A 107591-nucleotide genomic window follows, 5' to 3' on the forward strand; every position below is an offset into this window, starting at 1 on the left:
CTTACTTAATTTCCATATGTTTGAAATAACTTGAAAAATATTTATGCAAAAACTTTGCAAATAGCAACATAAGTAATTTTTACTTATTGTTTTTTAGTGTAGCAAGTCATCTAGGTATCCTCTGATATATTGTTAGTAGGCTATTCAAAACAAACAGCCATGCTTTCTATGCTTAGTCCAATATCACAGAGGACTTTGTCTCCATTCAGTGGAGGGTTATGGTATCGCATATTGTGCCTTGGCATGTTGCAAACAACTGATGCCATTTGTTAGGCTAATTTTAGATAATTATTTTGATCTTAATCTGTGTTTAATATGTTAATGTTTCAGTTGACATAGTTTGTATATTAAGGACTACTATAACTCTTCCATACACAGACAATTCAATCTCCCAATTGAAAGGTAAATTATGATGCAGTATTTTACAGCCTGCTCACATTTCAGTCACAATAGTATTTTCAGAGCATATCTTCATTATATAATATATTATATATGCATTCCAGTGGATTTGGCATTAAATATAAGTCTAAATCAATCAATCAATCAATCTATATATTGTTTAGATTTACCACGCTTCTCTATACAAAAACATTAGCTCGTATCTCGACTCTACATGCCGTTCCCCGATTGAAAAAGCGATCATTGTGTTCCTTAAAAAAGCATATTGTCATGTAAACTTAATGATTTACAAACAAATGTCTAATTTTAATATTTTAAATGAGTCTTAAATATTACCATGTACATTTATTTTATAATTCCACCGACGTCGCGTTTCAGGCACGCAAAGGACAGCTAAACCTCGCCGCCGTATATTGTGGGGTCCTTAAGCGTCAGACTGCTGCTTTCTCTGGACAGCATCTTCGGCAATGGCGGATTACGATAACTACGATGACCGGGATCGGGCTTACGGGAGCTTCGGCGGAGGAAGAGGGTAAGAAACCGTCTCTCCGACCAGCGGTGGAATGCACATCCGACTATATATGAGAGTGGCCATGAGGTCGGTGTGTGCGCGTGCCCTGATTTGCGGGATATCGAGCGAGTGTAGGCCGCGCAGCAGCGGCGCGCTCTCCCGCAATGATGAATGGAAGACCGGCCACGAAACTTAACCCACATGGGCTGCACGTTTGACGCTCGAGTCAGTGATTTACTGCCTGCTGACCTTGTGTAACGCACATCACTGCTCGTTTGTAGTATATGTGATTATTAATATCACGGCTGTGTTTTATTAGTGTGTTTCGTTACTGGCAGGTTTAAGAAACATCTGCAGGCGATGCATTGGGCCTTGAACTTTGCTTTGACCTGTTCTGTGTTACTGATGGTGTTACGTGTTCTCATCTGGTTTTGGACCAGGTCTTCAGTCTTGACTCACTTCAAAGGTCAATTACTGTATTTAAATGGACCTGATGGCTTGCACTTGTGGCCTAAATGCACCCCCACCCCAAATTTTATGGCATTGTGTGCATAAGTACCTCTAATTTGTGCAATTATAACGTTATAGCGTAAAAACAGAAAGTAAACCTGTCAAAATGAATTCTTGAAACTTATGTTTTAGCTGTACATGCTGCATAATTTTTCTTTTTGCTTACAAAAGTAACTTAACGTGAAACTATTTATTATATGCTTGTGCTTTTAATATTAGGCAGTTTTATCAAATGTACAGTGTGTGTATATAGAGAGAGCAGATGGGTTGCATGATGGATATCATGTTTATATATAAATTACAATTGAATGACAGCAATAAAAAAGAAAGGGGATACTTGTGTCTTAACTCAGAGATGATCCCAAATCTAACATGCATATGTACCCATAATACAAGTACATTCGATTTTATTTTCTGTACTGTATTAGATCGGATATTAATTTTCAACTTAATATAATGTGAAGGCCTGTTACAGTGTTGTTGCTATGCTCGTAGTCCCCTGTATCATAAATAAGATCAAAATTATAATATAATTGCTTTAAGTTATGTATTCATATTAAATATTTTTACTTTTTTGGCAGTATTTCTTTTAGGTGGACTGCTAAATGCCAAATGAGACCTACATTATTTGAAATAAATAAAATATTGACAAGCAATGTCAAAATAGATTAAAAGAATTCAAATTAATTTTAATTAAAAGATTAAAATGGTGATACAATTTTGCAAAAACATCTAAATATTTAACTTCAAATTCATCCTACTTTTTCTCAGACAATGACCATGTTTACATGCACCCTCATAATGTGATTGTAATGGTATTTTGGCAATATTGTGATTATACTTCATGTAAACACAATACTTCGATAAAAATAATGTGTGTGTGAATAATAAGCCCAATCATTAACAAATAACCAGAAAATAAAAACTTCATGTAAGCAGGAGTGATGGGGTTAACGGCTCCAGTCATGTAAACATCTAACTGCCATTAACGGCGCATTCACACGGGGCGTCAGCGTTAACGCTTCCCATTCACTTTTAATGGTTGACGTCACGGGTTGCCAAACTGAATTGTGGATCCGTCGGCACTGCATCAGTGCCGTTGCTCGCGGCAGAAGTTGAACATTTCTCAACTTTTCAAGCGGCAACGCGTGCGTCAGCCAATCAGATCACCTTATGCAAATAACCTAGACAGAGCCAGCCAATTACGGTTATGGAAGAACGGACCATGTGTAGCGGCCACTGTGATTGGCTGTTGGGCGTTTTTCATGCCCCGTGTGAATGCGCCGTAAGCCCTTACTCTGATCGTTGGAAATAATCACATCATTGGTGTACATGTAAACGTAGTCAATGCTTACTTAAATTGACAAGAAAAACCTATCAGAGCTCTTGAGTAGCCAGCAACTTATCATTCAGCGTAAACAAGTCTGAAGATATGCATGGGTAAGGTGGTATAAAGATGTCACGCTAGACGCTAAGCTAAGGCCTCAGTGAGGGTCTACAGACGGTTTGATTTATAATCATTTTGCTTATGTGTGGTTGGTCAAACTTGCTCTGCTTTTGGGAAAACATCGAGCAGTGAAATAACTTCATTAAGCGGTATTGTGAAATTGCCGCGTCAGTGACGAGGAACGACTTCTGCATTCCGTTTGTGGTGTATGTTGTTCCATTTGGATCAATCTTGAACTGCCTTGTTGGGCCGTACATTTCATTACTTGTTGTGTTTTTCGTTGGGACCCAGAGGCGTTTGCTCATAAATGGCGTTTTTAACGGCGGTCATTTTCTTGCTGATCGCGGTGGACCATACATGGTACGGAAAGACACCAGTGCCTCATTCTCAAAAGGTATGGACAGATTTTAACATCCCAACTGGTGGAACATCCGCTGACATTGGTTCTACTGTGGAATTGTACCATCTTTTCTTAGTTACTGGAATGAGAACTAACACTGTTCACTTGGATTACAAGGATTGTTTTATTGTTTTAAATCATATTTTTGTTACAAAAGGCTATAGTGGCTCTCATTTTATGCCTCGAAAAAGGCAGTGCCTTGTTTTTATTTTATTATTGATTTCTGGTAATGTACACCCCAATCCTGGTCCAAATATTAATATTCTTAGTACTCCTGAAGATTTTAAATCCAGGACAGGTTTAGGTTTTATTCATCTAAATGTTTGTAGTTTGTTGCCAAAAATAGATCTGGTCAGGATATGGGCTATTCAAACAAATGCAGATGTATTAGTAATCTCAGAAACCTGGCTGAAAAATTCGATTTTAGATAAGGATATTGGAATTAATGGCTATAGAGTTTTTTGTTGTGATCGGTTAAAGAAAGGGGGTGGTGTTGCAATTTATGTTAAGACTAAATTTATTACCAGAGTTTTATTTACTCAATCTATTGTTAAACAATTTGAGATCTTAGCTTTGAATCTTGAATTAGCAAAAGGTCAGTATATTACTGTTATTGGCTGTTACAGACCCCCTTCTGCAGTTGCTGATGCTTTACCAAAATTAATAGACCTTTTAAATGAATTTGAACACAGTGACACTGTTTTAGTAGGAGATTTAAATTGGGATTGGTTATCCTCTGTGTCTGATGATTTTAAAAGTCAATGTAATGGCTTAAATCTTACGCAGTTAATAAATAGTCCCACCAGACCAAATAATAGAGATTTGAACAAATCTACTCTAATTGACTTGTTTTTAACAAATACACCACATAAATACTCAGATGTAGGAGTGTTTGCTAATGATGTGAGTAATCATTGTGTTATTTCTGCAGTAAGAAAAATAAAACATCCTAGGATTAAACCAACAATAATTTTTAAAAGGAACATTAGGCACTTTTGTGAGCAAGCATTTTTAAATGACTTTTCTTATTATGATTGGGACAGAATTGCCCTTATTGATAATGTGGAGCTAGCTTGGAAATATTTTTATGATGGTTTTATTAATATTGTGGACAAGCATGCTCCTTTTCAGAGGCTAAGAGTAAATGGACGTTTTAATGCGTGGTTTACCCCAGAGCTGGCTAATCTTCTTCGGCAGAGAAACCAGGCCTGGGCCAAAGCCAGGCAATCTGGGACTGATTTAGACTGGCTCAGCTTTAGACAGCTGCGTAATCGTTGTACATTTTTTATTAAAAAGGCAAAATCCGATTTTTATTTAGCAGCTACAACAGAAAACCTAAATAATCCTCGAAAATTCTGGAAAGCCCTGAAATCAGTTGGTACCTCAAATTGTCAGAATGATTTACCCACACGTATTATTAAGGACAAAGAGGTTATATCAGAAAAATCTGAAATTTTAGATTGCTTTAATAAGCACTTTGTGGAAGTGGGTTCCTTGTTTGAGCGTCAGTTCTATGCAAGCAACTCATCTATAACAAATTGTTCCATTACTTCAGTTCTACACCCAAAATCAGTGGCGAGTAAAGACGCCTTTTGTTTAATGCCTTTTTCTGTTGTGGATGTGCAAACAGCTCTTAGGAGTTTGGACCCCAAAAAATCGCCTGGCCCTGATTCTTTAGAGCCATATTTTTTGCGAATAGCTGCTGATTTTATTGCTAAACCAATTACTACTGTTTTTAATCAAACCTTGGTTAGCAATGAGATACCAATAATATGGAAATCGGCGTATGTACTACCTCTTTTAAAGGGAGGAGATCCCACGTGTATGGATAATTATAGACCAATTTCCAAATTATCAGCTTTGGCTAAGGTTTTAGAAAAATTGGTTAGTGAACAGTTGAAGGACTATCTAGTTTCCAATCATATTTTGTCTGATGTGCAGTCTGGGTTTCGAAGACAGCATAGTACTACTACTGCTGCAATGAAGGTCATTAATGACATTATTGAGGCAATGGACTGTAAAAACTCTTGTGTAGCCCTTTTTATAGACTTGGCCAAGGCATTTGATACAGTAGACCATTGCATTTTATTGGCCAAGTTACGTAATATTGGTTTTACTGACCATGCTGTTGATTGGTTTGCCAATTATTTGGCAGAAAGAACTCAGTGTGTTTATTTTGATAATTGCAAATCAGCAACTTTGAATGTATCTTGAGGTGTACCACAAGTTTCAGTATTTTTTCCAATTATATTTTCTATTTATATTAATAATGTGGCTGATGGCATCTCCAAGGCAAATTTCCATTTTTATGCGGATGATACCATTATTTACTGTAAGGCTGCGACTTTACATCAAGCTTTCTCGCATCTGCAATCTGCTTTTAACCTTGTTCAGATACAACTGTATCAGCTAAAGTTAGTGTTGAATGTTGATAAAACTAAGACTATGCTTTTTTCAAAATCTAAAAAATCCTTGGATAATCTACCAAGTATTATTACCATTCATGGTGAGCCAATCGAACAAGTTAAATTGTATAAATATCTGGGTATATTAATTGACGATCAGCTCTCTTTTAAGACGCACATTGATAGACTGGTACGAAAGCTCAAGTTAAAAATAGGTTTTTATTTCAGAAATAAAGCCTGTTTCTCTTGGAAAACCAGGAGGAGATTGATTGCAGCTACCTTTCTCACTGCACTTGATTATGGTGATTTGTTATACAGAATGGCGTCTGATCGTTGTCCTTGTTGGATACTGTTTACCATAGTGCCTTGAGATTTGTGACAGGATGTAAGGCAATAACACATCATTGTACTTTGTACAAATTGACAAACTGGCCTGCATTGTCAGTGAGGAGGCATATACATTGGCTTATTTTTATTTATAAGTCTTTGTTGAATATGCTACCGTCGTATCTTTGTTCTTATATGACATGTAATATCAGCTCTTATAATTTACGCTCCAGTAATTTGTATTTATTATCTGTTCCAATGGTCCGTACAGAGCTGGGAAAAAAGGCTTTTAGTTACGCAGCCCCTGCCACTTGGAATATATTACAGTCTGATTTGCAATTACAAACATTGATTTCTCTTGATGATTTTAAACGACATTTGCAAGTTTTTGAAAATGATGCCATAAACAGTTGTCAGTGTTTTTAAATTAATTTGTTGTTTAAACGTATTGTACAATTAACTTGTATTTTTTAAGTAGTCCAATGTTAACTGTTTATATATTTATGAGGATTTTGGCTAGTATTTGCTGTGTGCGTATTTTGTTTTGTATGTGTATTGTTGTAACTTTGTTCTGTAATTATGCTGCCATTTTGGCCAGGTCTCTCTTGAAAAAGAGGTTTTACATCTCAACGAGATTCATCTGGTAAAATAAAGGTTAAATAAAAAAAAAAAAAAAAAAAAAAAATAAAATAATCGTCTCATCGCAATTGTTTGACCTAATCGCGATGATTTCAGATCACCGCAATGATTGCACATCTCTCTAAAAATCACAAGGGGGAGCTGCAGCGTCTGTATAAATGAGACAGTATCAGATATCTTTTAAATATGTGTTATGTGTATTAATATTTACTGCCAGGTAAACCTTGTAAAAGATTTAATTTAAATAATCACAGCAATGTGTGAATTATTTCATAAACAATCAAAAAAAAGTATGAGAATTAAATGTCAAAGCAATAAATCAGTCAATTAATTGTCATTATCGACAAAGCCCTAAAACAGGCAAATAATAGTCAAAATTTAGTTGACAATTAACCGTCAAATTTCATAATCGTGACATCCCTAGTGATTGTTCTGGGGGAGGAGCTTGCCAACCTGCGCTCATGCAGAGTAGCTGAAACGACCTGAAAACCGTTATGGTACAGTTGATGACAGGTTTAATTGTTGTCAGAAATATGTTGTTTAATTGTGACTAGCACACAATTTTAGCTATATCTGTCCTTCCCCTTTCAAGTAGATAGGACTTTAGTCTTGCATGACTTGGGCTGCGTCTAAATACACACACTTGCGGACTTTGCACTTGACTACTTACATGACGTATTTCCTATATTTGGCCCAAGTGATCTAGTGGGCATGAAGATCCCAAGCGTGCAAGTAGAGTTAAGGGCTCATTTTAGTTGTGCATAGGTCCACCGGCGTAGCCTCGGCACTGTAAGCTACGCGTTAGGGCTGGGCGATTAATCGAAAAATAACCGAAACCGAAATTCAGAACCTCTAACCGACATTATTTTATCATGTCGGTTATTTCGGTTTTTAATCCTGTTAATACTTTCCCTTTAAAAACAAACTGCTGCGTGTGATGTTGCGTAACTCCGCCCCGTCCTGTCAGTGGCACAGCGAAACATGGAGGAGAACTCAAACACTGTTTAACTGAGCAGCAGGATCATCTAGTGCCCAAAAGAAGCACAGTACTTTTTTTAAGAAGTACTCGCGAATGTGCAGGCACCTGTGACAAAAATACGGAATGCGCGATCGGGTTTTTACCGCACACGCACTCAGTTTAATCTACCGATGGGTCTCTAAGCAGCCCGGGTAATGTCATCACATCTCACTCACTCAAAACCGCGAAAAGACGCGCCCGCGTGAGTTTAATTAGACACTTCAGAGATGACGGAGAGAGAGAACGGGAGAACTTCTAGTCTACTTTAACACCAAAAGCATTACAGATGAGAATAAATGTCTTAGACATCAGTGCCCAGTTAAGAAAAAATGGATTGAATACAAGAAACGTGTAAAGGATACAGTCCAAGTATGTATTTTGCCCTACTCATCTCATTACAATATGCTATCTGGATACAACTTATTATGTATGTGTCTTATGTCTATAATTAGTCATGGGGGTTGTATGATTCTTTGGTTCATAACTTCCCATTCTGAAAGTTTCATCAATTGTACATAATGACATGCAACATCTGCATAGAGTTAAGTCTATTTAATATTTTTCAGTAATGCAGTTATTTTGGGAAAAATGTGAATAATTGCATTGCAGGCTGATTTAAGGTGTGCCCTAAACTTTCCAACCTTGTCAGTGAACTATGAGGCAAAAAATAATAGTTTATTAATCGTAACCGATGTCAAATGTTAGATTAACCGAGGTTTTGATTTTAGGTCAAATCGCCCAGCCCTACTACGCGTCGGTTTTCATATACTTCTGCATTCCTGTCTGCTTCAACGTGCAATTACACACGCCAAAGAAGAAGCAGCTGGACCAGTAAACCCACAAACGAAGTAGAGAAAACTTGCTTGTGTGTATGATTTGAGAAGACCAGCAATGAAGACCACTTTTGTTGTAGTCTTGAGTTAAAGTTTTTCTGCGTGGATCGGCAATACTATTGGTCCTCCTAGTTGTCAATCAGGAGTGTTGCGCAATTGCATTTTTTTTTAAAAGTGGAGAAGGCGGTTCTTTTCTAAAATTCGAGAAAATTCTCCGCTCCACCTTTAAATCACTCTTCAACTTGGCACATCTTTGTTCTTATTGTCGCAAGTGGAAATGGCTATGAAGAAATGCAATAGATTTTTTTTCTTCTAGTGGACCAATCACAGTGCTTGCGTGTTGTTGCGATAAAATACAAACATCAAAAAAATGAATTGTATTACACCGTTATATTACCAATGAGAACAACATTCTGGAAAGATATGGCAAAATTATAAACTACTACTTCATATAATGATCATGGTTGTTATCCAATTGCAGGTCTTGAAATGGCAAGATCAGATAATTGATCAGCAAGTAAAAAATATTTTTATATTGTACTGTTTTTTATATATGTGAATAACCTTTCAGCTTGTGTTTATTTTTTGATACTGCAGACCCAGAGGAGGAGGTGGTGGTTCAGGCGGACCCCGAAAGCAAAAGGATCTCCCCACAGAGCCCCCTTACACAGCGTACGTCGGCAACCTGCCCTTCAACACAGTGCAAGGAGACATAGATGCCATTTTTAAAGACCTCAGTGTCAGGAGCGTTCGACTAGTCAGAGACAAAGAGACCGACAAGTTTAAAGGTAACCTGCCATTTGCAATAGTAGGCATGTTAAATGAGGAACATTGTATTTAACTAACTTTATTTTTGCTTCTTTTCTCACTCCAGGTTTCTGTTATGTAGAGTTTGACGACCTGGAATCTCTAAAAGAGGCTTTGACGTATGACGGTGCTGTAAGTTCCTTATATTACAGTTTTATTACTCAAAAATGGCATCTGAAACTCTTGTTGTTCTCACCAAAAAGGGTTTTTTAGTTTGTGTCTGTGTACATCAAATGTGAGTAGGCAGTCCTTTGCTGTTGTCTGGCAAGCATCTTGACTTACTAGCATTTATTGCTGCAAGTCTTGTGATTAGTGTTGTAGTGAAATTATCACAGGAGTTTTGGCCACAGATCAAAGCTGTATTTAGAATTGCTCGATCGATGTTTTACCAGATGTAATTGGGGTTAATTATGTTTATTCCCACAGCTACTAGGAGATCGATCTTTGAGGGTGGACATTGCAGAAGGCCGAAGGCAAGAACGTGGCGCCGGAGGCTTTGGCTTCCGAAAAGACGACAGAGGTACTGAATTTAATGGTATATGTGGTCAATTCATTTTTGCATGTTTTTATTATATTTCCAGATTTTTTTGTGTTATGTTTTATTGCATTGATTCGTATGGAAGCCCATTTCCGCCACATAAGAAAAAAAATGTTCTGGTAAATTATAATTATGAGAGAAAAAGTCAAAATTATGACTTGAAAAATAACTCCCCACCAGCCTTTTTTTTTTACAGTTGCCAGCCACCAACAGCATTTTTTATGATTTTCACAAAAGTTAAATGCCTTTCGGAATTTAAAAAAAAAAAATATATAAACATACAATATAGCAAATAAAAGAATAGACTCTCTGCTTTTAAACAAAAAAGTTTCCTCCAATCTTCATTTGTTCTCTCTTATCACCTCTCAAATATGGGTAGGTTTCTTCAAAAAGAGCATAATTAAATTATGCATAAGGAGTTTTGTTAGAGATCAGATTTAGAATGAAAGAAAATGTTTTACTGTTTAAGTCAGTGAATGCTTCAGTGTTTTATAAGTTATGTAAGAGCGCCACCTAGTGGATAATAGTGGAAATATGGATAGCTGTAAAAACTTGTCATTGGCAGGGAAGTGTTTTCTCTTAATTGATGGGGAGGTAATTCTTTAATGGTGGGAAAAGCGTTTTAGTTTGCTTTTTAAGTTGATCTATTATCTCATAATTGTGCTTTTTATCTCATAACTGTGACTTTTAAAGTCAATAATTTTAATATTATTTATGATTTACCAGAGCGTGATTTTTTTTCTTATGTGGCGGAAATGGGCTTCCATAGATTTGTTTTGTTGTATTAACTTAATTTATCTCACAACTCATCAATAAATAAGATCTTTAAAAGCCTTTTAGTTGTTTTAGCCTTTTAGTGATATATTTTTATGCAATCTTAAAGTGGTAGGCGGTATGACAAATGGGGCTTGGCGGTATCGGCCTAAATTCATATTGGGGTAATTTTAGGATGAATGACGATGTATTGTACTAAAACTTGATATACTGCCCAGCCTTAATATCAAAGAATTTATACTAATTTTTAACTTTAGAAATTATATTATTTATACTTCATTGGTTGTCTACATATCATTGCATTACTTGGATAAACAACAAAGAAACTAAAAAACAACAAAACATAAATGTGACAATTTATTATTACCTTTTATTGCATTTATAAAATGTATAGCAAAAGTCATGCCGCTAATCACAAAATAATGCTTACTTCAGTTCTTTGTGAACTTTGTGTCTTTCTTATTCTGAATCATTCTCCTCATGAATATGATATACATAGCTGTAGAGATTACAAAACATTTACAAAACTTATCACGCCTCAATCATTTTTCATGTGCACATCTTTCATCTTTTTTTATTTCTTCTATGGAAAAAGAAATTTCTAGCTCTCTTTCATTACTCTTTAACAAATGCGGTGCTTTAGGATAAACTTCCCTTTCCTGCTGGTTTCGTCCTCTTAGAATTGTTCTCATTGGTTATCAGGGTGGCTCTCTCCTTCACCCTGCTCTCAGGTTTCAATTGCCACCCAAATTAAACAGAGCCCCCCTGTCCGTTTCAGGCCGCGGTGGCTCACGCGGGGCCAGAGGAGGGGGACGTGACCCCAGAGACGACTACGACCATTCTGGAGGAGGTGCGCCGTCTGATTTGGGCAAGAACACAAACCCTTGGGGGTTGTTGAAAATCTACTTAAAACTTCAGGATGTATTCAAGTGTACATACATGCAAATGTGGGATTCTGTTAATTGCCACAAAACATTATGTTTCTCAGTTTCTAAAAACAAACAGGTTTACATTTTACTAGAGATATTTTAAGAAATCCTATAAGACAGGTTTTTAAAATGCATCCATCACGGCAAGTGTAGATATTTTGGTAGATCTCCGTATTCATATATGATTGAATAAAAACAGGTGACCATTTAAGTCATCCCTCAAGGGTCATTATATAATGTTACGCTTCAACTAAAATGTCCACTTCGAGTCTACTTGAAAGGGTTGTGAGTACTTAAAGTAATAGTTAACAGAATAAGAGAATTCCCTCATAATTTAGTCTTATATTGGGGGCATCATGGAGAAGTTCTTAGTTTTCTTTTTACAAACTGAGAGGCAAAAATGTCACTGGTGATAGACAGCTTGTCGTATATACAGTCTAAATTTTCTTTAAAAATATCCAGTGAATTGAATCACAGGAGTCAGTGATCAACAAAGTACAATTAATTTTTTTCTGTATTTTCAGAATTTTAAGTTAATCCTTTGACGCATTTATGATCTTTCAAGGACTCCATCTCATTTTCATCATTCACGTTATCAACTGTTTTCCAACTGGCCTGCTCCCAAATTCAAGTTGTCTTGAAATACTGGTCTGGGATCAGTCTTACTTTCTTGCAGGCTATAAACCCTATGAAATATAACACAGTGCTTATCCTGGATCAGTGTTTAGGTACAACTTTACCGCGGGGAGAGTTATGAACCTGTTGTTCACACTATTTTCTCTTCACAGGATTTAGAGATGACGATTTCATGGGTGGGAGGAGTCGAGGAGGTGGTCGCCCTGGAGACAGAAGGGGTGGTGCCGGTGGTGGAGGCGGAGGCATGGGACGCTTCAGAGATGGACCTCCTCCTCGTGGAGGCCAGACAGACTTCAGAGAACCCTCTGACGGTCTCAAAGATTTATTCTTTTAGAAAAAACTATAACTTCATTATTAGTCAACATGAAATTTACATTTTAAAATGAAACCCTAATAGACACACTAGCTGCGTTTACAATTGTAATCAGTTTAAATGTTCAATCCGAATAAATAGAGCACTATGTAAATCACCTCAAATCTAATACCTTTTAGAGGGGTGGTTTATACCTTTTGTTATCCACCAATAGCCAAATGGCTCTCAAACCATTGCTGGTGTAGATAATACTGCCTTTCTGAAACTTCATGTATTTAGTGTAATAATTAGATGTCATGTTAAAGCTGTGATCTGTAACTTTTTTTTTTGTTAAAAATAAACAATAATTCATTAAGCGAGTACATTAAATACCTTGATTTGCAGTGGTAAGCTTATAATATTGTTTTTTAAGTACGATTTTATGGGTAATGTTAGTTGGTTTTCGACAAACGCAAAGTACGTAAAGTAACCTTCAATTTTATGCACCAACCAGATATGGCGATATAGAGACAAATGTTATGGGAGGCAGCTTTAATGTAGTAAATTAAAAAGTTAAGTTTCCCAGAAATATAAAGGCAAATAAATGCAACCTGTGGCCTGTTGCACAAAACAAGTTAAACAATAGTTGACACCGAGTTGCATAGTTGAAATAACCCGGGTTCGATTAGTCAAGGTAATCTGTCTCATGACGCTAGCTCAGGATTTAAACCCTGAGTTTATGATTATATAAAACATGACAGGCTGACGTTTCCAGTGAACAGACAATAGCATTCAACACAAAATATGTGTGCGTATTTCTCCATTAAAGAAAAAAATTAATTAATATAAGGAGTTTATTAAGCATATGCACACTGCATTTCATGTAATTAATATCAAACGTGCAATTTAAATAAAAATACAGGATAATACAGTACAGGAATAACGACAAAGATAGTCAAATATAAAATTAAAAATGATTACAATTAAAAAAGCCTTCATAGGACTTTATTTTATAAATGTATAGTATGCAACCCAGTTAAAATCATTAAAATGAAATGCATTAATTTTTTAAACATAATTTAAAATGTTGAGTAATAGCAATGTTGTCTTTATTTACGTCACTATGCTCGTAACTGATTGGTCCGTTCTGGTTTTGCGATCTTTTATCCAGAATAAAACCTGCTCCAGAGCAGGTTATCCGTGTAGTGCAAGTTAACATGCCGGTGAACACCACCACTTTCGTAAGCCTGAAAAACAAGAGTTTCATTAAGCTAAACCCAAACTTACCGGTGTAACCACTAAACCAGCTTTGTGCAACTAGCCACAGATTTCTTAATTTTTCCCTTTTATTATTATTATTTTTTTTAAGTAAATTGGGTTGCGAATGACTTCATGTTGGCTGTAGTTTACTTTTAAATATTGTGGTACACTGTAATGAAAACCTACTCTTTAATAATCCTTTTTTTCTATTGCAGAGGAAAGAGCACAAAGACCAAGGCTACAGCTGAAGCCCCGTACGGTGGCGGGTCCCCTCAACCAAGTGGCCAACCCCAACTCGGCCATTTTTGGGGGTGCCAAACCCAGGGAGGAGGTAATTCCTAAAGACAAACACTAAGAGACTGCAGTTTCCCTCTGCGCTTCCGAAAGGAAGGGTGGGAGAGAGGAAGAGGGGGTGGGATCCGGGGGAGGGTTGAGAATCTGGGATGACAAATGATTAAAAAGCGTATCATGCCAATGGGAATGCGATAAGGCCTCTGTCATCATTCCCACCTGATAAAGATGAACGGAGTCCCTACGTCCAAATTCAGATTACGCGAGTGTTTATTTATTCAACGAAGAAGCAAAGACCACCCCATCGATCGTCATGACACCTGCACATACCAACGAGCAGCTCGTGAATGCATGGCAAACTGTTTACTAACGGTTTTATGTCCACCTTTGCTTCCCTGTAATTGTAGTTTTTTAACATCTTTTGGGAGATTTGAAAGGTTTTTGTTTGAGCTGCTCTCTTAAATGGAAAGACGGCTGATTTTAAAAGATTTTTGGCTTTGTTTTTAAATGTAGACTAAACGACACAGTTCGAGCACGTTTGTTGGCGACAAATTTGGACACAAGGCAGCTAGCAATGTTTCCACAGCTGATGTTTCGAATTTATAACAGTTACTAAAGCAGTGTTAGAGGTTTATTTGGGTTAACTAACACCACCAATTTTGTTCTCTTCTTTGGATTTTTTTTTGTGATTTTCAACACCGTTTCAAGACAAACCTTCGACTACACACTGAATTCACGTTTATCTTTACCTTAAATCCTTATGGTGTCTCTAAATCAGTGTGCTTAAGCACGTAGTAGTACAGTCAGTGTTGGATTTTGAGCTGTGCAGAAGTAAATTACGATGCTAAATTCGATTTTAATATTGCTTGGTGAAATGTTAATATTTGCACATTTTAACAATGTCCTGGATTGGACCCTGTGTAACCATTTGTTCTTGTTTTTTGTTTCCGTTCTCTTAAAGAGTTAATGTGTCAGTGTGGCTGCATTATTCAGGAAGGCTATACTGGACCGGCTTTGATCACCAAAAATCTTTCAAAGACTTCTCCCAGTGAAACGCAGGCAGGGGCACGAGGTGCTGGTCTCCTCTTGAATCCTAAACGAGCCCTCATCCGATTGGCTTAAAAGCACAGAGGTAGGGCCTCTAGAAAAAGGGGGTGGAGCGTAGTCCAACTCGGCCCCTGTCTGCTGTCCCAAACTCCGCCCTCGCACCTCAAAGAACCAAAACTTGGAGGACAACATCTCCAGGTCGATTGCATTCTGTTTAAGGACTTCACGATCTCTCCCTTTCTAAAGTATCTTTGTGTTAAAGCCAGACATTTCGAATTTGTAGACGCGCAGGAGTAAAACCTGCGATGTCGTTTTATATTTTTCTCTTTAAATTTCTTTACTGTGTTTGAAAATTAAAACTTTTGAGCTTGTCTTAATTAAACGATTTCAAAGCGAATTTGTTTTAATTCTTGCAGTATCTTTAGGAAAGATTTTGGACTTCATCTGGCTTATCCAGAGCTTTCAGGAACAATATGCCACATATTTCATTCATTTAAAAGAGCAACATGTATGCATGATAGATTTGGTCGGTGACACATGGGTCTCCACAGCTTACCGGCGATGTATTTCAAGACGGTTGTCTAAACAACGATCCATTTTTGAACACCAATTGTACTGCCTTTTCACATGAAGCTTATTGAACAAACGTTAACTGCTCTCACATTTTCAAGCAGGGTGACACTAGGCACAGTAGTTTTGTCTCCTAGTGGATTAAGTGTAGTTCCTCATGGAAAATCCATGTTGTGGCCCTTTTTTTGCTTTTTACTGGAAAAAAAATGAGGAATTGAAGCATTTTTTTTCTTACTGTACTATAGAGGTCGGCTGTTTTTATTGGTTTGTTTTATTTTTCATTTTCCTACACCGTTTATGGCAATAAATTGTATCATCTTACAGTGTTTGAAATGAATGTGTTGACAGGATAATGGAATTGGATTTATTCTGTGTCCTGTGAAGTTATGTGATGTTTGCCAGTCGTTTGAAGAAAAAAAAAAGTTATTTTACCAAAACTTACCCTTTGAATTCTGGTTGGTGGTTTATCCTAGGGCAGCTTCAAGTTTGTTACATTTCAGAATTTGTTGTAAGCTTCTCAAATGAGGTAATCAAACTTGTCAGTGTTATATTCAAAGTCTTATCCTCTTTGGGCCAACTAACACACACACAGGAGGTTTTATCATCATCATTATCACGTGATGGGTGATTGTCCTGCAAATGTACAGAATAAAAAAATTAAAGAGGAGACACTGGGTTGGGGTGTCAAATGATCTAAATGCAAGGCAGTTGGGTTAATGTATTTTAGGTATGTATTTCATCAAGAAATTAAAACTGGGTTGGGTGGGAGTCATGTGGGAACATAAAGATGTGCTGCATGCATCATCCAAATTTTTGTTACTGTAATACACACTGCTACAAAATGACTTTCTTTTTTTAGTATTTTTGCCTTGTTTTCAGTACAAATATCTAAAAAAAATAAGTCAAGATGTGTTTTCTTGATCGGCAAAATCATTCAAGAAAATATTTTTAGACAAAAATTATAAAAATTTAAGTGTATTTGTGCTTAAAACAAGCAACAACAAAAAAACTGCCAATGGGGTAAGACATTTTTTCTTGAATTGTTTAAGAAAAAGTAAACTTATTTGAAGATTATTTTTTTAAAGACAAAAATATTAAGAAAGTCATTTTTTTGCAGTGTGGCCTTCATAAACTGAATGGATACCCAAACTGATGGCTAAATCTTAGCTGGGGCTACACTGCAAAAAAATGACTTTCTTAGTCTTGTTTTCAGTACAAATATCTAAAAACTCTTAAATCAAAATGCATTTTCTTGATAAAGAAAATAAATCTTATTTTTAATAGACAAAAAATATTTAAATGAATTTGTGCTTAAAACAAGCTAAAGATCTGCCAATCGGGGGAAAAAAATCTTGAAATAAATTTACTTTTTTCTTAAACACCAATTTTTTTTGCTTGTTTTAAGCACAAATTCACATATATATGATATTTTGTCTAAAAACTTGATTTTTTTCTTGGGCAATTTTGCTGGTCAAAAAAATGCATCTTGATTTTAGAATTTTTTTATATTTGTACTGAAAACAAGTAAAAACAATTTTTTTACTGTCATAAGTATTTATGATTAAGTAACTTGTCAGTATTGTTTAAATTACAGTCAGGATATTTTTTTATATGGGGAGAAAAGAGTTATCAAATTGTGAAAAGAGGTATCTGAATGTTTCTAATAAGCCACATTTTTTTAAAATCTAAAATGATTTGATTGTGAGATTCACACTTTGATATGTTTATGAAGGTTTGATGTTTCTAGTAGATAAACCTTGGCTAACACACCTGTAAGCAGTGTTTCTGGGTGTACACTTCTGGTTCAAACAATATTATGTTTAGGAAAATATTAGATCTTTAAAATTGTGGGATTAAAAAAAAAAAATATATATATATATAGCACTAATAATGGTTTCCCTATGATTATGAGCTTTAGGTGCTATTTAATTTTTTTGGAGTGTATATATGTACAGTATAAATATTACCTACACTGCAAAAAAATGATTTTCAATGGGGTAAGTAAAAAATCTAGAACAGTTTTTAAAACACTAAATTCAAGAAAAATTTTCTTACCCCATTGGCAGATTTTTTTTGCTTGTTTTATGCACAAAATCACTTAAATTTGATATTTTTGGTCTAAAAACTAGACGTATTTTATTGGGTCATTTTGCTCATCAAGAAAAAGCATCTTAATTTAAGAATTATTTGATATTTTTTACTGAAAACAAGACAAAAATACTAAGAAAATTTTTCTTGAAAATCATTTTTTGCAGTGTAGTACGTATACTAAGAATGAAACAATATTAATGAACTTGTTTAAATAAATTTTAATAAAATTTCCATCTAAGAAAAAAATAAGGTTTGTTTTCTATAAATGTCAGGTTTTGGGGAGGTCCCTAACAAATGATACGGTACATGCGATTATAGTTTAACAGATGGCGCTGTTGGCCCACATTGACGCCGTTAGTTCAATACTTCAGATTCAACATTGATTCATTCATTATATTTAGTACTTTGGTACAATGAAATAGAAATAAAGACTGTGTGTGTAGAAGGTATAAACTAGTCAATATTCAGCATGAATAAGAAGAACAGTACACAATAAAACAATAAATTGTCAGCGGTGGACAATAAGCATTAAGGACAATTTTTAAGTATATGTATCTTATTAAAGTGTGATTTAAAAAAACTTAAATTCTACTACATTTCATAAATACAAGTTGTTTTTTACATTTAATACTTAAATACAACAAAAATCTTGTACTTTCTTACTTTTACTCAAGTTTACTTCAGTTCAAGTGAGAAAGTATTAGATTTTTATGTATTAAATTCAACTTTAGGGTGTGATTTCCCGGATAGGGATTATTTTAAATCAGGACTAGGCCTTGGTTTAATTAGGAAATATAACTAGTTTTAAGAAACATGCCTTACTAAAAAACATTACTTGTGTGAATTTTAAGGCAAAACAAAGGACACTGATGTATTTTAAGATATGTCAGTGCAAGTTGTTTTAAATTTGGACAGCTATTACATTTATGTTACTCTAGGATTAGTCTAATCCCTGTCCGGGAAACTGCCCCTATGTGGTGCTTTTCCGGACAGGGTTTATACTAGTCCCAGACTATAATGCATGTTTGAGCAGCCTTATTTTATAAACATCTTGCACTGACATATCTTATGTATCAGTGTTTATTTTGTCTGAAATGAACACCAATATTGTTGTTTTGTAAAAACTACTTAAGTTTCCTAACAAATAAAATAAAATCTTGAATCTTTATTTTGTATTTTATAGCCAATGACTGATGGGCGACGTGCGCGTTCTCGGGTTGGAAAAGAGCCGACGTGCTCGAGCTCGACTCTACCCTACCTCACAAACCAGCGCGTCATTGAACTTCGTAAGTCATGGCACTGATGTGTTAAAGTTTGTCCGGGATCGGATATAAGATGAGAAACGGGTGGTTTGTTGAAAGTGTTTATGTTTGATAAAGTTTACCGGTAACCGCCAGAGTTTTGAACATCTGCGGCGGCTGTTTTACGCGCTTCTCGTCGTTTAAACTGAGTAAGTTTAATAACGTATTCTCGATCAATTGAAGAGTTATTTTAAGACTAAATCTAAGATATCTTATCTTTACTACAATGATTTATGTCTGCTGAAAGTTTCCATGTCTTTATTATGATATGTTTATTGCTTTTGATGTGTTGATTCATTGATTCACTTTAAACAGCGGGTAAAAGAAACGCAACGTACACCGTTGTTTAGTCACAATGTTGTTCAATCCTCAGGATTGAATGCGACGTGAACGTCGTGCACACAACACAGTTTGTGTTATTAAGGAAGTTTGAAAAATGAGGCACGGATGTTTGAGGTCGGGTTGAGGTTAATCTGTAGGCAGCTTTAAGTTTAGTTAACCACTTCTACCAAGTATCTTGGGAACTCTTTTCAACTTAAGGTGTTGGGCCCAGTTGTAACAAACCCACTCACGTTAACAGTAAATGCTACTCATAAACGTCTTACTACGGTCTTTGTATCTTTATAGATGTCAATGGCTTGAATTTTATGTCCCTGAACCTCACAGTTTACAAGTTACTCAATTTCAAGGTAAGAATGACTGTTAAACTTACAGTAACCCAGTTTACAGTTCTGATTGTGTGTGTTTTATAGTTTATTACAGTTGAGTCAATGGCTGTACCTTATTAATTGTAACCTTCTATTGATGTTTCTTTGCTTTTAGCTTAGCCTTGTTTAGATAGGCTAATGTTTTGCTATTTGTAAACGTTTTAGTAAAAGATTTGTCTACTTTCGACTTGAATTACTTGGCAGTGTTGATCATGTCTTGTTGTTTACATACTTCATGATGTCAAAATGGCCTGCCTGCCTGCTGGTCAGCTGGGTTCTCCACTTTGCTTCCTATTCCTCTTTTTATGAATTATTTGAACATTTGAATTTAATTTAAAAGGGAATATACAATACCCTGTTCCCTTTGATGGCTTTACAGTCCAGTGAAAGGTACGAGGGTACAACAGTTAAACCAAAATTCAGCTTTTTCTTAGCAAATCACATGTCAATCTTATCAAGCAGAAGTAACCAGTTCTAATCAAACATTTGAAAATGTTGCAATACTGAGAGTTTTAAACAAACTTGAACACGTGTTTGTCCATGTTCAACATGTCACCAGTGTCTTAAGGCAATACTTCTGTTGTTATTAGCCTTCTTTTAATGTACATGTATGTTATCTAGTCACAGTGCTGCTATTGTTGGCCTGTTACTAGGAAGTGTTTGGTTGTACTGGGACTGTGGGCTGTTGGGGGGATTTTATGACAGCCCCGTAATGACAATGTCGGTTGCAGAGAGAGTCCTGTGGCAGCATTTGTTATTTTGGACTTTGTACAGGCTGCCATGTTTGCTGACACCAAACAATGTGATTTCTGCCTGTGAAAAGTGTTTTTAGTAGTAATGTTTTGTTTTTAAATGTGAAAAAAACCATATGGTGTTTGTTTACCTTTTTTTTTTAGATAAAGTTCAGGGTTCCCACGGGTCCTTGAAATCCTTGAAAGTTTGTGAATCTGGATGAGGGGAATTCAAGGCCCTTTGAAGTTTTTGAAAATATACATACATAAATACAGGTCATTGAAAGTGCTTGAATCTATTTTATGCAAGAAAAAAATCCATATTATTCCCTGTGTAGTGTAGGATAATATCATAAAAATCACTTTAAATGCTTATATCTTCTGTATGTGAATGTTGATTCATACCAAAATGCTTTTTTGCATAGTTGTGTTTGACACATGAAAACGTCTCTGGTTACATATGTAACTGTTGTTCCCTGAGAAGGGAACGAGACGCTGTGTCTCCCTTGACATACTTCCTGCGTCCCTGTAACACAGGCAAATTTTTTCTTGGCAATATTTCAGATAGCGCTATACTTCCTGGCTCCCGCGTCACCCTGTCTTTGTCGTTAAGCCTCATCATTGGTTGAATTTGATATACACATTCAGACGCACTTACCCCTGGAGGCTTCCCCAAAATGTCATTGCAGTGACGCAGCACGAGTTCCCTCAAAAGGGAACTGTAACAATGTATCTTAAAAGGTAACATGATGTAACTTGCTCTCACTTGAAATGTGTCCCCACATTTAGTCCTTGAATTTGATGGTATTGTACCTGGAAAGTCCTTGAAAGGTCCTTGAATTTGAAGTTAACTAAGATGTGGAAACCCTGAAAGTTACACCACATTGTCAATGTTGTTTTTGTTATATTATGTGTTATTGGGTATATTATTGTTTTAATAGAATAAAATAAAACGTAAGCACAACAAATATTTATTCTACAAAGAGTAATGTAATATGACTTTAAAAATTCTGTATGAATTAAATATACACTCATTCTTATAAAGTACAGTTCTTCAGCAAGTACAAAGAGTGAGTTCATGTTTAATATTATTGATCAGTGTATTCGGTTAACTTTAAGATGTGAAAGAGATTTTGCTGTGTACTCTTGCTGAATGACAGGCTGTGTCTGGGTGCGCAGACAAGAGCAGCTGCAAAAAAGTTTGAACTTAAACGCATGTGAATAAAAATTTTTCGGCATAAAGAGATGCAATGTATGCCGTAAACACAGCTTGAACATTGGGGGGACCAAAACATTCAGGGCTATGTATTAATACATACCAGCTAGCAATAAACATACGTCCATCTTTAGCATATACCACAGCAAAAGCCCTGTCTCCGAGTGAAATCTCCTAAGAACTTCATCTTTTCACTCATGTATACATTTGCGCATGAGGTTTTTCTCAAACTCGAGCTGTATGAGCTGATGATGATGACAAACCGCTAAAATTAGTTTTTAAGTCTGCGCAAAAGCTATCACGATTTAACCTACAATACTGTATAACCATTTTATAAAATTTATTTTTACCATAACATACTGCAACCAATCTGCATATTCGAATTTTAATAAACATAACTACTTCTTAAACAAATTATAAAAATATTGAAGGGTGTGCACTTGATTAAAGTGTCTTTTATTCTATTTAATATATTTTTCTGATTTATTTTCTAAAGATGTTTTTTTTTTTGCTGTTGTAGAGAATAGTAGTACTTTTCCTGCAAGTTAAATATTGCTGAAGAGACTGAAATGCTTGTTTATAAGCAGATCATGTCTCATCCGTGCTGGCGCTTAACTAAAAATGATGATTGTTTAATGTTGTTTTTCTTTCGTGGAGAGTGGATTTTTGCTGGCATGTCCATTTTTTTGCACTCTAAACTGTCAATGCATCTCATTTTATAGTTGCCAAGTTGCCAACACAACCTATTATGTGATAGGCTTCTGTTGCATGCAGAAAGCACACATTAAAAGTTATATCATGCAAATATTAAAATCATAACATTTAAATTGCCATTGTTGGCAGTTGTGACCTTGGCAAAAATAACACTCACAAATTAATAAAACATCAAATGTTGGAGGGACATGTCTCCCTCAATGTCTATTGTGGTTACGGCCCATGCTATATACTAGGGCTGGGCGGTATGACGGTGTATTCCGTTACTGTGAAGTATGTCAGACGTAACACATTGTTCTATTCGTCTATACCGCGGAATGTAAATAAGTGGGCGTGGCTAACTCTGCACTCCTGGATGTTAGACTGAATGTGATGGAGAAACATGTAAAATAATCCACTCATAACAAATGAACAAGTTATTTGTGTAATTTCATAATAAGCGCTTGTGAATTGCTCTCTCTGTGCTCGTGCAGCAGCGGGTCTCACGCATGAAGTCTCTCGAGGCGCACATGGGGGCTGTGTCGCCAGATTAAGAAAGCACTTCCCTCACATAATGCTAATAGTTGTATTAGCAAAGTTTTCTGAACTTTAAGCAAGCTAAGACAAAACTTGCGTTCATATCAGTGACACATGCACTGCTGGAGTGATATTGTTTGAATAGTACAAGCAGCATCTTTGATCAATAGAAAGTAAAGGGCGTCAAGACCTTAAAACAATTTCCATGGTCATTGCCTCATAGCACCTGTCATATTTATAATATCCATATCTAGAGATCTGTTTCTTTTATACAGGCATTTATCCTGCCTGTAACTGCCCGACTCTATTTTCCAAAGTGTTTTTCAAAAATCATGCACCCCGACTTTAATAACTGATTTAAAACAAGATTCTGTTCAATTAATCTGTTATCTTCTTGCCATTTTCACTTTAACTTGCCCATATTTAAAAAAAATAAACTGGTGAGCATTTAGTAAAAAGCTATAGTAGGTGGCAAATATTTATATTCCTTTTTTTTTTTTTGCAAAACATACAACAGATAGTTAAGTAGTAAACAACAAAAACAAAACAGACAACAAAAACAACAATTGTGACAATGATGTGTTCTGCTCAATGATATAATAAATAAATGAATAATAAATTAAACTGAATAAGCAAAATAATAATAATAATAATAATAAGACAAAATAATAATAATAAATTAAACAGATAATAATACATATTTGGGTAGTAATAATTATAAGAGTAATAATAAATATTTATATTCCAAAAACAATATAAACTGAAAAACGATGGGGATGTGAAGGCATGTCATGCTACATGTTAGGACTGCATTTACACGGGTACTGTAGCATGATTTGATTTGAAAGACAAGGCAGAGAGAGAGAAATCCAACTTTGCAGGTCGCACATGAAAGACTAGTTGTAAAAATGCTAACACTGTTTAAAAATGGTGTCAAAATGCGCCCGTATTCAGGAGCCCTATCATGACACGAGTAAATAAAAAGATTGATTTGTGAGATCAGGTACCGATTTAATTTAATTTTAACTAAAAAAGGGATTCTCTGGCCTATATTGAAAGTTACTCCATGATTTACTCGACCACAAGCTATCTGAAATAAATATGACAGTCTTCTTTCAGACAAACACAATCGAAGTTATATTCAAAGAAAATTTTGTTGATCTTCCAGCCTTTATAACGGTAGTAAACCGGGATCAGGGAACAACTTCTGACTTTGAAGCCCAAAAAAGTGCATCCATACTTCACAAAGAAATCCACATGGCTCCAGTGGGTTGTACGAAGAAAAAATCATATTTAAAGGTATTGCTGGAGTAATGCTTTACTTCAAGTCTATCAAATTATACCAAGTGGTGTAACCAAACCTACAGGGAAAAAATAAGATGTAAAGTTGATCAAAATTTTATTTTGACCTTTCTTTTATGGGCATGGTTTTATCCAATTCCTTGACCTTTAAAGATGTTACATTTGTAAGATTGTAACCTGCAGAGATGTTTTAAAAAATACTAACAAGTAAATAATGGCAGCCAATGGCTGTTTACAGAGGCTGTTTACACTTGGTATTAAGATGTGTTTTCGTCGATCGGATCACAAGTGGACAAGAGAGACACATTACGTTTACACCTGGGGCCGGATTCACGAAAACATTAAGACAAAAAATAAGAAAGTTCCTAAGATAAATATAAGAAGTGCGTAAAAAATTCTCAAACATTTCTTAAGAAGTTCTCAATTTTTTTCTTAAGAATATCTTAAATTTGTGTCTTAAGAATAAAATGACAAGCTTTAAAATGAATTAAGATACCCAGCTAATGAGGTAACAATACACTTATCCATTAATCTTTTGACTACCATGCGATCATTAACGCGATACAAACGAGTGATGCATTAAGACTACTACAGGATGTTATTCGCTGTTGTAACAGAAGCCAGCTAGTATTAAGGCGGTGCGGTGCGTAAATATAATTCCATAATGTCCCAAACGGTCCGTCATGCGGGTCGAGCGCACTGGGTGTGCGTGCTTCACTCTCCGTGTCAATGGCTTCGTCTCCCACGCTCACGCGTCAAGAGACGGACGGGGTTTCGGAGCCCTCGACTCATATGACGGAGCGATTACCGGTTTGCCTCCCGCTTAGAGCGACTTTTAGCTGTTAAGTAATTTCACAATGAATGTAGGCTATTACGGAGGAAGTTAAATGTTTGCTAATATTATCACTAATACTTATTTGTGTTTCATGACATTACTGAGTAAGCCATTAAACTTCATTATATGAGTGTGGAATTCCTCTTTATACTAATCTATGTGAAGTAAACTGATTAAATTGCCATTTCAGACTACAAAATACAACATGATGTCACATTTAAAACAATCACATTAACTTATAAAACATCTTATATTTTGAGATGTAAGACTACTATAAGGTTATCCTAACTTTAAGATGATATTTAAGACAGTTTATTTTTCGAGAATTGGAATACCTATAAGAACATATAAGAACATACTTAAGGAAAAAAATAAGAACTTTCTTGAGAAGCTTTTTTGAGAATACAAAATATTCTTAACTTTTTTCTTAAGCTTTAATTTAAGATAAAAATGGCAGTTAAGAAGATTTTTCTTCCTAAGAATGTTTTGTGAATCCGGCCCCTGGTATTTAAATCGGTTTCTTTTGTCCACATTCGACCGCTTCTGTCCTGAATACTGTGAGGGGGTGGTCTGTCCAGACTGTGGGCGAGTCTTTTACTTAATTAATTATGAGTTTATATGGACGCAAACTAATATTATGTCGGAGTCCACTGCTTGTTTAGCAAGTAAACATGCTGCAATGTTTTGTTCATGTTTATATTAGAGCTTTCTCTGAATTTTCAGCGCAATTGAGGAAATAGAATCGCGCAACTTTCACATGCTTGCAAAATAAAACTACGGAGATTAGCCTCTTTAGTTTTATCAATGAAAGGATAAAAATAGCGATTTTCACCGTGTGTTCGCGCCAGAAGTCAGAAAAGACATAAAACCTTGTGTTCAGTATCTCAGATAAGATAAAGAAGGCGGTCGCGTGTGGCTGTTCGAACACATTCAACCACATGTGTGTTTACACTACAAAAGCAATCTGATCGAAAGAGGTTTCGACTACCTCTGAATGGGGTTGAATGTGTTTGAAAGTGGTCGAAAGTGGACGCGTTCAAAACGTTTTGAACACAGTTTACACCTGGCATTAATGTCGTCCACTTGTGATCCGATCGACGAAAACGCACGTTAATGCCAAGTGTAAACAGCCTAACAGTCATTAAAGATAAAGATCAGATCCAACCTTTCAAAGAATACAGAAGCCTGTTTAATTACAGATGTTAATCTGATACCGATGCATGACTGAGATAACACTGAGAAATGCCAACACATTACCAAAAAAACCGCAAGCCATAAATATCACAGTAAGCTGCATATTGCAAGAGATTTTCTATGTGTGTCTTGCATGTCTGGAAATGCTTTCATAAAGGTGTTAGCTTACTGCATTATAAAAATGCAACATTAGTTGTGCGTCACTAAAAACTGTACGCTGCATCTCGATGTTCCTTTACACCCTGTCATTGTCCTTACAATTAGGGGTGTGCATTTTTGTCAATCTTTCATTTTTAAGTACTCCATAGGTCTTAAAAAGGTCCCCATAGGTTAATGGCGATAATGAAAATATTTTTATATCCGCATTGCACATGGATTCATAAGTGATTTAACACGGCGTATGCAAGTGCTGTAATTCAAACGTGAAAGTAAAATGTGCACGGGTGCATGCATACCACAATTTAGGAGCTGCTACCGCAAAAGCATGATCCCCTTTTAGCTAGCTAACAGCAACAGAATGTTGCATATGTTTACGTTGCATTGATACACTGAATCTAAGTCATAGCCGTGTTGTTTTGTAAATGAAATTTTAAGTTATTATTAAAACTCTTCCTGGTCTAATTGTGCGTAAGTATTGACTTTTAATAACATTGTATGCCCCTATGATCACTTGACTATGTACTTTCGATGTACTTTTTGTGCTTGTGGTTGATGAGTCAAAGTGGTTAGGCCATAGCAACAAATACTTCACAGGTTAATTTCATCAAAAGGTCTTTGACAAATTGTAAGGGCTATTTCACAATAGCTGATCATGAGGTTGTAAAAGTGTATTATACTAATGTTACACTACACAGGCATGTAGAGGGAGTTACTCAAGGTGTTTCGACTGTGGTAACCATTTCTGAATTCTTTATCTTATCAGTTCACTCAACTTCATGCCCGAATGTCGAAAGGTGTAACCATGGTGGTGCTGCAGGATCAGGCAGGCTTTATTTGGCTGTGGGTTAGTAAGGGAGTGTGTGTGTGTGCTGTGGATACAGTGTCATCCTAGTAGGAGTATCACACAGCTCCTATAGTTTAGACGGCACACAGCCTTTAAATAAATGATGGAAGTTCTACTTCTTCAGCCAGGTGACTCCTGCAGAGGGCTCGTCATACCTCTAATTTAATTCCAGCTTATTGATGAGCGAAGATCCACATTTTAGTAAAGCATATCTTAGCTTCTAGGATTAAGGTGGTTTGGCTATTTTAAGACTTGGATAATTCAGTTTATGGTTTGATCGCTTGTAATAAACGTATCTCTTTCTCAAACACTTGCAGTAAGCGTGGAGCATGTGGGCCAGTTGCTGCGGCTGGCTCTGCCTGGACGATCCCACAGTGGAGGAAACCAGAAATAGCTCTCATCGCCAGGCCTTCACCAACTCGGGCTTCAGCAGTACCCCATCTCCCACCGCACCAGAACACGTGTGCAAGGCATGCGGAGGTCGATTTGACAGCCTTGCCAGGAAGGTAATTGACATTTGACATGGCTCGATAAAAATTAGTTGCGTGATGTTTAGCTTAAAAGCAATATCATGTTGTGATGTGAAACAGACAATAACTGCTCAAGCAGGCTTGTCGTTTAATACACATGGGAAGCATATTGTATGTTTATATACACATCATATCCAATATCAGGTTTTGCTTTGTGCCATCTGGAAAGCAATGGAATTATAATCAAATTACGAATATTTAATTATAAAGGCTTTTCACACTTGAAATAGTAAAGAACAACCCTGGTTTATTCTAAAATGGTTCTTCTGTTTCACATAATTTTGTGTATTTTGTGTAATGCAATGTGTTTGCATGATTCATGGTTCAAAAAACACATTTTCCACATACCGTAAATTACTGTTGCTCCTCCATGCCCCCCCGCCTTTCTAAAACGCGTTGATTTCTACAAAACTCATCGTTTTGAGAATGCGCGGTGTGCTCTGATTGGCCAGCTATCCAGTGCATTGTGATTCGCCATATACCTCAAGACAGCTGCGGAAATGTGACGCTCCTTACAATATTTGGAACATCAGCTTCCCAACAGGAAATAAAATCGTCTTTACTGCCTTATTAATACAAGCCTGAATCCGATCCAGAAAATGCAGATGACCAAACTAATTGATTAACTTTACCAGTGCGGCTTGAGCAGAACAAAACAGACTTGGTAGGTAAAGACAGGGTTCCCATAGATCCTTGAAATCCTTAAAAAGTTTGTGAATTTGGGGAAATTTTATTCATTTGCTTTAAATGCTTATATCTTCTGTATGTGAATGTATTTGATTCAAAACAAAATGCTTTTCTGCATAGTTGTGTTTGACACATAAAAACATCTCTGCGTACGTATGTAACTGTTGTTTCCTGAGAAGGGAACGAGACGCTGCGTCTCCCTTGCTATACTTCCTGCGTCCCTGTAATGCCGTCTTTGGCAGTATTTCAGATAGTGATATACTTTCTGGCTCCCGCGTCACCCTGTCTTTGTCATTAAGCCTCACCATTGGTTGAATTTGATATACACATTCAGACGCACTTGCGACCCCAAAGTGTCACCGCAGTGACGCAGCGCAAGTTCCCTCCAAAGGGAACTGTAACAATGTATCTTAAAAGGTAACACGATGTAACCTTGCTCTCACTAGAAATGTGTCCTCACATTTAGTCCTTGAATTTGAGGGTATTGGACCTGGAAAGTCCTTGAAAGGTCCTTGAATTTGAAGTTAACTAAGGTGTGGGAACCCTGTAAAGATTACTAAAACATAAAACCATGTCTGCATGTGTAGTCGTAGAAGGGAAGTAAATAAAGACAGGCGGTACTCTACACTGCTCAAAACTTGCATTTAAATCATGGTTTGAATAGTCAGTAGTCTATGTTTTCATATTTAAAGAATTTACTACTTACAGGTTGTGAGTCAGAAGCGGGAGGAATTATGATAATGACCGTTGTGTCCACATCAACATCCTGAGGAAGTAAACTGTTGCCTACAAACCATGAGATTATTGTAGCCCAAGAAAAGAGATTTCAATTGGAGATGATAAATCGCATCATCAGGGATTTGTGACTTTGCAAATTGTTAACATGTACTAACACACACTTACACACCAAAATAAATGGAAAGTCATGAAATGGAAATATGGAGTCTAACTCTTTTCCTGCCGGCTTTTTTTTAGTTGCCAGCCAGCACAATTTTTCACAAATGTTTAATGCCTTCCAGAAAAGGTTCTTCTTTAAATATATAAACATACAATATATCAAATGAAAGAACAAACCATCTGCTTTCAAACTGAATAAAATTCATCCACATCCCATATTTTTATCACCTATCAAATATGTGTAGGTTTCCCCAAAAAACAGCAAATTTTGAGCAAAAAAATGAGATAATTGCACTTTTGTGAAGGACTTTTGATAGAGATCGGATTCAGAGCGATGTGTGAGGAGGACAAGACGTTGTGTTTTTGTATTGATTTTACAAAGACAAAAGAGCAGACACAAATCTTTTTTGGCCTAATTATATATTTTTAACTTTAAGAAAGTGAAACAACCTCTTACTGAGTCAAGTAACTTATTTGTTAATATTAAATACTGTTTTGTCATTAATTATACATGTTATCTTAATCTATAAGCAGTAATTATTTAACCTCATAACAATTTTGACCTGAAGTTTTTTTTAATTAAAAGAATATTGCATAAATATGCAAAATCAATGTTTATTTAGTTTTAATAATTGTTTGTATGTTTCCCAGTTACTATAATGATATATTTTAAATATTGGCCTTATATTGGCCAATCGGCAACATTGTTCTTTTCATATCAGCATCGGTCATCAAGAAACCATATGGATCGTGGAGAAAGAGTTAATCAGGGGTTAAGAGATAACACTGGGTATTCATAATCTGAATTTTCATGCAGTACATTCATAAACCCAGGATTTACGATCTAATGTGCATACTTGCTGTATCAACTGTCATAATTGATTGGGCAAATAAAACTCTGTTAGACTGTTACACTTACATTTCAATTACAACAAAACATTATTTGTGTCAAAATTGTCCATTTTTTATGCCAAAATCATTAGCATGAAGTAAAGATCATGTTCCATTGAGATATTTTGTTAATGTCCTACCATAAATATATTAAACATTTTTTATCATAAGTCAAATTCACACTGGTCCAACAAACGACAACAAACTTGTATTTTGTAGTCTGTTGGGTCAGTGTGAAACACTTTTGGCAGTTGTTGGATCAAAGTAAATGAGACTTTAGAATATTGAAGTTTGGTTGTTGTTGGATCAGTGTGAATTGGCCCTAATATACTAAGGACTTCATCTGAAAAACCTTAAGCAATTTTCTCAATATTTAGATTTTTTTAAATACCAGATACCAGGTTTTCAAATAGTTGTGTCTCTGTCAAATATTGTCCTATCCTAACAAACCATACATCAATGGAATTTTTATTTAAATGTATTCAGCTTTCAGATGATGTTTATGATCTCTTTTATAAAAAAATTGACCTTTATGGTTTTGTGGTCCAGGGTCACATATGAGGTACGCACTCTTTTGTTTCTGATTGGCTGTCTGTTGCTAAGCATCAAGTCATTCAATTCTAACTAGGGTTGCAAAGGGGCAGAAAGCTTCCTTTAAATGTTATAGACGGTTTCAGCAGTAACAACATAAACAAGCAGCTTTCATGGTTAACATGTAACTTCCGGTAAACTCCGCTAAGAATAAATAACAACAAAGTACTTTAAACGTAGTTTATTTATAACAAGCAAATTAAACGACACATAGATTACCTAGGAAACCAAAACATTTGTTATTTTTGATGTGGCATTGTTCAAGAGTTCAGTTTAGCAACTAGTCAGACCATTAAAAAACACTTAACCAGAAGTAAAGTACGGACCAGACGTGTATCGCGTCACCGCATGTGTGTCCGATGAATCCGTCTATTGGCAACTCAGCATTTTTTTTTTTTTTAATTCCCATATATTCTCATTAATTCCAATTGAAAGTTTCCAGCCTTTAAAATTCCTGGAATATTACAACCCTAATTCTAACCCTGCTTCATTTTACACTGCATGTGTTTGGCATTGCAATGCGCAAAAGCCTTGCATTAATTTCAGGGATCAGAACAAAGATAAACTGTTATATTTCTGTATTCGCTAGCTGTTTTATAGATTGCAAATTGTTGTTGTAAACTATGTCGTTGTCTCTAAAATCAGTTTTATAACTGAGTCAAAATGAGCGAGTTACTATATACAGTATCATTTATACCTCATCTTAACTTTGTTGAGTGCATGCCAGGAGTCATAAACTCTTTTCTCTATAATAGTTAGGAATGCAATACACAAAGCACATATAGCCATCATAAAAGTAACTTGAGCATCTTCATATCATTATCTTCTGAAGCCAAACAAAAGGTATAAAAATATTTTAAATGTATTGCAAAATATGGCAGCAAATTCGAAATCTTATTGGTTCTTGTGTGTGTTAGGTAAGTAAAAATCATGTGACAGTTAATCAAGAAACCAGCAAGATCTGAAACCATCAACATCTCCCACACTAGAACAGAATAAAGGACCAGTTGAACAAGAAGGTTGGAAGATCACAGAAATAAGAGGAGGTTCAGTCCCCCCCAAGTGATAAAAGTGAAGCACATGCATTAAGGATGCGTTTAGTGACTCAACTTTGACCCATTTCACAACCTTTTAATCTCTTAATTTGCCTTTCTATGTATGCACCTTTATTCAATGGCCATGTTTGTGTTTGGATTCAAAGTTTACATCTAGATAATTTTCTAACTTTTGACCATATCAGCCTGTCCTGTGATTTTAAACGCACCTTAAGGAACTTTACTGTCCAGATTAGACTTTGTGTTCCAGTCTTAACATGACTTTAATCTCTCCCATCATGCATTGCAGCACATGTGCATGGACTGCAAGAAAAATTACTGCAGCCGGTGCTCCGCTCAGCAAGAACTCCAGCCATGGCTTTGCCACACCTGCCAGCGGTTCCACGGCATCCTGTTTGAGCGAGCGGCGCTGATGAAGTTCAAGGTAAAAGACCTGAGAGACTACCTCCACCTGCACGGGGTGCCTACGCAGATGTGCCGGGAGAAAGAGGAGCTGGTCGAGCTGGTTCTTGGCCAGCATACGCCCACGTCCGAGATACACATTCCTCCCCCTACGAGTATACACTTAGATCAACAGGAGACCCCTGATATTCCAGTCATAACAGAGAGCCCAACAGTGAACAATGGTACAACAGAATTAGGACCCCAGGATCAAGTGACAGAAGATGAACGGGTATGAATAAAAGTTTGTTTGCATGCTTTTTCTGAATCTCTACAACAGAGTGTGGACACACGTATGCTCATAAATGCAAAGTATGTCATTTCAGCAATGCTTATGGCACTGAATGGAAATGTGGGATTTTTAAAATGCTTTAACTGTCTTCAGTTATACAGATGTTATCCTGCCAGTGGGTGATTCTCACGAAAACTTGGTTTTAAAAATGTCAAGCATGAAAATGTAAAAATTGCTTAAATTTACTTTTTTCCCACCAGACATTGAAAAACAAAGTCTGGAGTAAATGGGAACATTAATTTAAAAACGTTTACTTATCATTTAACACTTTTTGCAACATAATTTAAACAATTAGTCCTAAAAAATCTCATTACCGCAACAGTCAGAAAACATCAACACTGACATATTTTCAAAATGACATGACAAACCTGAAAGAACATCATTTGGAGATTCTGCACATGCATGTAAAATCAAAGTATTATGCTTCTATTAATTAAATTAACATTTAATAAGCATCTGTTGCGGTAATGATAATCAAAATGTCGTGTAAGCATTCTGACAAGACAATATTTCAAATTAACTGTAAAAAAATGATCTTACCTGGTAGCCATCTTGAAGTAACTGGTCCATGTGCTTGGTCACTCAAAATCAAACTTTATTAAAATTCTGTATGTGTGCTTAAACTGTTCTCAAAAAGTTTTGCGGAGGATGAGAACATCAGGCATGGACACATCATTTTCCTAATTTTTCTTCTTTATTATTATACATGAATATTCAGTAAATATTTTTTCTGTCATCTAAAGTAGTCTAGCAATCCATTTATTTTTTTCTTAATATTTTTGTGTTAATTTGATTAAATTACAACATAACGCATGTTCAAACACAGCCGGACACATTGCGGTAATGAGAATTTCAGCAGAAAATGAGATAAAATTTACAATTATAAATTCTTATGTTGAAATCACACATTGTGCAAGGTAGAACACAGTATTGTGTTAGTTCTGATGCTTTTTAATGTTACTATATTACACATTTTAAAGCTAAAATCATCAGTGCCGTGGTGTTTCAATGGTTTCGTGAGAATCACCCCAGTATTGCTGGCAGAGCACAAATTTTGGAAACATCACATTGTGTACTCACTCTGTTTAGGAGGTCAACCTATGAATGTCTTATCAACAGTTTTTTTTACTAGAGTGGGAGAAAATAATGTTTTTGCACATTCAAATTTTTATATAACAACTGCTTGGGGTGTGGATCAAGGCAAACCATACGTTTACTAAACAAATATTGTACTAAAACATGTTATCCTTTGTGTGCCAGGCCAGTAGTTGGCGATGTTTCTTTGTAAAGACACGCTACACGTCAGCACACTTAAGGGCTCATTGTACTTCTGCGTAGGGCCTGTGCCATAGCCTTGATGCCGCAGGCTATGGGTCGGTTTTCATTCATACTTCTGTGTTGTTTTTCGTGTCAACATGCAGACCACTAGTAGGCAGTATCTACGCTTGTAACAGCAGTGCAACAGCCAAAGAAGCAACTTGCCCAGTAAACCCACAAGATGAGAAGACCAGCGAAAATCTGTACGAGGAAATGCAAGGCAGATCTTTTTTCACCTGACACGAGGGGTTCTAGCAGCAGGGTTCCCAGGGGTCCTTGAAATCCTTGAAAGTTTGTGAATCTGGGGGATATAATTAAAGGCCCTGGGAAGTTTTTGAAAATATACATGCGTAGATAAAGGTCATTGAAAGTGCTTGAATCTATTTTATGCAAGAAGTTTTCTGGAAAAAAATCCATATTATTCCCTGTGTAGTGTAGGATAATATCATAAAAAATCTAGACGTTTTAAGCACAGATGCTAAACTGTTTGCTTTAAATGTTTATATCTTCTGTATGTGAATGTTGATTCATACCAAAATGCTTTTTGCATAGTTGTGTTTGACACATGAAAACGTTCATGTGACACATGAAAACGTTGTTTCCTGAGAAGGGAACTAGACGCTGCGTCTCCCTTGCCATACTTCCTGCGTCCCTGTAACGCCGTCTTTGGCAATATTTCAGATAGCGATATACTTCCTGGCCCCCGCGTCACCCTGTCTTTGTCGTTAAGCCTCACCATTGGTTGAATTTGATATAAACATTCAGACACACTTACTCCTTGAGGCGTCCCCAAAGTGTCACCGCAGTGACGCAGCGCGAGTTCCCTCGAAAGGGAATTTTAACAATGTATCTTTAAAGGTAACAAGATGTAACCTTGATCTCACTTGAAATGTGTCCCCACAATTAGTCCTTGAATTTGAGGGTATTGGACCTGGAATGTCCTTGAATGGTCCTTGAATTTGAAGTTAACTAAGGTGTGGTAACCCTGTAGCAGAACAATCACAATGCTAGCATTGATGCGCTGTTACATTTTGGGAGAGGTGCATGTCAGGCTACGCCATAGGCTACTGCGTAGGGTTCGCGTCTCTGCGTAGGCTACGGCATACAATTGACGCAGAAGTATTTAACCCGCTTTATGAATTTCTACAGAGCGATAAATCAAGACAGCAAAAGCATCAACCGATTTCAAAATTTTTTTTAAGACGAACAGCTAAAATGCACAAATAGTTAAAGTTTTTAGTTAAAAACAAAGTCGTGTAAATATGACAAGAATACCACTGTACCTCACTCTTAACATGGACTGCTTCTCAAGTGCACTTAGGAATGTGTGAGATTATAGATGTACCCTGAGGTAAATCAGATAGTGAACCCAGCTGGGTTAAACTTACTCTAGCTGTACTAACTTTGACCCTTAGAGCTTGTCGGCGGCAGAGGCGACAGCTGAAAGTGACATGGATGCAGAGCTGCATGTGGAGCAGGAGCTGCAGGTACCTCCTGAAGCTCCTTACCTCTCCTCCTCCGCCTCTTATATTTGTTCTTACACTTTCTGGAGTGTTAAATAGGAAATGACAGCACATTCATCATGACCCGTCACATGAGCCTTTCTGTTGCGATGATTTGATTTCCCTGAATTTGAATCATTTTCTAGTATGATCAGCTTGGAATGAGAGAAGAAATGTTGCATGTAAAATCTCTCTTAACTTCAATTCATCTCATCAATTCTTCTAGCGTGCACAACCAGTGTCTGATGTTTGAACGAGTGACTTTTAAATATTTTCAACTTGCGGGATTTAACTTTGTGTCATGCTAATTTTTCGCTTAAGTTAAATATTTTTTAACTTGCGCTACGTATTTTCAACTTTTGCTAAATATTTTCAACTTTTGCTAAATATTTTCAACTTGCGCTACGTATTTTCAACTTGCGCTACGTATTTTCAACTTGCGCTACGTATTTTCAACTTGCGCTACGTATTTTCAACTTGCGCTACGTATTTTCAACTTGCGCTACGTATTTTCAACTTGCGCTACGTATTTTCAACTTGCGCTACGTATTTTCAACTTGCGCTACGTATTTTCAACTTGCGCTACGTATTTTCAACTTGTGTTTTTGCAGTAATTGCCCAATTTTGTCATTCACATGGCCCCACGCCATTTCATTTGTATGTAATCTACTTGCGCAAATTAAGAGCCCTTTGAAGCTGTAAACTAGGGTTGTAACGATTAATCGGGTGTCCCATTAAAAATGCCTCTGAAATCGATTCAGAATCGTTTATGAATCGATTCTGTGTTTCATCCAGCTTGTGTGTGTACTACGTTGTTTTGGTCCGTAAGAAATCCTTATCAATCTAAAATAATCGTGAGGTAGGAGTTGTTTGTAACGTGCATTTAAAGAAGGAACACTCGTTAAACAAAATCATTCAAAATATTGTTTATTATCATGAAAATACCTGAAACAATATGAATAACAGCAATATAAATATTCTTACAGACATTTCCTGGAATAGCGTTTGTAATGCTTACTACTTCTGTGGCACAAAGGGAGTTTCTGCACGAGAGCGCCCCCTGGCTTTGGGATGTGCTGGGATTTCACTGTAATTTGTTATAATTTATTAATTGAGAAAGCGCACAATTGCACGATTAATCGTTTCAGCCCTACTGTAAACCAGGAGTGGGTAACCCTGGGTCCTGGAGGGCCACTGTCCCGCAGAGTTCAGCACCACCCCCAATCAAACACACCCGAATTTCATTTCCAAGTAATCCTGAAGACTTGAATTAGATTTTTCCGGTGTGTTTAATTAGAGTTGGAACTAAACTCTGCAGGACAGTGTCGCACTCCAGGTCCAAAGTCGTGGGTAAATTATCAAGATTTTATTTTTTAGGAAAGTGGAGTAAAACGTTTGAGGCTGGTGGAATATACAACAGCAACCTGTATCATCAGTAAAGCATGCTGTTCAAACCCTTATTTCAAACTAAATCAAGATGATTGATACTTGCTGACTTGCTGTAAGAGGTCATACCTTTTCTGACTTTTTTCCTTCAAGAAGACAATTAAAAGTGTGAAACAAACAGACTTGTATTGAAGAGGGACATGAACAAGAGCAACAAATCGTAGACAAAACCATCTAAAGCACAACCACACAAACCTTCCCTCTCTGTGGAACTTGATCTACTTTCATTTGCATGGCAAACATCCTACATGGCCTGTTGCTGGTGAGGGATGAGTGAATCAATGCAATGTAAAAAAAAAAAATTTCTCTTTCTCTCACTTTTAGTCATCAGACTCAGAGGAGGTGTTGGCCCCTGGGCGGCGGGCGTCCCTGTCAGACCTCACGACAGTGGAGGATATCGAGGCTCTGAGCGTCCGGCAGTTAAAAGAAATTCTGGCAAGGAACTTTGTCGACTACAAGGGCTGCTGTGAGAAGTGGGAACTGATGGAGAGAGTCACACGCCTTTTCCACGACCAAAAAGACCTGCAACACATATGTAAGGAGTTGACTGGTAGCAGGCTGAGGGCTTGTTGTTTTTACTTTGACGTCAGCTCTTTCACACTGACCTCTCTTTGTGTACACTCAAACAAAGAAAAAAAACACAGAGTTAAAAACAACTCAAATTAAGTTGGTTTAGACCAACGGCTGGGAAAATATAGGACAGACGGCACACTGGGCTAACTTGATCCATGAAGTTGCAACCCAGCAAATGGGTGTTTAACCCAAAAGATTTAAACATTGGGTTAATTTTACTTTATAAATGGGTTAATATTATTGTTATTTTTTATTAATTTTATTTAGTTACTTTATTGCAGATGTCAAATACACCACATTAAAAACACATGCCAACATGGTATCCCCATAATAACATTCACATTACATGTGCTGTAATATAGTTTACCTCAATCAAAAAATATCTAAAAACTTGGAATCAAACTTAAAGGCTCTCTAAGCGAATCTGTGTGTTGATTTTTGAAATGTGTTTTCAAACAAACTAAGCGTAGTTAACTCCTCCCCCTCCCTTCCGTGCTTTCATGAACGCGCCCAAACCCAACCCCCAAATCCTTCTTGGCGTTTATTGGTTAGAACACTTTGTTATGGTTTCTGGTGTAGGTTTGGCCAGTTTGTTATTATTGCAGTTTGTGGAGGCTGGGCTGTCTACATCGTGTTTTTTTACAGTTTGATCAGCGGACAGGAAGCAAGCAGATAGTGAGGAGATGTTTGCTGTATGTAACAAAAAATGTTTTATGGTCTAAAACGCGTGAATTCGCTTAGAGAACCTTTAATCACAATAAAATGCATTTATTAAATTTTTTTGCCAGAAAAAAATTATAACTTTAGTATATTCTCTTGAAAAGTGCTGACTGGAGTCTGTCCTGATGATGGTCCATAATGTCCACGGCAGGTAACTTAAAGGTGGGGTGCACAATCTCTGAAAGCCAATGTTGACATTTGCACGCACACACAACATGGTGATCATGAGCAGAGAAGTTTGACAACAAAAAGAGGCAGCACCACTGTCGTTTAAATCTGTGGTATGGAATAATTATTTGCATGCGTAGATTACATACAACATCAATGTAAAGATGCGTGGGTGGGGCAATTGGGCTTGTTATTGCCGCAAACGCACGTTATTTGCCTCAGACACGTCTTCCGCACAAGTTGGAAAAAGTTTAAATCAAGAAGAGAATTCACATAATGCTAAGGTAAATCCCACCAGTAATCTTGATTGAGGAATGCATTTTTGGTTTCAACACAGACAGCATGATGTTGTATTTAACAGTAGTGCAGTAAGGTATAGCCTTCATTTACAATGTAAAGTTTAATTTACTAAGTACAGGTATATAAAATGGCCAATTTATGTTTACATGTGTTTAATTTGTAAAATGCAAGAATTATTGTGTTCCAAGTTTGAATGGGATATCATTTTTATATATCTTATATATATCTTTATAAATATGTAATTATATTCAGTAAACTAGAAATGTGTAAGATGATTTTTGCATTTACATAAAATAAAGAGAATTGCAGGTAAAACTTTTTTTACTTTGCTTCTTAACATCTCACTGTTCCTGTTACCTAAGCATAGAATAATTTAAAGCAACACCAAAGAGTTTTTTTTTACCTTAAAATAACGTTTTCAAAAAAGTTTCAGTGGTTCATCCACTCAAAACAGGGCGAACGGCACTCTCACATTCGCTTTGCAGCCCTCTATCGGCCAAAACCGCACTAAAGAAGTTTCCAACCGTCGGGTAGTGGTCCTGTAGTTCGAGTGAAAACTACAAAAACTTGCTTTACGGCAGACCTACAATCCAATCAGTGCCAGCTATACTGCAGTATTTATGACAGTGGTAGTGAACAATTACGCTTCTAACCTGTAGGGGGAACAAAGTGCAATAAGTCTTTAGTGTTGCTTTAAAAACGCTTTAATAGGCCAAGCCATCAGAACCGAACCGAAAACCGTGGTTAAGAACCGAAAATTTTATTGAACCGTGGACAAATTGTATTGTTGCATCCCTAGTAGACACGCCCCTTACTGCTGATTGGCTACAAGTGTCTTTTGGTAGTCGCCCCGAAAGCGTTTTTCGGAAATCGTGCGCTCCGCCTTTAACACTGGGGTTGATTTGACTCAGCGCAGGGTACACAGTTGAGGTGCAGGCCAAGCAACTTTTACTCTTTACCTGGACCACATACTGAAGATGTTCAGAAATTGTGTTGTATGAGCTGCTTAAGCGGTTTATGTAAAGGCTAAAAACTTAATTTTTTAAATTATCTGATAAAGCAGATTATGTGCATTTACATGACATTAATCACGTCACACATCACTCTTCTTTACAGCATGTCATTTGTTTAGGATTTTATAGGCTATATGGATATTATTTATATATATATATATGAAGAGTTTGGTTCCAAAACGCAATAAACGCCATTTTTGAAAAAAATGAGTTACTGCCAAAATCAGTATTATATCAGGTCAGTAGTTAAAAGTAAATTCTTAATTTTACGCAAAATCCAATATCCGCCGTGTTATTCTGTCATCTTTTCTCCCTTTTTTCCCAAAATGCGACAAACGCCACTCCCACTTTTTTACAGAACGCAATAACTCCATTTCTGATATTACAGCCCACCGTTCACGCAATGTAAACAAGCAATGGCGGACGCGCGTAGTACACGGAGTCCTGGTTTTCCTCATCTACTTTGTACTACGTGATCAACAAACAAAACAAAATAATACTTTAATTGCATCGCTAAACCTGTGATGGTTTTCTGTGATGGGAAAGAAACGTAAGCCATCAGCATCTAACAATTTCCCTGAGAGGCACTCGGGAGACGGGTGCTTGTTCTCCCGACAGCATCAAGCTTCTCATGCTAACACATTGACCCCAGAGGATCTTATGAAAAACTGTACATAATTTTACTCAAAGTCAACGAAAATCGAGCAGGACCAAAAACATTTTACAGTCGATCGCTGTGAAAGACGTTAAGCGAAGACGTCAAGTAACCGCAATGACAGTGATCTTAATATGACAAAGTAAGTGTTTTGATTAATAACATTAATGTTTATATATTTAATTAGTGTGTACAACTAGTCAACTAAATGAATATAACATGGCAGAGATGAATGCACATTTATATAGGCTATTGATTCAATAGATTTATAGCATTTTGAATAAAAACCTCATGTTAGTCATATTTATATTTAAGACGAAAATGTTTATTAAAGGGGGCATTTTAAACATCCAAAATAAAAGAGAAACCAACATATTTTCGATCTTGTGGGCATAACTTATCAAACAAGCTGACCGCTATTGACCATAGCGTACATGTAATAATATTTCACGTCATGTAAACTGAAGTGTTGTGTCACAATTTAGCTTTTTCTAGTAAACGGGAATGGATTTATGTATACATACCGTATATTGATACCAGCCTTGTTTATCCACATACCGGTAACTCTGTCCGTGTACAAACCGCAGCCTCTCCACACCTAAAGTAAATTCAAACAGCACCACACAATTAATTTGACCCAGCATTTGGGTTGATGCGTCGCAGGAGGGGTGCATTCATTCAACTGTCAGCGAAAACCACTCAAATATTAACCCAATGATTGGGTTACACAAAACTACCAAAGACTGAGAAAATGATCTAAAAGGCTCAACCCAGTGTTTGGGTAGAAAAACAAACCCAGCATTTTCTTGAGTGTAGTAGTTCATAGCATAAGATCTCATGAGGAATTTGCATTATTAATGGTTAGAAATAGAAATAAGGCCTTAAATCATGTGACTTGTTCATGAGAGGTGTGTCATTAACATACTTGAGATAAGAAAACAGATTTATAACACCTAGATATCACACAAACTTGTTGGGAGAGCTCCTTTGGCATACACCACTTAGTAAAATGAAGTCGGGAACACCTTGGTGTTATGGCAGCAAAGTTTGCACAAGCGTGTTTATATTGTTGACTGAAGTATGTTTTTGTTTTTCCACAGTGTCTACCGCCATGGAAGGGATAGGTGGGTTTGGTGCTCTTGGCTTGAAATAGAAATTAAAACGAATAATTATTATTATTCATGTTATCATATTATTAGATGTAGAAAGCATATCAAAACTAAAATGTTTCTTGCTTTGTTTCTTTCATACAGACGCAGGGTCCGGGACGCCCGGTGAGGAGAACCTTTGTAAGATCTGTATGGACTCACCCATTGACTGTGTTCTTTTGGAGTGCGGACACATGGTCACGTGCACCAAATGCGGCAAGCGCATGAGCGAATGCCCCATCTGCCGGCAGTATGTGGTGCGAGCAGTGCACGTGTTCAGGTCCTGAACAAAGCTCGTTCTGAGCACCGAGACCACCAGCGCCCCGCCGTATCTCAGCCCTTCCCCTGAACAATGGAAGGAAATGGTTTTTTTTCAACAGCCTTGAATTCTTGCACATTTATCTTGTGGCACTTTAAACGATCGTGAGAAGATGCTCCAAGCTTTAAGCAATAAATCTACTGCTTTTCTATTTTCAAGTAACTTTCCAAAGTGTGCCTTCTTTTTACACGCGGGACGTCGCGCTTATGTCGACCATGCAGATGGCACAAATATCCATTTCTGCCAGCGTCTCTGTAAGCTGGTGATATCAACCAGAGGATTGTATTAACACAAACATGCTGTGTGTAGGTATGCAAGTGAACCTGCAAATCATTATTTTCTTCATCTGTTTTTATGGGAACAACTCGAGTGTAATCTATCAAAAACAAACTATCTGAAACTTTATGTACTAATGGGAATCAGACTTGTCACACAAGTCTTACATCTGTTGATTCATCTCAAATAAGCAACTCCAAATAGAAGTTGAAACTGCTGACAGATCTTAAATCTGATTCGTATCGCGTGAGAAACAACTAAAGTCGAGTCACTTTTGATCAAAATGATTCTCATCGTGGCTTTGTCGAGCTAATTTGCACTTGTTTTTATGTTAGTAACCACAATCATGCCTTCATGACAATGTTGTGAGGATTATTTAACCGAGTCAGCTAATCTAAATGATTCCTCTTTGTTTAGCTAAACTTAAGCTGTTAAGCTGAAAGGCTTTTGTTCAGGTCATACAAAGACCATTAAGATTGATTTTTTTTCTATTGGTTTGTCACAAAAAAAATGTATGGTGCAATTATGCAAATGTTCCCCGTCATTCTCCACTAAAGCAAAAACTTTTTTTTAAAGAAATGTTGTGCTATTTTTATTTAATCCATAATGATTTTAATAAACATTAGTGTTTAAAGTGCCAGTCAGGTCCAATTTCTAAGCTTCCTAATATTGTTAAGGACTCCTCAACAACAGGTTTATATGCATGCAACGTCATTTTCTCAAAATATTAATTTAATATTAACGCATTTCTCAGACATCCAAAAACGATTTGCACAAAGCCGTTCAGTCAAAAAATACGCTCTACCTAAACCCCCCTTTCGGTAGTCTGCTTTGCTCTGATTGGTCAACTGATAGAGTCAGGTTGTGGTTAGGAGACGCATGTTGGGTCGAAATAAAATGGATACTGAAACATCTTTCGTGGCCAAACGGTAAGCAAATCCCACCTTGAACTCGCCGAGATTGGAGAAGCAATCGTCAGTAAAATGACGGGAACACAACAAAAGGGTTTTATTGTAACGTTGCTGCTGTGGCATTTGCGAAAAATAATTTTTGACTACTGATTCTTCACATCTTCATCCTTTTGGAGTGAAAGCAACACACACTTGCCTTAACAGCTCAAAACACAACGTCTTCTCGACATGATGTCAACACTCCAGCTAGTGAAAGTGTATGTGGGCAGGTCCGGGTTTTTGTTTCTCACGGGAAAGAGATTATGCAAAGTCTTACCTTCATACATAGATAGACGACATGCTGGAGATTGGAAAATAATTTGACTCGTTAAAGCGATTCAGAGGCGACTCCCTACTTTAGAAGCCAAGACCTTTATTTATGGTAAACAACTTTGCACACTCCTTACATTGATGGACAGCTAAATAACACACTGCAATACAGGTAATATTCAATACTGGATCTGACTGGCACTCCCAACTTTTCTACTCTGTGAAATATAATTTATTCTTCTTCACCTTTTGGGTTTTCATTTGACTGTCATTCCCACCGTTGATAATTTTAACAGTCATTCACCTCACATTGTAAGGCATGCACGTGCATTGGTGAAGAAAAGCCCTCTGGTATATCAGTCATTTAAGGTGCATGTTGGCCTGACCCGCATCCAACCACACAATGTAGCTCTCCATATAGCATTCAGGACTCCAATCGTGCCGCTAGTAAGCACTTTGTAGATGCTTGTGGTTGATCTCCTGCTGGAATTAGATCAGCAGCACTTTAACGGAGGAAATATCAGGTGAACGTTTCTTAACACTCATGCTATGGGTTTCTGGGTTGCCTTGGAGATCGCAGGACAAGTGAAAACCTGCTACCGAAGTGCCTCCCTTCCCTTAAGGCACTGCAATTTAGTTAACATTGACTAGCTCCGGACTATTCTTAGAGAGCAGGGTATGTGCGTACATGAAGATATGATCATACTCATGGTGCAAAGCAGAGAGGTGGGAACTGCACACTGAAAATAATATGCAGCATGAAGTTACAGTTTTTTACAGATGCTGGGACACATTTCTCAATGCTTGGGTCACTTTTGCAAAACTCTTGACACAGTTCTCCTAACAAACTTTCAGCTTGGCAAAGCAGTTCATTTCACATTCAAAATGCACTACAACTACCAAAACACTTTATTCAGGTCTCAAATCAACTCATTCTTCCAGAACGCTAGCAAAGGTTGACAGCCGACAAACACACTTTGTCACCCACAAAATGATGACCTAAAAAAACATTAACAACATGTAGCATTATGTAATGTTTTCTCTGTTTATAACTCACTGCATTATATGTTACTCAAATGAATCAGACATGATGAAGAATTCTTCAGTATTTTATGTAGTTTATTTTTTTGTCACTTGAGTAATTTCAAAATACAAGAATTTGTATACACACCATCCACTGATACAGATACAACAGTAATGCTAATGTACTCTGTCTTTTCCATTTGGCCAATTTTTTTTATAGCATTTATTTTTAAGATTTAAAATGTATTTCATTAAAATATTACTGTAGAAATGTAGCAAATTGCTGTCTTATTCAGTTTTGTATAATGTTATTGTTTTGAACATAAGTTTTGAAAACAGTATGTAAGCATGTGCAAATTGTCCTGTATGTATAAAGAGTTTTGGCAGTTGTTGTGTCTGAGTGAGAAAAGAATTCATGAAATTTGAGAGATGTAGTTATTTGAAGGCATTTTGTGCCAAAGCAATGATAATTGATCCTCAGTATAGCCCACATAGACTTCTGTTGTGCTCACTGTGTCAGGAGTTTTGCGGAAGTGACCTAAGTATTGAGAGGTGTGTCCTAGCGTCTGTAAAAAACTGTAAAACAACTTGGTTTTAAGTTTCTGTGATAAGTTGACATAACTTATAAAAACAAGTTGAAACTTTTTAACTAAATTTGTTATGTTAAAGTGACACAAATATATGTTGATTTGACAAAAATGCTGCATATATTATATTAGGATTCCTGGTAGTCTTTGCAAGTCTCGTAAACGGCACCAGCTGTTATCCGAAGTCATGAAAAGGGACCGATTGAAATGCTTTTACTGATAATCCTGTGTTCACAGCAATTGGCATTGATCATCAAATGTTTGTTGAATAGTACACGACAGATCTTATAGCTTTAAAATATGTGACCCAGTCTGTGAAAACCCAGCTGTAGTATTTTTTTTTACTTACTGTTTTCTACATAAAAATCATCCTAGAACATTCTGTGAAAATATAATCTTCATATCTTTAATACACTGTAAAAGTTGGATCAACTTAAAAAAATAATGTAATTTTTTAGATTGATCCAACTTTTACTTTTTATAGTGTACTGAATGAGTAAGATCAATATAAGAGCTCTGCAGTATAAAACAAAATCTACTTTGCTTGTATGAAAGAGAGGACCTCAGACATTCTTCTCCTAAAAGAACAAAATACTAGATTAGACTGATAGTGGGTAGATTTTCCCATAAGAGTTTTCCTTTCTTAAAAAGTTTTTTTCTTTTCTGAATCTAAGGCTTTGGCAATAATTGACAAATAATTTTCTCAAAGAAGATAATAGCAAACAAATGCAAACTACACTATTAACATGAATTGAAGAAATTACAGTAAATCCACAGTAAGTTACTGGCAAACAGCGCAGAACTACAGCAAAAATTTATAGCGTAACGTGTAAAAACTCTGCATTCACATTTTCAAAGCATGGTGACAGAAAACTTCCTTTTTTTATTTTATTAAATTGAAAACTCAGAATGATGTTACACTTGATTTTATTATAACTGTGAAACTGTAGATTATTTTCTCTTTGTTGGAGTCAGATAAAGGAATGGTTTCATCTCCTGTTTGATGTATAAATATGATTTGGATTTTTTTCCAATATCGATGTATTGTTTAAATGTTAATGTTGTAAACCCAGGGTGCGATTTGTGAAAAAATCAAGAAGAGGCGGGATGTTTTTCAAATATTTTTATTTATGAAAATAAATGATATACCATGGGCTTATATTGATTATTTCTTGTAACTGTTGACCTAAAATAGAAATTTACAGGCACCCGCCCTGAACGAGATTTAAATCGTTTATATGGATGACCATTAATCATCAAGGCAAACAATTTTGTCCCCAATAAAAATAGGGATATAAAGACCAGAGGGGTGATACTGATAATCCTCCTCAGCAAATCGCACCCTGTGTAAACCAAATCTGATATGAAATATAAAATCTTTACTAAGCCATCAAACTAGATTTATGTGTTTAGTTGTTTTAAAGATTTTGTAATAAAATAGTTTTCAATGCTTCGGTCTTTCAGTTTTGTTTCTTAAGAACAGTCAAATGAATGAGTCTGAAACACGTCATACATGATGCAGTTGAACTTGTTCTTCTCGTCTGTCTGCGTGTTGTTGGTTCTTTGCATTGTCACAAAGTAAACGTATCAGATTTTCAGGGATGTAAAGAACAAAGTATTCTCCTGAGGGTGGAGTATTGTTACTGAGTTACTCTATAGGCTATTGTTAGCTCATTGACTGTGGCCAGGTTCAAACACTGTCATTGTGTAATAAAGCAAATGAATATTTTACTGCTGCTATTTGACAAGAGCATTTGGAGAATTAAAACAAGAAATGAGTAATTTATGCATTCATACTGGCTACATATTGGATATAGTGGGGTAAACCGTGCCACTTTTAAAGTCGTCATCCTGGCAATATAAGTAAGGTAGATATTAAAATAATTAGGTTAATTTTATGAATTTAAATGATAAACCTCCCTCATAAACTGCCTTTATTATTATATCAAATCAAATACCATATAAAAAGTTATTGTGAGACTTGAGTGAGAATAAATCTGTGAATCACAGCCTCAGTTAATGGTTTTCCAAAGAGTTTATGGATCTGTAAGAGCTTTCTAGTTTTAATAAACACTGACACCTGGTGGATAAAAGTGTTGCTACGTTGCATAAGAAAGTATTCAAATTCCCCATTATTTTTGCAGTGACCACCAGTTTAGCAGATTATTACCATTTGTATTACAATAGTTTCAATACAAATAAAATATCATTGTTATTATAGTGAGAACATAGTACATTTGTGGTTACTTGCTACAATTAAAACCATGATTACTATAGTTTAATCATCATACATTTGCTGAAAGGGACACTCCACTTTTTTTGAAAATATGCTCATTTTCCAGCTCCCCTCGAGTTAAACATTTGAATCTTACTGTCTTGAAATCCATTCAGCTGATCTCCAGGTCTGGCGATACCACTTTTAGCATAGCTTAGCATAACCCATTGAATCTGATTAGACCATTAGCATCGCCCTAAAAAATAATAAAAGAGTTTCAATATTTTTCCTATTTAAAACTGGACTCTTCTGTAGTTACATCGTGTACTAAGACCAACGGAAAATTAAAAGTTGAGGTTTTCTAGGCAGATATGTCTAGGAACTATACTCTCATTCTGGCGTAATAATCAAGGACTTTGCTGCCGTAACATGGCTGCAGCAGGCATAGTAATATTAAGCACTGCCCGAAAATAGTCCTCTTGGTTACTTTCAATAGCAGGGGACTATTTTCGTGCAGTGCGTAATATCACTACGAGCATATTTTTTTTTTAAAGTGGAATGTCCCTTTAAGGGCAAATCATCACAAGTGCAGTGATTAATATTATTACATAATACAATACTTATTCACACAAACCACATTCTGTCTGAAGCTGGTATAATATTTTGTTGTGCATTCTGTGTTAAACATGCAACATTCCGAGTTTATTTTTTATTTTGTTGCTGTGCTCATTTTTTACTTATTTAATTCAGTTAATCTCCTGTCAAAATACGTCCTTTAGAGTAGGTGGTGCCCTAGGCGACCGCCTAGTTTGCTTATGCCTAGAAACGGCCCTGGACAGGATTGTTGCAAGGCACAGATTGAAGAGAAAGGCTACACTAATTCTCAAATGGAACAAGTTTGGCAAAACCCCAGGACTCTTGTTGTCCAGCCCAGGTGGCCAAACTGAGCAATCGGAGGAGAAGGGACTTGGTAAGAAAGGTGACCAAGAACCCAAGAACTTGGTCACTCTGACTAAGCTCTGGAGATCCTGTGTGGGGAAAAGTTCCAGACGCACAACAATCACTGCATGCCCTCCACCGATATGGGCTTTCCACAGTGCACAGCATGAGAAAGCCCACTTAAAGTTTGCACAAAAGCACCAGGAGCAAAATTCTCTGATCTGATTAAACCAATATTGAACTGTTTGACCGTTCTAAAAGTGCAGTGGTTGCACCCGTGCCACCTCTGACATATCAGTGTATGAGAAAATGCTGCATTATATATGTCATGAAACAAAGAAAGCTGGTGTTCTTTCATGGTTCCCCATGCCAAATACAACTCAAGCTTCATTTCAGTAATGGTGTAATGCATATACCTTTACAAAACAGAACCTCTACAGCTTCTCCAGTTAACTTTCCCGGCTGGTATTGTTTAGGCAAATAAATGACACCAACTCCATACACAATATCATTTAATATAGGTCACTAGAGCTCAAATGCAGAGGTTCAATATATTTGGAAACGTGAATGGCATTACTTTAGATCAGGGGTGGCCAAATTCGGTCCTGGAGCTAAACTCTGCAGGACACCGGTCCTCCCAATACTTTTTAAGACCAATGTTGATCACAAAAGTATAGACCCATTCAAGGTTTGTAAACATTGAATGACTATCGGGTGCGCGCGCAGCATGGGGTCAAACTGTTCATACCATTTAGGCTTTCTAGTTTAATCTTACAGGGCTGAAAAATGATGACTTACCTGAAATGAAGTGAGGACTACAAACACAAGCCTCTTTGATATTTGCATTGTCCCAATCTGCCAGTTTAATTGCTTGCAGCCACAGATGTTGTATTTTTTTGTTTTTGAGATTCTGCAGGAATCCCGAAAAACTTAACGGAAGACCTGGTGCGATTTTCACAGCCCACGACGCAAGTAGACATTTTTGACGATACCGATTAATACGCAACTCAATCTGCTGTAATGACTTTTCTGACCCCGACATGCACAGTGGGAACCACCTGTGACGTGAACTGTGAAGGGGTCTATTAGAAAACCTGATTATTTTTTGCTTTAGGACAAAAATCACATGATGATATCATAATGTATTAGCATCACATGCATGTTCTTTTGATCCATCATGAGTGGTCATGCACTTGTGTGCCTGTTTTTATGGCTGTTTCTTTGCATTTATACACTGTAAAACATTTGCTGTTAATGTAAAAATACAGGAAAAAATGTATTTTTGTATCACAGAAAACTTGCCAGTAACTTACTGTAGATCCAAATTTATCACTATAAAAAAATCTGCATTTTTGTCAAATCAACATATGAAGAGTTTGGTTCCAAAACGCGATAGCCTAAACGCCATTTTTGAAAAAAAAAAGAGTTACTGCCAAAATCAGTATTATATCAGGTCAGTAGTTAAAGTAAATTCTTAATTTTACGCAATATCCGCCGTGTTATTCCGTCATCTTTTCTCCCTTTTTTCCCCAAAATGCGATAAACGCCACTCCCCCTTTTTTACAGAACGCAATAAATCCTACAGCCCACCGTTCACGCAATGTAAACAAACATGGCGGCGCGCTGAGTACATGGAGTCCTAGTTTTCCTCATCTACTTTGTACTTCGTGATCAACAAACAAAACAAAATAATACTTTAATTGCATTGATAAATCTGTGATGGTTTTCTGTGACGGGAAAGAAACGTAAACCATCAACATCTAATAATTTACGCAAGAGACACTCGGGAGACGGGTGCTTGTTTGCCCGGGCCGACAGCATCAAGTCTCTGTCATGCTAACACATTGACCCCAGGGGATCTTGTGAAAAACTTTACATAATTTTACTCAAAGTCAACGAAAATCGAGCAGGACTAAAAACATTTTACAGATGATCGCTGTGAAAGACGTTAAGCGACGACGTCAAGTAACCGCATCAATGACAGTGTTCTTAATATGACAAAGTAAGTGTTTTGATCAATGCCATTAATGGTTTTTTTTTATTAGTGTGTACAACTAGTCAACTAAATGAATATAACATGGCAAAGATGAATGCACATTTATACATTGATTCAATAAATTTAAAGCATTTTGAATAAAAACTTGTCATGGATTTATTGCATTTTGTGGAAAAAATAATCCGTTTTTATAATAAATCTTTAAAAATCAAGTTATGGATTTGAATTTTTTATGTTGTTATAACCTAAAGATGCTATGTGAAAGTTTGTAACAGAAAATAGTGGTTTTCATCTTGTCACTTTCTTGGTATAGAAAACACGTTTTTACCAAAATTTGTCAAAATGGATTTATTGCGTTTTGGAACCAAACTCTTCATATGTTTATGCTACTTTAAATTAAAATTTTAATGAACATTAAACATTATCAAGTCTTTATCTTTACGAAATAAAACTATAAAATAACCTCATGCAAAGCATTCTGGGAACCAGAAATCCTCATCAACCTTTTTCCGTTTTTTCCTTCAGATTTTGGTTCCCAGAATGCTTTGCTTGATGCTGTTATTTTTTATGTTTAAGTATATAAAGATAAAGACTTGTTAATGTTTAATGTTTATTTAACTTTTAACAAACTGTTGCCAGTAAATAACATACATTTATATCTACAGTAAGTTACTGGCAAACGGCTGACAGTAATACTGTAATTTCTACCGAATGTTTAACAGTGTAACATTATGTTGTTATTGAATAGGAGGAGTAATGTCATCACACAAACTTTGTAACCGATGTGTCAGAGGGTCTCGTATCTTAATCTTCTCTCAGGTGCAGAAGTCTGAGTTACAGTATTTTAACTGTAAATCAATTGCACCTGCACTGTAACATTTATTATGTAGTTTCATATTGGGAGCAGAGGTTAGGTTTACTTATCATGCGGAGGGAAATACCAAGCTAAGCAATTGCCAGAAAATAAACTTTTAAACAGGATGATGGGAATTTGTTAAGCTTTTGCTTCAAGAGGTATTTATTTTATTCAGTAAGATATTTACACATTTACCAAAAGACAGAACAATAACAATTTAACAATTTACCTGTTCAAACGTTAACGGGCTCTTTAATATACACTGTAAAAAAATTACTGTAGTTATGCAGCTGTTTGCCAGTAACTCACTGCAGAATAAACGTATGTTATTTACTGTCAACAGTTTGTTCAAAATTAAATTAACATCAAACATTAACAAGTCTTTATCTTTACAGAACAAAACCAAAATGACAGCCTCATGCAAAGCACTCTAGGAACCAGGAATCCTTATCAACCGTTTATGTTTTTTCCTTCAGATTCTGGTTCTCAGAATGCTTTGCATGAGGCTGCTAATCCAGCCCTACTCTACAAAAATAAAGACCTATGTTTAATTTTCATTTAGCCCTGAACAAACTTTGTTGCCAGTACATATATTTAAATCTACAGTAAGTTACTGGCAAACAGCTGCCTGTAATACTGTCATGTAACAGTGTTGCCTTTTTGAGCATTGGTAAATGTTCGCACATAGCTGTGAGTCTCTTAGTTGTCTTACAGTCACTTTTGAAAAGGGGTCAAATGTGAAGAAGAGGCAAAGAGGTGTGCAGGACCTGGAGGCTTTTTCTTAAGACCAGTGTGCAGTTTAATGCTCAAGACAAACAACGGACTCATGAACAACAATGATGACCAAGGATCCACACCCTGTGAAGATCGCCGTTTGCGTCACAATCGTCTTCACAGGAAATCCTCTGCTGAATAAATTATGGGGCGGCCCTGTATGATGTTCAGTACTGCTGGTATCCTTACCATGAGGCGTTCTCTTATTATTATTGTGATGCCTAAATTCAACCCAATCAATTCAAGTGAATGCAAAAATAAATTCATGGTCACAAATGTTTCTCAAAGTGACACTTCACAACAAATAAAAAATTTGTCAACATGATGTACCAATGTAAACATCACAGTCGAAGTAATATATTTAGCATTGTAAAACCCAACTCTCATTCAGATCCATTGTGAGCCATATTTACAGTTTTCATAATGAGGAAAAGCGGGTTGTGGAAATACTTTTGGGCAAATTGCACCTTCTGTCTGATGCTGGTGAAATATTTTGCTGTCCATTCTGTGTTAAACACGCAGCATTCAGAGTTTATCTTTATTTTGTTGTAGTGCTCATTTTTCACTCATTTAAGTCAGTGTAGCAGCAGTCAAAATGTATATGCGCTCTTTGGCGCCCCCTGCAGCTGGTGGTGCCCTAGGTGACAGCCTGGTTTGCCTATACCTAGAAATGGCCCTGAGTTTACCCAAAAATGGAAATGTTGTCATTATTTACTCACCCTTATGTAATTTCAACCCTTTTTTTTCATTCTTCAAAAATCCAAATGCAGATTTTGGGTTTTCTGGTTACTATGGGAGTGAATGGTGACTGCATCTTCAAGCTTCAAAAGGGCCCAGAAGTGTTAAATAAATGACTCCACTTAACTTATGTCATATATTTAAAGTCTCCTAATTGTGCTCTCACACCAGGCACAAATGAAGCGTTAAGTGTGAGTGATTTACATGTTAAAGGAATAGTCAATTTTCTTAAAAGAAAAATCCAGATAATTTACTCACCACCATGTCATCCAAAATGTTGATGTCTTTCTTTGTTCAGTCGAGAAGAAATTATGTTTTTTGAGGAAAACCTTGCAGGATTTTTCTCATTTTAATGGACTTTAATGGACACCAACACTTAACACTTAACTCAACACATAACAGTTTTTTTCAACGGAGTTTCAAAGGACTATAAACGATCCCAAACAAGGCATAAGGGTCTTATCTAGCTAAACGATTGTCATTTTTAACAAGAAAAATAAAAAATATGCACTTTTAAACCACAACTTTTCGTCTAGGTCCGAATGCGTAAATGCGTAGTGACGTAGGGAGGTCACGTGTTACATATATAAAACGCACATTTGCCGACCATTGTAAACAATAAACTGACACAAAGACATTAATTAGTATCACTCCACATACAACAACGTAGGAACGGTCCTCTTTCAACATACTTGTTAACACTGGGGCGGAGTTTCGCGTTCGTCCTCTGTGACCTCTTGACGTCATGTCGTATTGCGTGACATCACACTGACGCTTTCAGGACCGGACCTAGACGAGAAATTGTGCTTTAAAAGTGTATATTTGTTATTTTTATTATCAAAAATGACAATAGTTTCGCTAGATAAGACCCTTATGCCTCGTTTGGGATCATTTAGAGTCCTTTGAAACTCCGTTGAAAAAAACTGTTAAGTGTTGAATTAAGTGTTAAGTGTTGGTGTCCATTAAAGTCCATTAAAATGAAAAAAATCCAGGAATGTTCCCCTCAACAACCCCAATTTCTTCTCGACCGAACAAAGAAAGACACCAACATCCCGGATGACATGGTGGTGAGCAAACCATCTGGATCCCTCCTCCAAGAAAATGGACTATTCCTTTAAGTCAGTGCTTCTCAATTATTTTCTGTCACGCCCCCCTTAGGAAGAAGTAAACATTTTGCGCCCCCCCAACTCTCCGCCGTGACTGTAAATAGTATAATTTGTCTATAAAATTGCACATCTGCAAAACATTGTATCCTTATTAACATTAAAGAAAACACACAAAAAAATATATCGATCAACTTACAACAAAGAATAACTTTATTAACATTGTTTTTTAGTCTGTAACAGAAAAGACTTAAAAATGCATCAATTTGCCTGAAATAAAAAAAATCAATCCTTATTTAAAGTATAATATTTTTTGACCATTTGATACTCAAACAAATTAGCGTCGCACACCTGAAGTCAATAGGTAGGTGCGTAGGATAAGACGACAAAAAGCCTCAAAATATACAAAGAACAATTCCTGCACACTATCTGCTTGCTGAAAAACTGTATTTAATGAAAGTTGCGTTGCAACGTTTCGATCAACTGATCTTCATGAAGATCAGTTGATCGAAACGTTGCAACGCAACTTTCATTAAATACAGTTTTTCAGCAAGCAGATAGTGTGCGGGAATTGTTCTTTGGACCATTTGATACTGAAAAATTAAATTAAATATAATCAATAAATAATAATAAAAAACTTAAGCGGCTTATTAGCGTGATTGGGGTGTAATGTCTAAGTGACGGTGCAAAAAAATCACTTCCTGAAAAAGTATTTTCCCCGCGGGGCTCGCGCGCCCCCCCTGGGGGTCCCACCCCACTATTTGAGAAGCACTGCTTTAAGTCAATGCAAAGATGCGATAGACATCCGGAAGCTACGTTAATCGATTAAGAGCTTGTTCTAGTGGCGTGAGATATTGAGACTACAAACTCATATAAAAAAATCCCTCTGGCTGTATTTGATGTTTGCTAAATTCACCTCTGGTAAAGCAGGCGGCAGTATATCTGTAACATATCACTCAAACAACACCTTTTGTGTAAATTTGGTGTAAATAAAGTTTTATTTTCACTTTTTACACCTTTTAATAGCATTTGAGTACAGATATCTAAAAAATATGACTTAAGATGACTCTAAAAATGACTTAAGAAAATAAGTGTAGTTTTTAGACAAAAATAAAAGTTAAGTGAATTTGTGCTTAAAACAAGCTAAACATCTACCGATGCCCTGTTGAAAAAAAGAGCATACCAGCAAGACCAGCATATGTTGTGTTTTGGTGCTGGTTTGCTAGTGAACACCAGCTAAACCAGCACCAAAACAGCATCAGCACCTGTATAGCACCAGATAAACCAGCACTAGCACTAGCTAAACCAGCACCAAATCAGCATAAGCACCAGCATCCCAAGCTGGTCATACCAACAAGACCAGCATATGTTGTGTTTTGGTGCTGGTTTGCTAGTGAACAACAGCTAAACCAGCACCAAATCAGCACCAGCATTAGCACCAGCTAAACCAGCACCAGATCAGCACTAGCACCAGCACCCCATGCTGGTTATACCAGCAAGACCAGCATATGTTGTGTTTTGATGCTGGTTTGTTAGTAAACACCAGTTAAACCAGCAAGAAACCAGCATCAGCACCAGCTAAACCAGCACCAAACCAACATTAGCACCAGCTAAAGCAGCACCAAACCAGCATTAGCACCAGCATCCCATGCTGGTCATACCAGCAAGATCAGCATATGTTATGTTTTGGTGCTGGTTTACTATTGAACACCAGCTAAACCAGGAAGAAACCAGCATTAGCACCAGCTAAAAAAGCACCAAACCAGCATTAGCACCAGCATCCCATGCTGGTCATACCAGCAAGACCAGCATATGTTGTGTTTTGGTGCTGGTTTGCTAGTGAACACCAGCTAAACCAGCACCAGCATTAGCACCAGCTAAACGTGCACCAAACCTGCATTAGAACCAGCTAAACGAGCATCAAACCAGCATTAGCACCAGAATCCCATGCTGGTCATACCAGCAAGACCAGCATATGTTGTTTTTTGGTGCTGGTATGCTGGTGACCACCAGCTAAACCAGCATAGACCAACATAATTCCCATGTTGGTTTGATGCTGTTTTTTTCAGCAGGGTGGGTAGAAAACATTTATTGAATTAAGTGTTTAAGAAAAAAGTAAACTTATTTCAAGATTTGTTTTTCTTACCCCCATTATTTTTGCTTGTTTTAAGCACAAATTTACACAAATTTCATGCGTGAATGGCATAAGTTAACTCAATATGTTCAAACGTCCAACTACGCAATTTATTTGCTTCATTCGCGTCTGGTGTGAATGCAAAATACTCCTTTCATGTTGTGGATATTTCAGTTGCTACATATGATTTCAAAGTAATCATCCTTAAACTGCCCAATAAACAATTCAGAAACAGAAAAAAAGAAATAACGTAATATAACAACAAAATAATATTTAACATTTTCAGTTCACTTTAAAGCTTTAAGAGGCGGTCACCATCTACTCCCATAAACCAGAAAACCCAAAACTTCACTTAAATTAACAATCTGTGCTTGAGTTGTAAAGAACAAAGAAAGACAATGAGGGTTTAAACGACATTAGTGTAAAGTTGTTTTTGTGTGAACTATCCCTTTAACAATAACATTGCAAAAACAATTTCTGGGGCATTCATGGTGGTTGTTTTTAACAGATGTGATAAGCGCAGGTGTGTCTCTGGGTATTGTGGGCTTGTCATACCGTCTTTCCTTATCAAATACCTATCTGCACACAGTAATGTAGTTTAGGCTCATTGCAACTGCTGCCATGTTGACTTCTGTTTCAACATTAGATTTTTGTCAGTTGAATGCATCGAGTTAGTTGGAAACCGGCCATATAACCATATGATTAACATTAACTACAATTGTTTTTCAGTGCTGTATATTACAAAACAAGAGGCTGTGAACTGTTGCTAGGCTATATCGACAGAGCAAAAATTTCCACAGGAAATTGCCATATATGCTCGTTTCAATAATTAAGAAACTTTAAAAGTGTCTCATATATTTGCAATCATATTAGGAAATAACACGACGGGGCTTTTCAACATCATTTTATCTGCATCGTTTAAACAAAACAAATATCTAATGTTTAAATGACAATACGTCATTCACCACGTCATATGGTAAATGGCAGATGGCTCACCCGAACCGCACCAAGCCAAAATAACGCAGTACTACCTCCCGTTGTCTTATTATGTCTACACAAACTAATAAAAATCTCCATAAAGCTTTTAAATGTATTCATCTGATTACACTTGCATAGCAGGCGCTATTTATAGGCGTGTTCTCCTTCATGCGGCGCTATGCAGACCGATTGCCGTATGGCACCGAAATTACCGCGAGAGCGATTTAAAAGCTGTGCTTCGGAATCCATATCGCGGTAATTTGACGCCATACACTGACCAGCCTGTGCAGCGCCGCATGAAATCAAGCACGCCTTTTGTTGCAAGACACGCCTGTTTTGTGTTCCTCTCGGGATAGCCAATCATCTTTAACCTGGCTTCCGGCGTCACAGGCAGGTGTAACCAATCAGAGAGGGCGACTGACTGCCACCGCCAAGCTTGTGTGCGGAGTTCAGCAGTCACTCAGGAAGTGAGCGCAGGGCCCCGCAGTTTCTCTGCTTTCACTCTTGTCCTTTTACACAAAAGTTGTTTGTTGTCCAGCTGACAGACTGTTTCGACACTTTTAGGCTCGAAACCCGAGGTAAGATTCGTTTGATTAAAGTTAATTAAGAAAAATTTGCATGACGGTGAACTTGAAGTCAATTATGAACACACGTATCACTTTGACAGCAGCGTTTGTTATTTACACATTGACGAATTAAACACTTATCTTAAGTGATTCACTTAAATACTAGTTTAATTATTGACAACGAACACTGTTTGATGTATTTCATTAACTTATAGCATGCAGCTAAGTTAGCTGGAATGCAATCTGTGAACGACAATTTTTAACTGTGCCATTCAGTTTCGATGCCATCTTAACGTTACCGCAATGCTTAGATTGCACAAAGTGCTTTAACACTTAACTTACAATTAGCTTGTTGTTAAAATACAGAGAAACCGAGACAATGACGTACAGAGTGCCACTGTGTCGAGTGTGAAACGCTCGAGCTGTCAGTGGGTGGGCGCGCGGCTTGCGCGAGCGAGCGCCGGGCGTTTCTCCGTCGGTTTGTTCTGCAGCTTTTGCACATTTCCGCTGCTCTGAGGACTCGGTTCCGACGAGCTTTCCGTTTGGTTTCGGTGAGAAGTCTTTTACATTCCCTTACGTTGTTGTCTTACTTTGCTTTGTACTTTGATTTGTGCGTATTTTTTGTTAATTCATAAAAGTTTGACTTTGAGAGATGTCACTGAAAATCTGAGGTGATTTTGTCTGTGCTCGTGCGCGTAGCGTTGTAACATTTCAGCTAGTTTTAGGTGTTTATAATGTTTAATGTATGAAACAAGTATAAAGAGCAACAACATTTGTCAAACATTTCATCTTAACCATCGGCTGTCAGAGTCTCTGTTGTTGTTAAACTGTATGATGATGATGTCACGGTAAAGCGATGTTATCAGATGATAATGCCAAGTTACTTTGATGTGGTGCAAAATAATTATTTGCGCAAGCACAGTGTTTACATGGTACTCCATGTCTTACAAAACCACGCTAATACCATGACACACATATAAAAACAACCATATTATTATACAGAAGTGCATAACCAAAAACATTTATCACGGTGTGCATAAGAAAACAAGCCGTTGCCATGGCACCACGTGCAAAAAACACTTGCTGTACCTTTTATGTTCAATTTTAAATGTTCCAAAGAATGCATTGAAATAATCTGTTAAATTTTTCTCTGATGTCTACATAAAAGGTATGTGGCTTTAATAAATGCAAAAAATATTCAGAGATGGTTTTCCATGTCTATTTACAACCCTAGGATTCGCCTTTAGAATGAAATAGTCTATTATTACCTTATTTGAAAGGGTCATGAATAATAATCTTGAGCTCTGCTCTGATTGGCTGTTTCTCAGAGCAGCTCCTTCAGTAGCTCTGTGTGTGTGTAAACAGATCTTATGTTTGGGCCTGTATTAGACAAAGATACAAAATTTGAAGTATAATCAATCGTTTGGATATTGTTTATAGACATTTCTAAGTGAAAGGTTTGTGGACCTGCAAAACGTAACTGTAACGTCTATAGTAGAACTTTAGCCTAAATGCTAGCATATAGCATTAACTAGCATATAGCGCTAATTCACCAGTCACAACTTTGTTTTTAGCATTGTAACAACATTGTACCTAATTTGGGGCGTACATCTCGACTGCAACGTGTTATGTTGAGATAAATGCAGTTTTACATTCTACGGCACCTTTAAGCTATTACCATGAATCATGATAACTTTGTTTGTTAAGATATTGACACCATTGGATTATATTTGACAATATAATCAGGCATGTTTGTCTTCTAATGTGAGCTGTGTTTGTCTGTGGTTTGTCTATTCCCCTTTGAGATTGTTTTTATGATGTTGTTCACCTTTTTGTGATGAAACACCTGAGCCATGTTGCTCAGGAAGTGCTTGTTCACCAAACTGTGAAGTAAACATTCAAAAACATACAGGATAAAATATGAAGAGGCTCATGCAGGTGTTAAAGACTGAGTGTTAGTAGTACAGTGTGTTTAGTATGATAATTGGGAAAGAAAGCTCTAGGGTGTGAGGTCATTGGGTTTAGGCTTAGCTTTCTGAGATTGCAGGCAGGACTGCGTCAGATTCGAGGCAGACATCTGTTGGTCCTGCACAAACGGTCTGGATATTTAATCCCTCCAGTTGAGAGGGGGAAGGGGGGGAGCGAGCCCCTCACAGTGTGTGTGACAGGTGTCCTCCTGCCATTTATTGAGCACCTCAAGCAAAATTTCCCATTTGTCCAATTGTTGAGTGTGTATTTGTATCTGTAGTGGCTCTTTGTCTGTTTATTTTATTTGCGTTTATGCAGGTGTATTGTTGGTAAAGTCTGTGTCAGCTAGTTAGCAGCCGAACACGTTGAACGCAAAGTTCAAATGTATTGATCTGTTGTGATCTAATACTGCATTGTTGTGATACAGCCGTCACATGAGAGGGTGCAGTCTGTCTTTGTGTGTTTGTGTTTGCACATGCACAAAAGAGAGTGAAAGGACAGAGAAAACACTCACCGCGGATCCTTTTTGGCGCCATTTCCCAGCTGTCTTATTCAGTCGTGTGTACTCTAGTGTCACTGTAACATGTCCCTTGGGACACACTTGCATGCAGTTAGCGCTGTGCCGCCTGCAACAGAACGTAGGCTTGTTTTTGTGCATGTTGCTGTGTATGTGTATACGCTTGGGAGACTAAACTTAACCTTCACCATTCATGTCGCAACACTGCACTTTCCATTCTAGGAAGCTGAAAATCCAGCATCAAGTTTCCGGATTGCTGTAGTATGTACACATAGCAAGTCACTCATACTTCAAATTGTATTACTTTTTACTGTCAGAGTTTAAAAACATTATGTAGGATGACCATTCGATAGTAACTTGATGTGATTCATTATCTTCCTCAACCTGATCTAAACCCTTGTCATTATTGTGAAACACTTTTGCAGGGTGGTGTTATTCAAAGGAATCGTATATCTAAATATGAAAATGTGCTGAACCTTTTGTCATACTATATGACTTACTTGTAACCGTGTTACTGGCCGCTGTTCTTTGCCTCTTTGCATACCATGAAAGTTTAGTGACCAGAAGTTGTTTTTCTCCAACAAGGACATAAAGGTCTTTATTATTGTGTTTGAATTCCTCATCTGTTATATACATATATATCTGCCGATACCGAATACATACCGATAGTTTTGCTTTTTAACTTCTTGTTTCAAATTATTATGTTAGTGTTTTCCACAGATATGAAATATACTTGTGGTGGTAGCCGGTCAAAAAAGGCAATCATTACCCACCGACAAAAAATGGTCTACTATACATGTGACAAACAACAACTAATGTGTGACACTACACAATACTTTATTGAACCTTTATATTTATTTCACATTAAAATCCACTTCCCGTTGCCGCATTATTCAAATTATTTGAAAATAATGCATACCCAAGGTTGTAATGCGGCATTACGACCCTGGGTAAGCATTATTTTCGAATAATTCGACGGCCCATCGTCAATTATTCCTTACATGTATAGTATATTAATAATATACAGTGCAGGTCTATAGATTATAAATGTGACCAGTGTTATAATTATTTATGTAGATTTCCTCACTTTCTATTAGATAAAAGTGTAAAAAGCAGTAAAAGTGCCTCTCTTTATATTCCTCTCTTGACGATTATAAGAGCTTAATCCACTCAATATTTCAGATTCAAAAGTGTACTTGCTGTCCCGGTGACGGGTGACTTTACATTACAGCTTTGCGTTTTTTATATCTTGAGTTAGCTTGAGCTTTGGAATGGGCTTGACATTAGCATTGCTTTTTTGCTACCATCTCTGTACTCTCTGAGCAAACTTTTTAGATATAAAAAGATGGTTAATTAATAATAATTTTATAAAAAATGTGAGAAAAAAGTGCAGCGTGTGGTCATGACTTTCAAAACAAGAGCTAGTTGTTATCGCAATAGAAAGCGGAGGTGCGCTTGAGACTGCACATAAGCTTTAGCGCATTAGCGCTGACTGACTCTGATCATGGCCATTTTCCAATTGACTCAGGTTTTACCATAGACTGTAAAAAAAATGCACATAGTGTCCGTGACGTCACCCATTGGTTTCTGGAGATCGTTTTTGAAGCTTAAAGTAGGAGTTGCCTTCCGTCGCCATCTTGGCCGCACATCACTCGTTGATATCCGAACATGGGTAAAGAGGCGGGACGTGAGTGAAGCTGAGCTGTCTGGTTGCTGAAACCACGTCCGCCTAACTTGATTCTAGTGACTGCGGTCACCCCTCACTCAAGTGGCCACGCCCTTACTTATGCAGAACTTTAAAGCTTAATATAATTTAAACAGAGGAGTTACAAAAAAATTCACCCCCCTCACAGTTGTCATGAAGGGCAAACTTAGCTATTCGGACCAAAAACTATTTTTGTACCAGGCTGTAAACTTATTATTTTCTGCTGTAAAGTTGGCCATTTTAACATGGGGGGTATATGGGAGTTGACTCCCTTTTGGAGCCTGCCTCTAGTGGCCACTTGATGAATTGCAGTTAAAATCACTTCTGTATTGGCTTCATTCGAGAGATCGGAAGGTTGCCCCTCGGGTTTTACACACAATGACCCAGGACCCAAAGTAATTAAATTGGGACCGACCCGGACCCGACTGACCATATAAAATATAGACCTCTGTTAAGACCTCTAATGCATTCAACTCGACTCAAGTTCAAAAACATGAAAGGATACAGTGTGACAAATTTTTGACAAAGTGTTACAATCTGAAAGAGCACATACTTTGTTTGTAATTGAGAGAGAGAGAGAGAAAGAGACTAATAAGACCCTCTGGTATTTCCTTTTGTAGGAATCCTGAGCATCTGAATTATGACATTTATGACATTTAAAAGCATGTATGAACTGAGTAGGTTTACTTTAAAGAAACAAGGTGGCCAACAAGGTTGGTGTACACAAATACAGTAATGCAAACGTAAATGCTTTCGCACTTGCAAAACACAAGTTTTTGATCTGTGATAGTAACAAATCTCTGTAGTCAATGGGGTGAAAGTGTTACCTTTAATTCTCTGTGCCATTAAACCGGAAGCGATTTGTGAAATGCTTTCATATCTAGATGTGTTTGCAGTCACGTACTTGCTTATACTTGATTTTCTTAATATGCAAAAATCAAGTTTGGCCAGATGTAGTATAGATGTATTCTGTAGATCTCTCAATAGTGTTGCCTTGTTTCACTGGGTTTGTGCTTCCTTTTTTCGGTGACCCTACATGACCGTTTGAGCCGAGCTGTTTGTATTTCAGACACGCACACATGCATACGCTCTCCCAGAAGACCAAATGTCACCCTCCTCCTCCTGTTGTCCTCCGCGTAGCCCACGCTAATCAGTTGGGCTATAGTAGCAGAGGCCTCATGGAGAGCTGATGGTTTATGCAGCTCTTATAGCTTTGACGGGAGGAGCGACATGAGATTCTGCTTTAAAGACTCTGATCTGCAGTGTCAAACCTGTTTCATGCTTTGGATCGCACTTTTCTGCGGCACATATCTAACTATATGTGCCACATTAAATAGTAGATGACCTTGCTGTTGCCATGGAGATGGACCGAGCCATACGAGTGACAGATGGAGAGGGATACAGAAAGTAAAGGGAGTGGTCTGTCTTAGAGGATGCAACACCCCCCACCGTAGTACTGGGAAAGCCTATAGTACATAGTGGGCTAGTAGATGAGCATGTTCTACCTCCAAGCATAAATAAGCATAAACTGTGATTGGATGGCAGAGTGAGAAGTGACATTGACGAGCTGAACGTTTCCCCCAAAGTTAAAACATTTTTCAACTCTCTGTGCTCAGCACTGAGCATGGAAAAACCACTGAGTGCTGGCGCCCAGCGCGGACAAAACCCACCAGATGCTGGTGTTTTTGAAAAGTGCAGCGCTTCCAATGGAAACAATTGAAAACGTGCTGACTGCCGGAGTAAACGCTTTGGTGTGCATGCTCCCTTAAAATGGACTTAACGTCTGGATGGGCATTAAGTTTGGATGCTTTAAACAAAACCATGTAATCTGACCTGCCTTGAGGTGACCAGATTCTCATTGGCTCTGAAGAAGGTTAAAATAAAAATAAATTTAGACGTTAAACTACACAATCCAGTTAACTTAAAACTTTCTCTACCCAAGTTGATTCTCGTAGCTTGTTACAGGTATACAAAGATATAAGCTCAAACTGATTTGGCTCAGGTCAGCTATCAGGCATGCCAGAGAGAACAACTGGTTTAAGATGAACCCTGAAGTACACCAGAACTGTCAATCAGACTACTTCATACCCTCACAGTCTAGATCAATGATTCCTACTCCCCTCAGCTACCCTAAAGCTATCAAAGCCTGCCCGTCTTTTCTACCCGCGTCCAGTGCTGTGTCAGTCTCAGACTGGGCAGAATCGCCTCTTCCAGGTCAGCGCTTTTCACTTCATCAATGATGGAGATCGAAAGAAGGACTAGAGGACGGTGATCAGCAGAAAGAGACAGGAGGATAAAAGAAACAGAGATGGGGGAGAGAAAGAGAGGTCAGCCTGACAGACGAAGAGCTTGGGGATTTATGGCAGGCCAACTGAAGGACGGAAGAGAAGGACAATAGAAGAGAAAGAGGGCAGTGGTGGGGGGCTTATGGTAGGGAGGCTATGTCTTAAGCTTGCATTTCATTGAGGTCTTGTAAGTAATAGGAAAGGCTGTAAGCTCAGTTATCTAAAGTAGTATTCAAATGAAAATCCCTGAACCTAACATATGTACATACAGAAAGTGGCCAGTATGTACGTGTGTATGAAAGTGTCCATTTGTCTGCTAAAGAGAATTGTGGAAAGTGCTTTGAATGCATCACAGTGGTGTACATCCTAACCATTATGCTGTTAAGCATTTAGGCATATGTGTAAACCACAACATGACTGCTCTGAAATGAGCACGACAATGCACAACTTCCATTACGTAAGACAATACATTAACCTCACAATGACTGAGTTATTACATGATCCCAGCCTTTACACCATGTAAGCTTGAAATTAATTATTAGTTATTGGTCTTTAGACTTTGGTTTTGTCATTCGGGATAAATCTATGGAATGTTTCCACTCATTTTATTATTAGGTTCATTTGGTGTGCTTTGACATAAATGCCTAAAAGGGCCTTTGACATTGTAACTATAACTATAAAACGTCTTAAAAATCATTTTATTTTAAAGAGAATAGCGGAGTTCACACCACTATTCATACCAACTATAACGATAAAGATATAAGAAATTATATCGTTGGGATCACTAGCTGAGCGGGGTTTTTTTCAACTGACGAACAATAAACCAATGACAGGCAATCAAATCTACTTGAATGTGAAGTGCACACACATTTTAAAATGACGAGAAGCTGAGGTCCGTTACATAAAATTATTGTAGGTATCCAGCGCTGTTGCAGTGAAATTAAGTTCATAATGTCTTTATTCTACTACACTGACTATTACACCAAAAGGTAAGATGTTAGATTACGCAAATTAAATTGAAGGTAAAGGATTTGCGCGAGTACTGCGTTTCACTAGCGAATTAGCATACAGTTTTTGTTACTGTCTAGTGGTGTGGACGCTAATATAGTTATCGTTATAGTAAACGTTAGTTATCATTATAATGTAAGCAGCCCTTAAGCTAGAAGTATTTTTTAGCATTCTCAAGAGTCTGTGCACAGTGCGCGTGATGCATATCTTGTCATAAGAATTGTACGCGCAACACTGTATGCGCACAGTCGGATTTTTGTAAGCATGCATACTTTATATGCGTATGCACGTACAAAGTAGTATGTAGCCAAGGAGATGAATTGCATTTTGTCGCAGTGCCCATGCCTTCAATTCAGTGTACATGTACAAGTTAAATAAACGATGCTTTGCAAAGCTGTGTGTTCGACCGTGCATGTATGTTCACATATATGTAAAAACCAAACTATACTCTGTGCTTTGGGGTAAACTAAGCCCTAAACTTAAGTATGAGGATTGCGAATAGTAACGCTCGCCTTAACAAATGTCACTAATTGGACAAACCAACTTTTTGCGGTGATTAAGAGCAAGCTCGAGAGTTTCAATAATTGGAGGTCAATATAGCCTATTGAATAAGGGTCCTCAATAAATCGCCTGTGATCTCAAGAGGCCTTTTTAAAGGACTTTTCTGTGAATGGGGAAACAAGGCACAACAACGCTCGCTCTTGATTTACAGTGTGTAAAGTCTTTTGTCGTTATTTGGTCAGTGTGCCGTCCTGGTCTACCCCGTCTCTTCTCTTACTCAGCAACAAGTTCTCTTTAGTGTCATGTCACCAGAGCAGCGTGTCAACCCACGGCAAGCCAAGTTCCCTTACATTTACTGGGTGGCCTCTCCCTCACCCAGGAAAAAAGAGAAACCGAAATTGGGGGGAGGGCAAATGACATAGAAAAGAGAGAGAAAAGAGAAGGAGAGACCTCCAGCCACTTTGAAGCTTCTTTCTGGTTCCTGTGTCAGGCTTCTCCCCCGTGGGACAAAAGGCCATTATGTGAACCTCAGGCAGGGGGCTGTAGGGGGGTATTGTGGGACTGGAATGGTGGGCGGCAGGGCTAGATCCCCCATCTATTGATCTACTCGGTACATTCTGCCTTACCCCCTCCACCCCAACCAGGCTTACCAGCTGTCTGCTCTACGCCTCTCTCAACCTCTTTAGTAAGCCACAAAGACACACACAGCAGATCATATGGACTTGAGCATTAGCCTACTTACTGGACTTACTGACAATAGTGTTGAAACAACTTCACAAACGTATAGCCATGCGCAAGGATTTTTGAATGCATTTGCATGCATTGCTGACAGTCGGTTGGATGTTTAAGGTCATGCTTATGTGCGACACTTGTTGCAAAGGTGACGCCTGTACCGGTACATCAGCATGCTGTCTAAGTGGATGACCTACAATTTGTGGTGTGTGTGCATGCTTGTGTTTAAAGGTCACGTATTGCATATGTTGGTTTACTTTTCCAGTACAACTTGCATACGTGTATGTCACGATTGGGTAAGTTTTGGTTATAGGTCTTAGATTAAAGTAGTCCTTTTATTTAGGTATATGTTGGTGACTGTCACACCGATCATTTTTACAGAACTGTAAAAGTATTTGAAATGCCTTGTGGAGTGTATAAAAGCTTAAATAAAGATGATATTCCCAGTGGGTTGGCATTGTTGCCAATGTTTTGTGCAAAGCCACCCTTATGTGGATACAGAGATGCTTGGCAAAGCAATTGCAATTGCAGCAACCTGTACTCTTGCATGACTGTGGTGGAAGCAAGCCTCAGGTACCCAAGGGGGCGATAGAGTTACCTTCAGATGTCTGAGCCAATTAACCAAATGTACTAGCTATAAACACTCTTGACAAAGAATTTATGCTAATTCCCACCATATCTATGCTATAGACATGCTAAGAATGCTACGTATTACATTATGATTTGCATTTCAACATGCAACAATGTGCAAGCTTGTGCACACAGCAGGGTTTGAATACTTCTGATTCATTATATTTATACATTTTGCAGATGCTTTCATCCAAAACGACTTGCAACGCATTATAAGCTTTAAATTTGATCATACGTGTGTTTCCTGCATGACTTTTAGCGCTTTTAATGCAATGCTCTACCACTGAGCTATACAGGAACACAAACCTCTTTGGTTTATCGAACACTAATAAAAGTTTATTTGCTAGGGATGCTCCGATCGATCGGCCACAGATTGGTATCAGTGGATCATCGCATTAAATGACTTGATCGGTACGCGCTAGGGATGCTCCGATCGATCGTCCGATAGTGCTTGCTATGTTTCTCAATGAATTACGGTGAAATGCCGCTACATCCAAAAGCCAGAGGGCCCTCTCGTACAGAAACTCAATATGCGCTGCAGACAAAGAACAATACACACGCAGCTATGACACGCAGCCATAGGAAATGGCTTAAGGATATATTTATATAGCTGTTCTTCAAACTTTTTCAGGTATTTTCATGATAATAAAGAATATGTATAATAATTATGTTTGACAAGTGTTGCTTTTTCAAATGCACGTTATAATCGATTCAAACTAACAGTGATTTCAGATCGATAAGGACTTACTGAACAAAAGCCGTAGTACATGAAATAGCTGTGAATGAGATCGGCTGTCCGATTCAGAATAGTGATCGTCCACGTATTTTTAGTGGATATCGGCATTGATCGGAGCACCCCTAGTACTCGCTAAATTTGCCGATCACATGAACCGATCTTTCTGTTTACTTATGTCATCATAGGGCTCCTGAAAGCAATTGGAGACCATTTTTACGCAGTGCGAGCATTTTAACAACCTGTTGCTCATGTGCGAGCTGCAAATTTCTATGCCTTTACAGAGAGATATGTGTATTTTCTATGAGGACATGGTCCGGTCCTAACAGTGCGATGCGTTTTCACATCCCCATCAAACAGCGTAATGAGCGTATACAACACATATCTATTGCGGACATTGCACCTTCATGACGAAAGTTTATTATTTACATATGTTTTAAAGTTTTGACAATTTTATCTTTCATTTTACTTGCAGCTACTCTTGTCCGTGTACAGCCAATGCATGTGCACACAGACAGCCTGTCATCAGCGCACAAGTACAAAGCGATTTTTAAAGTTACAGTAACCTAATTCATCCCAATAAAATCACTCTCTGCTCTTCACTTAAGAACTGTTGTACTTTATACGAATGCGTACATTTAATTCATACACTGAAGACTGAAGCCACACAAACCTACCTTTAAAAATGTCAGGCACCTGCCTTCTGTCTTAATTTGATGTTTTATCTTCTGTGTTTGTTGTATTATTGTTTAGAATGGAAATGTTTATTGGGCATAACACTTGGCCTTGGTTTACTTGGGAGGGGAGGAATGTCAATGCCGTTTTTTATGAGGGTCGGTGCTGGATAGAAATGATCGTAATTCCTTCCTCTTTCTCACACATGTGCAAACACATTATCCAACGGGGGAGAAAGTTTGGATGTTGAATGCGGTTGGGGGTCCAGAAAGGGGTGGGAAGTCCACTCCTCTTGCTGTCCCTTTTGTCATCTCTGGTCATCAGTGTTATCTCCAACATCATGGAGGGCTTTCCTCTTCTCTAACAATCTTCTTGTTAACAATCAGGTCATATCACATCCTTACGAACTTAATTTTATTTGCAGGTGTTTCTGTAGTGGACTGTGCAGCGCTGAGCATCTGGGGATCTGACCAGCAGAAGGTGCTCCGTCATCTTTAGTATGATGGCCAACACGGTGAGTTCAAACATATGTGTCTATGTTTATAATGGGTGTAAAATGTGTGAAGATTAAGTTACAATATAATTAAAGGGATGGTTCTGGTTTTTGTGGTTGGTTACAGTTGAAGTGTCAACATGTTAAAACCATGTTGTTTCTGCTGTTTTCATCAAAACAAAAACAAAAGAAGTCTTTTGAAAGTGATGTCTTTTGATGCTAAAACCTTGCTCTTGTCTTGCTAATGTGACCTGACTCTGTGACATAATGATTTCCTGAAATAATTGAAACTTATTGCTAAGAAGAGAGTAGGGCTGGGCGGTATAGTGAGTTTTGTTAATATATCAGTATTTTTTTCAAGCGGGATACAGGATGAGATGATACCAGCGATCGGTATGGTCTGATACAGGGTGAGCTAACGATACGAAGGGCTACTTTTTATATTTTATACTCAAAACTTTTTTTAAATTGTTTTATCATTGTTTAAAATGTTAACATGCATAAAAAGCCAATCTAATATAAAAAATATGTTAAAAATAAATATTTAAATTGAGGCTTTTAATAGAATGTGGTTTGGCAGGCACCTTACATACTTCGTGTGGGCAACCTTGTTGGAGACCACTGGTCTGATGTCAACAGAAAATTGGCTAGAAATGTACACACGTTAGCTTTCCAATCAGCTCGTATGTTGTGCACCTGTATGTTTTCAAACAGGGAGGAAACCCCTGTCTTTGCATATAATTTTCATTTTAATATGACATTTCACACGAGACTTTGGCTTGGATGTAAACATTTATTTTTCTTTCGCAACTAATCATTTGCAGAATAAACTTTTTTTTTTATTTTTTTTATTACATTATGGGGCGGTTTCCCGGACAGAGATTAGACTAGTCCTAGATTTAAACACTTTTAAGAGTTCTCCAAACTGAAAACAACTTGCACTTACATATCTTAAAATACATCTGTGCCCTTTGTTTTACCTCAAAATGCACATAGGTAATGTTTTTAGTAAGGCATGTTTGTTCAAATATATTTCCTAATTAAACTAAGGCCTAGTCCTGGATTAAGCTAATCCTGGTCCGGGAAACCGCCCCCATATGTGTATTATTTTGTATAATAATTATGTTTATATGTATATATAAATACATGTGTATACACACACACACACACACACACACACACACACACACACACACACACACACACACACATGCATGTATAATTTTTTTTATCGCCCAGTCTTAGAAGAGAGAGTCTGCTTCTTTAATTATAATAATGATTTGGAGATACGACATATGATGACAGCTTATCATTGGTGTTTTTAAAAGCTTTAAATTTAATTAAAAAAATAAAGTTTTCCTGTGCAATATAATCTGTAGTTTCTTTGCATGTATGCATAGGAAAGCATGCTGGCTTTTTCTCATATGCCCACGTTTCTCAAACGTTTTTAAATGTTTCTGCCTCTGTGATGCCACGTTGATTAAATCATTGTGACATGCTCTGCGACCTCCGACCGTTCTGAATAGATGTCTCTGTAAACTCAACCGACATCTGTTTACTCATCCGTTTTAAGGCCTGTATACTATAGATTTTCACATAGTCTTTCGCTGGCTTATACCACAGATTTTAATGTAGCCTTCTGATAGAGAGTTTGCGTGATCGTTTTAACAAGAGGAAATACTTTCTGTGGAAGTACATTTGCTTGTGTATTTTGTACTAAATTTAGCAGCAGGAAAACAGTGTATGGAGCTTTCATCCTCAGGTTATGAAGTTATGACCTATCACAGCAGCAGCCGGCTCTGGTGATACTCTGCTGTGTTGAGATATTGTGCTATCAGCCTAGAGACAGACGTCTATCCCGCTACAGACTGTACAACCCTGTTATAGATACAATGATCTGATCCCTCTGGGACACATTACTGACGGTTCAGACCAAATGTGCATATTAAAGAGAGCATGGTAACATAACTGCAAATACACTCAAAACTTTTTTTAAAATACAATCTTGCTTTTCGGTATTTTAGTATGGCTTGAAATTTGGCCCTGAACATAAATTTGGATGCAAATCATTTAATATTTTGTGGTTAGGTTTGTTAATTGTTTTGTAAGTCATTTTAATTATAATACAATGGCCCCAAAAAGTTAGAAATGTATTGACTAAATGTCATTGCATTAGATTTTAAAAAGCCATTTGTCACGCTTTCCATTGCATGGTACGGCTCGGTATGGCTTAATTTTGGGGGGGGGGGTTCCATTAGGGTTGTCACGGTGAAGGAATTTCCTTGTGGTGATTTTGAGTGCTGTATGCAGTTTTACCACCTTTATTTATTAAAATTATTAAAGGAAAATTATTATTTAAATCCATAACCACGATGTGCGCTGTGATAAAACACAGGGTTTTACATGTCTCAGGGTTCCCACGGGTCCTTGAAATCCTTGAAAGTTTGTAAATCTGGGGGGGTAAAATTCAAGGCCCTGGGAAGTTTTTGAAAATATACATACATAGATACAGGTCATTGAAAGTGCTTGAATCTATAGTATGCAAGACATTTTCTGGAAAAAAAATGCATATTATTCCCTGTGTAGGATAATATCATAAAATGTCTAGCCTTTTAAGAACACGTGCTAAACTGTTTGCTTTAAATGCTTATATCTTCTGTATGCGAATGTTGATTCATACCAAAATGCTTTTTTGGATAGTTTTGTTTGACACATGAAAACGTCTCGGGTTGCGTATGTAACTGTTGTTCCCTGAGAAGAGAACGAGACGCTGGGTCTCTCTTGCTATACTTCCTTCGTCCCTTTAAAGCCGTCTTTAGCAATATTTCAGATAGCGATATACTTCCTGGCTCCCGCGTCACCCTGTCTTTGTCGTTATGCCTCTCCATTGGTTGAATTTGATATACACATTCAGACACACTTACCCCTGAAGGCGTCCCCAAAGTGTCACCGCAGTGACGCAGCACTCGTTCCCTCGAAAGGGAACTGTTACAATGTATCTTAAAGGTAACACGATGTAACCTTGCTCTCACTTGAAATGTGTCCCCACATTTAGTTATTGAATTTGAGGGTATTGGACCTGGAAAGTCCTTGAAAATGTAATTGAATTTGAAGTTAACTAAGGTGTGGGAACCCTGATGTCTTTTCCCTTATGGGAAAAAGATTAACACAAGCTATACTACAGCTATACAGTATTGTTCAAAATAATAGCAGTACAATGTGACTAACCAGAATAATCAAGGTTTTTAGTACATTTTTTTATTGCTACGTGGCAAACAAGTTACCAGTAGGTTCAGTAGATTCAAAGAAAACAAATGAGACCCAGCATTCATGATATGCACGCTCTTAAGGCTGTGCAATTGGGCAATTAGTTGAATTAGTTGAAAGGGGTGTGTTCAAAAAAATAGCAGTGTGGCATTCAATCACTGAGGTCATCAATTTTGTGAAGAAACAGGTGTGAATCAGGTGGCCCTATTGAAGGATGAACACTTGTGAACATGCATTTGAAAGCTGAGGAAAATGGGTCGTTCAAGTCATTGTTCAGAAGAACAGCGTACTTTGATTAAAAAGTTGATTGGAGAGGGGAAAACCTATAAAGAGGTGCAAAAAATGATAGGCTGTTGCTAAAATGATCTCCAATGCCTTAAAATGGAGAGCAAAACCAGAGAGACGTGGAAGAAAACGGAAGACAACCATCAAAATGGATAGAAGAATAACCAGAATGGCAAAGGCTCAGCCAATGATCACCTCCAGGATGATCAAAGACAGTCTGGAGTTACCTGTAAGTACTGTGACAGTTAGAAGACGTCTGTGCGAAGCTAATCTATTTTCAAGAATCCCCGCAAAGTCCCTCTGTTAAAAAAAAGGCATGTGCAGAAGAGGTTACAATTTGCCAAAGAACATATCAACTGGCCTAAAGAGAAATGGAGGAACATTTTGTGGACTGATGAGAGTAAAATTGTTTTTTTTGGGTCCAAGGGCCACAGGCAGTTTGTGAGACGACCCCCAAACTCTGAATTCAAGCCACAGTACCGGGTGAAGACAGTGAAGCATGGAGGTGCAAGCATCATGATATGGGCATGTTTCTCCTACTATGGTGTTGGGCCTATTTATCGCATACCAGGGATCATGGATCAGTTTGCATATGTTAAAATACTTGAAGAGGTCATGTTGCCCTATGCTGAAGAGGACATGCCCTTGAAATGGTTGTTTCAACAAGACAATGACCCAAAACACACTAGTAAACGGGCAAAGTCTTGGTTCCAAACCAACAAAATTAATGTTATGGAGTGGCCAGCCCAATCTCCAGACCTTAATCCAATTGAGAACTTGTGGGGTGATATCAAAAATGCTGTTTCTGAAGCAAAACCAAGAAATGTGAATGAATTGTGGAATGTTGTTAAAGAATCATGGAGTGGAATAACAGCTGAGAGGTGCCACAAGTTGGTTGACTCCATGCCACACAGATGTCAATCAGTTTTAAAAAACTGTGGTCATACAACTAAATATTAGTTTAGTGATTCACAGGATTGCTAAATCCCAGAAAAAATTTTTTTTTGTACAAAATAGTTTTGAGTTTGTACAGTCAAAGGTAGACACTGCTATTTTTTTGAACACACCCCCCTCAACCAATTGCCCAACTGCACAGCCCCAAGAGCGCGCACACCATGAATGCTGGGTCTTGTTTGTTTTCTGAGAATCTACTGAACCTACTGGTAACTTGTTTGCCACGTAGCAATAAAAAATATACTAAAAACCTTGATTATTCTGGTTAGTCACATTGTACTGCTATTATTTTGAACAATACTGTATATAATATTTTAGTGGATAAATGAACGTGTATCTATAAAGTATGAAAAAGAATGAATCATTATTTAGGCTAAATTAAGTTGAAGAGATCCTTTTCAGTCATTTAGATTTTGTCGTCATTTCAGAACAAGCTTAAATGCTATACATAACAACTTATTGATATTGGTTATATCCTGTGTGTTCCTGTGTTGAAAATATGTAGAAATATATGCGACACAGTACAGAACGAAAATGTTTAGCTTACGCGGAGCGATCAAAATGCCGTTATTGAAGCAGACTCTCCGTAATAACGTAGAGGACGTGCTAAAACAGTCAGTAGATGATCATCATGTTTATAAAGTTTCATGCAGATATTGTTGATTGAAAAACTTGTATATTTAAATGCCCAGGACAGGTGAAAGTCAATGTTTAGTCAGTTAAGCCACCGGCGTTACATTGGCTCGCTCATCCATGGTGTGGACACTGCAGATACACAAATATAAAACCTTTAAAGTTTTTTAGTTAATTTTGCTGATCAATCAGTTCTATTATGGCACTTTGTATTTGTGTTGATCAATTAAAGTAAATTAAAATTATTTTAAACTTTAAAACTGCATTTAGAGGCAGACGATGTCATTTCAGTTTCATTTGCTCAAAGCTTTTCATACATTCACTGTATGATTTAACGAAATATAAATAGCCTAGTATTACATTTTAAATTGAAAAATTTACGAAAAACAAATTACTCTCTTAACTCTTGCCAATTTCTTTGACCTTTATTTTATTTGTATGTTTAAAACAAGAAGTGCATAGCTTCATGAATTTAACGTGAACGCAACTTGCGCTTGTTGCGGTTGCTTGTCATCCATGCTGTTGGCTTGTCAGTCACGCGGTAATACAGGATTGCGGTTACCGCGACAGCCATTGTTTCCACTTTGTACAGTACGTAGTGTCTGGTACTTTTTTTGTACCATCTCGGTTGATGTTTCAAGCCGTACCGATACTCAGAGGCACATGCCCCCTTGGTTTTTTGTGCCAAATGAATTTTGCATGCAACCTCAAAATCAAAGAAGCGTCCATTAATCTGTTATTTGACTTTTAATCTGTTTAATATGCACAATATTATCAATTCTGTGCTGCCGTTTTTATAGTGTCTTGATCGTGTTACATGCTCACGAGCTCTTGGCTGCTGCATTTTGCTATCTGAGGAATTAAAACGTATAAGAAACGCTAACAACATTTCCAAACCCCAATACGGTAATGTGCAGTTTACCTTCGTCTTCTTGGTACAACGCCAAAGTTCGCGGAATCACACATGCTCACAAATGAGGTCAAATTTAATGCAAAAATCTGTTCCTCTAATAATTTTATCCACAATTTTTTGTGGCTATAGCTTATGTATTTTTTGTTGTTTATATACTTTATGAATTTAAAATTACATTAATTTTATAGGATAATGCAGTTGTTGTGCAAAATGCAATTAAACAAGTCATTTATTAAAACTTAAATAAATTAAACATGCTGTTTTATGTAAATATGATACCAATATGTCATTATTCTGATAGTATTTGACATGAAAGTTAGTCAACACTTTTATTTTGGAGGTTTTTGCATGAAGGCAGGGGTGCTCAAATTGTTAGTAATGTAGGTGCCAAGGAAAAGACTGAAAGCTCTATAATATTTCGTTTGATGTCTGTGTATGCACAAATTTCTGCAAGCTATGCACACTGTGCCCCCTTAAAAAAAATTGGTGCATGCCGATACTAAAACATGACATGTAAGGGGCGATTCACATTTCGCATCTTTTGCGCGCTCAAGTTTGTTATTTCAAATGTAGGCACGCGGTATGCGTGTTCATAATGGAAGCGAGGCACTCGTTTTTTCCAGTCATGTTAGCACTGCATCGAGTTAAAAACATTCCAACTTTTCAGAATGTCGCAAACGCACCGCGGGTCACTTGCAGATCACTGCAAGAATCGTCACTTCTAGCGTCAATGCTAAATGCAATAAATGCATAGTGATGTTGTCTTCTGCACTTTGTTGTACGAGTTCTCAAACTCCCATGTAGCGATACGTTTATAATCCCACCCACTTTAAAGCGATGCTAACTGCAGTGGAAAGTTAACCATGCCAAAGTAAAGTGAGCCGAATCGTGCCATACCGAGTCATACCACGCAGTGGAACAAGTTTTTATACCCAATTCTGACAGTGTAGATGTGAAAGCCCTCATCTGTAGTTACTATGCTGGGAGACCTGTATTAGATTCTATTGACTTGACATGCATTAAAATTAGTTGGTGACCAGTTTCTTACAAGTGATCCATTTTAAGTGTGTCCAAGTACTTGTTTACAGTATGGTATAGTAAATGAAAGTGATTCTACTGATTCACTTTCTGTGAACTGAAACTTGATTCACTTTCCAAATCTCTTCCCCATTTCAGGTTGGCGCTGCAGCTCTGTGTGGAGATCTCAAGGTCTTTCTGAACCAAAACCTCACCAAAGGTAACCGAACATGTGTGTCATGCCTTAACATTAACCAGAAATAAATACATTCAGAAATTATTTGAGTTTAAAAGTCAGATTTTCTTACTCAGAATGACATACGCCATGATGTTTTTAGTTTTAGTAAGGTAGTAGTGAAGAAAATCCCAGGTAATTACTGGCAGGCAGTAAACTTTTATTGTCATTTAATGGCCATGTTCAAACTGAAAGTGTGCTGTTATGCCATTAAATAGTAAATGTTCAGGAAATAGTTTCTAATTGCACCATATCCTTGGATTGGTTCACGTATGGATCAGCCAGCATCATACATCTTATTAGCAAATTGCTTTCACCTGCCCCAGTTTAATACGTGAAGACTGAAATTTTGGTGTATCTTTAAGCTGCTTATTAATAAAGCTTTCGTGTCAAGCCAGTTGATCATTTGAATACATGTTAATTCACTGTTTAGCACCCATCATTCATATAACAGGTGAAATTTTAATCATGCATATATGCAGTTGTCCATTACAGCTCATGTGAGTGCTAATCCGGCTACCGGTTCACACTATTACAGTGTGGACATGTGTTCGGGCTGCTTCATTGTGCAGCTACACATCTATTCAGCTTTCCTACTCTCTGGGGCTTTCCACTGCTCTCAGATCAGGCCAGAGCAAGCGAGCGCCCATTCCCCGGTCATTCTCAGAGCGATCCCCCTTAGCAGTGGGAATTCGACCATCTGCGCGTGTGCTTAGAGACAGGGAATCCCGCTGCAGGCAGCAACACGCTTTCATTGAATGCGCCTACCGTGAGCGAGTTTCACACCCGGCATGGGTGAAAGTCCACGTGTGGATGGGTGGACTCCCTCTGCGCTCGCTCGGCAATGCCTGTCGAGCCTCTCAAGTTTCCACTGAATGGTAACAAAAGGGGTAGAGAGAGTGAGAGAGAGAGAGCGAGAGGGGGACAGCAGATCCCAGCCTGCTAGGCGGCTTTGAAATATGCTCTCCACTCCTCTTCAGGTAAATCCTGCATCTCTATTTTCTCTCGCTCTTTCTCTCTCCCCCTCCCTTTGCGCTTCATTGCATTCAAATATTGTGTAGGAGCAGCTGGTAAACCTGCATGTGTCTCTGGATGGCACGCGGAGGGAAATTCTCTCTCTCTCTCTCTCTCTCTCTCTCTCTCTCTCTCAGTCACTAAGGAAGTTCCTCTGTTCAGGGGGAGGGTTAGTTTGGGGGCGTCCCAGTCTCTTTCTGGGACTCGAACTTGGACTTTTCATCAGTAGGGAAATAGTTAAAGGTGAGAAGTATGGAAGTACTCGTTCTCCCACTTCGGAAACAAACAGGTACATTTGGAATTTGGAGGTTGACTTTGTGCATGTCTGGCAACTCTATATGTTTAATGAATTGATAGTTTTATTTCAGGAGGTTTGTATTTTTATTTCAAACGTGTTTGTCAGAGTGAGTACATGGGTGCAGTTGTTTGGTATCTGGAGATGTTTCTCAGGCACTGATGTGGTTTTGAGTTGTGTAGTGCTGGCGTCCATATGGGCCACCCCAGGAAGTTACAGTTTGTTTGTTTGTATGTATGTATGTCTGTCTTCTTTTGCTTGTTCCACAGAAGTCATGTCTTAACACTGTTATATATGTTTTTATATATGTCCATGCTGTATAGTATGTGTTTGTATGATTGTAATGTAAAACAAACATTTTGTGTGTGTGTGTGTGTGTGTGTGCCAGGCTGCTGCTCAGCTGTATTCTAATGTGGCTTTTCTCATTGTTGCTTTAAAGAGCATGCGGCACTGACACATTCTCACACAGAGGGCCTTCAGACACCACAGACCTGCTGCCGCAGATTATTCTGCTGTACATCTGCTCTGGATAGGTTTATAACACTAGCTACTGTGTTTTTATATCATAAAATGCATATATTATGATGCTTAGAAGTATTTTTAAACCCTAAACTTACCCTAGATTCAGTCACCCGTGTGAGTCCATGTCAGCATAGCCAGTCATATCAAAAACATATTGACCTGCTAATGTTCTCTGTTTGGGTCATTTTTAGTAACTTGGCCTGTTTCAGGTATGCATGGGTCCTTGACCACATTTTAATTGAGAGTCAAGCCCAAAGCCAATATTGTAATGTATTTGTCATTTTTAATGGTAGTTGGGGCATGATGTTTGTGTTAGTCGGTGGTCACACTATGTGTGGAGAGCATGAACGCAAATATAAACACGTTGTCGCGTAGACACGTTGTCGCATAGACGCGTTGTCGCGTTCTATTCATGTCGCGTAGACACGTTTGTCAACTTGTCGCATGGGCTAGTTGTCGCATGGGCTAGTTGTCGCATGGGCTCATTGTCGCATGGGCTCGTTGTCGCATGGTGTTGCATGGGCTAGCTGTTTTAATGGTTGTTACCATTGTTTTTAATGGTAGGGCTTGTTGTCGCATGGGCTAGTTGTCGCATGGGCTCGTTGTCGCATGCTGTTGCATGGGCTAGCTGTTTTTAATGGTAGTTGTCGCATGGGCTCGTTGTCTCATGGGCTTGTTGTCGCATGTGCTCGTTGTCGCATGCTGTTGCATGGGCTAGCTGTTTTTAATGGTAGTTGTCGCATGGGCTCTTGTCGCATGGGCTCTTGTCGCATGGGCTAGTTGTTTTAAATGGTAGTTGTCGCATGGGCTAGTTGTCGCATGGGCTCATTGTCGCATGTGCTCGTTGTCGCATGTTGTTGCATGGGCTAGCTGTTTTTAATGGTAGTTGTCGCATGGGCTCGTTGTCGCATGGGCTCGTTGTCGCATGTGCTCGTTGTCGCATGCTGTTGCATGGGCTAGCTGTTTTTAATGGTAGTTGTCGCATGGGCTCGTTGTCGCATGGGCTCGTTGTCGCATGGGCTAGTTGTTTTTAATGGTAGTTGCCGCATAATGTTTGTGTTAGCCGGTGGTCATACTATGTTGTGTTCTATTCTTTTGCACTGTAAATGAACATGTAATCGCTGGAGAGCACGGACGCAAGCATAGACACGTTGTCACGTAGACACATTGCCACATCACGTAGACACGTTGCCGCGTCACGTAGACACGTTGCCGCGTCGCATAGACTAGCTGTCGCGTGGGCTAGCTGTCGCGTGGGATTGCTGTAGCGTGAACTCTAAATTGAAAGGCAAACACATTTCACTAATCTAAATGTCACAGATTGACCTCTTTGCTGAGAATCCAACATGTTCAAGACTGTTCTTAAACTCGCTTAGTTCAAATGAATCCAAACTTAAATAAGCGGCTGCATGTCTATGGAAACAGCAAAGTTTTTTTTTTTTGAGTGTGTGTCTTTTAATCAAAACAAAAGCTATATGAGTGTGGCATGATATTGCATTGCCTATATTTGTTTCAGAATAGTTTTATACATATCCAGACTTAAAGTCTCTTAGGGCGCACTCACATTATCCAAACCAAACCAAACTATGCCCCAGCGCGATTGTCACCCCTCCCTACTCCCCCAGGTGCTCACACTGTACATTTTATTGATCCGAGTCCGGGCGCGCTTTCGTAATTAAGATGCGATTGTTTTGAAAAAAGCAGGAAGCAAAGTGCTCTCTTAACACTGGAACCCACTGTAATGATAAGTGTTTTTTATTCGAAATCGTTTGGTGCGCGATTACAGACAGCCTTTCACATGTCATAATATTGCTTAGTTGATCTGTCACATGTGCAGCTCGGACATTCACGTAACCCGGCTGCTCAAAACAAAATGTTTTTACGAAGGCAGATGAAGGTGAGTGGTCGCGCAACTGACATCTTCACCTTTTGAATCGCGCTCAGACTACAGCCTTCCGCGCCTGAGCCCAAGTGAACTGCGCTCCGGCCCACCTCTGCAATCCGGCCGCGGCGCGATTAACGAATCCGCGCCAGGGCGCGGAACAGAGCGATCACACTAGTCAAACAAACCAGGTTTTGGGTGTCAAACGCGCTGAGCGCGGTTTGGTTTGGATAGTGTGAGTGCGCCTTAATAACCACAGGACAGGCTGGTAAAGTCTGCTGTGATGCAGAGGTCTGGAAGTCTTTATTCATTTCAGGGCAGAGATGCATGTTTGTAAGTTAGCAGGCATGCACTGAGTGGGAGTTTTTGGCATGTGTCGTCTCATTCAGACAGTGCAGGGTGTGTTCACCCTCTTGCGTGAATGTGCGGTTGTACGTAATTGCAAGGCTCATTTGCATGACTTTGCATTTGATATGCCGCAATCTTTCAGTGATTTGCATCTACATTCAAAAGACACCACAGAATTCAAATTTTAGGATCCTTCCAACTATGCCTCACCCAAAGTTGCCACACTGTAACCTCTTCTTGTTCATATCCAAACAACAGTCACTTCTGTGGGGTTTATTTATGACTGAACTACACTGAAAACACTGTTATACACTGGCAGCTAAAGTATTTGTTTCAGACATGATGAGGAATGTAGAAATGTCATCGCTCTACACTCAAATATATATATTTTTATGTATGAGTTCGTCTTTTCTCAGTTGACACAGTGCCCTTCCTAGCAGGTGTAGATCTTTTATATTGATTATAAATTATTCCAAGAAACTGAAACTGTCCAAATTAATATTTCCATGAAGTCACATTAATCTCATTGTGTTTATGTTTTGCAGGCAACATTTCTCTGGTAACACCATCCAGCTACAGCCCAGCCTCCAAGATCACACTAGGAACGGTCAATTCCAATGTGGGAGCCCAGATGGTTAGTGTCACAGCAACACATAAGACTACTGTGTTTAAACATGCAAACAGGCACAAAACAGCAAATAACCTAGGGTTGGGCAGTTTAGCTAAACATATCTAATAGCACTAACGACTAAACCATAATATATTTATCACAATATTTGTGTTGAAATGAACGAAGTGATATAATTTAAAGCATTCCTCACACCTTTTTCAATAAGTAAGAAATAAAATAAAACATTAACATATTTATTTGATGACACAAATTAACTGTTGATGCCGTTTTGAAATGTTTTTTTGCCCCTTCATAAAAAAAAACGAATCGAAAGTGCATCATAATTATAAGATTATTTACAGTTGTTGTTTTTTATATCGTCAGCAGAATGAAATATATGGTATATATTTGAATATTAATTGCGAGTCCTAACTGTAGCAAAATATTACCAAAAAAAACTTTTTTGCACTAACTTGACCTCATAACTAGTACTGTATGTAACATTTCATTCTGCAGTTCACATTGTGGCCTGAAGAGGGCAGACATGTCCTTAAAGAACATTCTGCCTCAATAAAGCAAGTGCTTGTGTCTGCTGTACATGGACAATAGATGACAGATGGGGATAGAAAAATTAGATGTTTGTACAACTGCACTGATCGAGCAAAAGGAACAATACTAAAAAGATGAAAGCAAAGTTTTGTTTAGGAAATGAGAGGGACTTCAGAAGTTATTAGAAGGACCTTGAAGAATTGATATGTTGATGTTAAAAGACTGCTATCTCACTTTAGTAGACAACAATACGGTATGTACACTCCATAGATTGACTTTTTGAAGATATTGTGTAAACATCTGTTAACATTAATTGCAGGCTCCACTATGAGTTAGATGGCTGGGTATAAAGGGCAGTAGGAGTGTTTGGGAAACTTGTTTAAACTTGTCATTATTTGTACCTGTTGATTTAGTGTTTGCAAAATGACCCACTTTACCTTTAATATTTATAACGCTTGTTTAAAGGTGGAGCAGAAGGACTGGGCTTGAACAAATACGCTTGTGGTATAAAGAAGAACAGAACTGTGCTGTTTGCCAGCACTTCTGCTAATGAACTTATTTCGGCATGAGAGACCCCTGTTAAGACTCTTAATCGCTCATTAGAGAGAGCACAAACACATATTTCTGACTGAGTAGAAATCTCACAAATACACGCACACTTGTATCATTCACACTCAATGTTACCTGGATATGAGAGAAAAGTTGATATGGTCGGAGCCGGTGATATAGTGGGCAGTGCTCCTACATTTGGCGCAGACGTGCTTTCGGTGACCCGAGATCGATTTCCGGCTGGAGGTCACTTACCGGACCCGTACACCTCTCTCTACCCTGTACTTTCATGTCCTCTCCTCTCCTGTCAAATAATGCCTCCAAAAATAACTTAACACGTATAAACTTTTCTTTATTTTAAAAAAAATTAAAGGAATGAGAGAAAGAGGCTGTGATTGGAGCTTAGTGCGTACTGCTGTTTTGCAAATAGTATGTAAAACAATGTGCAACATATATCATAAATTCTGCTGACCATTATGTTTAATTCATCAAATTACTGGTTTCCAGTTATTTCTGATAATCTCTCATGCTCTCTTAAATTAAGAAATGTTATGTTATTATCCAGCGCCTTGTACATGGGCAATTAGGTTAAGCGCATTGCATTGTGGGATACAGTATTCTGTGCATACAGAACATGTACATAGTGTACTCAAAATGCATGATGCAGTAGTATGGCACTATGTCATTCCTGAAATAGCAAGATTTATCTCTTGAACTTCAGTGGGGATGGATGAGGACTGCCTTGCTTCTGTAGACGGCCCCGTTTGTTCTCCCTAGAGGTTGTAGCACACTAACATATTTGGAGAGATTCAGGTTAGCAGTGAGAAAGCAATGAATTACTGAAAGTTGTGAGGGAACAGGTGGAAATTCATGTTTTTAGAGAGAACCTTACAGCACTATAGACCGTTTCATCGGACGCAACGAACTTTACTTCTTGTTTCTGTTTGTTTAATGGTCTGACTAGAGGCTAAACTGAACTCTTAAACAAATACCTCATCGAAAATAACAAATGTTTTGGTTTCCTGGGTAATCTACGTATTGTTTATTTTGCTTGTTCTGGATACATTTCCGGAAACTTTCCATTGGGAACTTAATCTGGGGAAATATTCCAAATTGGAAACTTAACAGGAATTTATGGGAATTATTTGAAAATTTAGGGACATTTATATAAACTAAATATATATTAACTATATAACTACATTTATATATAACTATATTGTCTGTGCATGTTATGGAGGAATGCAAGTACATGCAGGGGGTGTGGTCTCAATGGCCCTTCAGTAAGCAGTGTGCTGTATGTATTTGCAGGGTAGAAATCGAACTGAAATTTCTTTAAAAAAAAAGATGTTTTTGAAACTACATTAAAATTCCCTGTTATAGGCAACTCTTAAATTTTTCTGTTTAATAATTCCATGAATCTCCATATATTCCCATTAATTTTCATGGAAAGTTTCCAGCCTTGAAAATTCCTGGAATTTTGCAAACCTACTAATAAGGACACAAGTTTTTAGGCACAACATATAGGAATTCTGTGAATTAAAATGCACAAGCCAGAAGCAATAATACCCCCCGCCCCCTGCGAAAAATGGAGAAGGGACGGCTCTACAAGAACAAATAATATTTATTGTATTTTAATTTTCGGGTGCACATTTATGAGGAAGAAACAATGTTAAGGACGTAACATTTTGCCATTTTGGACAAGACAATTTTGAAATTTGCACTTACTTAACTATTGAAAATAATAAAAAATTGCTTTAAAATCTTTAACAGAGACATTACATGGGTAACCACCAAATATTTACATCTAATATATCAGTATGGTTAAAAACTTTGGATAAACATTTTACTTTTTATTGTTGACATTTGCATGGAATTGCCCATATGTGTTATAGATGTTGGAAGTTTTGGAGACAACATGTAGGATTTCTGTGAATTAAAATGCACAAACCAGAAGCAATAATAACAAAACAAGAAATGCAGAAGGCACAGCTCTTCAAAAAACATATAATATAATATAATATAATATAATATAAAATTATTTTATTTTAATAATAAAATAATAAAAAATATATTTTATTAGAATTTTCATATGCAAATTTATGAGAAAGAAACAACATTATGGATGGGACAACTCTGAAAGCTGCACTTACACAACTATGGAATGAAATGCTTGAAAACCTAGACATCACATTGGTATTTAAGCCACCAAATATTGAAATATCAGTATGGTTAAACAATTTTGGTAAAACCTTTATTTATGATAAGGTTGACATTTGCATGGGATTGCTCAAATGCTGTGTGTTAAAAATCTTAGCATCAGACAGGAAACATCACTGCCTCCATTTTTATTATTATAAAAATAGTAAATACACGGCCATGAATAATTTATGGCAATATACTCTTTTTGCCCACGTGATTGTGTAGTATCCATCAGCATCTATATTAGCAGGTGATGGTGCTTTTAGTAGCATAAACTGGCTAAGAGCTTCCCACATCGACTGAAATCAATCAATCACAGTTTGTTTTGTTCTTAAAGGCTTTTTTATGAGTGGAGTTTTTAGAGATGATAATAATTGACCACCATGTTAAAATGAATTTCGCAAACAATACATCTTAAATGCAGTTCACAAATGTGTGTGCTTTTCTGCATGGTAAATGCTTGCTGGAATAAAGTATTTTCCTGTTATTGTGCAATATGCAGCCATATTTTTACAATTTTGCCTCAATAAAAGCAAATTAATTTTGTAGATGCATGCATTGAACTAACACACCATTAAACACCTTCAGGTGTAATTTGCATATCCTCTGTTCATCTTTTCTTCTGTCTTTATTGTAGATTTTAAGCACACCACAGAGAGTGCCTCATCCTGGAAATATCCTCATCAGTAGCCCGTTTACGCCTCACACGACACCAATTGCCATGGTTACACAACCACACCCTCCCGAGGGCAACGAGTGGACCCCGGGGTGAGCAATGCTAACACACTTCTCACTCCTTACAACACACATACTGTATTTTAATGTGCGCCCCCTACTGTTCGTTCTCTGACTATGACGTTTCTGCTTGGGTTGTAGAAAATCGAATACACTTTTTGTTATTTATAATAACACAAACATTTAATATGCTCAGTCAATCTTGTGCTTTGTAATATAAACTTTGTTATAAATAACACAGTTCCTTGATCTATTCACTACTGTATGTCATATAATAAGCATTGCACAACCTTTGTTTGCCTCAGTTTTTACATGGTATTAAAGGGGTCATCGCATGAAAATCTGACTTTTTTCATGTTTAAGTGCTATAATTGGGTCCCCAGTACTTTTATCAACCTAGAAAATGTGAAAAGATAAAAAATAGGTCATTCAGATTTTGCCTGTATTGTGACGTAGGTAGCGAGTCCAACCACGGCAATGCCATTTAGTGCAGAGAGAGAGCAAGAGAGAAAATAATTGACATCACAGTTGAGTTTCAATTTCAACAAACCACCATTATGGCGATCAATGTTTCCATTTCATCAGCTCATTTGCATTTAAGGGCACACATCTCAAAAACAACACATTTTCACAGATGTGTTTTAAAGCGTGCTGTTATTATGGTGCGCATCCACAACGTGAGTTAAAATTTCGGTCCAGTACATAACTTGTTTTGCATGTTGTGCAAATAGATCCATGTTGTATAATATATTTATGTAAGGTTGCGTGACTTCTTTGCTTTTAAATCATGGTACTAATCTCATATGCAGATCTATGCAGCGCAACGCAACGTTAAACACATCCCCAGTAAACCTTAACCCTAAATCGGTATCGGCAGGTCACACCAACAGAAAAATCCAGTCGGTGCATCTCTAATGTTAATACTTGCTGTTCTGCTTAATCTGGACAAATTATAATGTGTTTGTTTGCTGCTCTCTCTTTGTAGGAACAAGAAAAGGACACATGACTACATGGATTCCTATTACTCAGACAGGTGGGCATCATGTAAATCTTAATCTCGAATTTTGTCACTTTAAATAGTATGTAGTTTATTATAAAAATCATCAATAGTTCAAGAATCGATGTGCGATTAAAGCATTACTATGAAATGTTAATGTAGAATTTAAATGTGTGAAATATAAATGTATAGAGGTGTTAATGTATGACTGTGTGTGTGTGTGTGTTGCAGGGACGGACTGTGTTCGATTGATTCCTCATCAAGGTAAATGAGCAGATTTGGGGATACAGCGGGATCAATAGTCATACTCTTCTTAAAATGGGTTTTCCTGTGGGAAATGTGCATGTGTGTGTGTGTGTGCATGTGTGTGTGTGTTTGTGCGAGTGAACAAATGCTCATGTTTAAATCAGGATTTATGAGGCTCAGATGTTGTGCAGGACAGTAGTGGATCACAGCTGCACACCCAGCTGTTTCAGTGCCCTAATGAGTTTCTCGAGGGACACACCAATACAGACAACCTCTCCTTCACCTCGGTTTCATGTTAAGATTTTCTTATTAGTATTGATACAGAGAACACTGAGTGTGTTACTGTAGTATTTGTAGGTTTAGTTTTTTTAACAGTTTTTAGTGATTATAGTAACAACGTTTTTATCTTGCTGCGTTATATATTTAGACTTTTATATAGATTTATATTCAGATTTAGTTTTATTTATATAAAAAAAGCATGTTCATTGCAGTTTCAACGTTAGCATTTCAGTCATGCACCTGCATAGCTTAGTGGTAGAGCATTGCGTTAACATCGCAAAAGGTCATGGGGTCAAACACAGGGAACACTCATACTGATTAATGTCTATGCATAAATGTAAGGTGTAAATAAATACATTTTGCAAATGCACAATCATTAATATTGGTTAATATAGAGAAATTAAAGTTTAAAAGATTCATCAATTCTCCAACCCCTCTGTAGCAGGTAGGATGCAGGCAGGGTAAACCCGGTTAGATGGCCAGTCCATACTAATGATGGACTGTATATTGCAGTGGCCGATATTTATACATTTTTTAATTGTTGCATTAGGCAATAAATCTTTTCTTTTTCTTTTTTAAGCACTTAAGCCGTGTTAAACAAGCAAGTAACTTTAAGTTAAATCTACATTTTTTGTTCACTGGATATATTCTTGTTAGATAAACATTTCCTCTTCTACAAATGATCAGTTAACAATGAGAAATGTTATTTCACACGTCTTTTTTTAACATAATTTCATAAAACTTGTAATGTTAAGAGAACTCCACAATCTTTGTCTGTCAAAAAAGAGGCCACCTGGCAAAGCAAAGGTAACATCAAGTAAAACAAAGGCTACAGAGACCTCAACACACAAATCTCAATAATGGTGACAGTAATGAAATCTCATGAAGTGAAAAGATGAGCTCTTAACTTCAGCACAAAATAATAAACAACAATGATAACAAAAACAAACTGCAGTAGTGTAAATAAAGACAACAGACAGCAAAACAACACTCACATAACAGTAGCATTTAATGCTGCAATGCATGATGGGTAACATTTTTAAATCCAGAGATTTAAATAAGCTAAAATAAATTGACTCAACACAACATTTCCTGTTGAATGAGAGAAATCATGCAATTTGTGCATTAAACTAAAACACTTTAGTAATGGAGGACATTTTCAGGATTTAGGTTAAGTAATAGTTCACTCAAAATACAACATTTCTTACTTTCATTTTATTACAAGTATAAATGTATTTGTTCTGATGAACACGATGGAAGATATTTTGAGGATCATGAGCCCCATTCACTTCCATAGTAGGATAAAAGAATACTATGGAAGTGAATGGAGCTCATGATCGGTGGGGTAACAAACATTCCTTTAAAATATCTTCCTTCGTGTTCATTGGAACAAAGACATTTATATTTGTAACAACTTGAGAGTGAAACATAATGACAGGATTTTCATTTTTGGGTGAACTATCCCTTTACATGTATGTATTTTACATATACAGTTTCTTATCCACACTTGCTATTATTTATTCAATTAATATTAATGATGTAATGTTTCTTCTGGGTCTCCTCCTCTCACACTTCCTCTTTTGTACCTTGTTGCTTGCGTGTCTCCTGAGTCTGTCCTGTCTTTTGGTGCATTCTGGCAGATGTGTCTTTTGCTGCAAAAGGTCAGATGACTCTCCCTCCCCCTCCGTTACCTTTACATTTCCTCTTTTTCATCCTTCCATCTTTCCTTCCTTCCCCCCGTCTCAGTCTCTCTCTCCCTCTCAGTCTGTCTCTTTCTTTTTTATACTTCGACTGCATTTCTCTGGTGCTGAAGCAGTTTTCACAGGAAGCGAGCACGTCTCACCACTGTTGCTAAGCAGAAATCTTCATGTGTGCCTGTATTTTTACACGCATGCATTAAGCGCACGTCATACACATGTCACATACAGTATACACAGACAGCGGTCTGCACGTGTGTGTCGCTTCAGTACTTTTACTCAATCGGGGCAGATTTGGTGAGTTGGGGGTCTGGAACTAATTTGTACTGACGACCCCAATCACCCAACCGCTGTACCCTCCCCCTTTTCTTCCCATGTTCCCCCGCATCTCTCTACTTCATTGAGCAGCAGTTACATAATTCACCCCACAGTGCAGATGCTTTATTTATAGTAGGAGAAGGCGAGAGAGAATAGATGCAAGAATGAATTTTCCTACCGTTTGGGTACTTGGCGAGTACCTAAGCTATCCTTTTGTTTGAACCGACACCGCCGCACCCCCTGCGGCACACATAAGCATGCTTGTATGCGTGACATCAGATGTGCATCACCGTATGCTTAACCAATAGTGAGGTGTTCCTCCGAACGGCTGATGTTTTCTTCATGACCACTGGCTGATTATGTAACCTGCTGGCACCTGTAAGAGAATGGCAAACATTTCTATTCTCTTGCCAGTCGGTTTCCCTTCTTTGTTCTCATTCGTTGATGATGCTGTCATCAAGTTGTTTTAAACAAGCCCAAAGTGTTGAATCTCTCCATGTATTTAATCACAAATGATGCTTGTTGAGCATGCTGTTCTGCAGATCTTTTTTTATTTTGTTCAATAAAATCCCTAGCAACCACCCAGATCAACCTGGTAACAACCCTGGAATGCCCTAGAAATTTCTAGCAACCCCATTTAGGTTATTTTAGCAACCTTGTAGCAACACCCTGGTATCCTCCTGCATCACTCTTAGCAGCATGGCAGCAAGTTGAGCAAACTTTTTGCTGAAAATCTACTGTAGATGTTTTTGTCTTTTGATGTTTGTTGATGTTTTCACATTAACCTCAACCTTCCTTCTTCCTTTTTCCTGTCCTTCATTCCTATTGGTTAAAAAGATGAACTGGATGAATGAGGTTGTACCCATGCAACGCCATCACATATACTTTTTTTTATGCATGCACAAACACATGTGTGTGTACTTGTTTTCTCACTTCTGTCGTGAACATGATGCATCCTTGAACAAGCCGCTGTGACACAACCCTGAGCCAAAGACCCAGAAAAATGCAAATCGCACACATACGTAAAGTACCAGGAACACAAACATGCACACTTGTGCCCTGTTTCATTACAGATTATGTGGGTGTCTATGTGGAGAATGAGAGAGGCATACCTGAAACATAGGATGAAAAGTAACGTGACTGAACATCAAAGAAATTGTTCAGGCTTCTTTCAGATCAGTTTCTTTATTTTTAACTTGAGAAGTTGCTGAACAGATAGCAGCATTAAACGCAAAATGATCGTCATGCAACCAGATGCATCACAAGTCAATTTGTGTTTCACTTCTGTTTTATATTTGCCAGAATTTTTAATGTTGATTCTCAAGATTGTACAGAAATAATTCGATAATAATCAGCATACATTCAAATCAGTACTACAAATATTACCATGATATGTACGGCAAGTATGTTACAATTTTAAAAATGTAAAAAAGTAAATGCAAAATATGCATTGAAGTAGAATTTAGTTTTTAGAAAAAAATTCAGAAATATTTGTTTTAAGTAAATTTCACACATATGAAAAATTAAGTAAATCTACTTAACTAAGTTAAAAGAACAGTATGTAGGTTTGTGGCCAAAATTGGTACTGCAATCACAAAACTTGTGGCTAAAACTGGTAGTGCAGTCACACAACTGGTGGCCAATACACAACATGACAACATAAACATCAGTTGAGGGCTGCAACTCCACTGTTTAAATGACAATATCCTGGCCAGACCACTGTTGTCAGTGATATAAGTATTTGAAATGAAAATGATTTCTTAATGTCTACTGACATATCAGGGACATTTTCATAAGCCGTTTCATAAGAGGCTACAGCACAACTTCTCATCTTGCAATAGCTGTGTGACGCGCAACCTTACGTATTTGCGTAAGCACGTCGAAAGGTCAGGCATTACATATGTAAAACGCACACTTGAAGACCATTTTTTAACAATAAACTGACACAAAGACATTAATTACTATCATTCCACATACAACAACGTCTGAACGCTTCTCTTTCTCTACACTTGCAAACACTGGGGAGGTAGTTTCACATATTTAAAGCGTGACCTTTCGATGTGCTTACGCAATGCGTAAGCTAAGGTCACCCTGGCGCATCACACGGCTAGTGCAAGACAAGAAGTTGTGGTTTAAAGTATATATTTATTATTTTAGATAAGACCCTTATGCCTCGGTTGGGATTGTTAGACCCCTTTAGAGCTGCATTGAAAATGTAAACTGTTAAGGTCCAATAAAGTCCAATATATGGAGAAAAATCCTGGAATGTTTTCCTCAAAAAAACAATTTTCTTCTTGACTGAACAAAGAAAGACATCAACATTTTTTGTTGATGCATCTTTTTATAAAATAAAGTAATCCTTTAAGTTGAATTTACTCAATAATGTGTTTATTTAGAATTACTCACGTTTTTATGTTATTTTAACTAAAATTTTGGTTAAAAAACAAGAATTTAATTTATTTAATATAGTTTAGTCATTTTATTTTGTTAAATCTACTAGGGCACATAATCATTATTTTTTACAGTTTGCTTAGTTGCCATTAAAATAATACAACAAAGCAAAAGCAAAATACAAACTTCCTTTCTTTAATATTTAGGGTAAAACATGACCCAGGCAAATTGATTCAGTGTTTGTAAATGAAACATAGACACTGTGTCTCTGTTCTGACTCTCAATTTCTCTCTCTCTCTGTCTACAGTAAGAGAATGAAGAGAGCAGATAAGAATGGTAAAGGTCTGAGACACTTCTCTATGAAGGTATGCGAGAAGGTACAAAAGAAGGGCACCACATCATACAACGAAGTGGCCGATGAGCTGGTGGCCGAGTTCACCCATGCCAGCAGTCTGATGCCCGCTGACTCGGTGAGTGACTGTCAGATTTGGGACATTATTACAAGACAATTTTAGATTTGACATCATACACATTGCTTCTGCACAAATACATGCACATTAATGTTGCTTGTTAACAGCAGAATACAAATTGAAGAATTTACATTAACGTCACACATTGAAAGCTTTCCTAAATATTAATAAAAATAAATTAACCACAATATTACAGCATGTTTATGGAGAAATGTGCTTTCACAACCAGAAATTTCACGTTACTCATCAGTTAGTCTGTACCCAGCAAAATAAAAGCAGAGCTAGGCTGATAAATGTTAACAAAGCTCTCCAGATCCTCCCTGCAGTCTCTTGTGTTAATGTGAACTGTGATTTATCTATCTGTGCTTTATGAAGAGCCACAAGCACTTCCTGTAGCACTGCGCAATTTCCACTTCTCGCCTGGCCACATCCCAAAAACATGAGGAGAAACAGCAACCCCATGTTGGTCTCAGATAATATTGTTCTTGAAGCGCTCATTTAAATGTCATTAAAAAAGACTTTACAGAAGACGTAGGATGATCGGAGGTTAAACTAGACAGAAGAGTGCAGAAGGGATGATCACATGTGCGCTAGATGACATTTTATGTGTTTTTTTACATGCAGCAGGTGTACGACCAGAAGAACATTCGGAGACGTGTATATGATGCGCTCAACGTGTTGATGGCCATGAACATCATCTCTAAAGAAAAGAAGGAGATACGCTGGATTGGCCTGCCCACAAATTCAGCCCAAGAGTGCCGAAACCTAGAGGTGTGTGTGTTCGAGGAAACCTTTCCTAAAACAAATTACCATTGAGCACGTTTATATGCACATTAGAGCCCTGCAAGGGCCTGAAATCTAGGCCCTGACCCGGCCCTGGCCCGAGACGCTTATCAGAATTCTCAGCCCGAGTCCGAACTTTTTAATTCTCCCCATTAGGAATCTGTGTTCGCAGATATAGTCACTGCGTCGTGTGTGTTTTGAGTAGAAGTCTGTGCTGTCTGCTGTGAGGTTTTTATAAGGGAAGCACAAACGTTTTAATAGCCTATTTAATATGTAAAACTTGAATTTGAAATAAAACTTACTGTGGAGAAAATAATGAGATCTCTATCGTCTCTCTTGCTACGTGACGTGACAATTATTTATTATTTCAAATTCGTTTACAAGATAAATATATATATACATTGTGTTGTTAAACTGATGAAATTGTCTTGCTATATACGCTACATTCATTATGAAAAGCCTTTTCTTTTTACGCTTATACTGTAGACATGTAATATATGTATATTATATAAAACTCTATGGTCGTGACAGCACATTATCCATTATCTGTTGGTTCATGATGGTCTAGTTTAATTCAGGGTAATCCTTTAATAAAATGTATAATATAGTTATAAAATATTTTATTGTTTTTTAATATTCACAGCGCACATTCTCTCGGATCGTTTTAAAACATTTTAAATCATTCGGCAAAATTCCGCATAGATTTTGCAAAAGAAATACAAAGAAATAGCAAAAAATAACTCCTTACACAGCTTGTACAGCTGTAACTCTTGCAGCAATTAAAGCAGTTCAGTTTTGTTTTAAATTGCAAAATAGTTATATTTCTTTTTTATTTACATTTTAGAGCAGTTTTTGTTTGTTAAAGTTTTTTATGATAACCAACAAGTGGTTAGCAGCCGACAGCAAGTTGACGACATGTTTGATGAATTGAGCCTCTCAAATCAACACTTCACTTGCCTATAATAACAACTATATAAAATAAATATTTTCAGCATATCACAGTGTTAGTTTAAACGTTTATTATCAACAAACACTATTTTTAAAAAGCGAAGGCAGGTTTCTCTGCTGTTCGCAGTTGCAACGGGTGCAGAAATAAAAAAATAAAAAGGGCTATACAAAACGAAACGAAATAAACATGAAACAGAATAAACATGCATGCTACCTTATCTTACAACTTCGCTTTTGCATATACATTTTTTTAAATGTAAGGACTTACCACAGAACATTCATGTATCCATCCAACAGTTAAACTAAGAAAAAAAGTTGAAACATACACAAACAAGAAATAAAGACACACCCTTCTTACACGAAATTACTACAGGGAGAAGTCTTTTATAGATTATGTCTTGGATGCTGTTTGCATAGATTATGAGCAGTATCCAAGGTTTTAATCTAGTCCTCCATTTATATTTTTTCCTGGTGCGCTGAGGTCCTGCTGTTAAATACGCAACAGCTGCATTGTAAATGTGTGTCTGGCTGTGCGTAGCGGACTCATGCGATAGGTTAAAAGTCTTACTAAGTTTGTTTTGCAATCATCAATGTTTGTCAAAAGTTTCTTTTAATTAAATTGAAAAATATAAAACAAAATTAAATGGAGAAGCCTAAATAAGCCTGAGGTCTGGCCCACGTATCAGCTGTGATGTTAAAATTGGTCCGAAACCCGACCCGAAGGGCGTAAACAGGTCGGGCCCCGGCGGGCTCGGGCTGAAATGCAGGGCTCTAATGCACATTGTTTTTCTGATTAAGATCCTCGTTTCTGGTTAAGCACTTAATCAGAAAATGAGATTTACATGCTCCACAGCTTTAAGAATCATTTCTTATACATTATAATTAGCATATAAATGAAGTACATGCTTGACAGGTTTAGTTTGCACAGCGTCTTGTATCTTGTAGCACCCTAAAGTACTTTAACTTGGATATTGGCATACGGGTCATAGACAAAACATTTTTTAAATGGAAGTAATGTATTTTTTTGTCAGGAACAACGTTTTGTTTATAGAACACCATTTAAGTTCATTTTAATGATTTCTTTCAGAATATTTTTGATATCCCCATTCAAAAAATGTCAAGTGGTACAACCATCTATTTGCCAGATATGTGCTCCCTTAATGTGCTCCCTGTGTAATGCTGATTATTTTTAATTTGATAGTGGCATTTAAAATTTAAATCCTAAAAATAGTTTAATACAATAATAAGTGTAATACAACTTTACCATAAAACTAAAATTTGAGAACTATAATTTTAAGAGCAATAATTTTTAAAAGTGTACAATATCCATTATAGCTTAGACAACCTTAGCTTGCATTTTTTTTAAAGTAAAATTATTAACTTGATTTTTATTTCTTAGGGGCATTCGTTGCACCCTTTGACTTTCTGGTTGCACCACCTGACCTCTGCATACATTTAAATTCAACAAACTGCTGGTATAAGCTTTTGCCTGTGATGTCAAATTCATAAATATACTTTTTAAATGCAATTAAATGCCTTTAATAAAATAGCCTTTTTTTTGTTTTACACTGGTTGTACCACCTGCCATAAAATTGTACTAGCCTACCCATTACATTAAAGTAGTTATTTTCTTCAATATTTGAGAGAAATCTACAAACTTCATTTAGCCATAAAGACCACCTGGGGTTCACTGAACGATGTGATATTATGTTTACTGTTTATACTAGTTAACCTCTTAATAAAAGGCCCATGAATGTGGTTGTACTTCACTGCAAAAAAATACTTTCTAACTTAGTATTTTTGTCTTGTTTTAAGTACAAATATCAAAAAATTCTTAAAGGTGCAGTGTGTAATTTTTAAAATGATCTTTTGACAGAAATGCAAAATAATATACAAAACTATATTATCAGAGGTGTATAAAGACCTTTCATAATGAGCCGTTATGTTTTTATTACCTTAGAACGAGACCTTTTTATATACATACACCGAGGGTCCCCTTACATAGAGGTCGGCATTTTGTGCTGGCATTTTTCTACAGAAGCCCTTAAAGGACAATTTTTTTACTAAGTTGTCTCCGACGATGGCATGTTTGTCCAGTGGCGGCTACCGTAGCTTCTCTATGTGTTTCAAAAGCAAGAGGTGAGCCGTGAACTAAGCCGTTGGTTGCAATTTGCAACCTCACTACTAGATGCCGCTAAAATTTACACACTGCACCTTTAAAATAAGATGCATTTTCTTTATAAACAAAATGACTTAAGAAAGTAAGTCTAGTTTTTAGACAAAAAATATCAAATTTAAATAAATTTATGCTTAAAACAAGCAAATAAATCTGGCAATGGGGTAAGAAAATTTTTCTTGAATTAAGTGTTTAAGAAAAAAGGTTTACAGTGTATTTTGTCTAAAATGCTGTAAAAAAATATGCAGTATGAAGTTAAAACAACTTGGTTTTGGATGTAAATTCAACCTACTATTTTAAGTTTTGACCTGTGTTGACATTACTTATAAAAAAACAAGTTGAAATTGGTGAACTGAATAAGTTAAGTTAAAATAACAAAATATCAGTTGATTTGACAAAAATGCTAAATTTTTTTACAGTGTAGACTTATTTTATAAGCTCATTTTGCTCATCAAAAATTTGCTTATCAAGATATTTGTACTGAAAACAAGACATGAATACTAAAGGGCTCGTTATAGTCGTGCGTAGGTCCTACGGCGTAGCAGCGACGGCGTAGGTTCCGCGTCGGTTTTTATTTATACTTTTGCGTCGTCGTCCGCGTCGACGTGCAAACACACGCGCGACCGCTGGTAGGCAGTATCCACGAGTGTAACCACAGAAGCAGCAGAAGTCGTCACAGAAGAAGAAGCTTAGCAAGTTAACCCACAAACGAAGAAGAAACAGCAACTTGTTGTATATAATTTGAGAAGACCAGCAATGATGAAAGTAAATAAACAGCGATTTTTGATGCAGTTTGAGTTAAATCACTCCTCAACTTGGCTTATCTTTGTTTTCACCGTCACAAACGGAAATACCTATGACGCAGTTTTTTTTACCTGAAGGGAGGGGTTCTGGTGGACCAATCACAGCGCTTGCGGTCCGCCTAGATCTGACGCGCTGTTAAACATTTTGTGAGGTGCGCGTCAGGCTACGCAGAGCTACGCACAGGCTACGGATAGGATCTACACACGACTATAAATCGCCCTTAAGTAAAAAAGTCTTTTTTTTGCAGTGTACCTTCAGTGTACCTTCACATTTAATTTAAGAACATCCAAATTGTTGGACAAAAAAATACTGATAGTTGTGAAATGTGTTTATAGAAAATGTTTCAAACATAAAATAATGCCAAAGTATCTTATTTTGAATTTTTATTAATTTAAACACCATTTTTGACATGTCTTAAACTGGTCATTTATACAGACAGTTGCCCTACCATTTCAAGTTTGAGATACCAAAAATGAGTACTTATTAAACAATACTGAAAATGTATTTAAAGAATTAAATGACACATAAATGTATCAAGTTATTTTATAGTACATAGTGCCCCCGGACACAAAAATATGCATGTCATGTCATTGACCCATATATAAATGAATATACCAAATAAGATCTTAACATGGCCCAAAATTGTACTGATACAGGAACATACCAGGCAGCTGTCTTATTCAGATTTCTATTAACTGGAATATTGTCTGACTGAGGTTTTGTTAAGAGATGTGCTTAAATAAAAGATGTGTAAAAAGTCATTCAGAAATGAGCAAAACCTAACTGACAAACCTATTTTCACTGTGCATGATTTTTTTCATCCGCAGTCTGTGTACATTCTGACATCAAGGTTGTCAAAATATAATGTAAATGCCTGTAACAGCATTCAAAAGTGGCGATCATTTAAAATGTTAATGGTGCTTTTCTGGTGCTTGGCCACCGGTGAAAATCATAAAAGCTTTACATTACTCCACTAGAACAATGACATTATGGGCCCTATTTTAACGATCTGAAACGCAAGTCCGAAGCGCAATGCGCAAGTGACTTTGTGGGCGGATCTTGGGCGCCTTTGCTATTTTCCTGGCGGGAGAAATAAGTCTTGCGCCGGGCGCAAATCAATAAGGGGTTGGTCTGAAGTAGGTTCATTATTCATAGGTGTGGTTTGGGCGTAACGTCAAATAAACCAATCAGAACGCTATCCAACATTCCCTTTAAACGCAAGGGCGCAAGTTCCATGGCGGGTTGCTATTATTATGACAGATTTGACAGGCGCACGCCAGGAGCTGTTCACAGCCGAGGAGACCCACGTTCTTGTAAGAGCAGTCAAAGACAGAGAAGTTGTTTTGTATGGGGATGGGAGAAACCCGCCCAAATCAGCGTCGGTTAAACAGGCGTGAGAGGAAATAGCCGCAATTGTCTCATCAGCTGCGCCAAGCACTACAATGATGTCAGGAGACCGGGGGATCCCAAGCTTGCCAGCATAAATCGGGCACACAGGAGGACATCGCTGCGTCCACCCTCACCGCTGAAAGGGTTTGGGGGCTTTGAAATCGGACACAAGAAACGCAAGCAAGGTCCAACCCCAAAGTACACTTACAAATCAAGTTCACATACATGAAGGTTTCTTATGAAAACATTTTAATTATTTTTTAGATAAAATAAACGTAATACAGCCACACAACAAACGTATGAAAATATTTTAATCGTTATTTGCATGATAAATGTTTAACGCTGCCACACAAAATAAATAAAAACTATCACCACAATGCTCACCACAATGATTTCCCTTATCTCATGTATTAATATTTTTTATTGTAACAATTTAACTGTTGCATCTGTGTAGATTAGATAAGCAATGCGCGTATTTTTTATTGTAACAATTTATGATTTGCAAAAATAACTGTTGCATCTGTGTAGATTAGATAAGTAATGCGCGTTGTGCACGCTATACATTATGGTCAAGCATGCGCCCTTAAAATAGCATAATGAACCACGCGCAACGCGCCACTGACTTTAGACTAGTTTTTTTTGGTTAGTAGCGCAATTGTTTTTTGAAACTGCAAAATAGCATAAGAGATGGTTGTGCCGGAGCACGCCTCCTTTTTTGCGCTGAACCGCCCAGGGAGCGCAAGTTCATTCCCTAGTTTGCCGACGTGCGTCTGTGGAGGGAAAAACCCGCTGTGCGCCGGTGCAAAATACGAAATGATACATGCGTCACTGACAAAGTTAATTGCGCTGGGTGCAAGATCGGGCCCTATTTGTTTGTTTGGACATTCATGGACATTTGTGCGGTTTAAGCACTAAAATTTAATACAGGTGGTATATGCAATGTACCCTCATCAGCTGTGTGTGTGTGAAGAGCCCTCTGACACCATCTGTTAGTGTCACATCTGTGGCAGACTTGACAGACAGCGGCAAAGGGTGAATGGAGGAGGATGATGGAGAGGAAGCCTACACACACACACACACACACACACACACACACACACACACACACGTAAACCTGTACACCTACATGCGATGATGTAAGCAATCTAAAGCTGTTTATCCATGCATAACGAAACTCTCACACATCTCTATAGATAGATCTCTATAGTTAACAGTTGTGTTGTGTGTATTATTAAATTGGACACTTCATTACTAATGTCTTCATTTTGGGTTTGTCTGTTCATCTTTCAGCTGGAAAAACAGAAGCGTTTGGAAAGAATTCGGCAGAAAAGGGCCCAGCTAGAGGAGCTAATATTACAGGTTTGTACCTGTTTGAATACTAAACCCCATTTACACAGCACTTTGGTCCTAAAAAATTTCTGTAAAATTGGCAATCCTGTAAATGTTCTGGGATTGCTTCAATAAAGAGGACCTAGTAACATTGCTATAACATTCACGAAAACATACTGCGTGAACGAGGCATGAATAATGTTGTAAGGGGCGTGCCGTAGTGCAGTGCATCAGCTAATAGAGTCATTAACCAGTAGCACTGTTATTTACCAAACTAGTTTTAGTTCACTATTGCATTCTAAGAATATAAGTAATGAGCAATAAACATCAGATGAGAGGAGGGATATTTACTGTGGCCAGCTGTGGAAAAGCAGCAATCTCCCAGTATTGATCCAGTTTCAAGGAAGCGAGACGTTTAAATGTCATCCATCTCTTGCAGTCTAGCACAGTCTGTTTGTGTCGACACGTCACTTTGTAAAGCATCCAGCCCTCGCTCTGTTGCATGTTAGCACATTAGGACTAAAAGTAACATTATAGACATGTAGAAGAGATGCATATAGTCGATGAAGTCAGATGTTTGGATAGATCAGATTCAGAAGAGGCCTTTGTATTGCTGAGATATCGATCAGCGAGTCGCGAGTGCTGCTAAATGAAACCCATCGGCTTGGTTCTAGTCGATGTCCAGCCCCTATATGCTATGATTACGCAGAGCTATTAAATTATCAACAGTGGTCTGATTTAACTTTGCTTGTGATGGGCCCTTAAGAGCTGTGATGTGTAAATAAAACTGCTTAAAGGTGTATACACATGGTGATTTGTGCATTTCTTGCCGTGGAGCAGCAGATCGCCTTTAAGAATCTGGTGCAGAGGAACCAGGCCAACGAAGCGTCGTCACATTCGGCTCCCCCTCAAGGATCTGTCATTCAGCTTCCCTTTATCATCCTCAACACAGACGTACGCACCGTCATCGACTGCTCCATCTCTAGTGATAAGTATGAGATTTCCCTCCACCTTCATTTTGTTTCCAGCCCTTTATCTGTCATATATCTTAAACCAACTAAAATGTTTAGTCAATCGACCCAACAATGCAATTAAAGCGGATGCTTTATCTGCCTTACAATTGAGGGAACAGTTGACATTTTGCCTTAAAAGACAACAGTAAGCAGAGTATGTTAAGCTACAAGTAGGAATATTATCCGGATCCTTTTGGTGGATATGTAGAGCACCAATTAGGGATGCATAGCGATTAATCTATAGCAGAATAAAAGTTTTTGTTTACATCATATATGTGTGTGAACTGTGTATAATAATTATGTATATATTAATATGCACACATGCATGTATAATTTTAAGAAAAATATATATTTATATATTAAGTATTTATATGTATATATAATATAAATTATTCATAAATATAAATGTATATACACATGTAAACATTTCTTAAATATATACATGCATGTGTGTGCATTTATCTATACAAAGTTATTATACACAGTTCACACATATATGATGTAAACAAAAACTTTTATTCTGCTATAGATTAATGGCGATTAATCATTATGCATCCCTAATAATAATAATAATAATCTCTTTTATTTTGCCATAGATTAATTGTGATTAATCGTTATACATCCCTAGTACCAATAATAGCATCTGTCCTAATTATTATTAACAGCTAAACTCCATTTATTTCTCCAAACAGGTGTGAATACCTCTTTAACTTTGACAACACATTTGAGATCCATGACGATGTTGAGATCCTGAAGCGAATGGGCATGTCTCTGGGGCTTGAGAACGGCACATGCTCTCCAGAGAACCTCAGTTTGGCCAAATCTCTAGTGCCCAAATCCCTGGAAGCTTATGTCCTTGGTGGGTACCTGGGAAACTCGTGACACACTATCTGTTTTGCTTTTTTTCTAATAATATTTGGTTCTTTTGTTTTTACAACATTCCTTTCACATGCTTTATCTTGTGTGAATCCTGGTATCCAATACCATTTCCCTTAAAGTCGTTATTGCATTTTTTTGTTTATCCTTAGCAACTTTAAAGGGATAGTCAAAATTCTGTAATAATTTATTCACATTTTTTTAATTTTTTGGTGAACTATCCCTTTAATCTGCACTTACACACCAAGCGACTAGCAACGGTGACTTACAGCGACACGAGTGACGAGGACTGTTAAGAACATGAACAAAATTGTTAGACTTTATGCAAATCATCATGAGTGACTTTTGCACGCGCCTGAGCTCACGTCATCCGTCTCATGTCAGTGGATGTTTACTTGTTATTAACTCTTTTCCCACCAGCATTTTTAAAAAAAGTTACCAACCAGAGCCAGCATTTTTTATGATTTCCAAAAAAGTTTAATGCCTTTCAGAAAATGTTCTTCTATTAATATATAAACATATAATATGAAAAGAACAGACCCTCTGCTTTCCAACAAAATAAACCGTTTCATCCTATCTTTATTTGTTCTCTTTTTGTCACCTCTCAAATATGGGTATTTTTTTTAAAATAATAATAACAGAGCCACAGACGCAACAACAAACCGCACTCGCACGGCGCAAGCCATTGAAATGAATGGGTTTTATAGCGCAGCGCACACCGCGTTCTAGCTTGAAAAAAGCCACTTTTTTCACGTCGTAATGCTGTTAACGGTCTATAGCCACACTTCACATTTAAGCTTACGTAATTAAAAACAACGCTAACTTACCTTTAAAATAGCTGAAGACGGCGTGTAAGAACATTAAACTTCCTTAAAACAGTGTCCTGTAGATTTGTAAATTCCACCTCAAACTCTAATCTCTGAGTTTGAGCCAGTCTGTGTTTGCATGAAGTCAGATGAAGCAGGCGGTGCTGGTTCGTTCTAAATGTTCTAATATCCATATTTTACACGATCCATAAAATGCCGCGAAAAAACACGTTGCTAGTATCAAGTCACAAATATGCTAAAGACGTAAGACGGGTGAGACGCGGCAATACATCCAATCAGAGAAACTGGTCTATTTTATTTAAAGAAAACGTATATCAACTATATTTTCCTCATTTGATTACATTACAAGTCATGGAACATTCAATGTTTAATTTATTTTAATTATTCTTGATATATATTAAAGTAATAAAAAACTTTGTAGGGGGGGCACAACAACCTGTTCGGGGGGGCCCTGCCCGCGAATGTACCCCCTTGACGCCGGCCCTGAATAATAATAATAATAACTTATTTTATATAGCGCCTTTAAAAGCAGCATCTCAAAGCGCTTAACATAAAAAGAGGAAATTAAAAGGAGCACATAACATTACAGGCATTAAAACTAAACATACAAAGGTAAAAGCCAATAAACAATTTTAGATTTTTTTTAATAATTGCATTAATTGCATAATTGCAATAAAGGATTTTTGTTAGAGATCAGATTGAGAGCAATGATCAAAACATACTCAGAGTTTTTACTGTTTTTGGATCAGTGGACGCTTTAGTGTTTTATAAGTTGGGATAATAGCAGAAATATGAATTGCCGTAAAATCTCAGGGAAGCATTTTCTCTTAAGCCCGGGATACACTGCACGATTATTTGGCTGTCCCAGAAGAAAGATTGTCAGCATGAAACAATTATGGTGATTTTTATGAGCATGGCTCTTAATCGGTGGTCCTATGTCGTACAGTGAGAGAGGTTCAAAGATGATTATGACGATTAATTGCCTGTTTATTGCTTTGACATTTAATTCTCATACATTTTTTTTGTTTATGAAATAATTTTCACATATTTTATCTGACAGTAAATATTTATACACATAACACATTTAAAAGCTCCCCCTTGTGTTTTTAGAGAGATGTGCAATCATTGCGGTGATCTGAAATCATCGCAATGAGGTCAAACAATTGCGATTCAGACGATTATTTAATCATTTTGACAGCCATACTTGCGTCCAAAGATAACCTACGATAGATTTCTCACAGTGTCAAAAATTCTGCATGATCAGCCCAGTGTTTGCTGCTACGACTTGCGTACCGGTATTTGTTTACTCCATATCGTACAGTGTGATCTTGTAGGATGGCAAAAATCCTGCCATGTATCCCAGGCTTAAATTGACGAGATAAAACGTCAATGGCGGAGAAAGAGTTAATACATCCAGAATTAGCAACGCTTTCTAAGAACCTCATTGAAGGGAATGGATGGCATACGACAAAGATGATTGTATCTGTGCATTTATTAGTAAAAAAATCACTTATTATTACATGGCTCTCTAAAGTTCTAGATTCTAATTGGCCAGTCGTGACATTTCAAGGTTCGTTCTTTTCAGGTAACTACCCCTCAAAACTAATAACACACGATAACCTGGATGCTGCCAATCATTTTGATAGGTACAGTTTAATGTTACACAAAAATTAAATATAAAAATGTCTTTTAATAACAAGCGACACTATATTTACAAATGATTAAACCAAATAATGTGTTGTGACATTAGTAAATGTGTTTTCCTTGCATAAGGTCTGCATTCATAATAAATGAGCAAATAAAATATTTCAAATCAATTTTTAATTTTCCTTACCTTATAGAGGTAAATATTACCAAATAAGCCCCTTCAGTGTGATACAAGACCCTGCTTTTTGTCTTCACTAGAAGAAAGAAACATTACTTCATTAGAGACATAGTTCAAGCATTACACTGTACTGTGGTTTCACCACTTCCATTGGCCCACCACATTTATGTCAATGAAACCATTACAATAAGACTGCCCAGCTAATGTGGATTACTATCAGGCATTTGCCTAGGAAGCCTTTGTTTTGTTTGTTTGTGCCACATTCCTGGCATTTAGCAGCCAAAGAAAAAGAACAAATTCAAGACAGGTGTCTATAGTTTAGAAACAATTGTATAAATAAATGTCAGACATTTTCTCAATTTTAACACCATTGAATGGTTTGGCAAAAGTTTAGTTTTTAAATTCCTACCTGGTCTTTGCAAGCGACAGCAATGCTTACATTTTGTGTTTCATTTAAAGCTCACGTAACACACGCTGTTTCTGCATTTCTGATGTTAATCTGGAGTACCTATAGAGTAGAGATATAGTATCCTTTATATCTCTGAAGAGTCATTAGTTTAATCAGATTTATAAAAGAAAGATTAGCTTTACCGATTCTTTCCGATAACGTATGAAAAAATGAAGAAGGAGGAGTTACTACCGCGGGAGGAGCGAGTACGAGTCATGCAACACTATACAACACTGGTTAACTTATGATTCATTACATGTTTGTGTCATTTATATAATATGCATGGGCCTATGCTATGTCCAACATAACACAGAAGTCTTACTTACCGCGTGCAACTCGTCATGACCCGGTTGGGAAAATCCAGCGCATCAAACACACACGCAAAACTCTGCTGCTACCCCGGATAATAAACTATATCCATTGTTTCCATAAGGCTGGATGTCTTCTCCTTACATCCAAAAACACACTTCTTCATTCGTGCCATTGTTGAGTTTTGAAATTAAACAAAGCTGTCACGTGATGTAAATGTTTGTAAGTTCTAACATCTCCCGCTGATTGACGTGTGGGGGGGGGGTTTCGGGGGGAAGTGCCCATATAAATAAGTGATACGTATAGAAATCCCTGAAACGTCAGCTGAATCCGCAATCGAAAAAAACTTTCCGAAACTTGTACGAACCCTGGCCAAGTGCATTAGGCACAGAAATACTCTGTAACATGTACAACTGTGTGTTTTTGACACTTTGTCTTCGTTTAGCATGAGGAAACAACTCTATAACTGTGTTAATAAGTCAGAATGCTTGAAATACCATTGAACCACCCCCCTTTAAAATATGTATGTGAACATTTTGTCATTCTCTCCCAACAGGAATGGCCAGAAACTCCAACAGAACACCTCTCAGCCACACAAGGTATGTTTACAACTAGCTCAAGTAGACCGCATAATATATAATAAAAGCTGGAATAATCCGTTCGTATCTTCTTTTGCAATATAAATACATGCAGGACTTGCTGAGTTAGGCAGATAGGGCAACCCTCACCTCGCAAATATCCATGACACTGCGTTGCTATAATTACCATCAGCTTTAGCATTTGGACTAACGTTTAGATAACCCCACGTCTCTCTTTCTCTCCACAGCACTGCCCCTTCACACACCTCAGAGTCTCGGGGTCAAACGCCCAGCTCCTTCAATGAGGAAGAGGACGACGACGATGAAGACGATGACAATCCCTCTTCCCCAGAGTGAGCGTCTGCGCTGCAGGACGTCAGCCATCGTTCTCTATGCTGGGACAGGATTCCCGAGCAGCACCGGGGAGGAATGCTACACAGGAAATAAGCTGCCACTCCTTGCTGTATTACAATATTTTTAACTTCCCTCACAATCTCTCACTTCCTCTTACCCAGTTTGGCACAAACTGAAGAAGACGTCGACTCTGGGGGAGACAGTTCACTGTGCTTTTTTATTCTGTTAGTTGATGCGTAAGCCGCAGGTCGGGCCGTAAAGGAGAGCAGATGAGCATATTTTTCCATGAAAGATCCTCAGTTTCATTTCCCTCATCTCAGTGTTCTTACTTTCTCCACTACTCATCCAGAGGACTTTCAACTTTCTCCCGAAAATGTATTTATTTTGGTCATTTTAAGACCAAACCAAGTTATCTTTCTTTGCTGTAGGGATTGGAAAAGCAGTGTCTTGGAAGGAATTGAAATTCTTATGGAAAAATCTTCATTTTTTTATAAGTGGATCCGATGTCATTTTGTTGTATTGCATAGTTGATTTACTGCAGTTGTTGAAGGACAGTATTGATGGTTGTTATCAGCTGTTCTGGGTTCATGTAGCTTGTTGCATGTTGCATCAAGCTATCTGAATATTGCATGTTAGGAGATTTTGGTAGTCTTTGTGTGAGTGTGATAAAAAACATTTTCAGAGTGGCCAAAACATGGGAAACTTCCCTCATCCACTCGGGTCACATTTTAAACTGACTTAAATCAACATAACAAATATGAATTTTGATTTGCAAGTGTAACTGTATGTACATGTATACATGTATAAACATATCATTTTGGTTACAAAAATTCGCCTTTACTTGTTTCTTTTTTTTATATACAACATTTTTAAAACTCTAAATGTTAACTCTTGTTACATGTATAATAAAATTATATCATACATGAATCAAGAAAACCTTCCACGTGAAACTGGGGATTTTTTTTGCATAAGGAGAGGTTGGTGTAACTAAGAACAGTTATTAATGTTAGTTAAACGGTATACAATTAAACTGAGATCCTCATTTTTATTTATACATTTTTCTTCCTTCTGTTCAAAGAAAATAAAGTTTTTTTTTTTTAATGGAAAGTACAAGAAATCAAGTGCAGCGTAGCTTAAAGTGTTACTTCACTCCAAAATTACAATTTTATCATATATCACTTACACTTGTGTTATTCCAAAACCCATTCAATTCCTTCAGTCCTTCAATTGTCTTCAAAACACATTTTTAGATATTTTTGATAAAAACCACGAGGCTTGTGACTGTCCCTTGTGACTGCAGTTTAATTTTCACAATTCTTTTGCCAAAAAAGGTCCATGTACCATCAATAGTTCAATAGTAATATTAAGCAACATGATTTTATTCAACAATTTATTCTCCTCTTGGTCGTTCAGCACGCGTTTAAGAGCAGACCACGGCGCATGCTGTTGACGTCACCTGCTGACGTACTTGCCAACTTTGTATTTTTTTCTCTTTTTTTATTTAAACCATTATGCAAACATTGTAAACAATACTTAAACAGCCCATATAAGTACTGCCATATTGTTGTATAAAATCGTTTGTTTTGTTTTCTTTGCACACAAAAGTGTTCTCGTTGCTTCATAATATTATTATTGAACTATTGATGGCACGTGGACCTTTTTGCCGATGTAAAAGTATTTTCATCAATATCAGCAGGGGTGTAATTTCCACTAGGGACAGGGGGTACCCCCCACTTTTTTAAAATCCCATTTGTGCCCCCCTACTTTCAAAGTTGTTTGTCATGTAACAGCATGTCGTCATGAGGGAGCGGGCCGTGCCGCACAAGCCCTGAAAAGTGAAGCCAAGTTGAAAAGTGTATGGTGCATTCCTTTGCGGCCCCCCAAATAAAATTTGTGACAAAAAACTGTTCTAAACTCAACATTTTACTAAAACACCTATTAAATTATACAAAAAAGTAGTGCTTTTGGTTAGTAGCCTTATTTTTTTATGTTTAATTACACAGAATTCATGATAAATTAATGTATTTTATAAAATGTCATAAAACTGGGCCCCCCCTGGCACCAACTGGCGGCCCCCCCGGAGGAGTTAGCTACACTCTGTTTGTTTGAAAACAGCTCAAACATCAACAAAAAGCCACACAGATTCGCTTAGAGCGCCTTTAATGCTATAAAAACAGTGGTGTCACGTCATGATCGACAGCTGTGATATCGTGTGAAATGCGCATTCTGCGAGAGCAAGGGTGGGGCCTTGCTTTCACGGCTTTACTTCCTGCTCACTACTGCGCAGGACTGGTCCCGAAATTGCTACTGCGCAGACTCAAGACCCAAGATGTCAGCGTCGTATCGGGACACTGGCGGCTTCACTTTTTACCGAGGGAAGAGAGAGAACGGGCGTCATCAGTCTTTTTTACAGTCTATAAGCGGGACTGAGAGTCTGCCTTAACTTACGTACCTTAGGCACCTATTGGCCTTCTTACAAGATGTAATTTAAGTCTAAGATGTGTCTGTGAAGTTTCAGCTCAAAACACCCCACATTTTTATAGGATGTCCAACTGTCTCTATTTGAGTGGGAGCAAAAACGGTCTGTACCTTTAAATGCAAATGAGCTACAGCTCCTCACTTCCTTACAAACAGACTGTGTGCGCTTTTAGTTAAAATAGACCTGATTAATACAGTCTGAGACAATAGTATCTAATGGACAGAGTACAACTCGCTAAGAGTGGAAACTATGGTAATGCAGGACTGTAAAGTGGGTGGGGCTTTATCAATGTGACCTCACTAATTAGCCTGCTTCGGTTTAATGGGGATTAAAAAACGAGCAAAGCTCGTATGGTTTTTATCGTAGGGTTATTGTGTTCACACACTGACAATTCACATTATGTCCAAACACCTTGTAAAAGTGGGTTTTGCATAATACATGCCCTTTAACTCAATTATGTTCTGGATTTTTATCGCATGTATTACATACGTTTAGTCCCCCGTATGTAAATGCAAGAAAGGGGATTCAAATCGGTGTGTCACCCCCACACTTCTCAAACCAAAGTTACACCCTTGGCCTTGAATTTCAGGATGTGTAAAGTTGCGTTT

The 107591-nt window shown here is 37.4% G+C and overlaps 3 protein-coding genes across 15 annotated transcripts; all 3 read left to right on the top strand.

The window, feature by feature from the left end:
• Positions 1-771: 771 nt before the first annotated feature.
• On the top strand, positions 772-15639 carry eif4h (eukaryotic translation initiation factor 4h). 5 transcript variants are annotated; one of them, XM_055195667.2, is made up of 8 exons: positions 772-931; positions 9087-9277; positions 9364-9428; positions 9723-9831; positions 11387-11476; positions 12326-12484; positions 13941-14056; positions 14978-15639. In XM_055195667.2, the coding sequence occupies exons 1-8, from the start codon at positions 867-869 to the stop codon at positions 14981-14983; spliced, it is 801 nt and encodes a 266-aa protein (XP_055051642.1). In that variant the 5' UTR covers positions 772-866; the 3' UTR covers positions 14984-15639. The 5 variants fall into 5 exon arrangements, with proteins under 5 accessions (XP_055051642.1, XP_055051645.1, XP_055051643.1 ...); XM_055195670.2 differs by having other exon boundaries at positions 778-931; positions 11387-11458; XM_055195668.2 differs by having other exon boundaries at positions 778-931; positions 9723-9816.
• A 3315-nt stretch (positions 15640-18954) lies between these two features.
• Positions 18955-46344, top strand: rffl (ring finger and FYVE-like domain containing E3 ubiquitin protein ligase). 4 transcript variants are annotated; one of them, XM_073862763.1, is made up of 8 exons: positions 18956-19173; positions 19651-19714; positions 27561-27749; positions 32184-32567; positions 35360-35431; positions 37217-37427; positions 41422-41445; positions 41575-46344. In XM_073862763.1, the coding sequence occupies exons 3-8, from the start codon at positions 27573-27575 to the stop codon at positions 41754-41756; spliced, it is 1050 nt and encodes a 349-aa protein (XP_073718864.1). In that variant the 5' UTR covers positions 18956-19173; positions 19651-19714; positions 27561-27572; the 3' UTR covers positions 41757-46344. The 4 variants fall into 4 exon arrangements, with proteins under 4 accessions (XP_073718865.1, XP_073718864.1, XP_073718867.1 ...); XM_073862764.1 differs by lacking the exon at positions 19651-19714 and having other exon boundaries at positions 18955-19173; positions 27559-27749; XM_073862766.1 differs by lacking the exon at positions 35360-35431 and having other exon boundaries at positions 18958-19173.
• Positions 46345-57050: 10706 nt separating this feature from the next.
• On the top strand, positions 57051-105334 carry tfdp2 (transcription factor Dp-2). Of its 6 annotated transcripts, none has more exons than XM_073862762.1 (14): positions 57051-57207; positions 68372-68461; positions 75669-75729; positions 80351-80439; positions 84350-84480; positions 85433-85480; positions 85676-85708; positions 90683-90845; positions 91473-91616; positions 98236-98304; positions 99115-99266; positions 99980-100146; positions 104129-104171; positions 104399-105334. In XM_073862762.1, exons 2-14 carry the CDS (start codon positions 68447-68449, stop codon positions 104505-104507), a joined length of 1224 nt encoding a protein of 407 aa, XP_073718863.1. In that variant the 5' UTR covers positions 57051-57207; positions 68372-68446; the 3' UTR covers positions 104508-105334. The 6 variants fall into 6 exon arrangements, with proteins under 6 accessions (XP_073718863.1, XP_073718861.1, XP_073718862.1 ...); XM_073862760.1 differs by having other exon boundaries at positions 57052-57207; positions 91470-91616; XM_073862761.1 differs by lacking the exon at positions 57051-57207 and adding an exon at positions 57602-57746 and having other exon boundaries at positions 91470-91616.
• Positions 105335-107591: the final 2257 nt, after the last annotated feature.

Source organism: Misgurnus anguillicaudatus, chromosome 24 (assembly GCF_027580225.2).
Source record: "Misgurnus anguillicaudatus chromosome 24, ASM2758022v2, whole genome shotgun sequence".
Classification (NCBI taxonomy): domain Eukaryota; kingdom Metazoa; phylum Chordata; class Actinopteri; order Cypriniformes; family Cobitidae; genus Misgurnus; species Misgurnus anguillicaudatus.

Coding starts and splice junctions, on each gene's coding strand:
- eif4h (XM_055195667.2), top strand. CDS start 867: ATGGCGGATTACGATAACTACGATGACCGGGATCGGGCTTACGGGAGC. Junction 9,278..9,363: donor AGAGACCGACAAGTTTAAAG/GTAACCTGCCAT, acceptor TTCTCACTCCAG/GTTTCTGTTATGTAGAGTTT. Junction 12,485..13,940: donor CTTCAGAGAACCCTCTGACG/GTCTCAAAGATT, acceptor TTTCTATTGCAG/AGGAAAGAGCACAAAGACCA.
- rffl (XM_073862764.1), top strand. CDS start 27,573: ATGTGGGCCAGTTGCTGCGGCTGGCTCTGCCTGGACGATCCCACAGTG. Junction 27,750..32,183: donor TTGACAGCCTTGCCAGGAAG/GTAATTGACATT, acceptor CATGCATTGCAG/CACATGTGCATGGACTGCAA. Junction 35,432..37,216: donor ATGTGGAGCAGGAGCTGCAG/GTACCTCCTGAA, acceptor TCTCACTTTTAG/TCATCAGACTCAGAGGAGGT.
- tfdp2 (XM_073862760.1), top strand. Junction 80,440..84,349: donor CCAATGTGGGAGCCCAGATG/GTTAGTGTCACA, acceptor TCTTTATTGTAG/ATTTTAAGCACACCACAGAG. Junction 104,172..104,398: donor ACACCTCTCAGCCACACAAG/GTATGTTTACAA, acceptor TTCTCTCCACAG/CACTGCCCCTTCACACACCT.